The sequence below is a fragment of the Lepisosteus platostomus genome, chromosome 4 (genome assembly GCF_059453375.1).
Source record: "Lepisosteus platostomus isolate fLepPlt1 chromosome 4, fLepPlt1.hap1, whole genome shotgun sequence".
Classification (NCBI taxonomy): Eukaryota; Metazoa; Chordata; class Actinopteri; order Semionotiformes; family Lepisosteidae; genus Lepisosteus; species Lepisosteus platostomus.
In genome coordinates, this window is record NC_142614.1 from 51985834 (window position 1) to 52112942 (window position 127109).

General features: G+C 36.1%; 3 protein-coding genes and 1 pseudogene across 3 annotated transcripts; 1 reads left to right on the plus strand and 3 right to left on the minus strand.

The window, feature by feature from the left end:
• Positions 1-12942: 12942 nt before the first annotated feature.
• Positions 12943-23116, minus strand: isoc1 (isochorismatase domain containing 1). Its single transcript, XM_088629824.1, has 5 exons — positions 22577-23116; positions 20698-20817; positions 20095-20298; positions 14308-14424; positions 12943-13502 (listed from the first exon to the last, which is right to left on the minus strand). The coding sequence occupies exons 1-5, from the start codon at positions 22841-22843 to the stop codon at positions 13356-13358; spliced, it is 855 nt and encodes a 284-aa protein (XP_088485950.1). The 5' UTR covers positions 22844-23116; the 3' UTR covers positions 12943-13355.
• Positions 23117-27484: 4368 nt separating this feature from the next.
• On the minus strand, positions 27485-51448 carry slc27a6 (solute carrier family 27 member 6). The gene is made up of 10 exons (XM_088629825.1): positions 50731-51448; positions 48348-48557; positions 46865-47023; positions 44570-44694; positions 39953-40147; positions 34488-34578; positions 33348-33546; positions 32765-32862; positions 30915-31045; positions 27485-30561 (listed from the first exon to the last, which is right to left on the minus strand). The coding sequence occupies exons 1-10, from the start codon at positions 51209-51211 to the stop codon at positions 30385-30387; spliced, it is 1866 nt and encodes a 621-aa protein (XP_088485951.1). The 5' UTR covers positions 51212-51448; the 3' UTR covers positions 27485-30384.
• Positions 51449-66001: 14553 nt separating this feature from the next.
• Positions 66002-98354, plus strand: LOC148673407 (long-chain fatty acid transport protein 6). The gene is made up of 10 exons (XM_088629827.1): positions 66002-66575; positions 67505-67711; positions 74106-74264; positions 75540-75664; positions 78100-78294; positions 79601-79691; positions 80684-80882; positions 86675-86772; positions 94232-94362; positions 94928-98354. Exons 1-10 carry the CDS (start codon positions 66095-66097, stop codon positions 95102-95104), a joined length of 1863 nt encoding a protein of 620 aa, XP_088485953.1. The 5' UTR covers positions 66002-66094; the 3' UTR covers positions 95105-98354.
• A 2924-nt stretch (positions 98355-101278) lies between these two features.
• Positions 101279-118322, minus strand: LOC148673408 (long-chain fatty acid transport protein 6-like; annotated as a pseudogene).
• Between the last annotated feature and the right edge of the window lie 8787 nt (positions 118323-127109).

Here is a 127109-nt window from a genome sequence, read left to right on the forward strand (position 1 = left end):
CTGACTGGCCTGCTCAGTGGACAACCATGAGCCCAAAGACCCAATCAGCTGTGTGACATCCACCCTACAACGCAGATGAGCTAGAGACCTGTATATATAACATACAGAATAATTAATAATTGCTTTCACATATATAGCGCTTTTCTGGACACTCCACTCAAAGCGCTTTACAGGTAATGGGGACTCCCCTCCACCACCACCAATGTGCAGCATCCACATGGATGAAGAAGGCTTCTGCAACTCTCCTGATCTGCAATGCAAAATACAGCTATAGTATGGCCATACTAAGTCAAGTCCCATCTAAAATTAAAAAATAGCTTAAGTATCACTGCTGTTTCAGAGCAAATGAAAAGAAATGGGGTATGATATATATAGTATATACAGTGTATCTCCTTCAAATATCTCCATTTTTATTGCATACTGTACGTATTTTATGAGAACCTAACACAGTAGAAATGCTGACTTTGGGGATAATTACCACTGCAGTATTCATTTAAGTAGCTGCAGTGAGTGAGGTCACAAGTTGCACAGTTGTGCAGTGACAAATCCCAGAACACATGGCTCATGGCGACTTTCAGTCCTGTTTTAATGAAAGACCTGAACAGATGGACCTGCAATGGACGTCTGTGCAATGGACCCCAGTAACCCGTGGAAAAGTCCTGAGAACAAATGGGAAGATTGGAAACCCATTTGAAAAGAGCTTATTTAACAGATCAGGCAACTGAGACAGGCCAAGCTCACATGACCAAATAATACTGGATTTAAATCCATCAAGGATTTGTATTCTGATATTATTACTGTGTATACTGTAAATTCTTTCAATAGGTGAAATGTTTGTATCATTGACAGTGTTTTGTTATCTTTATTTCCCCAACGCCAGAATCATTGTTGCACATTAAAACCTAAAATGCTAACAGAACTACTGAGATATCTTTTGAGGATATCCTTAGGATGATTTTTAACTTGGTGAATAGAACATTGATTACTTCCTATATTACATCAGTGCACTGATTATTCTGACTGTGAAAAAATATAGTATGAGACTCTTATAATCGAAGTTTAAGAAACCAAATGACTGAACAATGTGAATGTTGTTTAATAATAATAATAATAATAATAATAATAATAATAATAATAATAATAATTGCTTAAACTTATATACTGTAGCACTTTTCTGGACACTCTACTCAAAGCACTTTACAGGTAATGGGGACTCCCCTCCACCACCACCAACGTGCAGCACCCACCTGGATGATGCGATGGCAGCCATAGTGCACCAGAACACTCACCACACATCAGCTATCAGTGGGGAGGAGAGCAGAGTAATGTAGCCAATTCATGGATGGAGATTATTAGGAGGCCATGATTGGTAAAGACCAATGGGAAAATGGATACCAAATGGGTTACACCCCTTCTCTTTTTGAGAAACACCACAGAGAGTCAGGACTTAAGTTTTACATCTCATCCAAAGGATGGTGCCTTTTTACTGTATCATGTCCCTATCACTATACTTAGGCTTTAGGACCCACACAGACTGCAGGGTGAGCACCCCCTGCTGGCCCCACTAACACCTGTTTCATCAGGAACCTTAGTTTTTCCCAGGAGGTCTCCCATCCAGGTACAAACCAGGCTCACACCTGCTGAGCTTTAGTGGGTTGGCAGTTGTGAGTTGCAGGGTGATATTATTTTGTCCTTACAAAAGAGATTGCAACCAAACTAAACTCATAAACTAGTTTATCTACACCAATATTACATTTGATGTTAAATGGAGAAAACAAATCAAGCCATAAAACACAGCAAGTGTTCAGAAATTTAAGACGTATACTTTGAATTGAACCCAGGGGTGCTGTGCTGGGGGCTCTGCAAGGCAGGAATGATAACTATTATTTCACTGTGATGTCCTGTCTTTTTAGTGAATCAATTAATTTGTTTTAGTTCATTTACAGTAGGTGGCTTGATCTGAAAGATTTTTTTGTTTCATTCAATTTACTGAACAATACACTGCTAATAAATCAGAATCGAATCTGAGCCAGAGAAGGACTAGCAGTACTGAACCACTTAAATGTGTCTGAGTAAGTAAATGTCTCAAATGTCGAAATAAGTTTGATTTATTAAACAATACTGCACCATTCAATACCATATGCTAACCACAATGTCACCACAGTTGTATGATGATATTTTTAAATATGTTTCTCCTGAATGTTTTCTATGCTCTGGCCATACTAAGTAAAGTCCCAGTTAAATCTGCTGTTTCAGAGCAAAGAAGAGAAATAGAGTATGACATATACTGTATATCCTTCAAAAAATCTCCATTGGTATTATATACAAATTTCATGAGCGTCTATTTTAAAGTTAATTTCTGTAGTGTCTTTTCTGTAGACAAATGTATATGTTTAAATTTAAAGTTTTAATAAAATAATCCATACATGAATGCACATTATATTATAATATTTATCCTAAATATCTTCATCCTGCTGAGGTTTTAGAGAATGGCAGTCTGGATTTTTAGGATAGTTTGTAATTACTACACTGCCATAAACCATACAGCACAGGGAGAAAGTAGTTTCTATAAAATTAAATCATGAACAGTGTGTTGAAACAACAATTCTTTATATTATAGTTGAATAAATACATTTCTTAAACCCAAAAAATAAATAATCTATTTAACAGGGAATATTCAGCAAATTCATTTTGGAAAACGGTGATGTCAACAACACTTACACCATTAAACTACAGTGTCTAGATTCAATTTTGATACAACTTCCATTGCAATGTACTAAAGCCACACTAATTTCATTCATATGGCTTTCATATGTTACTTTTCATGACCATACAATATTGGCCTTGTGCTGAAATGGGCTTCACACCATATGTTTTGAATGTTGAGCAGGAATCCCAAGCACAGACCAAACTGAACTTAGCACAACCATTTTCTCCCTCTGGAAATAATAAAGTTGGCTTCTGTAGAGAAGTCTCTTTTATAATACCAGCTTAATGAAGGAAATTTTGATTCATTGCAATTTCCTTCATTTGTTTTTCCACCTGCTATATCTAGTTTCCATAAATGATATGCTTGATGAGTTAAAAAACGCAAAAGAAAATGTCACTGCATCTCAATACAAGAGAAATGCAACACCCATCCTCTTTATCAGTGCCTGAATTTCAAGGTCGCAGGCTCAACTGTGCTTGAACTGCTTACTTTCAAATAATAAACAGCATAACTACACAAAAAGCCTCTTCAGATTTCCAATTAATTTGGGTACAAAAAGTTCAAATTACCTTTTTAGAAAAAAGTATTTTTGTGTTGGAGAGAAATGCGTCTACTTTAAAAAATCACATGCATTATTATGTTTGCTAAGATATGAAATATTCTTTATTGGGTTTTCACAAAAGTCATGCGGGATAATGATAAATGAAACACATCTGAAATTCCTTACGATTTCCTGCAGGCATAATTCGAGTGAGGTTTGGTACAATTTCAAGACCAAGTGCTTTTCTTGAAAAGAGAAAAGGTGTTGCATGGCACTGTTGAACCAAATTGGAGTACTGGAACAGTCAGACACATATTCTACCTTATGACATCCTGAATAACATGAGTCTGTCTTTTTGTAACAATCCATGAGGATCATGTTTGGATTGTACATTATCTGTATCTGTATTAAAAAAAAAACTGTCTTTGAATAAGAGTAATGGGAGCGTCTAAGGAGAATGTTCTAATTATTCACAATTTTGGATATAGGCACCTAACTACCATTTAAAACACAAGTCTGCTGTACAACTATGGAAAATAAGAGTTCTGTGAGAAACTAGATTTTGCTAACATACTTTCTCATACCTTTCAAAGAATCAGTTATTAACCCAGTTGTAAAAACTAAATGAAACCATCTCACTGCTAACATGTGATAACTGGAAATCTGAAAATTGAAATAGTCTAATACATAATTACATTAAATGAGATATTAATTAAATAATTAATATGAAAACGTGATTTTTATACAACATGTAAGATACTATGTACTGTTAAACTACTATTAGTGATTTATTGATATACTGTACATGCCCTCTTGGGATAACACTACACACATAATATTGGTTCTGCATATGAAAATTAAGTTTATGAAAAAAGTGTAATATCATTTTATATTATCTAAAACATACAGTATATTGGCCTAACTGCCAATGTGCCCTGTATTGGCATAAAAAAATCCTGTAACTTAAAAAGTGAAGAACAGTCCCATATATTTCCATTTCAGCATTCATATCACCCTGCAACGCACAACTGGCAACCCACTGAAGCTAAGCAGGTGTGAGCCTGGTCAGTACCTGGATGTGAGACCTGGGAAAAACTAAGGTTGCTGCTGGAAGAGGAGTTAGTGGGGCCAGCAGGGGGCGCTCGCCCTGCGGTCCATGTGGGTCCTAATGCCCCAGTGTAGTGATGAGGACACTATACTGTAAATAGGCGCCGTCCTTCAGATGAGACGTAAAACTGAGGTTCTGACTCTCTGTGGTCATTAAAAATCCCAGGGCGTTTCTCGAAAAGAGCAGGGGTGTAACCCCGGCATCCTGGCCAAATTTCCCATTGGCCCTTACCAATCATGCCCTCCTAATAATCCCCATTCTATGAATTGGCTTCATTACTCTGCTCTCCTCCCCACTGATAGCTGATGTGTGGTGAGCGTTCTGGCGCACTATGGCTGCCGTCGCATCATCCAGGTGGATGCTGCACATTGGTGGTGGTGGAGGGGAGTCCCCATTACCTGTAAAGCGCTTTGAGTGGAGTGTCCAGAAAAAGCGCTATATAAGTGTAAGCAATTATTATTATTTTGTTCTATGAGACAACACACTGTTTAACAGTAGAATTGCTACATTTCCTGATTTGATTGGATTGGTTTACGTTATGAGCTACAGAAAACTGCATGAAGGAGCAGTATGGAGCTATATAAATTTGTTTCCTTTTTTATTACTAATCGTCAAGACTAAAAAGCAAGTGGGAACAGAAACATGAGATGAGAAACATAGTATGGTAAATTAAATACAAAACAGACCTGGGCATCTGTTACACTAGTAAGTTATCCAACTAGTAAGTTAAAAATAATCATCTAGTATTTTTAAATATTTTAAAAGGTCTGACCCCAATGATTTTACTACTCATTACCAATAAGCTTTAGGACAAAATACACTACAGAGCAATGCAGATCAAATTATTGTGTGTGTATAGGTACAGTAGTTAGAGGAACATTTAATAATTAAACAAGTCAATGAAATTACAGATGCTCACTGTCATGTTATGGATTTTAAATAAAGGTTTTAGAAGCACCTTTCAATGAGCACTTAATTACAACCTAGAAAACACAGCTGATTTGTCTGTTTATCCTTTTCAAAACCAGAAACAAATATGGCATTTAAGGACCAGGGCTGCCTGCCCTTAACAGTCCATCCATCCATTTTCTAACCACTTAATCCAATTCTATGATACAGAGGAGCCAGAGTCTATCCAAGCAAGGAACAAGTGCAAGGCAGGATACACCCTGGACTGGACACTAGTCTGTCACAGGTCACTCACACACACACACTCACATTAGGATCAATTTCCCCATAAGCCAATTAACCTACCAGTACGTGTTGGACTATGGGAGGAAAACAGAGCACCAGGAGAAAATCCACACAAACACAAGGATAACATACAAGCTGCACACAGATAGCACCCCAGATAGAGAATTGAACCAAAGGCCCCTGTGCTGTGAGGCAGTAATGTTAAGCACTGTGCCACCATGCTGCCTTTAATGGTCCTTGTATTTAAAAGCATTATAAAAACAGTATAATAAAAATGTCATTTATAGTTATATGTTCATTATAATTAGGAAAGTGGTAGATAAATGCTGATACAGTAAATATTACTGTATATTACACTCTTTTTACATCAGGCATGTCAGTTCCTAGAGGAACTAGTGTCTTCTTGTTTTTGTTCCACCTGAACTTCAGTTACATTTAATTGCCTTGCTGTAATATTTTAGAAGGCTTCAAAGGGTTTTATATGAAACACTTACTGAAGTGAAAGATTTGAGTTCTCAACTGTCCCATACTGTATGTGTCTAAGTAAGAAAAATGATGAGGGTAATCATTTAATTGACAACTCTGCTTGTAATTTGAACAACAGATGATTCTAGACCCTGCAATAACAGATTTTGAGACAGTTCATTCGGGGCTCATATTTATTTATTTAGATGGTTATATCATTCTAAAATGCTATAGTATATATAAAATACATATATTATATATTTATTTAGATGTAAATATATTTATATTTAGGATAGAGTAAGATTTCACTTGTCTGGAATGTTAATGTGTAAAAGATTTGCTGACAACAATGCTTGTGTCCATTTAAACAGATGGTTTGGGATAAACCATCACTTCCTGTGCAGAACTGTGACATCAAGCCATCACTGCTGGGTCCACCGCCCTTCTCCAAATCCACAATATTGCAGAGGTCATCAACAATCATTATCTAAATTACCAGTAATCTATGTAGACCTGGGAGGTCCAATTCTGGATAGGATTGATTTGTATGTAGACCAGGGAGTTCAATCCTGGTCCTGGAGGATCAGTGTGTCTGAGTTTCATTCTTAATGAGCTAAACCAGCTAGTTACTGACTTAACTGGACCCGTTTAAATGCTTCTCTCATCTCTTCTAGTATTCATACTGGACCCCCAGACCAGGACTAGACACCCCTGATTTTTTTCTAAAAAAACTGTTTGCATTATGATGATAAGCCTGTGACGGTACTGAGTGTTACTTGTTTGTACATTGCAAACACACTAAAATTGTCCAGTTGAATAAACAGAACAGACAACTGGTGGACCTCTGCTGCCCTCTTTAGGATTATTCCTCTTGTTCAGGGTGAGCAATTCTGGTCCTGGAGGTTTTCATTCTCTTAACAACCTAAATCTGCCCATTTTTGTCTTGATTCGACCAATTTAACAACTTTTGTCAGGTGCTGGTGCCTTGAAGACACCTTGGAAACTTGCAAATACCTCAACCCTTCAGGACCATTATTACCCACGCCTTTTGTTGTTGATATTTTACAGTATTTTATATTTTCTTTGATTGATCGGTTGAAATAAAAAAGACACAAAATAAGAAACTGAAACCTGTGTACTGAGATGAAGGAATGAATAACAACAAAAACACTCACTTCATCTTAAGAGAGAATGTCCTAAATCCATGTTCTATAAAATGTTAATGGAAAATAATGGAAACTTTTTAATTTAAGTCAATTGTGAAATAAGAAGAAAATATTTAGGCATCTTAAGACATTTAGTTTGTGATGTTACTTAGTCCAGAAGATAAATACATCTTTAGCTTGCAGTCCTACTGTGCATTGTTTTCTAGACACTGGAACCCTGGTAGGTTTAGTCCATGTTACCTGAGTAATGAGTTTTAGGTACATTTCAAAGAGAAAACTGATCCTTCCATTCTTTTTTAACTCAATACAAATTCTTAGTAATACATTCAAAGGTGTGTACAGGTAACCTATGCAAGGCATTCTTCAATACATTAGCTTTCCTCTAAGTCAGTCTTGTATAGAAAATATTATATAGTAAACAGACAAAAGATGAATGCATAAACATCAAGAAAAGGGCAAACTGAACTAGTTACATACATTGACACGAGGAAAATCAGCCAAGCTGCAAATATGTACATGTTTAATGAGATATATACCAAGTGCTTCATCAAAGGCAAGAAATATAATTGTATAGCTCAAGAGCAAAACTGCTCCAGGAGCAGCATTGAGTGATAGCTTTCCACAAAGCCACATGTGATGAAGGAATGTGTCTAATTAAATGTGGAATTAACCTGGCTTGTAGTGCAATAATTAAAGATTTCAGTCAAACCATTTAACATAATGCATGCAAAAATACTAAAGTATTCATCCCCAAATAATTAGGAAAATGTTTTCTGCAGTTTATATGCTTATAGTAAAGTACAGTATGACAACTGAGTATATACTGTATCACCAATGCCATCATTTACATAGGGATGGAAGACTGGATACAAATGAGATGTGAAGCCCTAAAAGTCTGTAGAAAAGGGGAAGAAAATAGATCAATTTTAAGGAACTTGAGCTGTATCTGAAACAAGATGATCATTCACTTCGATTATTATTTTTTATTTACTGTAAATGCTCTGTGTGCAAATGGCACATTTTGTCCTGGTAGGTACAGTAACTCTGAAGGCATTTGGCTCGGAAACAGCAAAATCATAAAGTGAAGGCAGGAGATGGTGACATTTGTAATAGTACATTTAAGGCTCCTTGCAAAAGTTGCTCCTACAGAGGAGCGCCGTGTGTAAGCTTTAATCTTAATGGAGAATAAAAATCGACGGAGTTTAGAGACAAAAGTTCAGAAGTTGAAGACACCCCCAACTCATGGCTCTGCTCTAACTTCCTGCTCCTGTAGGGTCACTAATCCTTCCTTTCCAATCTTCATTACTTTGCAACCCTTCACAAACCCCTTTGTGTGCCTTAAGCAGCACCTTGACTTTAAGAACACGGGGCTTCTGAGTACATCAACCTTATAGTAGAGGTGGGTTAAGAGGTGGGAGATAATTGGGTTCTCAACAAAGAATGCTGTAATCCTTTTGGATTAAGTTGTAGGATGATGTCTGTATCTATGGAACTGAAATGTAAGAAAAGGGAGAACGCAAGAGGATATTGGCAAAGCCACTTGCATGAGGGAAGATATTTTTGCAGAATAAATTCCACATTATCAGTAAGAATGTTTTCACAGTGATGCAGACTTTTTTTTAAGTTATCCAGAAAGTTTCCTGTGTATCAGTACAATGGGTCAATCCAGCAGATTTACGAGCACTCATCTGAACAATCAGGATATAGTCCCAAATTTTCAGGAAAATACGAGACAGTTACCTAGAAATTCTAGAAATAAACTGTTCTAGTGTTGCCATTCTTGTAATTTCATGCATTCTAGAGCATTTGACATTAAAGGCACTGAATAAATGTGTTGCATTGTGTTGTGTTTATTTCTAAGCAACAAAATTCCAATGCAATGTGGAATTAATTTATCCAAATTTCGCAGAGAAAACTGATCCTCCCATTCTCTTTTAACTCAATACAAATTCTTAGTAATACATTAAAAGTGATCTTATTGTACACTGAAACAATTTAGAAAGCAAATCTTGATTCAAGTTAACCATGGTGAATTGTGTTGATACAGTAATCTTGTGTGTAATATGTGCTGCTGTACAAAATGTTTATGTATATTTATCACAGGTGGGTGATGGAATACATGCTGTAGTACTCCTGATAGAGTGAAACTGAGAAGTCAGCCATAGGTAGAAGCTAAGGTGAATTAAAGAGATCTCTTTATTTTGAAAAATGTTCTTTCTTTGATGTCACAAACAGCCAAAGCTTTCTGGAAAGGTTTGTCCAGACAAGTAAGTCTCTACTCTCTGTAAGTTAGTTGTCTAAAAGGTATCTCAATAATTATTGCTGTTTACAGGATGAGTTCCCACAATCTCTGGGTCCTTCACTTTCAAGGTCTCAATAAATTCCATAAACAGTAGACTCTTCCAGCTTCCTGTATTCACAGGGGCCAGGTCGAGTCTTGTGATGGTCACAGTTCAGCTGACTGCTCATAAAAGAGTTGCTGGGAATTGTAATCTTCCCAGAGTCAGCCATGTGCATGAGAAAATAAGAATTGTTACAAATGTGAGGAGGCCATTAAATCCAGTGAACCTGTGTGAATTTCTGTGTACAAAAAGCACCTATTACAACTTGCATTTCCTACCATCCATGTGTGAGCCTTTTAGTGAAGGCATTTGGAGATTAAAAGTTCAATAAGGGAATGTATGCTGTATCATTTATAGAATCACTTTACATCATCACATTTAGTTTCTAAAGTAATGCAATATTCTGCAGGTCTTTCTTTACGAGACCTGCAAATATAGTCCATCACAGATAACATCAATGCTTTAAACATTTACACAGCACAACAATTATCCTTGACCTTGGCTTTTTTACTTCTACAAAATTATGATTCTGTTTCTCAATTGTCTTCCATTTTGGATTTTACTATCTTGTGACACTAAAGTCTGAAATTCCTTTGGCAACAGAGTTTGAACTGTGGTATTGCTACATCAATGGTTAAGAGTTCCTGATAAATTTAGGCTTCCATTCATGTTATAGTAACATTTAAGAAGGGATAACATATAATTTTAGGGGTAGTTACAGCAGGTTTTCCTTTCAAATGTTTTGTACACTTGAGTTTAAGATAAATGTAGTATTAGTCTTCTTTCCTTTAATAATGTTAGTTAGATGTTAGTAATGTGCTTCAAATGATAGTACAGAGTCAAATGTAACACCAATTTCTATAACCTCAGTTTTATCATAGTTTAACTAAGTATTTGATTTGATCACACATGTACACCCTGAGTATGTGGGATGGCATCAGATTCATGAATCAGTTCATGGTAACCCAAAATGAGCCATATCAACAAAAGGTAGGACCAGTGATACCTAGACATTTTCCATGTGAGCCAGTTGGATCATTAGATGACTTGACAGCCTCAAACTCTGTACTTACTGTATAACCAGCCGAAGAAGGCTATTAATGTACCTACACAGTTGGAAACATTGTGCAAATCATTAACTACTGTACCTTAACAAGGGCTTATTTGGTACAATGTCTGTGTCTAAAACCTGACTGAAAAGGTTTAAAAATGTCATGGTGTGCTAAAATTTTAATTGTTACTGGTCACAGGCTTTAGTATCAAAGTTATATACAGTATAGTAAAGGCAACATTTTCATGTAACGCAGTGACTCCAATGAGTGTCCAATATTTACATGATTGTATTTCATAATATTACATGACAATATCTACACTTCCTTTTAATTTAAATTTTATATGCTTAACGATATATAAACATTTAATTGGCCTTTTTATTGCTTCCTCAAATCTGTCTAGTCGAAGAAAGTGATATCAGCAAGCTCTTGGATCTTTTCTATTACTTCTGCCAGTTCAATTCCAGCCATTTTCAAACCCAAGTTTGAAATTCACATTCTTGTTTCTTGCATGCAATACCTTCATGGCCTGAATTTAATCCTTTTTTATTACTTGTAGTGCCATTATACCTATTTTGGTATAATTTGTGAATGTGTTAAGTTTATTCACTATGTTGTGGTCTCCAGATAATTGATGGAGATTAGGCAAAGCAGTGATCCATATAGTACCCCACATACTGTATAGTCTCACTTTAGTCCAAGGTAACGCTCATTATCAGTCCCATGTGTTTTCTGTTCTTTTAAGAGTTCTTTATCCATGTGCACACATTCACTTGGATTCCTTCATATGGTATTTTATCAACAGCATTCTGAACATCTAATATATTATATTGATACAAAAATAGTCTGTGACTAAATAAAGGAGGGTGCAATTATAAATTTTGGCATTTCAGACTACATAGCTGGATACTGCTGCAGACAAAGAGTGTTCCAGTTCATGAATACAAAGTATAATAAAGTTGTATTACAGCTACAATTATCAGTGGCCTGGTGTTTGCTTAAGAGCTGTGTTCATCATAGTTGGCAAACGCTGCCTGGTAATTCTGGCTAATTCAGTGGATACAGAGAATGTACAGTATCTGTATGACCAGGTCTTTACACTAAAACGAAGGCTGTCAGCTGTGGGTCAGTTCAAATAGGTGCATGTTGTCCTTTAACAAATAAGATGCTTGATGAGTACAGTCATTCTAATCTACTTACATGCACACAATGCAATATTACATCAACAATGAAAATTGTGTGATTTATTATTGTTACATTCCTTTGCTATTTATGTTTGTCCCTATCTGAAAGGCATCAAGAGGTACAGAATTACTCAGGTGTTTTTGGAAGAACTGTCTATTGATGTTGCAAAGCCTGCAAAAAGTCTTCAGTGGCTGAGAATGTTGCCATCAAGCACTAGTTCAAAGCCAATTGTACACTTATACATTGTGTTCACAAAGGAATGGTAACTTTGCTTGCGAGTACTTACAAGTTGGAAAATGAACTACATTTGTCAAGCTGCGCTAACAGTGAAAAGGGGGCTGGTTACAAGATATTATCCACATGCCGATGAGAACTCAGATTGCCCTGTACAACAAAACCCTCTGACAGGAAATCTGTATGAATTGCACCCAACACTATCATTGCTCAACCAAACCGATCTTGTTCAATGACTCAGTGCTTTGTAATTCACTCTCCCTTGTGCCAATAGATTCACCAGTGAAAAATTACACCTTCTCATAACCTTGTAATCAAGGTTAATTCCATGTACATGCTGCCATCCAGGTTGATAATGATGACATAAAACCATAGTGCCTGTATTCTGCTTGATTTCTCACTAACTGGCCTATTTTGGGGCCCATTGACAGCACTTGCTTGTTCTCTATCCAATTGAAGCCAGTTGCAATGGAGTTTAAGACAAATGTTATGTTTCCATCCTGCTATGTTGATACGGGAATTCTAGCATAGGATTTTAGCACAGCCAAACAAATGAGAAATGCTTGCTGGGTTGACACTAAAATAATGCATCATCCCAAGTGCCTGGAAGTGGCAGTCATGGCTTCTTGCAGATGAATGGTAGAACACATCAGTTTTAAAGGCCTAGAATGAGCAGTAATTCCAGTCATCATGAAAAAATCATATAACATTCTAGTGTTAAGTCTATTGCACACTTGTAACCAATACAGAAATGACCCTGACCATTTTGTACCACACCATACCGTTCCCAAAACATGTTCAGTTCAGTTTGGTGACCAAAGTGAGCTCAGGATTTATTACACAATTATCTTTAATAGGATGACATATGGATTGAAGGCCTCCCAGTATATACAAATATTTTTTATATTTGTTTGTATAAAAAAGTACAAGCCCCATTCTGAACCATATGGTACTTACAAACATTTATTTTAGTCAGCTGATACAAAACTGTAAAGATATACATAACAGTGTTTACAAAGTGCACTACTCTGAGACATCACAAAAAAGTACCTTCAAAAGCTGTTATACAATCATTTTGGACTGTGTGGAATAGTTAGGCACCTCTTTTAAAACATTACATTTTACCACATTAAAACGCAACAGTACTTGAGGCTTGTTTTAACAACACTGATGTGATTTCACAAAACACACTGGCACAACCAGAAAGATTTCCCTAACAACATGACAGGCTCTAGTCTATAGTATGTTTTGTACCTGCTGTTGAAGCCTCTAGTTGCCTATAGTTTTGGTACTTTTTTCATTCTTTTTAAACAACTAAACAATGAAATCTGTGTACTTTCTCCATGTGATATGCCATATTAGACCTTTGAAAGAAGTCCAGACTCTGGAGCGCTTGCCTTGATGATGTTCTGAATCTCTTTGAATTTCGGGTGGTCTTTATCAGAAACCAGCTGTAATAGTACTGATTCACTTGTGGTCACTATTATACCAGTGCGAGAAAGACGCTGTAGGGATAAAACGGAAGATTAATGAAATGATGTTTGAACAATTAAGATGGTTGTTGCATTGATTCTTCATGTAAACAATTTCATAGCTGCAAAATCAAAATACGGCCAACAAACCAAGGTCTGGCAAGACATTATGAATAAAAGGTGTGAAATAATTGCCTATAATGTAGTGTGAAACCTCTTTTTATAACTTCTCCACCGTCATTAAAATCAGTCTCACTCTTTTTAAAATGTCTGATAAATGAGCCTTTCTGATAAGTAACTGTTCATCCCTGTTTGTCCTGAGTAATTACTAAACATATTTTGGTATATTTGTCTGCAGAAAAATAAGAGTTTAATTTAATGAAAAGGAGACAGATGATAATGTGTACTCTGAAGAATTTCAGAACAATCATTCCTTAATGCCAAAACATAAGATTCTTAGGTCCTTTGCAGATTTATCCCAATATCCACCATTTTCGCTTGCAAGTGCTTTCTTAAAAATGTGGAACCTGAAGCTCTTTCTTTTTCATAATCTCAGTTGGCAGTTACAAAATGTTAATGAAACTTGGTTTACTTCTATGACTCCCAAATCCACTGTATGTGTATGGATTAAGAACATATACAGTACAAACACGTGCACTGTCACAGTCCCTTCTAACACATCCACTTCCTTTTCTAAACCAATATGTTATTTGCACACAGCCCTCAAATCACTGTGAGAGCTTTGGGAAAAAGCAACAAACTTAATGGTGTCTGGTGGAACATTTCTTTCTAAAACCAATTTGATTTTAATTGTTTGTGTGGTGAAACTCTGGTTTACCTCGAGTGCAAACATTCTGTCCATCATGCTTCTTGAAGAAGTGGAATCAGCTATGATATGAACTTCTAATCCCCTGCCAAGCAAATCCAGTGCTGTTTGCTGAATGCACACATGGGTCTAGAATCAAAGGAAAAAATAATCAGTCTGACACTTTTTTTAAACTGGACATTTCCAAATTTCGAACTCTTCATGGTTATTATTAACTCTGTGGTTTTGTGTAACTATCATGCTGTGATTACACAATCCTTCTGAACTCTCCTGGACACTAAAGCATATGGAGTGATGCCTACAACTGCTGAAAAATACAATGAAGATGAAAACCCAGAAACCCATAGTACACATCATGGACAGCTGCAGTTTTGATAAGCATGCAATAAAAATGATCACCCTCTGTTTCAAGTAAATGAAAGGGTGAGTTTAACCATTAATACAAAAACTAGATTAACTGCAGTCTCCAAATGTATCAGATGTAGGTAGAAATTTGTAGGAGATAAACGGGTAGAGGTCAGGAGCTTCAGATATCAGTAAATACCTGAGGTATTACAACAGAACTTTTAAAAAGAAGCATGTAGCCCACTAAGCAGGGGTTTGGCATGGGTTCTTCTAACAACAGACCCACAGTCCACTTCGAGGTATGCAGTACTGACTGTTCAGACTGACAGACTCGGTCGCTGTCTTGTGTCAGACACACATGCCGAAAGACACACCCAAGCAGCAGGCTTCAGTATGAGAGCCATTAAAATATTCAGCATTTGCTTTACTTTGTTAAAAATGTAATCGACAAAATATAGAATGAACCTTTGGGACACAAATGGACATTTTAAAAAATTGTTAACAACTCTGAATTTTTACAAAACTCCATAAGAGGTTAGAGACTGAATCAGCATTCATTTATTTTTTGCATGGATCTTTAACACATTCTGGGTCTGAATGTTAGAAAATATCATCATCCCTCACAAAATCTGAGTCTAAGATACTATACACAGTCCTCCATATGCCTCTACCGTAGCAGTCCCCTTTCAAAAGACGTTCACTATGTTTTCATTTCGGACTGTCCTCTTTAAATACTGTATATCCTACAGGGATTAGCTCATATATGGAGTTTACTGCCATTAGCTTTTCACTGGGTATGCTTTTTGTCTCTCTGGGCATTATATAAACATATACCAAAAAGTAGATTAACCTTTTTAAAACTGATCTAGCTTTGGTAAAAAAAACTCAGTAACATTACAGAATTTATTTTATATTTCCATTTGTCACCTGTCAGAAACAATTTTTCAGTTAAAGGTCAACTGAACTTGAATTATTCATTTTTATTAGCATAAACCATGTTTGAAAAGTTTAGAAAGGTTAACACTCAGCTTATTTAAGGTGCACAACAGGGAATGCCTGAAAAGTGAATAAAAATAATTAGAAATTCCTAAAGCTGGAGAACACCAATTAAAACTTGCGCCCAGATTTTGTTTTTCAGCATTCATTGTGTCTTGGCTGGTCAAGTACACACAACATTTGCAAACTGTGCATCATGAACAATTTCTCTTCACTATCTACCTACTGTATGTCAATTCCAGACAACTTTCAGAGCAAAGTCAGAGTACTGTATATTGTACTGGCATTTTCACTACCATGACATCTCTATTCCTTTTGACAGTGCATATGTGATCTAAGTGTGGCAAGAGAATCATGTGAAAATCTAGAACAGCAACCGACAGCTCACTGTTTAAAAGATGGGCTCTTTTAAAGAGGCTGTCCAAAAGAGGGTAGGGGAGAAGTTGAATATTAAGCGAGTTACCAAGAAAAAAGATTGAGCAATGTTCATATTGTATATTCACCATGACCCTTCAAAAAGAAGTGATTATACCTGCAATTATAATCTAAGGTAATGTTCTGCAGAAGACAATGCAAACCAAAATCAGCAGATACAATGATGTTATGACTTAAGACTTAATATTTTCAAACCAGTCCTCAACCTGGTACCATAGGAACCAGTAAAGAAATATTTTCATTACTGGCAGGTGGTAAGATGGGAAAATCTGCACATACACAGTATGTAAACCCTTTTAAGCGCTGAGGCAGAGTACTAAGTTATAAAGGTTTGGTTAAAAAAGAAATGGCGAATAATTCGTTTCACAGAAGTGTTACAGTGTCATAGAAGCAATGTTTCAACATTTCAGTTGTTAGATGAATCAGTGCGAGAAAATAAAACAGATGAGAAACTGTCAAAATGATCTGTAGCAGCTGCAGTAAAATAAGAACATGGTAGAAATCTAGGGCAGGAGCAGAAATAATCTTGCAGGTTTCAGAACTGGAAGACCTAGTTGTTTCTGGTTTTTGTCTCAACCAAGTTCTCAGTTCTACTGTTGGTCTAATTATTTAATTAGTTGCATAACTGTAATACTAAATAAGCTCTGAGGTTGTTTATAGGCAACTATTCCTTTAATGAAGTGAGTAGCTTGTGCAATCATTTGTAAGACTTTAAGAAATATACCCAATTTAGGTCATTTAAATGACTACTTAGGTTAGAACAAAACCCAGGAAACACGAGTCCCTCATGAATCTGAACCCGCTGATTTACATGTACTGTTCAGTTTGAGCATGATTAAGATAAAATGGCTGATCTGAGTTATGAAACCATTAAGACTTGAGATAAAATGCAACCAAGAAAAAAATGCCGCACTTGAGAACTGGGATTGTCTACCTCTGATATTTTGCTAGTTCACAATTAGGTGATTGCATATAATGGAAATATATTTCATTCTTCTGTGTCACATTACAGTAGAAAAAAATTGAAATAAAATAACTGTCAGACTACTGCCAGTTACTATGTTCTTCTTTAAAATGAATGTGTTTAAAGCATTAATGCTTTAAGTCATTTTTTCTTTGAAAGCATTTATTTTAAGGAGAAATCACTAAGCTTTATCTATAACACTATATACATCAATTAAAAAAAGCAAGATTATACCATTCTGTATATGACTTATACAGCATCGTTTTGTACTTTCTTTAAATGAAAATGAAATGAAAACCACATTTTTGTAAATTCTACAATTTCTGTTAAAATCATTATGGTGATTAAGACTTAACCCAATATGAGAAAGTAAAGGAAAGGTCTGCCAGCTATTTTAATTTATCTTCTTTAATTCATGCAAATATTAACAGTGTAATAGATAAGGCATAAGTGTCTCTCCTTAATGTTAATGCTTTGCTCTTTTCAAAAAGATCCACTCTTAAAGAGAAGACATGGAAATCAGAAAGTGTAACACTACTATGCCCAGTAAGCTTCACATGTAAATATTTTACATTTATTGTTTTTAAACATTTTAATTAAATAAGAATACTTTCATGATGAAGGCTTCGTCTTGTGCAAGGTAAACAAATATCAAGTTCAGAGCTTTTTTTGTTACAGCCTACCGAATTAACTATGACCAAACAAAGAGCAGGTTGAACGCATATCCTTCACTGAAATCAAATAGAAGGTTCACTATTTCACTGTCACCATTCCAGACATGTCAGATGCAAGAACAAATGAAAAGTTAACAAATGAAAGGAAGGCACTCAACCCATATACCTGATTTGGTTACTAGTAGCTAACTGATCTCATGAAGCCATTTGGTTACTAGTAGCTAACTGATCTCATGAAGCCATTTCTTTAAAGAAACCAGGGTATCAGCTTCAACAATTGATGCAGACCTTTACAAACCTGCGTCCTGTTATTAGATTCAAAACCACTTTTCAGTAAAGAAGCAACATTGCTCTTATAACACAAAATCATGCACAATCTGCAAAATGAGGTCTTATTAATGCATTGTACAATTTTAACATGACACATCTTCATCGATTCATAAATTTTACACTTTTAACTACACACCATGACAGTCGTCAAGAAGATGAAAGTGATGAGTCAACATAAACACCTCAGTCTAAATGGCTTTATCAAACTCCCAAGCATTTCCCATTTTGTATCTATAGTTTCAATTTTTGTTACCTGCTACATTAAATGTCATCAGCCAGGTAATTCTCTTGTCTTGAATTCTTATTTTATTTTGTTGCTTCTATAGCTTCTCCTAATTTGGTTTTATATTGAAACATAATGGGTTACTGTATAAAGAATTGTACAGAAACCTTATCAAGGCCTTCTAAAAATATAAATATCAGTCCTGCACTATTTGCTGCATTCTAGAGAACACTTAACAAGTTAAGGTAATAAAATCTGCATCAAATGACTTCTAGAATCCTACTGCCATGCAGGGTTCTCCTGGTTTAGCTTCAATTATCATTACCATAACCTACCATGTATTCAGCTTTTCTATGGTTAGTATGTTCTGCTCTATTGCTGTGTCATTTTACGGATGGGTGTTACATTAGAAATGTTCCCAATGGAAACTATTACCTCTCTCCTGAGTTAATGCTGGATAATGTTTGTTAACAGTCTATGAATAACTTGTCCTTAAATAAAATTGGTAGAATATTATCAGGTCCTGGAGATGTATCTGTTTTATATTTTTTTACTTCAAATACCTGCAACACTTCTACCTCTTCTCTGCTAATAATACTTAACAAAACTGTCTTTTCTCTGCCAGAGGCAAGGTGTCATTTTCTTCCAATAACTCACAACTCATAGCCTACCTGACTTTTTTTTTTGCTCCCTACATTTGTCTATCTGCCATATCAGTTTCACTCAAACAACAATGAAATGTTTTGGAATAAGTTTAAGAAAGAACAAGAAAAAGTCAGATGAACTCTCTCTCTGAGACAAACAGGGCTGAAGGGACAGGATGGGAAGTGAATGACCCCTTAAGACATGACAATGCCTATTCCTATTATTTGTTGCAATTGCTAACACAGAACTAGACTGGGATAAGAAAACTGTGTGATAAAATGCCATTAAATATTGTTTAAAATCACACTATAGTAGATGCATTTAAAAAGGAATTCAAGGAATTCCCATGATGTGATATCATCTAGTTCTAGAGAAAAGAATGGTATTAGCACTCTTAATGCATCCTAACTGGAATTGATTAATTAGATATGGACATTTTAACCACATTTCTAAAAACCTGACAAGAGTTTGCCTGATAAAATGTTTGAAATTGTTTGTCTTAAGCATGTACTATTAAAAATCCTGCATACCTCATAGACAAGTCAAGTTATTGCTGTCTGTTTTGTTATCAATTCTCGAATGCTCTTTGACATTTTACACTATATTGTATTAGTTTGATTAAATATGGTAGCTGGGTACAGGGAAATTATATACAAATTATTGGTATATTTTGATTTCATGTTAAAACAAAATAAAAAAAAATCAGAAAAGAGTCCCAAAACATTTGTCTTCCTGTGTCTGATGGAGTCACCCACAACATTTCAGCACAGAAATGATGCAGAGCACATAAGATAATACCTAGAAATAAATATCTTGAATATGCAATAAAGAATACAGTGGAGGCGAAACAGATACATTCGTCAAAAAAATTTACTGATCTCATTAAACTAAGTTGTTTCCTTAATGAAGAATGAAATGTTCAGAATGAAAAAACAAAAAAGGCAGTTATTCAACCATATCATATATTGTTAATCTTTGTTTTCAAACTGCTTGGATAATTCTACGTTTTCTGTTATGTCAGGTTCACGTCTTTTAAATTAGCCTTAATTCTGCCCATTTTGTATTCAGACTACCTTGTTTTATTATGTACTGTATACATAATCTGGAAGTTTGTTTTTAAAAGTAACACAAATACAAAGATAAAAAGAAGAGATATCTGCAATTTAACATAAAACAGTCTTACATACTTCAACTCCAAACAAGACGACACTTCGGAGTCCTGGAATTTCAGCAAGTGCAGCTTCCACTTCAGGTAAAACCATTGAAAATTTGGTTTTAGGAAACACTAACTTCGCCCCAGTCAGGTCCATCTCTGGTACTGTGCTTCCCAAGCCTTTAGGATATTGTTCAGAAACAATTACTGGAATCCCCAAAATACGGGCCCCCTGAAGCTAGGAACCAGAAACAGAAAGGCAGATCAACATGTTCAATCCTACCCCACCAAGAAATAAGCACCTTAAAATAGATTACTACTTATGCAGTACAATTCTTCTGCTTAGTGTTATTTACTCATCACATACGGTACTATACTTCTACATAAACTAACTGCACTGTAGAATAAACAAAATGGGTTTGAAACATCACTGTGCAACTTGTCAAACTTTCTACTTGTCTTTCCACAGGAAGAAAAAAAATTGAAGAGGTTACAACTACAGTTTAAAAAAATCATATACATCCACTGAAGGAGACAAACCAGACATCAGTCAATCTACTGAGAGAAGGAACTTCTTCTACGTTCTCATAGAGCACATTATTTTCTGTTTCTAGAGCCGAAAGAAAGCAAAGCTTACCAGTCTTTGCCCAACGCTTATAATATCCCCAAAGTACTTGATGGCAGGTCTGAACCTTTCTTGCATGTCACAGCAAAAGAAAACTGTGCTTGAAGGAGTGAGGTTCCCCAATGTTGTCATCTGCACATATGAAACAAAAGAGCCCATCACATGTCTGCATCATAACAGTCCATTTATATCAGATTGCAACAGTGCAATTCTGTTCATTTTTATACATTGAACCTACACTATACTAAACATCTGTTGACTGTTATCACATGACATAAGATTGAAGATGAGTGTCAAACAATTCTTTTTTGATTACTAAGAAAGTAAGGTTAACTTTTTCTTATTATGTGAAGAATGACTGTAAACCAGAAACAAAATTTACCACTAGCATACCACAACTATATGTAAATTATTCATTTTGGATTTTAAATCAAATTACAGGAAGATGTAAAACTGTTCTTATTGTAAATATCATGTCAAAACTGATAAAGAAATGGAGTTAACATTCAATAATATATTGACAGAAAATACAGTTTTTACTATATGACAAGTATCATGACAGATTAATGGTAACAAATGAATACTTTTATGTCATTTAAAGAGAAATAGATAAAATCACTCAAATATACAAAGGAAAAAAACTTTCCTTTTGAATGCACCAAATCCTTAAAATGTACTAAAATACAATAAGAGATTATAACACTGACAATGATTTTGAAGGTCATCCAATAATAAATTGCATGTCTCTTAATGTTAAACACAACAATATAAAAGTCTGACACGATTTAATGTCAATTTACATGTTCAAAATTGTCCACATAATAAAATTCCTTCCAAAATCATTATCATCAGTATTAAGCACAACCCAACATAAAATTAACTTTAGTGAAGGTGTATTATGACTATGACTCAAGTTCAGAAAGGTTTAGTTGCAATCATAGAAAAATGTACATACTAATAATCTAAAGCATCCATCAACGCAATATCTGTAATTTTAATTATTTTGTGAAGACAGTGTAAGCCTTACAAAAAACAGGGCAGACAGTATTCCTATAAAAACAATCTGCAAAAAGCTTGGGATTCCAGCGTATAGCTCTCTGACCACAGTAAAAAGCTTAAAAAACATAACTGGGTAACGTTATGTTGTTGTAACAGAAATCTGTTTTAGGCGCCATCAAATTTTTCAAGCTATTATATATAATATATATATATAGTATATATACTGTAGTTACTTTCCATTGCGATTACAGGTAAACATTCACTTGGCTGATCAACAGACGTCACTTTTTAACACTTCGAAATTTGTGCCGTCATGGACATGAATGCTTTATCTGTGTTAAGGAACTAAACTCAAAGATGGTAAAAGTGCTAGATATTTGGTGCACAAATCTTCCTGGAATATTAAGATGGGAAAAAATATGGTACTGGACTATCAAGACCCACAGCGTAGGTGTTTAAAATCTGCTCTGCATGACAAATTGGGTAAAACTGTCTGATGTTATCAAAGGTGAATACAAAGACCATTAGCAATGCATAAATAAAGCAAGCAGTACTGTTTTTTTTTTATATTAGTTATGATAACAGCTGCAAATGGTAAATTAAAAATTGGGAGAGGGTTATGGTACAGTATTGGGTTGAACTAATCCTTATGAATAAATCCCCTTATTTTTCCTGTCAAGTTTCATATCGTGTTCATGACGATCTTGCATCTTCACTCACAGGATATTAATACACCTTTTCCACTGAAATGTGTAATAATTAAGAAACAGCACGTACATTTAGCTCCTAAGTCTAACCAAAACGTAAAAATGAATACAGCAAAAACACTGATTACAGAAACTTCTTCGGCTACCCACAATTACAAGCATTTAATAAAATAAGAAAAACTTACTTCCATTTGTAGTGGTACCAATCGTAGCTTGCATTTCTCTGCAACTACAAACCCTTTTGGGAGATCAATGTACTGCCCCCATTCTTCTGAAAACAGCTGGATCACAAACTTCCGGTGAACGTCAATCTGATCTCCGTACATCGACAAGAACTTCTGTATCAGAACCTCATAACCGGAACCGAGCGGAACCGATGAGGGCCGTGAGAAGACTGAGAAGGAAAATAGGATCGGGACGTGATTGTTGTTACCGTGGTGTACGTCCGCCATGATGTTTTATCTGTTGTGAGGAAGGCGGAGAGAAATCTCCTTTCTTCACCAACCTTTCAACCTTGACCTGTTGGAAAACCACTAAATTCAAGAAGGAAGGAAAACGGCTCGCGTCATCTTCATATACCAGGACTTAATGCCTAGCGTGCTACAGTATATTAGTAATAGATAGAAGACCGCAAACTTGAGTAAATAAGAAACAGAAAAGTAGTTTCCTGCTGACTTGTGCGTTTCAGTGCTAGTCTCTCAGTTTGAAACTCTTGTTAGTACTGAACATCAATTGACAAAAGTGAAAACCAACCCCAGGCACTGAAAGTTACATAAGTGGCTGTACAGGACTAACTGGCATTTCCGTCTTAATGTTGATGGAGTTGTTTGTCGTCTTAGCCTAAGAAGTTCCTCTTTCACTATTCCATATAATGTTTTGTTTTTTTTTTCTCCATTTGCAGGAGAGTGTGAGTCACACCAATTTACAAGTGGCAGTTGAAAATCTCTTACTTGTTATTATCTGGTTTACCAGTTAGTAGCTACCTGTTTTTACTGTGGATTTAGAATACTTAGAAAAAATTTGGTGTGGTAAATTTGGGTACTAAGTCAGGCGCTCACGCACGTTTTAAGGTTTCAATTACATCAGCTACATTTTTGGGCAGAACACGTTCACTCTGAGAAAAATAACGAAGTAGTTGTGACATAATATTGATTCATGTAAAGTAGCGACGAGTTGTTGAATAAAAACAAAAGTTAATATAACCCCTTGTGTTTATATAGATTCTCATTTATATATATTTTAATAAATATGTATATATTTTTTCATTCCGCAAAGAAATGTATGTGCAGGATAGGATCCACTTCACATCTGAAATACAGAACTCACCTAGGTGCCCTCAAGCATCCATTATGAGGCCTCAGTCCAGTACACAGCAGTTTACAGGTGCAAACGTTAGAATTTATTTCTTCATTTTAATTAGAAGGGAAATGTAAGGAAGACCCGATTGAACAAGCCTAAAGGGGAATATACCCAGAATACAGGTTTAACACCTCTACTCTTACAAAAAGTTCCACTGGGCTTTTAATAACAATTAATTCAGGGTCTCAGTTCAACAACTCAACCAAAAGGATGGGACCTTCTACAGCAATAAGTGTCCATTCACTATAGTGGACCCTTATAGTGGTTTGGAAAGTCTGGGCTAGAAGGAAGAGTAACACCTACAGTACTGGTCCTCCAACACCACTTACAGGAACAATTGGCTTTTCTTGAATCTCTTCCCCTAAGCGATACTGACCTGTCAGCCAAGGTAGAAATGCTGCTGTCCAGTTAATGCAATTAAAATGTAAAGTTATTATATGTTATAACGTTGTGAAGGAAAGTGCATAACCTATACTAATAATACAGAAAGTGAAATGTTGACATCTGCATGTCCAAATACTTTAAAATTATACATTTCCATATTGCAGTTTATAAAGGATTTTCACAGAATATTAAGTCAGGCAAAAAGTATGAATCAACATTCGTTGAAATGAACTGTGAAAGTACAGAGTTTGATGATCATGACAATTTAGAATTTATTTATAAGAAAAATGTAGTTATGAAATGCTATACCACACCAACATGCTAAACTGTCTCTCTCATTTTTATCGATGATGTCAGCAGCTGAATGAATTCCTAGGTTTCTGTAGAAGAAAGCGCTTCCATATTTGGGCAGAGCTTCACCATGTAGCACGACGATGACTCAAAATATACAGTCAATGCAACTAAGGAGTTCAACAGGAGGAAAAAATGGAAAATCTTAGACTGTACAAATCAAACTCCAGATGTAAATCAAATTGAGCATACATTGTATGTTGAAGAAAACAGAGAAGAACACCCCATAAATAAGATCTCAAAGAAGCTACAGTAAAGCATCTCAAATGATTGCACAAATGTTTGGTTGAGCTCACTGGGTTGCAGTCCTTAACACAATTATTGCCCCCGATGAGATATGCAACCAAATACTGACTTTTCATGTCTAAAATTTGCTTAAGGTGAAAGAGTTGTGAGAAAAATTAACGATTCCCGGTGGTCATTATTAATATGACAACTCTCTTCTCAAGGTACAGTATGTGATGGACGTAAATATTTCCCAAGATCTGTGCTCACTGAGTGTATTTAAAGGTAGTGTAGCATCATGTCTGGCTCTTAGAAGGACAAGAAGGGCTCAAATTTGATTTATTTGCTGTTGCTTGAATAAAAACAAAGACAGAAGCCACTACTCCCTTAAAAATACTAAAATATTTCTACTTGTGATATTTGCAGTATAAAAAGTAGCCCATACTGAGTAGTATAAATTAATCTATGACATGTTATATTTTCAAATATATAACATCCCTCCATGGTTTTTTTATATTGTTTTATTGCCCCCCATAGTAAATGAAACACCTTTCACATTTGTGTTGATGTAAAAAAATCAACTTTGATTACATGATGGTCTATGTGTAGAGCTTGTGTTTGGGCAGCACAGTGAATCTGGAATCCTTTAAGGATTTCAAAGTTATAATTATGCCAAAGCCATTTAAAATTAAAAGAGGAAAGTGTGCAAAGCACAAAATACAGTATGTGAGGCGTACCACTGCTATGCAAGCAGTACAGAGGATCACTTCATTCCACCCAGACTCAAGAGTTCATGCTTCCCTTCCCCCACCACATCCTCCATTTCCTGCCTGCATCGAGCACAGTCTTTAAACCCAGCCAGTCCATACTGTGCTTGTTTGGGTCTAGAGACTCATGCACAGTCCCTAATCACCCCTGTTATGAAAGTTATGATTTACTGTATTCTTGTCAAAAAATGAACCAGAACAAAAGAGAACGTCATGATGTAAACACAGCTTCTTTTCTTTTGGCAGATTGTTATAGAGAATATAACCTCTTTAAAATACTGGCAGCTTCAAAGGGAAACTGCAATGCTATTTTTATATTTTGGGGTTAGAAAGAATCAGTATTGATCAGTGCATTCCCAATCACATTGAAAGTAAGATGTACACAATAACTTGTAAAATCTCTTAATTTTCATTACAAAAATGGACAACATGTCCAGGTATGTGCAGCACCATATTTTTTTATTCAGAACCAGGCAACAAAACTTCCAGTGACGTGAAGCAGTCTGATTACAATTTAAACAAGCATCACGTCACAGTTTGTAGGAACTCTCTCTCTTGCCCAAGGAGAGACAAGGGGTTTGCAACAGCATGGCGCCCTACAGCACTTTCACAAAGGTCACAATTTTGTGTTTCATTTAAAATTTGTAAAACTTTTCTATACCATCAATTAATTTGTCTTGTTACCGAGATTTAATGACTGGTTTGAGAAATTGGGACGCAGTTGCCCTTTAAATGCCCTTTATGAGCTTTATAATTCCCAGAACATCTTCTGTTGGGACTCTTAAAGATCTCTGAGAAAACATGTTGGTAAAAAGAGCCACAGATCTATAGAGAGATTTGTTATTGTGCCATTAGTATTTAAGAAGCCACCCTACTTTATTTTGTATTGTTACTTTGGTTAGAAATTCGTAAATACTTTTACAGTTAATGTAGGTACAGTATTTCATCCTAATGTCCAAAGCTTAAGGTAATTTGTTACATAACTTACTGTAAAATCCTCTTGGTTTTTTATATAACAAGGAATACCATAAAATCTAAATTGAATGGTTTTTCAAGTTGAAAGATCTTTTAATCTCTACCTGTATCTCTAGACGTTGGTATTTCAAATGTTATTTTTTCTTTGGTTGCTAGGCACTATAATAGCCGTGCCCATGATTCCAGATGTGAGTAAGTGTAAGAGGATTATACACAGAAGGTTGGCCAAAAATCCCAGGTGTATTATGAAACTCACTGTACAAAGTCACCTTTTAATTAATACCAATACTGTACCATCTTTAAACATTTTTTAAAAAATTATTTTACTTTTCACTGTGGAATAACTAAAAAAGATCAACAGAATTAGGCTGCAAAGTATACTGTCCATACAGTACATAATTACACTAAAAGAGTGAGGGTTTTCTCAGAATAATGCTAAATACACACTTTTCTGCAAAGTAAAGCCCAGACATCACACTACAGGGTGAAACTGCTGGGGATTGTATTGCAGGAGGATGTACGTGGGATTAAATACTGATTTGAGACATAAATCAGGCTTCTGCTTTAAAATGAAATTGTAAACCATCATTACCCACCAGCCACTGCTGTATTTTTCTTTAGGCTAGTTCAGTGATGTTCGTACAGTGCCCTCCAAAAGTACCAAGGAAGCAAAGACAAGTGCAGTACTATATAGTTTGTTTTTCTTAGGTAATTATTTGTGAATGGATACATTCCAGCATATTAGAACAAAAACATACCTTTTGTTCAACACAATGATTTCAAGTGACCAGAAATATTAAGGCACATTCAATTTAAGTAGATTTCAGAGTGTGAAACTCAGTATTTGGTTGCATATCCCTTCGATAATCAAATATAAAATGATAATAAGCTTATAAGTACTCAAGTACTCGAGAAGTACTCAAGCTGGTGCCATGTCTAACTTATTTTCTAAGATCTTCCACCTGTATCAATTAGCTATAACACCACTCCTTTTATAAAAAAATTGATAATAAATACCATTGTAAAATAAGGTAAAAGAAAACAGTATTTTATTATTTTTAATATTATTCTTCATAGCCTAACAACATTATCAAAGGATCAATTATCGGCCCTTTTGACATATCAAATGGAATGTAAGGAAAATTATTTGTTAAGAAGAAAAATTATCAAATGAAGTTTGTAGATAGATTTCCAGTGTACAACTAGAGTTCAAATGATTCTCCTTTAGCTAAAACAGATTTTAAGACTATAGTTTTTAGAGCTTCTGGTAAGATACACTGGAAGGTTTAAGAATATAATAAAGACAATAAGGAGGGAATATGGAAATGCTATCTTTGTAGCTTGAAGAGGCCCTGGAGTTCTACAAGTCAAACGACAGACATGCCCAAATTAATTACAGTAGAAGTTGACTGACTTAACTTCTGTTAATTACAAAATAACTGCATTACAATACTGAATCTCTTAGTTTAGCATGTATTGTGAGTCAAAATATTTTTTTAAACATCCATTACATTTCTTTCATTGTTTGACATGGGAATGCAAACTGTTGTCAGACAAGATCAAATTTAAAATATTAAATTGGCACATTCGTACACCTGATTTACTCATGAATCATGTGGATTGTAGTTGGAAAGCTCATTTTTTCCTCATACGAACACTGATTACACACATCCCAGTCATGTACAGTTAGATATGATGTACTCACACATATACAAACTAATTACAAAACAGATAAGATTATAAGCACAACACAATATATTAAGAAAATAATTCACAATGGTACATTGGCTCTGTTGTGTAAGGATATCATTTGTTTTCTTTTCTCAAAAAAAAGTGAAGTATTTGACATCTACTGTAGCTTTAGCAACCCAATATTTAGTACACTGCAGACTATTACCCTGAGTAAATCCTAAGAAGGTAGGACTATGAGATAAAATGAAGATTTTAACACTGATGTATGCTGCTATACCATTTCACCTTTTTTACTGGTCAAACATAATGAAGGGTATAGAGAATTGAGCTGCAATAGCAGTGCAATGGCTGAGATGCAAAATTTGAATTGGGGACCATAGTAATTGAAAACAGCCGTATTTCACTACTAAAAACACAGAAACATTTTCTTTACATAACAACATACCTGTAAATGTGTTTTATCTAGTCCTTTAACCATAATTACGAACCAAATATGAAAGTAAAGAGATGAGAAACTTAATGGTTTTTGGGTATGCTGATTCTGAGAGAAAAACACCCATCACAAACCCATAGAGGACTGTTTATCCTGCTGTTCTGGCCTCCACAGGTCTTCTGGCTCATATCAATTAAACACCTACTGTAATTAATCTTAAGTACAGGCCTGTCAGTAAATGTGTGGAAACATAATCTGGAAGAGCAGAAGATGGAATTAAGGGGCATTATGTATATTTATAATTAACATACAAAATGTACGTATACCACAACACACTTCCTGATCATTTATATGACTGATCACTGGGTATTTTTTTAGGGTATGGATTTTATGAGCTCTAATGCTATATTCCTTCTCATGATCATAGTACAAAAAACTCTATTTGGATGAACACGCATTGCCTAGAGCATTTCAATTTAAATACATAAAAATTCTAGTTATTTATGATGTGAGTGTGGAAACTTTAGCATGCCTAAAATCTATCTATAAAATGTTTGGCATTTATCATACTACCCGTAACTGTTTATTGCAAGAGAATGCAACCATGTGCAAATTTGGATTCTACAATCATGAGTCAGGGTAACTGTCATAACCAGTTAGAAGGCAAAGTAAAATAAAACATGAAACTTTTTAAACTTAAAAAATTCTAAAATATGTGCAAAGTAGCACATATAAACATCTGTCCGTGGCTTAACACACTCCAGAAATTCATGGAAATAATCTACATCCAATATTTATCTTTCTTCCTAAAAATACTATAAACATAACTTCCCAGATTACTGAATTTACCCTTGGAAAGGTTCAATGTAATACAGTTACTCGTGTAGTGATGTTAAAATGATCCCTTTATATAATAAATGTGATATAAGTAGAGGTGGAGATGCCTCCTGACTTCAGGGTTTTTTCCATACTAATTTCTTGAATTTCATGAATACATTCTGAGCTTAGAATTTCAACCAATATAGTTCCTATCAAAAGTGCAGGATACTTTCCAATTCAATTTCTAATACCTATAATGTTATTTCCCATAATGAACACAATGATAATGTTTGGCAACCACCAAAAGATGAAAAGGCAGCTCCTGTTACTACAACATTCCAATTATTTATTTGCCTACAGTATACTTAATATTTTGTCTTTAAATCACTCTCATTAAGGTCATAACTTCCAGATATTTGGTGTTGTCTGTGGTTCATAGTAAAGGAAACTGAGATTAGTAATATCAAAATCCAAAATAATCAAAAACAAAAGAAACAAAACTTCCACCATGAAGCCACTAGGAGTATTAGTAACAAAGATGACAACAGACAACTTTTACGTCTTGCTCGAATGAATCAGGGTTTGTAAAGCACGCAGAACCCTCCAACAGCAGAGCTGGAAATGCTGAAAGCAGACACCAAAATGAAGCCTATAACCTAACATTAAAATCTGATTACAATCTCCCTGTCTGTCCAATGTGGAAATTTGAACTCCCTCAGTGTTCATCAACTTAAGGTCGCTAAAGACATTATTACTTTTACTATGTCAGAGTCATGTATAATTAACCTGAATTGTCTATGGAAAATGCTCACACAGAAGGCAACCATAAGTTATTTAAAGGGAATCTAATTGTGAGCAGTTTTCTTTGTTCCCAAAATATACAATTACATACCATATTAGCAATGCCGGTGTAATGTTGCATTTTACATTAAAATGCTTAAAGTCTTGTGCCAGTATTACTGTTACTGTGATGTCACATCTATAGCAGTTATAGCTTCATCTGCCCAGAAACGATGCAGTCAAAGATGGTTTGAGTGAGAGCAACATAACATTTCTTAGACTCATCTAAGAAATATAGTGGGTCTGTTACACTTGAAGGACTGTATCCACTCTGCACTAATCGAAACTTCTGTTGTTTCAAAGTCCCAGTCACCTCCATTAACTCCTGCAAAGAATAAAAATCTGTATCAGAGAGATGTAAAAAGAAAATCATGAATTTAACACCGATAGCACATGGTAAATGGTAAATAAACAAATGGTAAATTCTAGAACCAACTACAGTACATGTTTACTGGAAAAATCTAATTTAAGGAAGTTTCACTAACAAGGATAAAAGAAAATGTGTTATTCATTGACTTAATACCGAAAAACAACTTCAGTGCAAACTATTTCTTATTATTTTAAACACATTACCAATAAACGGAAACATCAAATGTTATTTGATGCAGTTATTTTCATGAATGCATGAAGAATGTTGGTGTTTACAAACCAAATTTTTTGTTTTGTCAAATACTTTACCTGAATTCTAATGAACCGTGGTCGAGCATAGTTTGGTAAGTGTTTCACTACGTGTTCGTACAGCCTTCCCCCATCAAAACTGAAGCCAGGCCTTAAAATGATAGCTGCCATTCCTGTTTTGCCTTCATGACCTGTAGAAAAAAACAGCCATTTTCTGCAATTCAGTTTTCCTAAATGTTCCTTACAACAGGTTTTACCTCCATTGAAGAGCAGTAATCCAGATTTATCCTAATCCTAAATGTGAGTCAGATAAGTTTCAGAAAAGTAGGTTTTACCTTATGTTTTAGAAATTATTGTTATGTGTTTGGGATATCTGGCACACAGTGGTATCTGAATTGCTTGCTAGAAAGGGGTATCTTTTGTTACTCACACCTATATATTACCAATCTATCGCCTTCACAACTCAAGATAATCTAGACAGACAGCAGACCCAACTGAACAGCAACCAAATAATTAAAAAATATTTGGAACTGTATATTCCCTGAGCTGATGAGCAAACTCCTATAACCAACAGTGTACTTAAATGGGGAGAATCTCCTCAAGAACAGGAGAGGGTAGAAGACAGAAAGAGTATCAGAGAGACTGGAGCGAAAAGGTTTCCAATCTTCACCACTGGAGTTTTCACTGATGGCCCAGAATCGTTTCAGTATTGGGAATTAAAGGGAATACGTACTGTATAAATGTAAGGAAAGAAACTGTATTTTTCATATTTGTAGAAATATATCATTTCATTTTCAGGTCTAACAGGCAAATATATTTACCTGGATGCATTTTTGTATAGACCCATAGACCAATGACTCTAGCCTTTTAGCAACAGGTTAGATCGCAGGTTCATTAATGGGGGATCGCTTATTTAATCAAAGTAGGTGTCCTTCTTCTTACAAGGATTTAAGACTATTATCGGGTACAGTAGGGTTTTCAGGGTTAGTAATTCAGTATGCAAAGGCTGGATTTGTTGGGCTCGGGAATTCACTCAAATTGTACATAGTAGCCTGCGAATACTATCCGTCCATCATTTACCTACAGACACTTCATGTTAAGGAGAGTCACAACTTGCCTTCACAGAACACACACACAAGAACAATTTAGAGATACCAGTTACCCTAATCAGCATGCCTTTAGATGGCTGGAGGAAACTGAAGCACCTGGTGAAAAGCCCATATAGACATGGGAGGACATACAAATATAAGGCATTCCTGTCTAATTATTTATCCTGTATGGCACTCATTGTAATAAGCATGGAATGGCAGAAGTAACAGAGTTTTAGGGACATCTCTGAGGAATATCTTTGTATCTGAATATCAGCAGAAGTATTTGCATATTTAGAAATCATTTTAATCACCCCTCTGAACAAAGTTTTCCAAAATCAACAACAGGCAAAATGATATAGTGTTCTTGCTTACAACACCTGACAATGGAGGAAAAATGATTTAGGACTTCTGGTTTTGGTCACAATGTCTCAAAATTGATATTGCTGCTTCAAACTTTTTCAAACCTTTTCAGTCCTGAACAGAGTAAAAACTCTTCAAAATAGTTTAATGAAGTTAAAACCTTAACAGTACCTTAAAAAAGCCACCCCAATATACTTCTTCAGAATCAGCAGTTATAAATAATCAAGAGGCACTTCTTTATGTGAACAGGTTTGGGAGAAGAGCACAATTTAACAATTCTACTGAAACTGAAACCCTGATGCCTTTCAGAAACCAGTGGGACGAGACCCTTGGGTTAATAATAAGCTACCAGTTACCAAATGGGCTAGATAGGCCTCCTTTTGTTTGGAACCATTCTGGGTTACTTACAGTATGATCTTATGAAAAGGATTTTGGCTTTTATAAAAAATGCGACGTTACCTGGAACTTCAACACCATACACATTTGCCTCTTGTATAAAGTTCATCCATCCAAGAAAGTCAGCTACTTCAATAGTCGCAACATTTTCTCCTTTCCAGCTAAAAATGATATTAGAAAAATATTATGGAATTCTTCAACAAACTGCATTTTTTCCTACAGTACAATAAGACCATTCCATCATGCAAAATGTGAATAAGTCTAACCTTTAAAATCAGATGTCTATGTTTACAAAGATGTACAGTACATGCCATAATGTTTTTTTATAACATTGTGTACATTATAGAAATATGTATATGTTTAACAATACAATAAAACTGTACAGTGCAGAACATAAGTATTTGGAGAGTGACACAATTTGTGCTGTTTTGGCTCTGTACACCAGCACATTGGATTTGAAATGAAACAATGACTATGAGGTTAAGGTGCAGAATGTCAGCTTTAATTCGAGGGCATTTACGTCTATATTGGGTGAACCATATAAAAATCACAGCTCTTTTTATACATAGTTACATAGTCCCCCCCCATTTCAAGGGACCAAAAGTAAATCTTTTCTTGCCAATTAATAATCTTTTTAATTTTGTACCGGAATGTGTCTCCAATTCTGTCTTTGAAGTAAATGAAGTTTTCATGGTCCTCTGCCAACAGGTCTCCAGTGTTAAAATAGACGTCTCCTTTCCTGAAGACATCCCTTAGCAGCTTTTTTTCTGTGAGATTCTTGTTGCCAACATAACCAAAAAATGGGCTTTTTGAGTTTATCTGGGACAGGAGGAGTCCAGTCTCACCTACACAAAAACAAAAACATGGAAATGTTCACTGGCTAACATAGCATGTCAATTAATGTACCAAGTATGTCTTTGAACTGTGGGATGAAACTGGAGCACCTGGAGGAAACCCATGCAAACACAGAGAGAAGCTAAAAAATTCCACACAGACCTCACCCCAGGTCTGGAATTTAAACCCATGCCACGTAACAGTATGTTATGCACAAACCAATTGTTTGAGTAATACAGTAAGTCTTACTTCTACACCACTTTGTCCAACTCAAATGTAATTACACATAAAAGCATAAACTGAAACAAATTCCAGTCGCACAAGGAAGGTTTGTCTACACGCAATCATACACAGTCCACACATATCCAAGCTAACACATGCTCTAGAATCTTCCAGTAATCTCCAGCATTCCTAAACCACTGCACACTCACTCAGTCTTGTGTACACTGTTATCGCGAGAAGTTCAGTGAAGTCGCAATTGCCTTTTTTGTACTTTTAGTTGATACAGTTTTCAGGTATCCATATTTATTATATAACATTAGCTTTCTCCAACATATATTTGTTTAATAGAGGAACGTAACCCCGCCGTGTTGAAAAAGGGTGTTCTGTACAATGATTGTACTATAGCTAGGGAAATATGGATCACTGGTTAGATTTCTAAACACAGTGCCATGGGATCAAGACCCTAGTACACACATTGCTGCTGTACATCCTTGAGAAAGGTTCCATTCAGCAAACTTATTTCAGTAACAGGCATATGCAGAACTCGTTTTATTGCTTAATTTTAAAATTACACAATGTATTTGCTTAATGTATTCATGTCAGGATTTGGTTTGTAGCACAGTCATGAACAGTAGATAAAAGGTCACAACAGTTTATAAAAGATTATTTTTTTCCCTGATACTTTTTCTCAAATTCTTTAATACCCTTGTACAGAAATGTATTTTCTTACCGTTCTTGACATGTTCACAAAAGCCCTGCTCATTTCGTACAGGTTCATCATTCTCTAGATCATACTTCACCAATTCGTACTGAAAAAACAACTAGAATACAGAAGAAACTATTAGACAGAGTTTGAAGTTTATTTACTGATATACTGTAGACAAAAACTGGCCTCTATCAAAAGGAAACTTGGAAACTTGAACCATTCTTTCTTGATTTTGTAAACTGAATTACAGAATTCTTAACAGGTCTAAAAAAGTCACAAAATCTGAATTATTGTATTTACTGTAAGTACTTTCTTTATACTGGAACCAGTTCATCTATTTAAAAAGGTTATAAATATAAATTTGTATTAACATTGTACCCATTTCAAGCCTAAATAGAAAAGTGCTTTCAGTAGAAATGTCTTGACTGGTACCACAATTTGTTCTTTAGAAGTAATTCAGTATGCAACATCACAAATATCGCATCCCTGTCTAAAATATAAAACTGACAAGCTGACGCCTGCTATATCCACCAGGGGGCTCACTGAAACCACAAAATCCACCTCATCCCTAATTCTTCATCGCCAATGTCAAGGCTGTAGAAACATAAAACACCCACTCAAAGAGTGCTTTCTGTCTATCTTGTGTGAAATGTGTCTAATACTTTAAAGTTCAGAACTTCCTAACAACACTGCTTCGTGTCAAATAGGTTTATTATTATTATTTTATATATTTTATCAATTTGACACAGATTTTCCATTCACTAATTACAACAGAACTAAATAGAGCGTGAGTATTTTTATGCTCGATTCAGGACAATCAGCAAAATTATGAACCCTGAACAATTCTAAACCAAATAAAGTGTTTTTTTCCATGTTACAATTAACATGTGATGACCATTCACTCTTCCTATCTTTTGGTACAAATTTAATGTGTTTCTGATTTCAGTCATTTTCCTTTAGAAAGCTAAGTATAAATAAGCTAAAAATAACCCAATGCCCTAGTCCTGCAAGTGCCACCATGCCTCCCAAATTAAGAACTTCAGCAGCAATAATCCAGAAGTAGTCAACCCTGGCACTTCATTCCATTGCAATTCTGAATTACAGTTAATCCTTAATTACCAAAGTGTTCATCAGCATCAGGGTTAATTAAGCGAGTAAGGTTCAATTCATTAATTTATTGAAAGGCTCAAAGGCCTACAATAACAGGGAAAGAAGTTCCAAAGGTGGCTACATGTGCAGTAGTTCATGGGAATGCATAGATAATTTCTCCCACTAAAAGCACATAATTTTCAACTCAGATCAAGACAGATGTGAGAAGCAGCCCTTGAATCATTAAGATACAACAGGTAATAGTAAGCGAGTGAGACCAACATCTTCCAATGTCACTGCTAAGAGAACAGTGCTCTTCCAAAAATGTTTTAACCTACAAATTTCCACTTCCTACACACCTGTGACTAATTAGCTTGTCGTTGTGGTCACTTTTAACTAAAAACTTATGGTATGACACGGGATGTGCTCGGCAGGTAGGTGGATATAGAGTGATGCGTTGCCTCGGCAACCACAACTGAGAGGAGTGGGTGCCGATGAGCGTCAGCTGTGGAAGCACAAGGGTAGGCTGAATACTTCCAAGAGCGGAGACCAAGTCAAGACGTCAGTCCTGCGGTGCAGTGCCTAGCACATGAAATCAGGTCTCCCGTTTTCTGAGGCTCAGTGGTGAGAGGGCTGGGTGTGAGGAACCGTGAGCAAAGAGCTCAGCGAGATGAGAGACCTCAATCCGGATCTCAGGGGAGACTGAACAGGGTAGTGGCATGGGCAAGTTGGAGACTGGGCCTGAGAGTCTGCGAGCCAAGAGCCCAGAGGTTTCTGACTATGTGTGCCACATGTCTTGATTTCAACGAGAGGGCCAGGTACCTCACCACTCTCAGAGGAGAGGGCGTAGAAAGTTAGAAACAAGAGTGTTCCCCAGCAGGCTGAAAGGGGTGTGTCCGGAGCGATGGATACATCTGTTCAAGTCAGTGCCAGCCACAACCCCCGTGGCATCGCACACTTTAAAGCAAAAAGGTAGATAGGTCTGAACTTGTTTCTTTGTTCATTCTGTTTGTTATTTAGCAACAACAGCATACATCACTAATGGAATATGAAAGTACATGTTTTCAACAAAAGGAGATTGTCTTTTATGTAATCTTTATTTAGCTATAAAATAAATCCACACTGAACAAACATCAGTATGTCCAGAATTCAGCCAGAATCCTGACATGGTCTTGGTCTTGTGCAAGTGATCACATTACACCTGTCCAGGAGTCACTGCACTGCCTTCCTATGAGGCTACTTTGTCGACTTTAAAATACTCATGCTCACCTATCCTCAGTATGCGTCTCTAATCTCCTGTCTGTCCCCCAAGCCAGTCTACGCTCTATGGGTGACAGGGTCTTCTCCTGTCAATCCACCCATTTAGCCACTTCATCCAATCCAAGTTGGCAGGGGAGACGAAGCCACAAGAAATGGGTGGAAGGCAGGATACACCCTTGACGGGACACCAGTTCATCGCAGGGCATAAACAGACACAGACACGCAAACACTCACAACAATTAACCTAACCAATATCTCTTTGGGCTGTATGAAGAAACTGGGGTCAGAAATACAGGTAGGCTTTAAATGTAATTATGTTCATAGATGTTGTAAGTGTCATATTAAGAAGAGAAAGAAGAATGTACAGCCAAAGGTTAGGCAGACTCAAAAAGTTGAGCAAGCTTAACAGAACACTGTACTGTGTACTTCAAAATATTTTATTAGCACTTATCAAAATGCTGGCATACACAAGCCTTCATCAGGACTTGAGTGTCATACTAAAATTCAGGCACATTTTTTAATCCAAGTGTTAAAAAAGCATGTATCAAAACCAAAAAGGTGTCAGTCCATACATTCAAAAATACAGAAGCTATTTTTTTACTGTGCTCCTTTTTTTTCAAACCATAGCTATACAAAAATGATAAATGGAGACTACCCAATATGTTCTTTAACCTGGGCTTAAAAAGAATAATTAAGTAATGATTTAGTAGTTCAGTAGACTATTATGTAGTAGTGCCCAACAGTATTTGGCCTCCCCATAGCCATGGACTCCTCTGCTTTCTTTTTAATGCAATAGGCTTTTCATCTCTTGGGTAGCCCTAGAAAAAATACAGCGATCCTTAAGGACTAAGAACAATATTGAGAATGAGAAACTGTAGCAAGCATAGCTTACTTCTGTGCTCTCTTCATTGTCTGTTGCGCACAAAAGGCAATGACACTGCAAAGCTCATCTAGATCCCTTAATTCCAGCACTCTGGACCGAATGCAACTCTTTCAATTCATTAAGTAAAGCCTGAAATATTATCACATTGACTTTTCACCTAGTTCTTTTTCTTTTCAGATTTGGGCACAGAAGCACAGTCTGTGCCTCTTAATTACATTCACCTGTTCACAAGACTTCAAGTGAATGAAATACAGTACAAACTAAACCTACTGACCATTTTTCCTAAACTTAAGCTTCATGAAGATATCGCATTTAAAATCCATTCTGTGATTTTAAATAGAAATAGAATGTGATTTCTTAAAGTAAATATGAGTGAAAACTGGGATAAAAGTATGGTACTGTATGAAAAATAGTGGCTCTATGTGGTAAGTGGCAAAAGTGCTGTTGACCATTGAAATATGGTTACCTGTTTTGTCACATAAGCAACACATTAAAATTAAATTAATGTGTATAGGAGAATGGCTACAGCACTTGCACCGCATCGCTTCTGCTGCTGGGATCAAACAAATCCTTTAGTGAAAACTAAAGTTGGGCATCATCGTAATGTAACAGAACCTAGCATTCTGTATTTACACACCAGAATGTTTCACAGTCCATCATCAGCCACTTAAAATCCCTCAAATTTGATTCTACAGTTATACAGGGTTGTATTAATGGAACAATCCTCATGGCTGCATAACCCAAGACAACATCAAACACGTATAACTTCGTGTTGGGATCACCACCATGGTGATCCTCACTTTCTTTTGGCCCCAGATGCTTCTGGAACCATTACCCCTCCCCCCATTGGCAGAATATACAGGACTTGGGTGTGGCTCTCCAACGGGAATGGCAGCAGCTTCTGTAGAAGCAACTTAGTTGATCCATTAAAGGCTGACAAACTTGATTCTAACATTTTGTCAAATTACTATCAACATCATGTACACTAAGACTTACACCATATGAACAAACTGATCATGGGAGTACCACTGTTGTTAACCCAGTGTGTTTTCATCTTTCATGCTTCAGAATCATAACGAGCAAGTTGTGTCTAATAACCTATTTTTGTAATCCATAAATGTGGGATGATGACAATTTAAGAATGTTAAAAATAAGCTAAAATTATGTTGTGAATCTTACTGAAGAGACAGGCTTATAGTCATGCATTATAATCTCTCAACATTATTGCTAAGCTGCCAATTACCAGTAAAACAGATTTAAAAAATGACATTGATGATTAATTCTAATTCATTAAAGTGCTCTTCATTATCACACAAAGAGAAATAATAACGATACTGTTTACTGTTTACTAATGATGGCTTTAACCAAACCAACTCGCATTCAAAAAGTAACAAAAAAGCATTGTAAACAGTGTGTATAGAGAAATTTAAATTTCATCCAGTAAATGTGAAAGAAAATCACAACAATCCTGTGGAACAGATTCTCAACCAGGTGTCACAGGTGTGGTGCATACAATACCTCACCACATTGGTAGGAGTGGGAAAAAATAAAAATAAATTTCAATACTCAGTAATAACTGCTGTCACCTGACTTATAAGGGAAGCTGTACCTCTAAACCTGTATAAAGCACTGTTTTGTCAGACACCAAATAGTTTGCAACTGTTGGAGAGCAGCAATGGAAAAATTACACTGAAAGCCTCGGTAAATCAAGTAAACTTGGATCTCTAAACATGCAAAACATTATTTTGTTGTGTTTACAACAAGTCACCTTAACATTGTATTAAAAACACAGTATCCAGAGTGATCTTTTACTAACACAAAGATCTACAGTACTTAAGCATGAAGTACTTTTAACCATTACTGGGTAATGATGCAAAAACAGCAGAATGTTTCAGAATGTATGTTGGGTAAACATATGTTAGGTAATCTTTAAAAACCTTCAAGATTAAGGGTATAAAACCTTCTGTTATTTTCAAAACAGAAAAAAAGTATATTTTGAATGTGTTAGATGAATATGAGGTATCCTGTTTCATTGATTTTCATTACATTACAATCCCTGAATCACCTTCTCATCTCTCTGTCATAATATTTGCTGTTCTTTGACAGATTTCCACCCAAATAATAAATATGGATCATTACACCAAATCAAAGTGTTAATCAAAATACGACAGTGATTACAAGAAATCATTATTGTTTAAAAAAATGGCCCTACAAATATTCTCATTTATTGTATTAGCTGCAGCAGAACAGGACTCACCTTGTAAAAGAAATTGGAACGACCAATAGCTCCTATTTTCCCAGTGTGGTTCATAAAGCAAACATTTCCTTCAGTTGAACCATATAGCTCACACATCTTAATGTTCCCAAAGCGATCAAGAAACTCCTCCCAAATATCCTGCCGCATTCCATTCCCAACAGCCATGCGAACTTTGTGGTCTTTCTCACCTTCTTTCTGTTAAAGCAAAAAATACAGGGGAATTTTAAAATCAACACATTTCTGCTTTTCAAACTTCAAGCAAGAGATACACCATACCTTTTACCACCGGTAAGGCTAAAAGGTCCTTTTAACTGTATGCTGTTCCAAATTTACCCCACATAAACTCAAAAAGATTCCACTACAATTAGACTTCTAAATTAGACGTGACTCCAACATACTGTATGTCGGATTTGGCTTTAAAATGAAGACGAAGACTTGTGACTTGTGATGGAAGCCACTCAGAGGTGAACAATCATTTTGAAAGATCTACAAAGCTCAGTGGCTGAGAGTGGAGTAAAGGTGCATCAGTAAACTATATCAAGAGCTCTGTATAACACTGGCCTGTATAGGTGGGATGAAACCATTACGCAAAAAGAACCACCTCAAAGCCCTTCTGGAGTTTGCCAGACAGCATGAGAATGACCCAGCTAAGGTTCTGGAAAAAGGTTCTGTGGTCAGACCAAGATAGAGCTTCTTGGCCAAAATTCAAAGTTCCATGTGTGGCACAAACATAACACTGCCTATACCCAAGGAAATACCATCTCTTCATATGAAGTATCATGCTGCAGAGATCCTTGTCATCAGCAGGGACTGGGAATCATGTTAGAAATGAAGGAAAAATGGATGTAGAAAGGGAAATACTGCGAGGGAACATGTTTAAGTCTGCTAAAAATTGATTTGGAAATTAAGGTCCACAAGTGCTGTCCAATAACCCTGAATAAGATTAAATTTGCCGAGAGCAAAGGGTGAACATCAATCCATGTGAGCATGTGAGTTGGCAATATACTTATTAGAAATATACTTAAATACTTATTGGAAATGGATGTGTAAGTACCATCTGTAATCCAGAAACATTTGAAAACTTTTAAGGGTTTGAATACTTTTGCAAGACACTGGAAATACAGGAGGAGACATACAGGAAACGAAGGAGAAAGAAGAAGGGAGTGAACAACATGGATAAGAAACATCAATTGGCTATAAGAATAACAAGCAGATACTGCCCAAGCAATATGCAGTGTGAAAGAGTACTGAAGTCTTAACATTATTACAAGAGAGCTTTCTGTCTTATTTTAGGACATTCTTATTTTTGAAATGTTGAGATCTTTTGGCTAAAAGCATTTCTTCAACATCAGTGATGCATGGCTATAACAGGGAAAATGGTTGATTTGTTTTGTATTGTCTAAGTTTGGGCCTGATTACTCTCCAACACCAGAAATGTGCCAATGAATAAAAGGACATGCATGCCATATAACACTGTTATTTCCCATACATGCATTTCATGTTTTTATGTTATACGTTTAATCAGGTTATCTTTATCTTTTTCATAATGATTTGACTTAAGCTCCTCCTCCAAATGATACCAAGGTCAATGACCGCATGGAATAGATGTACCCTTTAATATCTGGACTTATCTTGGAAAGTTTACACAGTACACATTTCACTCAGTACACACATTAGAAAGAAATATCTAGAACAAAAACAGGAATATTGATTTTTTTTGTCTTTCTTCAAAAGTCAGTTTATTAAGTTGTAACACACCTAGGATGTAAAGTTCTCTTTAGGATCCATTAAGTAAGATGCAGGTTTTACTTTTTTTTGTCCTGTTAAGGCATTGAAGTAGCATAGTTTTTATATTATAGGGACAGAATACTGAATTTTCTAGATCTGTAGTAAGTAGTGCAGTTTCTAGATCTGTAGTAAGTAGGCCTCTGGAACACAAGGATTGTAAATGACTGTATTTTGGTGTTACGGTTGTACAGTTGTCTGTACTCTATGTTAAGTTTTGACCTAATTTATTACAGAGTGGTGCTGTATTTTGTTAATGATTAGTTATACAATGATCCCACTATTTTATATACTAACTGTTTTAAGGGTATAAAAATGAAAATAATCTAAATGAGGTACTGTATTTAAAACTATATTGTAAAGCCTGAGAATAAGGTCCTTAATTTCTATTCCACATTTTTGCAAGAAAACTATGATTGTTTACGAATATGATTCTTTACAGTTTATGTTTACATGAGATTTAAATGAAGCGTCATGCAAGCAATTTACTATTAAGTACTTATCTGCATTTATAGCCTTCTAAATGCATGTAAGCAAGCTGATAGGTTTGACCTGTCTCCACTCACTGTAGCAAAGAATGTGTTGTTTGTGAATTACCCCTTTGTCATTCACTTGATTGGTTTTTAATGACCCAAGGAACACTGTACCACTGTGGAGAAACTGGAGAGTATTATTCAGTCATTGAACACATCTACTGTAACTTCTAAAATAATAAGGCCATTATTTTTTATATCCATATACTTTATGATCTATAAAAACAACAGAATAAGAAGACATGGCTTTCTAATAGGCTTTGCTGTTTGAGGTTCTTAAATCTAAACCAGGGATCTGTAGTTTCAGGTCCCACTCATGTAAGTTACTTCATGCTGATTGTTCCAATGCATCTATCTACAGTATATAGATTTAAATCATAATAATGTTAATAGTGCTGATAATTTTTATTATTAATTTTGCTACTGTATATTATGGATTTATTGTCTCTATTTCATTGAAAATTCAACGGGTAATAATTAGCCAATTCCTTATCTCCACTGTATTCCACAACCACAGTACATGCTGTAGGTCTCTCATGTAATTCTAACAGTGAAGGAGGAAGAGTGAAAGAAACAAAGAGATCTTTGAGCTGGGGGGCTTGATATTCTGTTCTGTACCCGTAAAGGAAGATGGGCAGCTTTGCATTGCAACAAAAGCCTGTTTGATTACACAGTCTTGAAATAAGAACAATTTAGCTTACTGTTGGCCAAGAATTCAATTAATGTTGTCTAGTACATTTGTATCTTGATGTTGTTCAGAAATATTTCTATAGGCAGACATGTTGAGTTACATATACTCAACAGGCTTTGAGTTACTTTCATTTAACATGGAAAATATATATACTGTGACAATTATATCTGAATACATAACAGGACTGTTAATAATGTTTCCTTTAAGTCTGAAAAATGTCCACAGTAGGAGATGAATCAAAGTTTACTTAACCTTAATGTTCTATTTAGACTATGTGAAACGTTCCAGCACATTTTTAATCTAAAATCAGTATATTTGCAGTTATTTTATTCTTCTCTATCAGCAAATCAGGTCTGAAGTTTATTTTTCTTTAATGTACTGCATGACTGCAGTTAACTTGCATTTGGTTTTATACGTATTGCCAAAGTTACCCAATACATTATGAATGACTGTTTTTGAAAACAAAGCTCAAGACAGTCTGTTCTAAAAGAAATCTGTGTACATAACCAAGAAAATGAAGGGCATGGCAAACGTGATAGCCTGCTGCCACTTAGTGACATTGCTTCATTGATTCAAAATCTCTTTCCAATCTTTTCAATCAATTTATCAGCTGCACTGCTGAATGATTTTAGTCTCTTTCCACAATGCATTACATGATCATCATACAAAACTGAGCTCCTGTGATAGCACAATATAGAGCATAATCGATTCAAATGAACAAATCTGAGAACGTCAGACTAAAGGGAAGGCAGTGCATTCTATAAAGACACCGAAGAAATATGTTCTTACAGGCGTATAAAAAATAAGATAGACTAAGATTACCTGTTAAGTACAAAATCATACATGTCAAGCTTGCAGTGACTGCAAGATGTAAAGCACCATCTAACTTTAAGGATATCATGTGGCAAAACGCCTTAGCAGGTGGGAATGTTACAGGAATTTGTGTGCAGGTCCTCATTCGGCCCATGTGATATCGGGGCTGTAGAAGTTACCCAGGCTGTTGCACAACTGAGGATTCCTAATTAGGTGGGTACAAAATAAAAAAAATATAAGGAGATTACATATTGATAAGAAAATGGGGTGGGATGAAAGTTCTGGGACTTAGTGTTCCCAAGATAACAGTATCAGTCGATAATCCTTAAGAAGAGAAAGACAAATCCATCCAATTTCTAACCGCTTTTCTCCAATACAGAGTCATGGGGGAGCCAGAGCCTATCCCGGCAAGCAATGGGCACAAGGCCACAATTAAAGAAAAATATTAAATAAAATTATAAGTATAATAAAAATTGAACAAGCACATCACGAAGATGTATACTGAGAATCTTCTATTAAAAACCTCTTAGCAGACCTTTGTTCCTAATAACCATAGTTTCTTTTTGGTTATAGAGCTGCCCTCTTGTACACTTTTTTAAATATACTGTATATGCATTTTTATTTTTGTTCTCTTTTTCCAATGGTGAGTTTGAAGTCATTAGTTAGGGGTATCAGTGAAATGATATGAAAACCTTACCTGGAATACAGATAATTAAAATTAAACCCAATAAATATATTCAATGTCTACAATTTTCTGGCAGACAAACGTGAGGAGCAGCAAAACAGTCATGGTACCTTAGGCTGATTGCACAGATAGCGACAGAGCTCTCCAATATACTGGAACAAGGTTACATTGTACTTCTTACAGTCACTCCAGAACTGAGAAGCTGAGAATTTCTTCTTCAGGATGCATGTAGCTCCTGTTGAATACAAGTAGAAAAGATCAATATCAAACATACATACCATATATTACATTGTAGGTTAAAAAGCACTTTGTTATATATATATACTGATGGAAAAAAGAAATGCAATATTTTCTGGAATGAGAATACTATAGTTATAGCTTATGTACTTTCACAAAAAGTTGCCAATTTGTTTTAAGCCCTCTGACCAGCAATACAGCTTGTGCAGTGAGGCATTACAACTTGACAATCACACAAAAGCTTGTTAGGTGCACTTTTACCCAACGAGGTCCAGGTGGAACAATGCCTGATCTGGTCACCTTTAAAAAGGCCTTAATTCAAAGCTTAGGTCCCTGCAAGAAGAAGGCCACACTTAGTCAATTTTCTGTGCATTCCATAATGCCAGACACTATGGAGTAAGCCACTCCACTGTGTCCCGACTGCAGAGAAGGTTTCAGCAGACCAGCAGGACAGGTGACCGTCCAAGATCTGGTCACCCTTGAGTGGCAACACCAGAGCAGGACCAACACATCAGACTGGTCCATCTGAGAGATTGTTTCAACTGCTGCTGAAACTGCCAGCAGACACAATGTCCGCATCAGTGACAGGACAGTGAGGCTCCATGTTGCTGGCATTAGAGCAAGGCGACCTGTCAGAGGCCCTCTGCTCACACCTCCTAGACGTCACACCCGACTGGCTTGGGCCAGACAGAGGTTGCGATGGACTCGTCAGCAGTGGCATCAGGTTCTCTTCATGGATGAGTCACTCTTCAGCCTGTTCAACACAGACCAGAGGGCCAGAGTGTGGAGGAGGAGGTGTTGCGTTTCTTTTTTCCTTAAGTATATGTACACCCACTGTTAACATCAATAATCTTGAACTTTATCCTACTTAATACTTTCTTCATTTTATTTAAAAAAAAAACAACAATGTAGGCAATAAGTCAGATGCTTTCAATTTCACATTAACAATTTGTCTCAAATTAACCTATTCATGGTTGTCTAGAGATAAACATCACTATAGCTGTGAATTAGTAATATGAAGTGTATGCTGAATAGTCATCATTAGCAGATAAATTAATTTGTGAGGCACATCTGGAACAAAGTCATTTCAAAGCCTAGTTTTTGACCAAGTATTATAAATGCTTTACCTCTTACATAAGCCTGACTCAAATGTATTTTCCATTTTTCTGTTCACTCACTGAGGTTAAAAGCCAAAGATCTGTTGTGTAATCAAACTTTAATATTCACATTTACTTTTAGTTAGGGAAATGAAATTAATGGATGTCTGCCACTTAACCAAGTGATAATAAATTTCAAAATTCAATGGACAATTTCCTCTTGTGAAGTTTCAAGAGAAAAGTGGAGCAGAGTGAAAAACTTTGATAAAGTAAAAAACATATTGGCAAACTATATTGAACTAAGAACCTGCATTGTGACATAAATTAATAAAAACCTATCTGCAGTGTGGACACTGTATAATTAAGTGCCTTTGTTGAATACACATTTCCAGGATGATCAAATATGTGAATCTAAGTTTCTTGCTCTTTTAAAAAACTAAATTCTGAATACAGTTTCAAAGTCAGGTTTGCGATAGAATGGTAAATATCAGTAATGCAAAGAAACTAAACTGGTGAAATCATCAATATTCCTGTGAAATAACTACATCACAATTACACAGTAAACTCTGCAAATGATAAACAATAGATCTGTGTAAAATAAACATTTTATACTGTGTACGTTGTGTCAGAGAAAATGAGTTACATTTTCACATCTGCAGATAAAATAGTGTAGCTTTCTGTTTCTTTCAAAAGTTGTCTTTTCAAAGTGCTTCAGTTTCAAACACTACATTAACAACTTTTGTTTCTTCCATACGAATTGCCAAAATGACCTCATAAAATGAATTGTTTTCTTCTATATACTGGTGTGTTAACATTGCTGATTGGCAATTGGTCTGGGAATGTAAATTTCAGCATTGTTCACTATTTGAATAACTTCAATTTCAACTTCTTAAAACTGCAAATGATCATAAAAAAGTCCTCTCTTCATTTTTAATATTTTAAACTAAAAAGTGGTACAGGGCAAAATCACAAATAAAAAAAACAAAGACTATATAACAAATAGTAAATTCCAATGTGTGTAACAAAACAAATACCACTAACAGTTCTGTTAACAAAACCATTGAACCATACCCAATTCTATGGTCCCACCAATGCCAATAAGAGATGCTGCACTGTGATACAGTGGAAGGGGAATGTATATGATGTCATCCTTAGTAGCGCCATAAGCCCAAAATCCTGCACATGCCTTTAGTGATTGAAGGTGGGTAATAACAGCTGCCTTCGGGAGTCCTGAAATGTCACAGAAAAATGGAACATTTTAAGATTGTTTTTCCCCCAATAAGAAACGGAGCATTTAGGGGAATGTTCACTCATTTCAAATGCTTCAGTATTCTTCCCTTCAACTACTTGGTGATCAGCTCATCCAAAAGGCTGGCCTGTGCCTCAGACATCTGCTAACACAGAAGACACATTGGCTGGTAACCGAAGGTAATAGAAAAAAAACACACGCCATTTACTAAATGACCATTTTAGCTTTATTACTACAAACGAAAGGCTACAAACTAGAGTAGGCCATTTGGCCCATCTAGCTTGTTTGGTTGCCAGTAACTAATGAATCCAGGGGTCACATCCAACTGTTTCTGGAAAAAGGCCAGAGTATCCACTTCAACAACATGGCTGGGTAGCTTGTTCCAGACTCCCACAACCTATTGTATCATGCATGTCCTGAAGATGGTCAATGGACTGCATTTGTCGCTGCCCTTGAGGATTTCCTAAAAAGCTGAATCACATCCACGCTGTCTCTGTCTAAAACATTCTACTGTTTGGCTTTTCAGTGCAGGACAATACTTCAAGCCTGTGAATGTATCCAGTTGCTCACCTCAAGACTGATTCCAGAGCAGAAATCTGTACATATATATTTATAACATGGTGACCACAATGTTTCAGAGTATTTTTAACTGTGATCTTACTAGTGCATTGTATAATTTTAACATCACATATTTTGATTTAAATTCTTCTACCCTTTATTTTTAGCTTAATTGTCAGGTGCTATATTTTCCTTTACTTTAGTTTTATTGGTTCTATTATGATCATTATCAACTACTTTAGCATTCCGGTTATATACTGTACTCTTCTCAATTAATTTTCTCCTTAATATAAATTAACTGTAAGCTGCCAGTAAATTATTTTCAAATTAAATCAATTTTTATTTTTCATGCAGTACATACTGTACAACAATGCTTCATAACAGTGAATGTTTATATATGGAAATGCAACACAATGTGACATTATCCACATTATTATGGCTACTCCAGCAAGGACACTATTTGTGTTTACAGTGAAGTGAACTGAAGGAAAATGAGCAGACTTCTACTTTATTTCCAAATACAGCTGGCAAGGCACTGGTTAGGGTAATGATTTGGCAGATCATCTTTTGAGGGGTGTTTCACATCTTAAACCACAGACAGCCTAATGTCAAAGTTCTACACGATTCACCCATTCCTTCTTTTATCAGATATTTTGCACTGTGTTTCAGTGTTCTTCTCATTAATGCAATCAGAAATATTTTTTTTAATCTTATTGCAAGCCAGGTGGCGATACTCGAGCCACTCACCTGTGGTACCTGAAGTAAAAATATACAATGTAGGTGACTTCACAGAAGAAGCAGCACGGAGATGTGCTGGAACTGGTCCATCTGGGGCAATGTCAACCTTGTCCAGCAAGGTTCCCACTCCAGGCCTCGGGCTCTCTCTCGCCAACACCCAAATGCTAATGTGATCTTCCTGTAGATTTGGAATTATGTCATCCAACTTGTCTATCAAGTCTGTAAAATAAGTTGGTTTCAGACCAGTGCAATGAAAGAGACAAAAAACCTCTGCTATAATACTGCAATTAATTAGTTAATACACCAATGATACATCCTTAAAAGTTTAAATTTAAGAAACTGTGAAGCTTTTGCATCAATAAATCAATAAAGGCAGCAGTAATATCTCCTTACAAAGGTTCCAAAGGTAAAGCTATGGTTGCTACTGGTAGAGTCTTAGTGGGACCAGCAGGGTGAGCACGCCCTACTGTGTATGTGGGTCCTTATTCATCTGTATAGAGGTGGGGACTATACTGTAATAAAGGTGTCATTTTGTCAGATGAGACATAAAACAAAGGACTTTTCTAGAAAAGAGTTGGGGTGTTACCCTGTTGTCCTGGCCAAAATATCCCCCCTGGCCTTTACCAATCATGGCCTCCAAACAACCCCCATCAATGAACTGGCTTTATCACTCTGTTCTCCTCCCCACTGAAAGCTGATATGTGGAGAGTGTACTGGTTCACTTTGGCTATCCTTGCATCATCCAGTTGGCGAACAGATCACGATATTTTTAAACATTGTCAGCATTGCGACACTGTATCAAGCAAGTTAATTCCTTCTGAAGAATAAAGGAACTGTATTCCTGTGTAATGAATAAAACTTAAGCAGAACATTGTATAGTTTCCAAAACTAGAAACTTAGTAATAACCTGTCCAATGTAAGAAAAAAGCTTGTTTGGCAAATTTAATCTTCAGAGGTCGCTTACAGTTGTTTTTAGATTTTAGAACCCACCTTTGTATACTGTATTTAGCTTTGTAGATGCATTGCTTTTAAGTCAAAATATAACATCTTGCAGTTTGCATACTGGAATACACCATGTGGCTAAAATATTAAGTATTTATTGGAGACAATAAATAGGAGTGATGCAAATGATTTGCAGGGTTAGTATTATTCAGTTTATTGGATTATATTCTTTTAAAACTCATAAATTGTCTTAGTAAGACAACTGTACATTACTTTGAGTAACTGCACTCCTTACGTTGTACTACATTCTATGATTTAAACAGTTACTGTATTACTGTCAAATCATAAAATGCTGATTTAATTTTCAACAGATGGAATATAATAGATGCCCCTAAAATAACGGCTGGATTACATGTCTGTTGACAATTGTAAGGGGGGCCATCATTTTACCAGAATACAGAAATCTGTGTCAGTTCTCCGTGCCATTAACCAGAACCACTGATTGAGGTGAAGCAACAGCGGTGAGGAGGACATGACAGCCCCCATTGGCTATGGCTTCTCTACTTTCAGACACATAACAACTGTTTTAAAGGGAGGTTATATCGGGTAAAATCGAGATGGCACCTCCATACTATTATAGGACTTTGAGCCTTCCAATAAGTACTGAATTGAAACTTAATTGCTTAAACCCAGGTGTAAATGGCCACTTTGATTTAAGGGTTAGCTGGAAGAAAGACCTGAAACAGAATTCTGGTACCTACCGCTTGTTTATATCGTAATATCACGGATTTGTTAAATGTGTACGGTATTATGAGCAGAAATACTAAAAACAGCTTTAATACAGAAACATAAATGTGTGAAACTACTAAACACGAAGACACGCTTAAGGGATCTGCAATGTTTAAGAAATAATTTAACCATTCTGGAAGAATAGAATACGATCTTAAATCCCATGGAACTTTTGCTCGGTTTTTATAGTATAATAGAATACTTTTCATAACCTCTTGGAAAGGCGTCAGGTAAATTACACTTGCTCGAACTACTGCTTTGACAGAGTTTAGTCATATTTACGCTGAAACTATTCAATGTCAGCTATATGTAAAACAATATAGAACAAATAAAACTAAAACAATCCCAGGTCGATATGTCACTCTTAGCCTCGTACTGTACCTTTAAGATAACAGGGCACTGAGAAAGCATGTGTAAGACGCATGTGGGTGGAACAAAAATTTTACTACATTTAAGACATTTACTGTGAAATTGTCCAGTATCTTTTACTTTTAATCATCGAGCACGTTATGCTGCGTTTATAAAAAGATATTGCACAATACATTTAAGAATAAATCCAAATAGGCTTTCATTAATGCAAATAAAAACAAAGTAGAGCATCATGTACTGATGAAGAACTGTGATACTTCCTACGGTACTGTAAAAACAATGTATTTTTTACCTGCCCCAACAACGAGAACCTTAGCTCCACAGCTGATGAAACAATGCAGAAGCGATTTAGATTTTAAGTTGGTGTTCAGAAAAGCCACGGCACATCCCAGTTTGCAGAATCCGAACCACACAGAGATAAAATCGGGCTCATTGTTCATTAAAAGGGCTACGGTATCTCCCTTCTTCACGATTCCCAGAGTCTTGAATACTTGAGCTACTTTGTTGCTTCTTGAATTCACATCTTTGTACGTGTAAACGTCTCCTTCGTAGATGATAAACGGCTTGTTGGGGATCTTCTCGGCTTGTTGCATGAACTTGTCCATCACAGTGAAGACTTTCGATGTCTTCTTGTATAACTCTAGCATTACACCGCACCTCGCGACCTTCGTTAAATAAAAAAAGTCTTTCCAAAAATACGGAAATGTATGCTTTTGGATGAAGTGAAATGCAACTAAGCCTGCTATCAATGCTGTCATCCATTCTAGAAGCATTTCTGTTGTTGGCAACAACTTACACTACAGAACGATCCTATAACGGTATGAGACGAGAGGCAAATGCAATCCACAAACAAGCACAAGCGGTAGCCACTTTTAGACGACAGTTAAAGTTTTCCCTATGCTCATATTACCGTAAGAGATCGATAACCATGAACTAAAAAAACTAGTTATGTGAAGCTACGAACTCCCGAATCATGTGACTTTGTCATGTTGTACAACAACTATCAGTGGGAGTGTCTACACATACTTAACCTCTTTCCGCGCACAGCTTTAACGAGAGTCTCAGTGTCACATTGTTTCCTTTGCATAATCGAATTATGTATGGAGATAATTGCATTAAACACACCAATCATGCGGTAAAAATACCATTCTTCAATTTTTGCCGGGCTTTACCGTGTAAACGAGCTGCTTCTGAAAATGATTGATTTTCACTGGAATCTGAATTACGTAAGATCAAAACTTTGAAAGCAACTGGGCGTAGCTATCAGTAACTGCTCTATCGGGAATATGCTGTTAAGTGAGTTGTAAACTGCCTCTCAAAGAAACGTTGGGGATGCATTAAGTGATTTCTTGTAGTTGGTTCACTCCAGACATGTATCCTTTGTCAGAGAATATAAATGAATATAGTTAAATGAATTCAAAATTAAATTCGTGGGGAGAAAATTTATTTAAATTAGTAAATCAATTTAGGAAATGCGGTGTACTGTTTTGGAAGTACAAAAACAATAAGGTGACTTCCACTATTCCTAAATGTAATATGAAGCTTGGAAGAACATGTATTCACTTACTGGAGTGAATATATACACAGACAAGTACTAATTTTCTGCATAAACAAGTTATTGATTTATGCAAACACGTGTTGCCTTAACTGCAATTCAAAGCATATATCTCACGACCCTATGACTCATAGTATGAGATTCAGTCAACTTGGGCACTTAAAATAATATGTCCGATTCTTCTGAGGGTTGTGCCTAAGGTTTTTTGCATTGACATATTTGACATATGACATATTGAATACAATATGCTGCCTAGTCAGCTTGTTTTTCTAGTATCCAGAAATACCCAGAAACGGTACCATGAAACTGATTTTATTTCATTTTTCTGCAAATAGAAACCGTTTTGGCGACGGCCAATTGTATGCTGGGCAAACGATTTTTTAAATTAAAAAAAAGAAAAAGAAAATAAGATACAATGGCATATCCCTGCCTAACTCAGACATTAGCAATTACAGACTGGGGTAGAGGAAGAGGTCATGGCTACAGTCTATCAGTCTACCAGTTTCATGGTACCCTGGTCAAAGTCACCAACGATCTCCTAATAGCTTCTGATTCTGGTTCTCTTTCCATACTCATCCTTCTTGATCTCAGTGCTGCCTTTGACACTGTTGACCATAACATCTTACTTTCTCGTCTCGAGACTGTGTTTGGAGTCTCTGACACTGCCCTCAAATGGTTTAAATCTTACCTCACTGATCGCTGTCACTTTGTCTCTCTCAATGGGTACAGGTCTGAAATTGGTCTTGTCAAGTCTGGTGTCCCCCAGGGCTCAATACTGGGCCCCTTGCTCTTCAGCATTTACATGTTCCCACTTGGTCAGCTTTTAAGATCACATGGCCTCAGCTTTAATTTTTACGCTGACGATACTCAAATATATGTAACGCTTACGGCCGACAGGCACTGTGTAAGAGCCGGCGTACCAGAGCAGGTGACGTCACCGCCCTTCCCTGTGATAGCAGGACTACAGCTACTGGGCTGTGGAGAGATCTCTCTTTGGCTCACCGGGCTGGGTTGCTGCAGAGAGATGCAGGAGTCCTGGGTTTGAGCCCCCGATGGTGGGGGGCTGACCTAATGTGGCAAGGGTGCCTGCCTGAGCCCCCGTTGCGTTACATTGGTGTCAGAGTGGGATGGGATAGCCCTTCGCCGGGGACGGCGATTTAAGTGGGTGAGAGTGTAACGCTTACGGCCAACAGGCACTGTGTAAGAGCCGCCGTACCAGAGCAGGTGATGTCACCGCCCTTCCCTGTGATAGCAGGACTACAGCTACTGGGCTGTAGAGAGATCTCTCTTTGGCTCACCGGGCTGGGTCGCTGCAGAGAGACGCGGGAGTCCCGGGTTCGAGCCCCCGACGGTGGGGGGCCGACCTAATGTGGCAAGGGCGCCAGCCTGAGCCCCCGTTGCGTTACATATACATCCATACCAAACCTGACACTGATGTGGCTGTCTCTATTCTATCTAATTGCATCTCTGACATAAAAAGTTGGATGACTCAAAACTTCCTTCATCTTAACTGTGACAAGACTGAAGTCATGCTTATTGGTACCCCCCATCAACTTCGTAAAGCCAGTCCTGTAACCCTATCTGTAGATGGCTCTGTACTTGAACTTCAATCAAAATTGAAAAACCTTGGGGTATATTCGATTCTGGCTTAACATTCGACCCACATGTACAGCATACTGTCAAAACATCTTTTTTTCACCTTAGAAATATCACAAGACTACGCCCTATGCTATCATTAACTGTGGCTGAAAAGCTGATCAACATATTTGTATTCTCTCAAATTGACTACTGCAATGCTCTACTCCCTGGGGTATCTAAATCTACTCTGAACAAACTGCAGTATGTCCAAAATTCAGCAGCCAGAATCCTGACCAGGTCTAGTACAAGTGTTCACATTACTCCTATCCTGGAGTTCTTGCACTGGCTTCCGGTCAAATTCCGCGTAGACTTTAAATCCTCATGCTCACCTATAAGGCTTTACATGGCTTGGCACCTCAATACCTGTCTGAACTTTTATCGCCCTACCCCCCACCTCGCAACCTTCGCTTTTCAAATTCTGCCCTCCTTACTGTCCCCCAAGCCCATCTACATTGTATGGGCGACAGGGCCTTCTCCTGCCATGCCACCAAGCTCTGGAACTCTTTGCCCAAGGATATCCGAGAGTCACCTTCTCTAAACTCCTTCAAATCCAGACTCAAAACCTTCTTCTTCAGAAAAGCCTTTACTTAACTGGTTCCATTCTTCACCCCTCTGCTCTTCTTAGTACCACTTCCACGGTCTCCTCTATTGTTATTGTTGTAATTGTAATTGTGTCTTATCTTGTGAAATCTTCTTATTTATTGTTGTAGTCTTCTTATTTATTGTTATTGTCATCCTGTAAAGTACTTTGAGAAGCCACCTTTAAAGGCGCTACAGTGTATATAAAATAAAGTTTATGATTATTATTATTATAACCGGGGGCTTCGGATCGCTACAATACAGCGATTTTTTCTATTTTTGTCTAAACTTTCCTTGCATTAATGTGATGACTTCAGTAGATCTGTCTCGTTTCTACTTCACGCTCAACTAAAATTTTATAAGAAATATAATTTTGTGCTATACATAAATCACCGAATAGTTATTTATTTAATGAAAAGGAGGGAAATGTAAGTTTAACTTAATAGATATACCTATTTATTTGAGTAGTACAATATTACAGCGAGGTGGTGTCGGCGAAGACGCAGATGGAAATTCAGGTTCTTTTCAGAATGGAAACCGCCCTTTATTGGCGGCACAATAGCTATTACAGTGTAATTCGTCTGTAACACACTAGTGTCACTTGAGGTACAGGTACATTGGTATAGGGTGCTTAAGTGGGTACAGGTATAAAAGTGTGTAAACCGGGGATAACTATTTATATGACAACCCAACAGCCCACAACAATGTGTAATCGCACCAGATGGTCAACCCGTGCTGCCTTCAGTAGCCCTCAGTTCGCCCTTTGGCTCCTCCTCCCATCCTGCCCCTCGCTGTGCCTTTCAGCCGGGTCCTCATCGGCCGCAACGCCAGGCGAGGTCGCCACAATATGTTAAGAAAAAATACTTCAACATAAACTTCTAGAAAGACGGTTGTCATGTACTCGTTGCCATGCCTTTGATATTTGCCTTAATGTGTCTCATTTACAAATATTGAAATATATTTCAAACTTAAAAAAAAATTAAATGTATTTAAATACAAACATAACTTGAGACGTGTTTCGTATAAACTGTAGAATATGTAGCATGAAGTGGCTATTAATTGCAATGCAATAGGAGCACTTGATGAGGATTGTGTCTAATGTCATATATTCTACCTATCCTATGTTCTTACATGTTAATTGTGGAAAGTTCTAGTTTAGTCTGAAAGTAGTTTATACACCCAAAATTTCTTTGGATGTAAAACATATAACCATAGAAAAGCAAAACCTTGAGAAAGAGCCTAATGTAATACTTTTATGTGTGTTACACTCTTATGGTAGGAAAAATGTTTAAAACTAGACATTACTGGCATACAGAAATATTCCAGGAACAAATGCATTAAGCATGGTGTGAGTCCTGCATAACCAAATGTATCTGTCTGTGAAGGCCAAGCTCTTTACTCTCAGTTATCAATATCTGTTTAATTGTGTCGAAAGCCAAAAGCTTATGAGTGTTTAAATACATTTCTTAGAAATGAGTTTCATTTTAAAGAAATGTATTTGATGTAGCTACTCTGTGCTGTGGCAATGGCAGAACTTGGTGCTGAGTGGAGTTTGAAGGGAACTGTTAAGAAAAACTGGTGTGGTCAGCTTGTGTTGCAGCTCTAGTTTCACCTTTTCAGATTATGGATTGGATGGCTTCACCACCCTCTTGGAATTTCAGTATCATATGTTCAAGTTAGACACCAATGGAGCCAGCAAATCATTTTTACTCATTCATAACTTCAATTCAATTGCACTCATTCAAATAGGCAGTCTAGAGAAGTTATCTAAAAAAAATGTTGCCTAGTACAGTATGTGTTGGTTTTATAATATAAATTAATACAGTAGCAAATTATTTGCAACAGAAATAGAATGTTTTCAAATCTAGATAATTTGAGGTAGGACATGTACAGTATATTGAAATTTGCCATGCTATGAAGTTTACTTGATTATGAAGCCTGACAGTTCGCAATATGAAATATTTTACTTTCAGAAACATAACCAAACCTTGAGCTCCATCCTGACACCATTCCTACCGTTTATGCATGTAAAATCAACCGATGAAAAGAGAAGGCTGTGATAGGGTGATGTTTGATAGAAAAAAAATATCTACATGATTTAACTGATCCTTTTAATCGTAATTTTGTTTGAGAGATAAGTTAAGACGTGCATTAAATATTGTGGAAAACCATTAAATAGGGATTTAAGATTAAGAGCAATATTTCTATTGGATTAAAAGAGATGTATTCACAAGACTGTTTGTTTTCAATGTAATAGGCTCATTTTACATAACTGGATGTTTTGTTGCCTCGTTCTTAATCACAATTACATTCTTCTGCATTGAAAGGTTTCTCTCTTGGTGTGAGACATTAGCTACAGTATGTCAAAATGCCCAGTCTACTGTTCATTTATAAAACTTTTTATTTTTGTGCTGTTCCTGTTTAATTCTTTATTTTTTAATCCTTTCAAGGATTTATAGGTATTCTTGATAGTCCACAGAATAACTGAAACATCAAAGAATCTTCCTAGAGAGCTGAGGCGAAAGTTTTCTTTATGTCTTGGACCTGTCCCAGTACCAATGTCAAAAGACAACAGGTGTAAAGAGACCATGTCATGTCATGTTTACTATGAAAGTTCAAAATGTCTCTTTAGAATTCTAAATATGTATCCTTAAAATTCAAAATAAAAATTAAGCTTATCTTTCTTGAAGAGGGTCCCAGTCACACAGCTGATTAATTTGTCTTTTTGCCAGGTTTGAATAAGAGCTGAGAACATGAGAGAACCAGTAATCGTTGCTGGTGATGGGTTTTCGCTGAGCTTCCTCATTAGTTGGTCATCCTTGGATTATTGACAGGTGATCTCCAGTTAGGGCTATCCCATCCCCCCCCCTGCCCCCCTTGGGGGAGCAAACAACTTTTTCCATTACTGGAAGTGTCAAATAGGCCTATTTTACAATATCCTGACTTATGTTAAAAGTTGTTATTAGAGAGTCCCATGTCAGATACATTCCTTAAGGCTGCAGTCATCATAGCTAGGCTGTGCCAGAGTTATCTATTCAAGGCAACAGATAGATTATTGGAAGTCTTTCTTAACACTTAATTCTTAGTAAAATACCAAGTCTTGCTGCTGCACCAGGCTTAACAATATTTAGCATTAACAGGCATAGTAAGTGATTTTATTAGTTTAATTTAATGTGTTCCCTGTAGATATGTTGAAGCCAAAATGGTTTTATATTGTGAATGTCCAATATGATTTCTGCTTCCCTCTGAAAACTTTTATTGATGTTAGAACTTTCTGATAATTTTTTGGGGAGATCTTAAATACAACATTTGCTCAAATATCCATTTAATCTATCCATCTTGAATTTATGAATATCCTTGTATTACATTGTAACACTTGTATTATGTTGACGTAAGATTACGTAACATTACAGCTAGCTGTAGACAATTTCATCGTCAGTCTGCAATGAAATTTGGGGAATATGTTCTATAGTTAAACACGAGGCTCAGCTGAAGGAGTAGTTGAGTGTACGTGAGCAGGGAAGCATTGCACAACAGGATCACATGTGATCCAGATGCCACAACCAGATGACTCTGAGAGCCAGTAGCTGCATTTCTGACCCTGCAGAAAAAGCTTGAGGATGGACAAAATGTAAAACTGAATTTTCTGCAGCAAGAGAATCCCATTTCTTGAGATCTGACATTTTCTAAAAATCTTGGGACCCAGTGAAGCACTGTTTTGTGCTAAAAATGTGCATAGAGAAATTGAATTTTGCATGGACCACAGCATATGTTACAGTGTAGCAGTTTATACAGTGGAAGACCAAGATGAGTGATATTTTTCATAGCTTTACCCTTAAATTCTTGGTGACACAGGGCTGAAAAAATGGCTGCAGGATTTCAAGCAAGAACTACAAGATGTTCTTAGCCAAAGCACTGCAGAAACAAAACACCCAGATAGGGATGCTAAACAGGGCAGAGGAGTCTGCGAGCATACTATAGGTGTAAGAGTGTGAGCAATATAATATTGCTCTGGCTAGAAAAGAAAATCTTGAGTCAGAGAAGGTCCCCACGGGGAATGATTGAAGGGGATCACCTGGCCTGAAGTAGAGATGAACTTGAATTGCTGTCTTGGGAAAACTCTCAAGTTGGGGGTCCAACAAAGGAAGAAACAGTGAACCTGCCAGGTCTAACCAGATTACAGAAACAGGAAAAGACAGACGTTCACACAACTGTGGAAGAGAAGGGGAATTGGTTGCCTGACCAGCCTCTTACTGAGCAGAAGAAAAAGAAGAAGGGTGGCGACTTCACTTGGAAAAGGGTGCAACCTCCCGAGTGTCCAGAAAGGGGAGCACTAGCAGAACCAAGGAGCAGGAGAAAGTTACTGCCTCCTAAATCACTGGAGCACCAGAAGAAAGGATTTCTGCCTCCAGGGCTCCAAGACCTGGTGATACAGTAAGTACTTGACCTAGGTAGAAGGTCAGACATTTGGCAGGGATCTTTCACAAGCTTTGTTTTTTTCAAATTGTTTAGAAAGACTGCATGTCCCTGAGTCCACGATATCTACAGTCTAAAGCTCCCCTCACTTGTAACCTCAGATATGGACTAACCTTAGTCTGATGCTTAATTTGTAATCACAAGGTGCCAGAGCTGAATGTGAATGGGAGAAAGCAGATGTATGAGGAACGAAGGAGGTACTGGAGCACTTAACAGAGGTACACATGTAACAAACTATCAATATATTTTCAAGCCACATCTTTTTGGACCAGCCATTCACCTCTTACTGTTTCTTTGGCTTGTTTTCTCATCTTCCACAGATATCTCCAATGGCTAGGAATGATCGGCACCTGTTTTCATAACTGGTTTACCATAACTGATCTCTATGGCATTCTCAGTGCCCAAGTTTGCCTTAGCAACAGACTTCCTATTGGTGGATAGTTGTAGAAGACACTCTAAACAATCTCCCAAACTGACCTGGTGCTCTTCAAATTTCAGACTTCACAATACTCAACAGAGCCATGAACCTGGAGGCCTACATGAGACTTCATTGTTTACAGGCCTGTGTTGGCTAAATTGGACAGAATGCTAAATGGTTATTTCATAATCCATATTGGTATAACTAGTAGACTGTGCCTCCAGCATCCAATATTTACCCAAAAGATCTGCAAGGATAAGACTGAATTTTGCTAATGTAAATTCACTGTTTATGTCCAATTTTTTTTATCACCTGCTGAGAATCTTAAACAGTATATGTAACACCAGCTGTTTCCTAGGCATTTATTTTAATCATTGTCTGATTAGTATCACATCACATCATCACATTAATGTGAATTTGTAACAGAGTATGTAGTATACTACCTGTCATGAAATAAACTTCTGCAAAAAGAAGCTTCTTTTTTTTTCTCAGGCTTCTATAAAACACAACATGAAGCAGAATTTTGCACAACTAGGGATAATTATGATAAGGACTCCAGAATAGAAGCTTGTATTGTACGTTTAAATTCCAAATGAGACAGTAAATGCCCTGCTATATAAATGGGTCTCCAGGTCATCACTGTAATAGATTTAAGTTATCTTAAATTTAACTTACCTGGTGGAATAAAAAATAAAATAACTTGGCATATTCCTGTTTTTAATAACAATAATAATGAATTATTTTTGCCAAATTAAAATGAGTAGACATCTAAAACATTGAAAAACACAAATGTCCATATCTAGTAGTTTGGGCTTGTGAATCATGTGGCTCCTACATTCTCAGCATTTGTTTAAATCCCCAATGGTATTGTCATATCAAAATCAAGGCCTTTCTTCAGATCGATAAGAGTTTTGGTAACAGAAAATCTGCATCAGTGCTATAGTAAGAGCGCACGTGAATTTATTTTCTTTCTGAACCAAAACCTGTCTCAAGTTTTATCATCTGTTCAAGATGATGTTTCAGGAATAACACACAGCTCAGTCAACAATATAGTATGAAAATAGTATGAAGTGTGATTGGGATGAACAATGTGGAGTGTTTTGTCTCTGGCACGGGCACATAAAATTCTCATCTAATATTCTGCTCAATATTGAAGATATTGAGGATATGGCCAAAACCTTTTGGGTTTAAAATATAAGACTTGTTTTCAAGTGTTTTCCGATAAGAAGAAGCCACGAATGCATCACCTGTGGCTGAATTAAAACCTTTTCATTTTTTGCATAACATTTTGCGGAAATATTCAACTGCTTCAAGAACCTTCTTAACTGCTCAGAAAATATTGTCCAGTCAGGTTTCAATAACTCATGTTTTACGTACTAAATTTAACGACAAAGAAGTGTTGAAAACAAGTCTTCTGCAAAATCTATATCTATTATGGTATTATATGACTACACATAAATGAAGTTACTGTTTACATTGTTCTATGACAACTTGACAAGCCTATACTAAAGTGGTAGTAGTTCAGGTGGGTAGCTGCGTCAGCATGCGTAGGCTGCAAAGGAACAAGTAATAGGCTTATTCCATGCTGAAAAAAAGAAGAAAGAGAACACAACGTTTCGGCCGTGGAGCCTTCTTCAGGTGTGAGAGAGACAGGGCAGTAGGCAAAGGTAAAGTAGCGGGAGAACAAAGGTTGGGAGGGAGGAGGAGTGAGAGGCGGGAGCAGGGGACAGAAAGAGAGGCCAATCAAGAGGTGTGAAGTCAGAATGGGTGCAGAGAGGTGTGAAATGAAACTTCCAATGAATGGAGAAAATTGAAAAGAACAGTAGTCTGTCGTTAAGGGAAGGGAGAATGTGTGATCCTAGTATATACAGTACATGTAAGAACTAGATGGTTAAGGGAATAAGAGGGTATATTATAGCTTATGCTTCAGGTAGCTCTCTGCAGCCCCCTTGACCTTGGCACATGACACTTGCTCTACTGAGTCTGGTACACTTCGGGAAGGTTGTTTAGATCCACACAAAGGAGGCTGAGCTTAAAAAAAGTTCAGACAGTTAAGAAGACACTCACACAGCAGTCATGGCCAATCCTTCCTCACCAGAAGCAGCCAAGACAGGAGGCTCTCTCTTACTACTCTGAGCAAGAGCTTTAGAAACTCGAAATCTAGTGAACATCACAGGCTCGTAACATATTACTATATCAAATACATAACAGCAGTCTAATATGGTGAGTTCCTATACTCACCCAGGGAAGTAAAATGCCATGACAAGGCAGTCTCTAGACAGCACCAGTGACACTGTTCAGCTGTTGTTAAGAAACTCCTCCTTCCTCCAGGTTCCATGTGGGCACACGCCACTAGAGCCCTGTTCAACTCCTTGACTCTTTTCCAAGGGACTCTTCTAGCAGACTTTTTCAGTGCAACTATGTGGTCCTTTTCACCCACGTTAGCAAATTCTCCAAACCATAATGTGTTGACTGTCATATTCCAACTTCTCGTTCTTTTCTCAATAGTGGATAAACAAGAAGATGATGGTCTATCTTCGTACCCTTGGTTCACTGAAAATAAATGCAATCATAAGCCTTTTTCCTGTCCAGTCAGCTCATGGGTAAACAAACAGGCACAGAACAGCAGCTATATCACCCTGCATCTCACAACTGGTGACCGACTGAAGCTAAGCAGATGTGAGCCAGGCTAGTACCTGGATGGGAGACCTCCTGGGCAAGCTAAGGTTGATACTGGAATATGTGTTAATGAGACCAGTAGGGCGTGCTCACTCTGCAGTCTTTGTGGCCCTAATGGCCCTGTATAGTGATGGGGACACTGTCCTGTAAAAAGGCACTGTATTTCAGATGAGACAAACAGCCAAGGTTGTGAGTCTCTGTGGTCATTAAAAATCCAAAGGTGTTTCTTGAAAAGAGTAAGGGTGTAACCTTGGCATCCGTGGCAAATCTCCCCCTTTCCATTATGAATCATGCCCTTATAACCCCAATCTATCAATTGGCTTCATCGCTCTGTTCTCCTCCCCACTGATAGCTGATGTGTGGTGAGTGTCCTAGCTATGACTGCTGCTGCATCATCCAGGTGGAACTTCACATTGGTGGTGGTGGAGGGGAGTCCCCATTACCCATTACCATTACCCACAAAACACAATGTTTCGGCTATAGAACCTTCTTCAGGTCTGAGAAAGACAGGGCAGTAAGAAAATATAATGTTGCATAGGAGAACAAAAGCTGGGAGAGAGGAGGAGTAGGAAGCAGGAGCAGGGGACAGACAGAGTGGCCAATCAGGTACTGTAGTATGAAGTCAGGATAGGTGAAGAGAGGTTTGAAATGAAACCTACAATGAATAGAGAAAATTTAGAAGACAATTAGTCTGTCATTGAGAGAAGGGGAAAGGTGTGATCCTAGGATAATCTTAGTTTCTATATTCTTTCTGATGTTGGAGTTAGGAAAACCAGCTTTGAGAACACAGACGGAGAGATTAGTTTGGATTAGTCCGAGTCTCCTTCCTGTTTCCCCAATGTAAATGGCTGGGCATTTACTGTAAGAGATACAGTAAAATAAGGGTGGTACAAGATGTCATCTGAGTGTGGTGTTAGATATGTACTTGCAGGTGATACAGCGAGCTCTGTTGCAAGGGAAAGTGCCTGGTGTGGTTGGTTGCTGGGGTGGTCAAGGGAGCTGTGAACAAGGAGGTTACGCAGATTAGGTGGTCGGAGATATGAGATGATGGGGTGATCAGAAAAAAGGGCCCCAGTGGAGGGATCATCCTGTATGATGGAAAAGTTGTTGTTAATAGTCCTTGGGATATAATGTGTGTTGGAGAATTGGGTTATTATAATATTAGGACCTTCACAGACCTGAAGGTGAGCTCTCCCTACTGGTCCCACTAACACCTCTTCCAGCAGAATTGTATTATTATTATTATTATTATTATTTTTATTATTATCATTATTATTATTATTATTATTATTATTATTATTATTATTATTATTATTATTATTATTATTATTATTACAGCAGTATAGGACCTTTTCCCATCGGTGATAACTGTTTTCCTTTTCGAAAGACAGCCCATCATTTTGGAAACAGGTCTCCTCTTATTCCCTGTTCGCATTGTAATACTGTAGCACAATGGTGACTAGTCTAGGTCTATTACAGCAGCAGAGATAGATCTCTCACTGTTTTGTGAACCCCTGCATGTCACGATCGCTACTCTTCCTCTTAAGGGCGCTCCAGCCCTTCCTTGTTCTGCCCCATTACCCGCACCTGTTCCTTATTCCAGCCACTCTTCAGTTCCCCCTTAAAAGCCAGACGCAGACGTCATTCGAGGCTTTTCATTGAATTCTGTTTCGTGAGGTCCTGCTGTGTCTGGCTCCGTTATGGTTTTAACTTTCTGTTCCTGATCCCCCCTGCCGGTCCCGACCAGGTTCCTGGTTTTTAATCCCCTGGATGGATCGCCTGGCCATGGACTTATGCTTCTGTTTTGGTTTCCCATTTGGACTTCGTCTTGGATTGTTCGCCCCGGACTCACTTCCCCTGGACACCTGCACACCTTGGACACGCCCCCCCTGTCTCCATACTCGTCTCCTGCATGACTTTTTCCCCAGTGTTTCCTCACAAATCCGGATTGTGTTGTCTGCATTGGGCCCGGAAAGAACTGTTCATGACACTGCATTCAATCTTCTGCTGTCAATAGCTCCAGGCCTGTCTTGCTAGTGGCATGGCTATGGATCTGCGCCTATGGCTGGAAGGTTGCTGGTTCAAATCCCATGGCTGGCAGAGAAATCCTGCTCTGTTGGGCCCCTGAGCAAGGCCTTTAACTCCAACTGTTTCAAGGGTGCCGTATAAATGGATGACCCTATGCTCTGACCCCCAGCTTGTCTCCCTGTCTGTGTGTCTCATGGAGAGAAAGTTGGGGTATGTGCCAAGACAAATTCCTAATACAAGAAATTGTATATGGCCAATAAGGTGATCTTATCTTATTTTACTGTATATGAAGGTTTCTATTGATAAGATCCCCAAGCTTTGTTGCAATGAGGTTCCAATGCAGTAGTGTAATTGTAGTTAAGTGTCCTTTGATAGAATGTTGGAGGGAAGTACCGCTGAAGTGAATAGAGTAGAGTTTATTGTCATATGCACAAGTGCAATGAAATGCTTATTTGCATATACTGTACGCCCCTATACAAAGACATAAAGGAAACACCAAGAACAAAAACACAGAACAGCAGCAGCAACAACAATAGCTTCATGTTGGTTTGATGGATAGTTATTTTATTTTAGCATTGTATTTTATAGTGTTGGACAAAATAATAACAAACGTTATTCACAAAATGTCCCCTCCTATTGATGGGGGACAACAAAAGAGGTCTTCAGCAAACTTTCTTTCCCCAGAATGTAAAAAATGCAGCCTCTGTTAATAAAAGCACAAAACGTACAGTAGTGTGATTTTAAATTTAAAAACTATAAAACAATATTCATAAACATTTCTCAGTATTTACTTTCTTTATCCATGTTAGGGATAGAGGATACTATCATACAAAAATATATTTAGATTGAGGTAAAGTAAATTCGAAATTCCGTTTAAAAGCAGCCTGTACCTTCTTTCAATTTAGGCTTGATTTTCTCACCCTAAACTTTCAGGCAAGTGATTTTAAATGGTAAACTAACAGGATGTCTTATAGGTTCCTTAATAAACCCAGTCAATAACTTTTAGATGTTTGAACGACACTTCAGTGAACAAGGGTTGAGCTCTGAAAAGCATTTTAAAAGTTATTTAAAATACGGTATATACAGTACATCGCTATGGAAAGTTATGTAAAAGTCCCACGCCTTGCCTTTAAAAGCCAACTTCACATATAAGCGCATATTTTATCTGTTCTTTGTGGTTCTGTGTGTGTTTTGGGAAACGTGCACTTCACTTGCCAATACTGAAAAAAAAATGCATTTCTTATAAAACATTGGTGGTACAGCCATCCTGTAAAAAATTGCTCTTTTCTTTAAGATGTAGTGTTTGTTTATCTCAAGCAGAAGGATGTATCTCTGTTGTGAATTCAAAAAGTGCATTTATTTCTATTTTTATTATAGCTTTGATTATTTATTCACTTAAGTGTTATATACAAGTTTGTAGATCTATGCTCATTGAATCAGGCTCCATAAGCAATTTGTAGGACCATGCCTCACCTTTTTTACAAAAAGTAATTCATATCATTTGTAGTGGATCCTTAGAGAAAACTTGATTTGAAGGTTAGTGTCATTCAAAGCTGTTAATATACGGTAACATTCAAACTCAGTTTCTTTAATTTTGCCGTAGCTAAATAATATTTACCTATGGACTTAATTGTTTCTAAATAATATTTTTCCATCAGCTTGAGAGGCATATTGTTTAAAATTATAAAATCAATTTGAACAAACCTGAAAGTGCATCTTATTACTGTTAATCATCAAAAAACACAAAAGGAGCAGCTTTTCTTTTAATGTATCAGCTGTAAGTAAAACTACAAGGAGCATTCCGTAGGTAATGGCTTAGTCTGGGACTTAAAATACAAAATACGTTGTCTGCATTTGTTGACTTTTGCCAAAAAAGAATTCGGTCTTGAAACTGCTTATAAAAAAAGTTTTAACTTTTTAACATTGGTTCTAAACGTTCTGTGAACTTCCATGCTAACGTTACACGTTTTAAGATAAACCAGCATATAAACTAATAAAAAAACTACATATTTAGGCTTACAGTCACAAAAACCATAGAGCAGGAAGGTTCTGAAATGGCTTAAACTTGCATTGCTGGTTAATTTTAGATGTTTATCCACGGTCACTGTAGCAATGCGGTCACATTCTTTTTTGAATGAATGCATATGTGCGGCTCTTCTTGAGCAAGTTTAGATCAGTCCGAGCATGCGCGGATTCTAGTAAAGACTTTTTAAAAGTGTAAAGGTTCTTTCAATTTTGATAAGACGTCGTGCTCTGTGTTGACCGGTCAGTGCCGTCCGTATTATGATGCTACTCTCGCTGTTTGTAGCTGCAGCCGCTGGATTTCTCGCCTTACTCATCTTCCAGAAGATGTTTTATCCTTACTTTTGGGATGATTTGATTTATTACTTGAAGTTTCAAAGAGTCAAACGATTGATGAAGCTAAGGATGGGGGAGGGGGTTGTCACTTTCCTGGACTGCTTTGTCCACCAAGCGAGGAAAACCCCAGACAAACCCTTCATCGTATTCGAAGGAGAGGTTTACACGTATGAAGACGTGGACAAAAGAAGCAACAAAGTAGCGCAGGTATTCAAGCAGCAGGGAGGCGTGAAAAAAGGAGACACAGTAGCCCTGCTGATGAGCAATGAACCCGATTTCATTTGTGTTTGGTTCGGACTCTGTAAACTGGGCTGTCAGGTCGCGTTCCTGAACTTTAACATCAAATCCAAATCACTTCTACACTGTTTCGAGAGCTGTGAAGCAAAAACCCTCGTGTTAGGCGCAGGTATTTGCACCGCACAACAATTTACACCATGTTATTTCTTATTTTGTTTGAATCCTTTTGCTGAACGCAACCAGCTTCAGGTATTGCATATTGTGCAATTTTAAACAGTAGCCAGTTGCATGAACTTTGATAATGTTTAATGTAATTCAACTGTTTTTTTATAGGTTGTGTCATATACAGGATATACAGGATTGCAACATTTAAGAAAACGTTTCTTTTTTTCTAAGATTTATTTTGGAATAACTATAACCTTTGTTACCATTTCCCGTGGACTTTTTTTGCCACCTACATTTTTACTTGTCTCGCTTATTTCTTTCTCAAACATCATTCTCATCAGCCAGATTAGTTTTTTTAGGTGTTGTCGTAGAATAAAAAAATTACGTTTTCTCTTCTAAGTATACCAGTAAGGAGTATGTGTATACTCCAAGTATTGTTTTTTTTTTAAAGTGTATATGTTAGTTAAAGTGTGCAGTGCGATTTATATTTTTATGTTTTATACAATGTATAGAAAAAAATTATAATTTATTGTTGATTTTAAGAAGGCAGCACTACTGTTTAAATATTTAGCCACTTTCTGTATGACATAGTGTTCATATATTCACTCTAGGTTTATACCACTGGACATATTTAGTGAGGCAATTGATTGTTGAATAGGATTAGAGATACTGTTCAGGTAATCAGACAGAGTTTCCTATGTATCGAATAAGTCATAATAATTTAGAATGGACATAAAGAAATCCTTTGTTAATTCACCCTAAGAACCGTTTTAGCAACCACATGGTAACAATACGGTCCTTAAAATGCTGGACAAAGTGCTGACAACATTTATCTTGTAGTGCCATGAAGGGGTTATCTTGGGTGGAATGGATATGTTTCCTCTGAGATAGTCAGATGACTGTGATAAAAGTTGTATTTTTTTTCTTTTTTAGATTTCATCCACTTGTTAGATGATGTACTGTTTACTCTGCAACAAAACAAGATTGATTTGTGGTTATTGGACAGAGACTCACCTTACCAGGGAGTTAATACATTGCTGGACAAGATTGAAGGTGCTTCAGGGGAATCAGTACCTGATGTTTGCTCTCCAACCAATATCATGTCAAATTTCATCTATATCTTTACATCTGGAACCACAGGTACAGATTTAAATTGAATGTGTTTTGGTTTTGACTCTTCACCCAGTTTCCAGGCTTAGAGTACAGTATCCATTATCCATTACTTTTAAGATTAGCTACTGCTACCAGCCAGGACAGAACAAGCCAACAGGTTTGAAAAATCACTTTTCCTTCACACAGTGAAATGTTTCAAGCACACAGGAACATTTCCAGCTGAAATCCATAAAACCTGTGTTCTAATATTCTGTCTTCCTACACCGTTGTTAGGCTTTTACCACCACTCCCAAAACTAATGGAACAGTATTGCCTTAAGGGGTCTGTAAAACCTTTGTGCCCATTCCAAGTATTTGGCAAGAGAAAAACAAAAACAGGGAAGCTACTGTATATGTGACAGTAATTGCATAAGGTTTAGACATATGTCTTATGGAGCAAACAGACATCTGTACCTTTATGAAATCAGTATGCGGGGCAGAGCAAATTAGTTGTGATACTGAATGCCCATCAGCAAAGACACAAATTTCAGGTACCTAACAAGTACTGCATATACTGTAGCTTTCACCAGTGTCGATACTGGTTCCTAAAGCAGCTGTACTAAACGTTAAACACAGTTTAACATTCAATACACTAATTAAAACAGCAAGGAATCTGTTTGTTGCAAGAGCGCACAGTTTCCTGTGCTTCCATGATTTTTATTTATAATTGGCGACATAAACATCTGTTGAGAACCTGAATCAAAGACTCAACAGCACATTTTTATGGATTAATAAATAGCATTTGCTCACATTACATGTGGTAAATAACTGTTATACAGCACATCATTTCTTTATCCCTCAGCAGGACTTGTTAACGGAGTATTGATCAAGCAGCAAACAGGACAAATAAATATTTATAAGAATTAATAATACAGACTAATCACATCCAACATGTTACTACTATGATACAGATATTTACAAATCTGCTTTCTACAGATATAGAAACACCATTTCGTCTACACCTGTAATATAAAGACGAATCACCTAAAAAAGCAAAGAGAGAATTACCAGTACATTATATCCTATGAAAAGGATTCTGACCGGAATTAAATCCGATAGCAGAAGCTCATGAATTAAAGGGAAACATTTTTTCTATTTAAAATAGTACACCACTAAGGAAGACAAAACAATTTAGCCGGAGGATTACACATTACAGGAAATCAGAATGTCCTCTAATAAATCAAACACTTTTATGAAGAGTACATATCTCTTCCAGTGTTCTGATTACCTGGACTGAACCTGGTTTCAAATCTGATGAAAAAGCAAAGCACACCAGTCTTTTATGCGGTCTATGATGATGACAGTTCCTTTTTCCTTCCTTCCCATGTTTATGTCTCACCCCCACTGTGTTTACTGCACACCCCACAGCTATATTTATCCTGCCTTGAGGTCAGCTTTGTCATGCAATCCATCCCCACGAAAGGTGGTCACACTTCCGGTCCAGTCTTTGTGAAATATTTATTTTCTTATATGGCTGACATAATGATTTAACAGTGAATTAATTTCACCTGAGCTAACTATTAGCGCTACTTCTTTAACCATCTGTAACTTTCACCATGTTTACTTGCTGCAGGGTTCAAGCACAGCTGTATAAATACTTAAGACAATTCACATTGTGTTAAATGTATAGAATAGGTAAATTAATTGGGGAATTACAGTCTTTTAGCTATCACCCCACACACACACTCAAGCCACAACAGTACATTATCATGAAACTGTATACAGGAAGATTCTGATCTTGGGCTATTACCAGCCTCACTGATGGGAACAACTATTAATCAATTTTACCTGAAACAGATGGGAACAGCCATTCCTGTTATATGTGCGTGATTCTAACTTTGAGAACCCATTGCATTTTTAAAGGAAAACTGCAATGCTATTTTTATATGTTGAGGTTGAGAAAGATCCAACATTGATGAATACTTTTTAGATCACAGTGAAAGTAAAATGTACACATTAATACGTAAAATCACCACTTTACATCACAAAATAGACAAAATAATAGTATATGCAGCACCATATTCTGTGATTCAGAACAAGGCAACCAAGTGTCCAATGAGCTGAAGTGGCCCTATTACATTGTAAAGAAGCAGGCTTGTGAATACATCTCTTTTAATCTAATAGAAATATTGCTCTCGACTTCAAGACGGTTTTGTCCAGAAATACACAGTAACTAGCAAGCAGGAAGGGCCGCATCACGTCACAATTCTCACAAACTCTAACAACATGGTGACTATACAGTACTTTCACAAAGTTCACAATTTTATACTTAATTCGGAATTTGGAAAATTTTACAACTAATTTATTTTGTTGCTAAGATTTAATAACCAGTGTGAGAAGTTGGGACTTAAATTCCCCTTTAAATTACCCCATGACTCAGTTGTCACTGTGCAATATCACTGTGAAAATGTTGGAGGCAAAAGCAGAAATACAAATGTTGTTTCTTAATATCCTCTATGCAATTTTTAAAGTAAATAAAATGTAAGGTCTTTTAAAAAAAACTTAAACTTCACAGTTCTAATTCTAGGATATAGTGAATCAAATACAATCCATTGTAGTTACTGAGTGTCCAAAAGTATTTCTCTCATTTTATATAAATATTATGTTATGTAATAACATACTACTTGTAGTTGTTAAAAGAGCTGGTGAGATTTATTACATGAAATTTCAAAGTCTTTTGAAGATTCTACCGCTTTTTCACATTTGCATTTAATTTTTAAAAATAAATAGATGGAAAATATGAACAGGCAGACAGCGTGATGGCTGTTTATAACAACAAGAGTGAGATCAGAGCAAAGTCTTCAGGCGCTATAAAACTTAACTAAGCAATGCAGTTGCCGTTTAGATTAAAGCCTACTAACCATTTAAAGGGAAAGTTGTATTTCTGATGTCCTCTATCTCCCTGGAGCTCTGGAACGACCAAGATCACTTCCACCCCTATCCCCCCTCTCCCTCTTCTGCTTTCTCTGCTTTCCACAATCTTTCAGCCTTGACTGGGTCTTCAAGTGTGGGAATTCTCCTATACATGGAGAAATCAATTTTTCTTTTTGGGTCTCTAGAGATCATCCTCCATTATACCTTTTGTACTTCTTTGCCACAAGCCATGTCTTGCCAATTCCTTCTGCTCATATTCAGTCTTATACAAGCTATAATACCTCCTTGTACAGTACATTTAATCCATGCTGTGGTAGTTTGTGGTAATAGACAAATTATTTGTGGCTCCATGGTCCCAGGAATTTTTTTCTTGTTTCTCTGTAGTGGTTTGCAAACTGTTCCCCATTGTCATCTCCATTGTTCTTTCTTTGGTGTTCCACTTGGAGCCAAAAAATGTCTTGATCCACTCAGATATGCACCTGAATGCAATAAATTATACACATCTCTGTGTATCATAAATCTTTCCAGATGTCTCACTTGGGTTTCTGCCTGTAACCATTTCTTAATGTACTGTACTCTATTTGTATACCCAGTTACTCAACCTAGCTGATGGAGTACCACTTTTAGAAATGCAGGACTCCCAACACCAGATCTAACATTTTTCAGTAGCCACGGCCCAGTATTTTGTCCGCTGTCTGCTGTGCCACCTTCTTGAAAAACAATCAGAGCATTGCTCCTTGAACGTTTCACTCATTGATCACTTCCATTCTGTCTTTTTAAACAGTCTTTTTAACAGTCTCCGCCATTCTGTGAAGTATTCTCCCTCTTTCAAGTTTCTGAATTTTTGCATATTGTCACAATTAAATGTTACCAGAGCTTCATATGGTTCCTACTGATATATTAAGGTAATCTGAATGAACAAATAACAGCAAAGTTTGGTGCTTTTAAAATTTATTTCAGAAAAGTCATCCAGCACATCATTGTTAGTTGTAATCTGAAAGGAGGTGAATAGTTTTTCACAAAACAGTACTTTGGCTAACAGCTGAATCCTTAATTAAATGCCACACAATGTTTCTTACTCAATTGTTTTCATATTTAAAAACACTCCATGAAATTAATGAATACTTTTATCTTCACGACACCCTGCGGGAGGCTAGATCATTTAATGTAGTAGAATACTGGCACTCACTCTTGACACAAATTTCTTTAAAAGTTAATGTGGAGGGTAGTCAAATATAAAATCGAATATTGTATGGTTCTGTAAATTTCCAACTAATTCTATTGATTTATCAAATAATTTATCATTAAATAAACTTTTAATGACCTTATATGGTCCTTTGGAGGTCTTGATAGTCCTTCCAGAATAAAATTTCCAGTGTACACATCACTTACAGCTCAGTTTCCTTGTTTGAACAGCTCGGGTAGAAAGCAAGTTATTCTAAAATTAACAAATTACAAACAACTCCTTCCTATAAAATTTTGTGAAGATTGAGAGTGTTGCTTTATATAGCTCACTGTAACCCGAAATGCTAAAATCATCCTTTGAAATGATGTTGGATGTGTTTTTCTAAACGGAGTTGCTGGAACGTATCCTTATGTAGATAATTTGTGTTGTTAGGGTAGGCATCAGGTCAGAGAAAGCTTCCTTCTATGTTCATACACAGGACAGAAGAATGTAAAAGAAGCAAAAGAACACAAAACCAGTCTATAAATAACTAGTCTAACAGCACCTTCAAAAATGAAGAGCAATCACCCACACTTAATCAGTCCTTGCAGTTTTTAAAAAAATGCAAAACATTTTTGCTTTTTTAGTTGTAAGGATGTTCTTTTCAAATATATACAGTGCCTTGCGAAAGTATTCGGCCCCCTTGAACTTTTCAACCTTTTGCCACATTTCAGGCTTCAAACATAAAGATATACATTTTTTATTTTATGTGAAGAATCACCAACAAGTGGGACACAATTGTGAAGTGGAACGAAATCTATTGGATTTTTGAAACTTTTTTAACTAATAAAAAAATGAAAAGTGGGGCGTGCAAAATTATTCGGCCCCTTTACTTTCAGTGCAGCAAACTCACTCCAGAAGTTCAGCGAGGATCTCTGAATGATCCAATGTTGTCCTAAATGACTGATGGTGATAAATAGAATCCACCTGTGTGTAATCAAGTCTCTGTATAAATGCACCTGCTCTGTGATAGTCTCAAGGTTCTGTTGAAAGCGCAGAGAGCATCATGAAGACCAAGGAACACACCAGGCAGGTCCGTAATACTGTTGTGGAGAAGTTTAAAGCCGGATTTGGATACAAAAAGATTTCCCAAGCTTCAAACATCCCAAGGAGCACTGTGCAAGCGATCATCTTGAAATGGAAGGAGTATCAGACCACTGCAAATCTACCAAGACCTGGCCGTCCCTCTAAACTTTCAGCTCAGACAAGGAGAAGACTGATCAGAGATGCAGCCAAGAGGCCCATGATCACTCTGGATGAACTGCAGAGAACTACAGCTGAGGTGGGAGAGTCTGTCCATAGGACAACAATCAGTCTTACACTGCACAAATCTGGCCTTTATGGAAGAGTGGCAAGAAGAAAGCCATTTCTCAAAGATATCCATAAAAAGTCTCGTCTAAAGTTTGCCACAAGCCACCTGGGAGACACCCCAAACATGTGGAAGAAGGTGCTCTGGTCAGATGAAACCAAAATCGAACTTTTTGGCCACAATGCAAAACGATATGTTTGGCGTAAAAGCAACACAGCTCATCACCCTCAACACACCATCCCCACTGTCAAACATGGTGGTGGCAGCATCATGGTTTGGGCCTGCTTTTCTTCAGCAGGGACAGGGAAGATGGTTAAAATTGAGGGGAAGATGGATGCAGCCAAATACAGGACCATTCTGGATGAAAACCTGTTGGAGTCTGCAAAAGACCTGAAACTGGGACGGAGATTTATCTTCCAACAAGACAATGATCCCAAACATACAGCAAAATCTACAAAGGAATGGTTCACAAATAAACGTATCCAGGTGTTTGAATGGCCAAGTCAAAGTCCAGACCTGAATCCAATCAAGAATCTGTGGAAAGAGCTGAAAACTGCTGTTCACAAACGCTCTCCATCCAACCTCACTGAGCTCGAGCTGTTTTGCAAGGAAGAATGGGCAAGAATTTCAGTCTCTCGATGTGCAAAACTGATAGAGACATACCCCAAGCGACTTGCAGCTGTAATCGCAGCAAAAGGTGGCTCTACAAAGTATTAACGCAAGGGGGCCGAATAATTTTGCACGCCCCACTTTTCATTTTTTTATTAGTTAAAAAAGTTTCAAAAATCCAATAGATTTCATTCCACTTCACAATTGTGTCCCACTTGTTGGTGATTCTTCACATAAAATAAAAAATGTATATCTTTATGTTTGAAGCCTGAAATGTGGCAAAAGGTTGAAAAGTTCAAGGGGGCCGAATACTTTCGCAAGGCACTGTATATGAATAATTTGTATTCTTCTTTTTTTGTTTTAAAGGTCTTCCTAAAGCTGCTCGTATAAGTCACCTGAAAGCAGTAATGTGCTTATGCTTTCTACGGTTATGTGGAGCCACGACTAATGACAACATCTATATTACTCTTCCTCTGTACCATATGTCAGCTTCCCTTTTAGGGATTGGAGGATGCATTGAACTTGGTATGAAATAACTTTTTATTTGCTATGTACTTTATTCACAGTTGTAAATGGTTATATTTCAGGTACAGATACTTAATTTCATACTTTATCAACAACTGTGAGAGTCATTATTGCTTATGTATTATTGCTATATATATTGCTTCCATATCTTGCTTACTGTATGTCTTCTATCATTGGAGTATTAATTCTTCTTGGGGACATACCATTTTCTCCATCTGATCCCCATAAGGATGAAAAAACTCAGAAACTCAGTTGATATTTTAACCAGCATAGTAAATGGTTTGTTTAGCACACTAAATGAGAAGAAATGTCTACAGTTGTGTTCCGGTACACTTAAATTGTTTTACTTTCTCAGTCATTCTGTCACTGTGTGTTATCAATATATTGTGGCTTTTATTTGCATGAAGCTTAATCACAGGTTATTAATGCCATTTTTTTGTGGCTGTGTTCTCCTAATCATGACAGTAGTAACTCTAAATATTTATTAACCATACAATTAATAGTTTAAATAACTAAAGTAATTTCACATTGATAAGAAAGAAAGACGCAATTTAAACAAGAAGGCCACAGTCCTGTTGTATTGTCAGTAACATATTTCCTGTAAAATTCTTTAAAACATTCCTTACAATTCCTTAGAGTGTTTCAGAAAGGGTGGAAATTGGTTTAACAAACAAATTAACATCTTTTGCAAATTTGCTGTGTACCTTTTTGAAACTCTTCATTCAGATACTTAAAGCCATAGGTTATACTTATCTGAGTGATATCTGAGTTACAAATAATGAAAACAAGTATTATAGTGTTTATGCAAAGAATGTGCTATCTGCAAAATCTCTCCATTAATTTAGGCCCAGATAAAATCAAACCTCAACCCGTACACCCATTGCACATTACAAACTGTGTGTTTGATGGCAAATGTCCCATGGGTACAAATTAAAAAGCCTCCTTCAATTACTTGATTGATGCTTATGGGTGGGTCAAACCTTAATTTAATCTTGGTCTTATATCAAATTTACTTAATCACTTGTCTGTTAAAACATATCATTATAAGTTTGTTCTAAGCCTGCTGAGTTGCTAGGATTGGGCAGAAATTTAATAGTTAAAAATAAATTAAAGATGGTCAATATATTGTAACGAGCATAACAATTTAAAAATTACTGCTTTTTATAACTAATTACCTTGTTTTACAGTATATGTAGACATAATAAAAGGCCAGTGTAATATGGCAGTCATATTGTATATCTGAATACCTACTGTGTATTATTATTCTTACCCAAGGAGCTACCTGTGTTTTAAAGAGGAAATTTTCTGCAAGTCAATTTTGGTCTGACTGCCAAAAATATAATGTCACAATATTCCAGTATATTGGAGAACTGTGTCGATATCTGGTTAATCAGCCTAAGGTAGGAACAGTCTTCATTTCAAAACCTGACGTTTGTAGGATGTTTTTCTTTAGAATGCTTTATGACTGAAGGGATTTCTTTAAATGTGTCCATACTCTTATTCAAACCCTTGCAATACTATATACTTACAGGACAGGACGATTGTTACAAAATGTGCATCAAGCATTATACATTTAAAATGTAAAAAATTGAATGCATAGTTTAAACATCAGTGGCATATCGTTCAGAAATTGTTATATACAGTGTTCTGCATGTATATGTACTGCCTACACACAATGTTTAAATTTATTTGTACCCTCAAAAGACGTAAAAGCTTAATGCTGTAATCTGTTTATAAAAATCACTAATTTTAGTTACTCATTTGAAAGTTTCTTAAAATATCTTGATGTTTGGTCTGATCTTGTTACATACCACAATGTAAATAATAATAACAATTACAATAATTACAATATAATTACTTATAAAACAATAAGTAATTTATTTTATACTGTGTATATATACAGTATACTGTATATCAATCAGACAGAAACTTTTAATTCACTTTGATTGATATTGAGTAAAAAAAAGAAACTTTATACCATTGCAATCCACTTTATATAATTTATCATCACAGGCACAGTCACAAAAGTGTCTGAAGTGTTCAGAATTTCTACCTCCATCTTTGGTGAGAGACATAACAAGATGAACATCCTTGTGGAAACTGTAACATCTACTGTATCATCAGGATGTTCACAAATAGTAGTATGGTTCTATGCTAAAAGGTAGGGAACACAAACGTTTAGTTTACATGTGTGATGCAACAAGGTAGTATATTGTAAAAAAACCTGGGGCCCTACCTTTATCCACATGAGGTTACTGTGGGACTGGACTCCGATCTCATTTTACTGTACATGGATTTCCACATGAGGATTTATTGAGGAAAATGTCTCGCATAGAAATGCTAGTTGTGCTCAGGTGCACCACATTTCATTAGCTGTGTTTAGCAGGTTCCCAGAGACGACACAGAAGGAGCAGCAAAGAAATCTTATCGACTGTGCCCACGTCAGGGATGCCAGAAAAGCAGAGACTGTGCATACAAAGCTGGTTCTTTTATCGTGGCCAAAAGTCCCTGGCCAAATGGGACCAGCCAGGTTAAAACAAGGCGCTGTCAGGTTACGGCCTCTCTGTTCAAAATTAAAAAAAGAGACCCTTCAAAATCCATATGTAGGAAGTGTAAAGTAGTGGGAGAGAGAGAACTGTTTCCTGACAAAAATTGTGACAAACTCTAACATCTTCATGCTGAATAAATCTAGTGCCCTTGAAAGAAATCTGTGGCAACATACAGTAACAACGAAAAAGAGACATGATTTAGCCAAATACTATCTAAATTGCTCCTAAACTAAATTGGACTATATCGTGGTTGGACACAAACACAAGCTGAAACTTTTGGCAACATAATCAATATTAATACTAAGTATTTGGTTTCCACATTAGTAAAAATATTAGTGAGTTTGTGTGTTTTGTCACTTTCTGAAACAAAGATTTTAATAATTAACACATCCCTACTAAGAGAGATATTACCCGAGTCCTTATTTAGATCATTAGGACCAAAAGCAAGCCACAATAGACAATGGACACTTATAAATCTTAATCATTAAAGGTTGTTCGTCTGTATATAATCTGATATATAAGACTGATAATAAAATAATGCTAGTGTTGATTTTTAGCACTGACCAATTTGGTTATTGGTTCTTTTAAATTGCAATATCTTACAATTAGGCTTCCAAACTATAACACAACAGTTTCAAGGATGTTTTACATTTCTTTAAATCAACCGTGGTACATTTTTGTAACCAGTACCCTTAACCCACCATGCTTTTCACAAGACTGAAAATGGCATATAAAAGCATGGAGTTAATAAATCCAGCATTGCAGAAATTGAAATATTTGTTGGAAAACAGTCTGTCTTGCTCTTTAGGTTTGTACTCCTAAGGAATCAGATGCCCCTATACACAAACTGTATAAAGGTCTATGGACACTCTACTTAAAACTCAGCCAATGATAACCAATGTTCTAGTACATCAGAATACTGTATATGTCTGTTTATACATGTAAATATTTATCAAATGTTTTAAAAAAGAGAACATCTCCAATTTATTTTGAATACATTTTTTATACACCTACAGACCTGAATAAACTTTATTTAGGCCTGTAGTTTTATTTTAAGGCCATTTATAGTGTAGTATATTGTGTGCAGCACACTTTTGCCGAGTCCTAAATAAACTACTTTTTAGGAATGAAATATTTTTTCCAGTATTTGTTTTATCTACCCTGCAGTCAACAGTCAAGAGAAAATATTTATTTTGTTCAGTAGTTCCTAACCTACTGACCATATGTATTGAGAAAGTGTAATTTAGAGTCTTTTTAAAATGTTTTACTTAACTTTTTATCCACAGGTAGCTGGTGAAATGAATCATAAAGTACGCATTGCGGCAGGGAGTGGCCTGAGATCTGATGTTTGGAAAGAGTTCATTAAACGCTTTGGAAAGATTAAAATTGTCGAATCTTATGGATTGACGGAAGCTAGTATTGGCTTCCTTAACTACACTAATAAAATTGGACCAATTGGACGTGCAGGATTTTTAAATAAGGTCAGCTATATTAAATGTATAGCTTTTGTACAACTATTTTGTTTTTATAATTTCACATTTTTCTACAATAAAGGGCTTTTCTTCAAGAGTTAAGGTATGCATTGTAAGGCACTTACATGTCGTTATTAAAACTTTGTGTACAAGCAGAATGCTTGTGGCTCAGTTTGTGGTACACAATGTATATTTTATCTGTTAATTACATCTGTATAGATACCTGTAATTATGTTTCCTTATGTAAGTAGCCCTGATATGATTGTTCTGAAAAAATGTTACCTGTATTTATTAAAAGCCCTCTGATAGAAAAAAACATCAAAATACATAAACATACTGTGTTTAATTGCATCTTGATTAAAAAGATTAATTGTACAGTGTTTTAGAAGTGATTCATTTAAGGTTTACATTTGTAAAAACATTTTAATGAAACACTCAAATGTAAAACAGACTACAAGATGTAAACCAAGCCTGTTTTAATTTGAAATTAGTTTTCTAAACTTAAAAAAAACTCAATGTCAAGAGAATAGTTTAATGCAATGAGGTATTAGGAAAAACCAAATGCCCGAGGAAGGCTTCACAACATTTTTTGCTTTTTCTTTATTGTTGTGGCCTTAACCACTGCTTGTTCCTTTGCGGCTCACAGTTTGACATAGGTCCCCATTCAGACCTTTCTAGATCTAATGATCTTAATCTAAACCTGGGAAGCTCGCTCGTGTTGGAACACTGTAGACCAAGCTAGTGGTGCCACAGCAGCCATACATAACTCCACAAGCGGTGACACGGGAACTATAAACTTGATAGGCTCTGAGCCACCCTAACACACTGCAAACTCTAAAGCAGAGTCCCGTTCACTGTCCAGGGACATTTAAAATATTGTGTATCACTCGAGGTGGGCATGGTTGTACATTGCCTGCAGGTGATACAGGTTTCCTGTCGGAACCCACTTTCAAGCGAGTTGAGGTGTGGTCAGCTACTATGTCAGCGCTAGCTCGCTCTGCAGTATTCCAGTGGGATCAAGTCCAACAAAACAAATGTAAAATAAACATGAATATTTCAAGCTATTTCCTGCTGCTAATGACGGCTGTCAAAGCCTTTTATTTTTAATTCAGTATTAAATATTTAATGAGCTGCAGTATAAGGGTGTTTACCTGTTTAGACTGTTTTAAAACAGACATACAGTACAGTATTACAATAAGGAAACATTTGACTGCATATGTGTGTATAAATTGAATCTGTAAGAATCTAAGCAAAGCCTAGATTCACTCTTCTTTATTTATGTACACTTAAAAATGTTTCTCATTTTATATTTCAGCGCATTTTACCCTTTGATTTCTTGAAATATGATCTCCAAAGCAATGAACCAGTACGGACTGAAAAGGGGTATTGTGTGAAAGTCAAGAAGGGTAAGAAACTGATATATTCCATATTTTATTAAACTGTTGTCTTTTTATTTAGATTTTCATCCTAACATTCATTTATAAAATGTAATTGTTTTATATATGCATTGTATAAACGTATTTTCCCAGAACTGCTATTCTTTAGATTTTCTGAACATTTTTCTTTATTTTTTAGTGGAAGAATGTGGTAATATTAGTGCATCTCTGTTTCTGATAGGTCGGGAAGTAAGATTTCTACATATGGGAAATATAATTTAGTGGCAATTGGCAAGTTAATGACCAAGCTCAGGGTATATTAAGAAGGAAAATTATGACTGTGGCCAAGTTCTCACTGGCTAGAACCTGATAACTAAACACAGACAGAACTCTTTGTTCCTGTTTTCGGAACTTTCAAATTTAATTTAAAAATACAAATTTCTGGCACATTACAATATTTTCTGCATTTTTGTTTATTCTTAAACCCTTTAATTATAGTACAAAAAGCTAGAAAACAATTATGGAAGCTAACACCATATTATATACATTGTAAACAGCTGTCTTTTGTTATTTTGTCTGATATCCAAATACTTTTGGTCAAGTAGTACTGTATATATATATAGTCCATTTTGTAATGCCAGTTTTGAGGTTGCATAAAACATTATCCATTGAGATCAGCTACTGCATGAATTACAAGCTACTTTTGTTCTGAAAATGTGGTTGTTCTGTAATTTACTGAAGCATGCTTCCTTTTCAAAAGAAAAGGCTCATTTAAAAGGCATATTTCTTACAGGCATGACATTTTCCTCCATAAATCCTGTCTTCCAGGGGTAAAAAAATTATTCATAAGTCCTAAAAATATAAAAATGTACATATATATAAATATAGAATATTTGTAATACATTTGCAACAAGTTCTAAAATTGGACAAACTAGAGGACAAGAATAGGGTCAGTCCAGATCCCATTTTCTGTCACTGTGATAATCAGGCTGTTGGTGTTTAATCAGCTTTTTATTTTGTAGGTGAGACTGGTCTTCTTGTTGCTCCAGTGTCAGTCATGAACCCCTTCCTTGGATATGCTGGAAATAGGGAACTCTCAGAGAAGAAGTTGCTGAGGAATGTCTTTAAAAGGGGAGATTTGTACTTCAACACCGGTGATCTCATGCTGCATGATGATGAAGATTTTGTATACTTTCGGGACAGAGTAGGAGATACATTCAGGTAATTACTGTTAATATTATTTGATATGTGACTAGCTAACTGAGGTAATGGACACATATATAAAGAGAAGTGATGACTGCCCCCTCTGGATGAAGAATACAGATGGGCTACAGGTTTAAGTAAGAAACTCAGTTGAAAGGTAAATATGTACTGTACACGTTTATGACTATGGAGCCAGTGCTTCATCAAATATCTATTTTATTTGTCAATGAACTATTCTAGGCTTAAGGATGACTTTTAAGGATGATCTCTTTTATAATATTTTTAAAGAACATTTAAGAGATAATGAAGAGAATGTGTTCTTTAGATAAGCATTATATATTTATGAATTAAATGAAGAGTATGATAAAAACTATAAGCACTGGATTCTATCCTTCATTAAATCCTAATCACCACTGTGTCTCAGTGTCTTAACTTGTATCAAAGATCATAGCTGTTGATTGAGTTCACAAATTGAGCTTAACCTCTCCATTTTGAATGGAAAAGATTTTCACGTTACTCTCCTAACAAACTGTGGTGTGATTTTTATATGATACAGGGTCAAATCATATTTATAAAATTGAAGAATAAATATACTATAATATATTTATTTTTAGACTTTACAATTTTTTTCCTAAGTTTTTCTTTTTTTTTTTTACCCAAGAATTATTATATAATCTGTAATGGTCAGTTAATCAGGACTATCTTTTAGCTTTAACGACAAATAAGATGTGGATGAGGAAGAGTTCTGTGAATAAATCAAGCTGTGATTGATATACTGTATATAATGTGGATGTTATATATATATACTATATTCAAAACACTTAGGCACTTAAATTCCTGTGCTTCAAATGGAATTTTAATGTGTTTTGGAGTGTAATGTCCTGTAGAACCCCATATTTATAGATATTCTTTTCTGTAGAAAATAATAAAATAAGAAATATTATATTACTTTAGTTTAAAAAATAGAAATTAGTCTTTTGATTTTGTTTGATGCAATTTTTATTTCCCTCATGCGTCTTGGAAATGTACCAAAGGTTAATAAGATGTGACAGTAACTTCGTAATAAAACAATCCATGGTACATTTATTTTCAAGACCAGGACAAAGATTTATTTCTGCTTTTGCACTATATGTTCTAGCTCAAAGTAGTAAAAATTCTCATGGACATGGCATGACTTCATAAATAAAATCAGTGTACGTCCTGTGAGGAACAGAAAAGGGCTGCGAATTGTGACACGGGGCCCTGCAGAATTATGATGACAACCAGTTTGTCCTTCAACCAAAACCCATGTGTCCCGAGCTCTGCTGATGTATAGTGAGAAGGTGAGCTCATTACCACTGAAATTCCTAGCAATCAATGAGGATTTCACAGGAAACATTGTTGTTGTGTATTCTCATTGTTGCTTCTGATTTCAGCGGAAGATGGAATTGAGGTGGTTCCAAGTTGGCACTGTGTGACAGAATCAAGCCAAGTAAAAGCTGCTTCCATTCACAAAAGCACCACATGATGCGACTCACCCTTTAGGATGGGTTAGGAGATGCCTGTCAACTGTGATCAGCTAAGCTAAATAGGAATAGATGCATTCAATGAAGGAACTTGGATGAACACAGAAAATTAGTTCATGACAGACAATGCATAGAATACTAGCCCAGGCATGGTGGGAAGCTGGTGGCGTATCTAGAAGATTAAATGACAAGAGCTGTACTTCGGGGTCTGGTAACCGGTCAAAAGCTGGTTGTCAGAGGCTTACCCAGTGGCGTCTGGGGTTCCAGCATGAGTCTTTCTCTATTTTGCTTTGCTGTTAAGTGAAGTGCAGGGTCATTTTAAGCTTCCTGAGAGCTGCCATTGTTAGTTTTATGCAATTTTTATCCTGAAATTTCAACAAAAATAGATGAAAGCAATCATTATGCAATAAAGCTTGCACAGGAGAAATCATGGGTGTAAAGAAAATGGCGCAGTATACAGTACATACAGAAACAGACTAAAGTTTTCCATCTGCTTTTGTCTGTTGTCTATCATTTTTTCTGTAGTCCCAGTGCCCCGTATTGGCTGTACTGGGAACAAACTCTAAAAAATCAGTATTATTAAATATTAAGTGATGGTGCCAATAGCAACAGTGAGTAAACAAACATATTATCTTCAAATAAATGCTTCATTTTCAGTAGGTATGTAATATTACTCCTGGTTTTTCTTGAACCAGACACAGACTTGACAAAATCTGAGTGGAGTTTAGGTTGCTGACCTTTATCTTGTGCATTACAGTTTGTTTATAAGACTCTAAGAACAGTTATGAATAAAGGGTTGGAACAGTGGCACAGGTTAATAGGAATTGCTGCCTCAGAGTAATGGGACCCTTCTTCTGGACACAGGAATGGAGTTTGTATCTGTTCCCTCTGTTGATGAGGTTTTTCTCCCACAGTCCAAAAACATACTCTTAGGTTATTTGGCTTCTGGGAAAAATTGGCCCTGATGTATGCATGTCTGTCTGTGTGTCTTCCCTGGGATGGACTGGTGTCCCACCTGAGGTGTACCTTGCCTTGCACCCGTTGCTTGCTGGGATAGCATCACTCCCCACCCTGAATTGGAAGAAGCAGTTTGAATGGCTGGTTATGAATGAGAGAATGTAATTCAGCCATTCTAGCTTGTTTTATAGTTGGCAGCCAAATGATCGAAGGATCTGAACAAGCTGTTTATCGAACAAAGCAGGGTGTCTGCTTTAACTGTATAGCTGGGCTATTCCATACTTTCACAATACTAACTGCAAGTGCCTCCTCTTCTCCGTTTTTAAATCAAATCTACGTCCCTGCAGACTTCACTAATGTTCTCTTGTTTTTGTTGTATTCTGAAAAAGTCCACTATATCGACTTTGGCAGCAGTTTTAGATTTTTCATATTTGTGCTAGGTCCCCTTGTAGTATTCTCTGTTCAAGACTAAAAAACATATTTTTTAATTAGCCTGTCAGTGCAGGATGTTTCTTGAAGATTCTTGATTTAAGATTTGTTTCTTTAATATTGTGACAAAAACTGTGCACTATATTCTAAATAGGGCCTTAACATCACTTTACATCCCTTGATATTAATTATTTGACTATAAATCCTAACTTGGTTTTTTAATTGCTTTGCTATATTGTTTAGATATTGTAAATGATGTGTCCATATCAACGTCTAAATCATTTTAAACAAGTCTGTTCTAACACCATGTTTCCCGTTACATATTTATAGCTTTTTATACCTTTACTACCTGTACGTTAAATATGCCAAGTGTTTACCCAATATTTAATATTACAGTATATACATATCTTTTAATTTCAGCTTCTACAGTATTTGCTGCAACATTGAAATCCACCTATTTTAGTATTATCTACAAACATGGCTACAAACCAAATCAGATTTTAGATCATCAATACAAATTAGGAAATGCAGTGTTCCAAGTAAAGATCCCTGTAGTACACCACTAATTACATTACCCAGTCTTGAGCATTCATCAACTATTTGTACTCTATTTGATATTAACAATTTTTTAGTCAAACACATGGATTTTTCCTGAATTCCTACCACATGTAATTAGAGAACTAATCTTATATCAGGAATCTGTATCTGTAGTCTTCTTAAAATCTAAATAAGCCATATCATGTGCTCTGTGTATATCCATTAGTGTAGCTGCTTGTTCAAAACTTTCAGTGAGTTGGTCAAGCAAGACCTATGTTGACTATTTCCCTGGATATTAGTTATATAAATAATCTTCTACTTTAGGTCTATAGAAACAGTCGTGTGAAAAATAAATTTCAATTCTATAGTTTACTATAGTTCTATAGTTTATATATCAGGTCATAACAAAACATCATCTGGTCCTTACCAGGTCCTAAAATTAGGTAAATCTAACCTCAGGTGACAAACAACACATAACAGATTCCACTATGTCATTATTTAACAAAAAATAAGCCAAAATGCAGAAGCCATGTGTGAAAAACTAAGTACACCCCATGATTCAGTAGCTTGTAGAACCACCTTTAGCAGCAATAACTTAAAGTAATCGTTTTCTGTATGAGTTTATCAGTCTCTCACATCGTTTTGGAGGAATTTTGGGCCACTCTTCTTTACAACATTGCTTCAGTTCATTGATGTTTGAGGGCATTCGTTTATGCACAGCTCTCTTAAGGTCCTGCCATAGCATCTCAATGGGGTTGAGGTCTGGACTTTGACCTGGCCATTCCAACACCTTGATTCTTTTCTTTTTCAGCCATTCAGTTGTACTGTAGATTTGCTGGGGTGCTTGGGATCATTGTCCTGTTGCATGACCCAATTTCGGCCAAGCTTTACCTGTTGGACAGATGGCCTCACATTTGTCTCTAGAATATTTTGGTATAAAGAGGCGTTTATGAAACGGTGGCACTGTGGCTAAGGATCTACACCTGTGGCTGGAAGGCTGCCAGTTCAAATCCTGTGGCCGGCAGAGGAATCCAACTCTGTTGGGCCCCTGAGCAAGGCCCTTAACCCCAACTGCTCCAGGGGTGCCATATAAATGGCCGATCCTGCACTCTGAGCCCAAGCTTCTCTCTCCCCGTTTGTGTGCCTGTGTGTCATGGAGCAAGCTGGGGTATGCAAAAAGACAAATTCCTAATCCAAGAAATTGTATATGGCTAATAAAGTGATCTTATCTTACCCCTCCACCACCATGCTTGATGGTTGGTATGAGGTGTTTGTGGTGATATGCTGTGTTTGGTTTTCGCCTAACATGGCATTGTGCATCATGACCAAACATCTCCGCTTTGGTCTCATCTGTCCAAAGGACATTGTTCCAGAAATCTCCTGGCTACCCTTCCATGAAAGTCATACTTGTTCAGTCTTTAAGAAGGCTGCTAATTACCTTCTTAATTCCCATGGAAGCAGTAAGAGTGTACTTATTTTTTCCCACATGGTTTCTGCATTTTGGCTTACTTTTTGTTGAATAAATAATGACAAAGTGAAATCTGCTATGTTTTGTCTGTTATCTGAGACTAGATTTGTCTAATTACAGAAGTTGGTGAGGACCACATGATTGTTATTTATGCCCTGATATGTAAAACCATTGAATTGAAAGAGGGTGTACTTTCTTTTTCACATGACTAGTTTCCATACGCATACATGCAATAAAAGTAAGACTTATTGGTCAGTTTTGTTACTCTTGTAGATGGGCACTGCACTGAAAATGTTCTAGGCTGTAGGTACAAAGGTTTTGCCTGTACTGTGTATGGTACCAAAAGATGGACGATATAGTTTAGTGAAGGGTAATATCAAATGCTTGTGTAAATTAAAAGAATAATTAAATATCGATAGAACTCTCTTTGAAATCTGTCTTTTTCTACTGTACATCTACTGTATGTATTTATTTTTAAGTTATTTCCAAGTAATCACATAAGACTTATGTGATCCATGTTTGCTGTACCAATATCTCTTGCACATTATTCTTCATTATTCATTATTCAGTAGATTTTTAAACTTTCAATGCCATCTAGTGCCCAGAATTGTTATGAGCAAGGAAAGGGCTTTATATGACATATTTATCATGAAAGGCCTTTGCAAGACACCCTTTTCCTCAGACTGTTACTATTTTTATATTTCCTGGATGTGGCTTTTTGAGGCGCTCAGTTCATTTTCGTGTCAGAGAACTAGTGTAGGAAGTTCTATATAGTAAACTTTACAGTGTTAAAACAAATGATGAAAAGTTAGATGTGTTTGACATCTCTGTGCTTGTTCAGTCTACAATCATTTTAAAAACATAAATGATTTGCTTTTCTTTTTGTTTTAATGACCTACACATCTTGTTTTCAGATGGAAAGCAGAAAATGTTGCAACTACAGAAGTTGCTGACGTTTTAAGCAGTGTGGACTTCCTGCAGGAGGTGAATGTATATGGAGTGAGTGTACCAGGTAAAAAAATATTCTCCTGGTTTCAATTCCAACCACATAATTCACATTAGAGATAGATGCCATGAATGAAATGATAAATAGACATTAGTGTAATATAAATTGAAATAGGTTTACTACAGATGCAGCCATTCAAAGTGCGCGGTACAGACACCGCGGTACAGATACCGCAGGTATGATGACACGGGGTACCGCGGTGCGTGATTGGTTGACCGACAGGGGCACTCGTGGTCCGTTGGTCTGTCGTAGAAAGACTTACTGTAAACGTCTTTACTGTGCCCGTTGTAGATATTGAATTTTTCCACTGAAGGGAAATCTTAGTAGCTGAGCATAAAAAGAATAGGAGCATACTGTAACACGTGTGAAGGCCATAAACGATATTAATTTTGGAACGTAAACATACAGTATATAGCTGGTCTTGGTACTTTAAAGAAAAAAATACACACCGGTATTCCATTTCTCCCTAAACATTGTAAGCTTTGAAGTCTTTAACTAACGTGATACCGGAGTCAACAAGCATACTTTTAGAATTTGATTAAAAGGGAATATAATATGGAATCGCGTATCTAAAGAATTTAATAACGGTATGATTATATCCGTGTACTGCGGCAGGGCTGTGTAGGGCTGTTTCGCCTGCCTGATCATGCGAGCTGTCTTGTAGCCTACTGGTCTAGGTGCGTGACTACCGACTGGCAGGTTGTGTGTTCGAATCCAGCTGGTGCTGGACTTTTCATTTTTATTTATTTATTTTTTAATCGCGTAACATAAACATATTACCGTATGCAAACTGTACTGTATACAGTATGTATATGTATATTTAATGTCTTAACTGTGCCCGTTTAATTGAATTAAAAAAAATTATTTAACACGAACATTAAGCTGTTTACATCTTCCGCCTGAGAACAGTCACCCGTTGCTACCCAACGCAGAATGGTGATTGGCTGACACTATCTGACACCCCTCTGATTGGAGAAAAAAGACATGCTGGTCTGCTATACACACTGTGCCAGGAAGAGGATTTCTTTCTATTCAAAACGTGTATTTTAAAAGTTTAAGAAGTAAAAACCTTACAGCGTACACAGATTTCTAAACTGATCAGGATCGTTATCTTTGTCTTATGCATAATAATGTTCACCGCTCTGTCCAGCAAATTAATAATAAACTTTATTTTATATAGCGTTTTAAACGAATAAGTAATTAGATTGCTCATAAACCTAATCACTTGCTTTTTCTTTTTATTTAGGCTCAGATTTCAACTATAGATCGTATTATTAATAACCATAATAACAACCAACCAACAAAAACAACCATATAAACATAATGGTGGTGCTGGACCTTCCAGTTTTATTTATTTTTTAATCGCTTAACATAAACATATTACCGTATGCAAACTGTACTGTATACAATATGTATATGTATATTTAATGTCTTAACTGTGCCCGTTTAAGTATTGAATATTCATATCTAATTTTACCACTGAAGGGAAATCTTAACATAAACATACGGTATATGGCTGGTCTCGGTACTTTAAAGAAAAAAATACACACCGGTATTCCATTTCTCCCTAAACATTGTAAGCTTCGAAGTCTTTAACTAACGTGATACCGGAGTCAACAAGCATACTTTTAGAATTTGATTAAAAGGGAATATAATTTGGAATCGCGTATCTCAAGAATTTAAAGACCAGACAATCGCAAACTCGTTTTCAATAAAATTATTTTATTCATTCAGCAGTTTGTGAGAGGGACATCCAGCAGGGAGAGACACACACACCGGTTTTCATTGACAAAATTGTTTTTTTTTCAATTCCTCTTGTCTAACAGGAATGTTTTGTTTGTGGACAGACTGTTAGACAAGAGGAAAAGACCGCCTCCTCCTACGAAGCATTTCGTTGATCCGATCACGAATTCTTTTCTAGTCGTATGCAGCAAGGGTTGAGAATCTCCGATTCACCATCGTACTAATGGTTTCCCAGAGATTGCAATGCAAGGCAATTTTGCCTCTGGACCCATCGAAATTTACAGACGTGGTCCACCCCCAGTAAATTTCAAAAGTCACAAGATTTCGAAACACGAGGGCGGCGTAGCGGTCGGCTCTTGCTTTCCCGTCTATGCCGATGCACTGCAAGTACAACCCCCCCTCCATCTCCTGGGTGATGGGTAGCAGTTGGACATCTGGGAGAATTATTCGTCCCACTGGCATCTGTGAATTTCGCTGTGCTTCCTGAGGGGAGATAGCCGGCGGGGACAGCATCAACAGATTCCTGCGCGGTGGTGAACTGAGAGGCCGGGATGGAGTGTCCTGAGGCGGTGTGTGCTCTGCGGGGGGCAGAGCTTCCGCCAGGCATTGCAGCCTGCGCGGCGGGGAGAGGCACTTTTCGGGAGACAGCTGCTCAACTGTTTGACTGCTGGAACTCTAGCCTCCCAATCCTCCCCAGTAATGCATCGTAATGCTCCCGCTGCTGCCGAAATGTCTCCATACAGGTGCTGCTTCTACAGGTTGGCACCCTGGCCAGTGGCCGAGAGCAGAGACCCACGGCCTGTGGCAAAATAACATAATTCATGTAAGAAATAAAGTCACACAGTAGTATTCATCAGTCGCGGAACAGAAGTCAAAATAAACTTTTCTTTTTTTCCGTCTTACCGCTTTCTTTTTTACTGTCCTGGTGGTAGATCGTTTCGCCCGTGCGGTGTTTTCTTGAAGAACAGGCTACGAAGAAATAATTATAATTGAATTTAAAATTCAAAACGGCAATAATACCTTGTAATATGCGCTGTAATCGCGTATTTCAGATGAAGTCTGCTGTATTTGCTTACCCTTCGCTCTTTGGAAGCTGGGGCGGCAGAAGCACCCCGTCTCTTCCCGTAAAACGCCTTGGTCTCCATACTGTACTATGGTCGCTGTAGTGCAGGTTCGCAGTTTTTTTTTGTGATGGGAGCTCACCCAATCCCTTGGTGTCTTTTATGCGTCACACATACTGTATTTCAGCGCCATATATTTAATGGATATTATGGAATATAATGGATGGATATCTTAGTTATCTTTCTAGTTCACAGGTTTGCATGCATAATTTAATTTTGAAAGCCACTGAGACATCAGGTACTACTGTTGTATTTATGAAAAAGAAACAAAACAAAAAACATACTAACAACTGTGCCATCCTACTCCTTAGTTAATACATTTTATTATTCATAAACAGTTAACATTGTTAGCAAAATATTTTGAATTATATTTAACCCTATTTTTTCTTTAGTTTTGTATTTAACTTATTATATGATAGTCAGACTTAATGTATATTTGAACAATGAAAATATATTTTTACAAGATTTTACATTAAGCACTTAAAATTAATATGGTTAATAATAGTAAACTGTAACATGCTGTAACAAGATCGGTTAAACTGCGAAGAAAATGCTTTCAGAGAAAATGTTTCAGGTGTGAAGAACATAGATCAATGCAATTTCAACCAAACCTGTTCCCACACACCCCGCCCCCACTACCATTAGAATATACACAAACATTTTAGCGTTTCATTCTGAGCAGAAGACCCTCACACCTGAAGAGTGCTGGCTGTGACGAATTAAACCGGTTTTACAGGTTTCAATCACAGACCATGTGACATGGGACTCAGTAAACTTCAGTAACACCGTATTTGATAACGCTTTAAAAACGCTATAAAATAATGTGACTTGGCACAGAACAAGTCACATCAAGTCAATTTAAACACAAGCTGTCTTTAGCCCTCTAAGCTGGTTCATACAGAAATGTAGAGATCCAGGCTCAGAACACACAGCTTCATTAGCGAATACATATGCAGGACAACTAGAGAAGACGTTTTACAGAGGATGGATTTTTAGAAACATCCCATCAGACATCCCATCATATTCACAACGTGAAATCTAGAAAATAATATTAAGTAACCAAAATCCGCAATATGGAAACAGAACCTGTGTAATTGTTGATAGATGATGTACTCGTAACATTTTTTCAAGACGAACTACAACATTTAAAAAATGACATGTATGTACTTGATATCTCTAATCAATCCACGGGTCCCAGCACAAAACGAAAGTAAAACGCATACCGTTTCGCGCTTCTTATTAGTTGCTCAAAAGTAATTTGACCGTATGAAATGCATAATATAAACCTAGAAACATATACGTGAGCAGTACTTAAGCACTGTAGTATCGGTGTTAAGACATACCTCTCAAATACTGTAAATCAAGTTAAAAATATCTCAAGACCGATTCTGGTCGTAATGAAACCATGCAAGGGAGTTTTTATGTCCGTTGCAATTCTTTTGCAACATGAATATAATTATATCGTTATTAATTTCTTGAGATACGCGATTCCATATTATATTCCCTTTTAATCAAATTCTAAAAGTATGCTTGTTGACTCCGGTATCACGTTAGTTAAAGACTTCGAAGCTTACAATGTTTAGGGAGAAATGGAATACCGGTGTGTATTTTTTTCTTTAAAGTACCGAGACCAGCCATATACCGTATGTTTATGTTAAGATTTCCCTTCAGTGGTAAAATTAGATATGAATATTCAATACTTAAACGGGCACAGTTAAGACATTAAATATACATATACATATTGTATACAGTACAGTTTGCATACGGTAATATGTTTATGTTACGCGATTAAAAAATAAATAAAACTGTAAGGTCCAGCACCACCATTATGTTTATATGGTTGTTTTTGTTGGTTGGTTGTTATTATGGTTATTAATAATACGATCTATAGTTGAAATCTGAGCCTAAATAAAAAGAAAAAGCAAGTGATTAGGTTTATGAGCAATCTAATTACTTATTTGTTTAAAACGCTATATAAAATAAAGTTTATTATTAATTTGCTGGACAGAGCGGTGAACATTATTATGCATAAGACAAAGATAACGAAATCTGTGTACGCTGTAAGGTTTTTACTTCTTAAACTTTTAAAATACACGTTTCGAACAGAAAGAAATCCTCTTCCTGGTACAGTACTGTATGTATAGCAAACCAGCACGTCTTTTTTCTCCAATCAGAGGGGTGTCAGATGGTGTCAGCCAATCACCATTCTGAAGCCCTACCATAATCTCTGGTATGGGGAAACCCCAGAATTCTGTCCCATAGTTTAGACAGATGATAGATACTTTTATTGATCCCGTGAGGGAAATAAAGTAAATCATTTTCATTTTAGGAAATTATTAAACGCTCGGTTAAAAGCAAAGGAGATTGTCTGTTATAGTGGACATAAAAACAAGAGTTCGCTGGCATTATATAATTATACGAATTACACGAATATAATTATATCTTATTAATTTCTTGAGATACGCGATTCTTTTAATACAGTCTTTGCTGTGCTCTAGAGGATCCTTGTGATATTTCGAGCTCTTGGTGAATGATAAGTGTCGCAGTTTAAATAATTTTCGTAGTTAGAAATTATGGAACGCTCTGTTAAAAGCAAGGGAGTTTTTATGTCCGTTGCAGTTCTTTTGAAACTGAACTTGTTTGAATTGACTGAGCTCCGTGCTGTACCACACAATGTCTGTTTTTTTTTTGTGTGCTGTACTACTGTACTTCCTACATTGAAAATACCTGTGAAACCGGTTTAATTCGTCACAGCCAGCCCTCCCGCAGAGAGGGGGGTTGTACTCGTTAATGTCTTAGCACAAAGCAGAAACTTCTTGGGAAGATTACAGATTTTAATCGTCTTTTTTCTGAACCAGGGAAAATCTGATCATGTTTCTCTATAACAATAATAAAAATCTTTATTTTACATATCACCTTTAAAAGTGGCATCTCAAAACAATACAGTAGATGTAAACCACAGATTACAAAGTAAATACCCAGACAAAAGCAAACGCGTTTTTATTAAGATGCTTTTATTCGTTCATAATCCGACGATCTCAGGAAGACTAATGGGGGTCTGGCTTTTTTTCTGGAAAACCATAACTCTGGTCTTGTCCTTATTATTGTTATAGAGAAACATGATCAGATTTTCCCCGGTTCAGAAAAGAGATCTAAAGTGCTACACATAACTTTCTTAATTCGAAGTATTTAAAGCAGTGAACTACTGTAGGTGTCACATAACATTCAGAAATACAATCACGTATTTGACAAATAAAAATGATTACAATCTAATCCTTCCACGTTTGATCCCAAAATCCCAAGAAATATAAATCTTGTCGGGTAGAAAGCTATGCTGAAAGTTTATTAAGATACTTAGAAGACAAAGATACTGTATCAATTAATGTTGCATTAGCCTGATTATGATTAAAAAACACATATAATTAAACACGCGTTTGCGATTTAAATCAGAACACGATTTAAATCAATATAAATGATTATATTGTAACGCATACTGTCCAGCCTCCATTTCTCTATAAAAATTTACTCTGTTGCACACACACACAATAGAAGCAGGAAGCAGAAGCAGGGACCGTTGTCAGAAGGGAAGAAGGTGACTATTCATTGTTATCAAAAATGACTTAGAATCGATCATGTTGCGATATTTTGAAATATAAAAGTCAATTGATTGTCCATAATATCGCTATTCTATTTTTTCGAAGAAATGTTTGTTAAAAGAAAAGTCCAGCACCAGCTGGATTCGAAGGCACGTAGACCAGTAGGCTACAAGACAACTCGCATGAACAGGGAGGCGAAACAGCCCTACACAGCCCTGTCGCAGTACACGAATATAATCATACCATTATTAAATTCTTTAGATACGCGATTCCATATTATATTCTCTATTAATCAAATTCTAAAAGTATGCTTGTTGACTCCGGTATCACGTTAGTTAAAGACTTCAAAGCTTAAAATGTTTAGGGAGAAATGGAATACTGGTGTGTATTTTTTTCTTTAAAGTACCAAGACCAGCTATATACTGTATGTTTATTTTCCAAAATTAATATAGTTTATGGCCTTCACACGCGTTACAGTATGCTCCTATTCTTTTTATGCTCAGCTAATAAGATTTCCCTTCAGTGGTAAAATTCAATATCTACAACGGGCACAGTAAAGACGTTTACAGTAAGTCTTTCTACGACAGACCAACGGACCACGAGTGCCCCTGCCGGTCAACCAATCACGTACCGCGGTACCCAGCGTCATCTTGGGTCATGATACGCGACACCGCAGCCAATTACCTGCGGTACGTGTCTGTACCGCGCACTTTGAATGGCTGCATCTGTATAGTTTGATATTTAAGACAGTGGGAAGTTCGTAAAACATCCAGAGTTAAGAAGAGTGTATTACCAAAATTCACACAGATAGGGAACACATGAGGGGGAAGAAAAGATCCAACTATAAAGAGTTAACATATACTGTATCTTAAGATGATTACAGCAGTGATAAAAATGGAACTCAAAAACTTAACTAAAATGAGCAAGGTGGGTTGAAAGGCTTCAACTTTAAAAGCCTGTATGATGTTTTTAAAATAAGAGAACTGGTGGTTCCTTCTCTTTTAGGCCATGAAGGAAAGGTGGGGATGGCAGCGCTTGTTCTGAAATGTGATCAAAAACTTGATGGAAAAGAGCTTTATGCACATTTGATAAAGCACTTGCCTTTGTATTCCTGGCCATGGTTTTTAAGAGTACAGGTAAGGCTGTAAAATGCAAAATAGTCAAAATAGTTTATTTTTTAAATGTTCCAAGATTATATGAAATATTTAATAAAAGAATTACTGTGGAATTTAGCAACTCCTGGAATTGAACTGTGCCTTGACCTATTCTTCTCTCCCTTTTGCTAGACTTTCTCTCTCCTCTTCCTTTTTTACAAAAGCAGGAGGACACTCTTACTCTTTTTCTGCTTGTGTGCATCTCTCTTTCTGACTTCCTCTATTCTCCTGCTCTTTGATGTGTACACCATTCTGTAATGAAAACGGCAATAAACAAGGTTTTTAGCCTGGACTGCCTTCTCCAGTTTTTTCTCCAATCCACCTGCACCCGAGCCCCCGAGACCGGACTGCCACATTTTCTTTTAAAATAAATTTTACTTTTATTTGCGTGTTGGAAAGGGCAGCTTTACAATTTCAAGAAAGAAGTACACAGTATATTCAAAATAATCTTTGATTTTGAGAGATTTTCTTTTTTATATATATATACTTTGATTGTTGTTCTTCAATTTTCAGTCGAGTGTTGATTTTAATTTATTTTCCCATTCAGATGTCTCTAGATGTGACTGAGACCTTTAAGCAGCAAAAAGGAAAGCTGGTTGCAGAGGGCTTCAATCCTGCAGTCATCAAGGAGCCTCTGTATGTTCTGGACACATCTGAGAAAACGTACATACCCCTCACTGAACCAGTATATGATGACATTGTGTCAGGTCAGATAAGACTGTAAAAAGAGAGAAATCTAATGGATTTTGGTATGATACAGAGACTTTTTAATTGACATACAAATATTCAGGAGTGTGCATATGTATTAGAGAACTTTTTTATTTTAAGGGGCTTTCATACATGCGCAGAAATGGTTTAATGCAAAATCTCAGTATTATAAGTTTTGCAAAATTATGCTACATTAAACTCATTCAGAATTCAAACCAGCATGAAAATGGGTGGAAATGTGTCAGTGCGAACTTCTACTCAGAATAATTTAGCCAATCAATTTGTTCAGGAAATCTTGCTGGAGTTTCAGGAAGAAAGAAAATGCAGTTTTAGCGATTAAAAACCATAACATTATATTAAGTTTCCAGGTTTAGTAGTATAAATGGAGTGTAATACCAATGTATCAGATGTGCAGTACAATGGAGAAAACAACAGACCAGAGCACTACTACAGAATAGATTGGAGAGAAAGCAGATCTTTTGAGCTATAAGAACAAATGTCTTTGTGAAGGTGTGCGAAGGTGTCGGAAGGTGATGGAATGGGGCCGTCTTGATGTTCACTGGTAGCTACTGTCTCCACTGGGGTGTGTGGAAATTGTTGGGAAATACATTAAAAGTTTGTCAGTTAAAGGGGGGTGAAGAGGGCAAGATTGGCTTTTAGGGAGGAATGAGAGACAGAAGGCAGTAGAGAAGCGAACTCTGAAGAGAAAAGTAATGACAAATCTGGCTTAAATAACCAGCTTATAATGAGATAGATATACACAGGGTTGAAGAGCTAGTGGACAGTGTGAGACAGAAGCTGCATAGGTGAGTAAATCAAATAGAGGGTATAAGAGAAGAGAAACAGATCAAATTTGAACGAGCTGCTGTAAATGGGAAGTATTACAGAAACAGGCAGACCTTCGTGATTGTTCACATTATTGTAATATTCAGCATGATACATGACAATTGGTAGCATATCTAAAGTTATATTTTACAATTTTTGTGACAGTGTATCCCTTTGCTGATTAATCTGTTATTCATTAAACTGAGACATTGACTAAAAATATCCCATGATAATGTAGAGAAAAGTAGAGACATTAATTCAAGTTTTGGCTTTAAGTTCCACTTAAGGGTTGCTCAAGACCTCGGTTTAATGTCTCATCCAAAATATGGAGCCCACTACAGTATAGTGTCCCAGCCACTATACCGGGGCATTGGGATCCATACAGACTGCAGGGTGGGCACCCCCTGATGGTGCCACTAACACCACTTCCAGCAGCAACCATAGCTTCCCAGGAGGTCTCCCATCCAGGTACTGACCAGGCTCAACCCTGCTTAGCTGCAGTGGGTAACCAGTTGAGAGCTGCAGGGATGATATGGCTGCTGCCTAAGAACCATAGTATTATCTGGAAATGTACTCCACAGTGTAGAGGTAGACACAAAAGGCCCTATCACCCATCATCTACTGTCTGGTCTTGGGTACAGACAAGGAACTTGCATCAGTAAATAGAAGACTGTGGTGGTGGATATACTGTATAGTAACTGAACATGAGATTAGAAATGTAAGGGGAAGATAAGCCATTCAGTGCCTCGAAAGATAGAATTTCACAGTCAGAGCAGAGGTTCAAGAACAGGAATAATATGAATGTTAAGTCAGATCTTAATCAAAATTCTAGCTTGCTGAATTTTTAACATACTGCAGTTTGTGAATTCTAGTCTAGGCTTTTAAAAACAAAATTAAAATGTAGGGGGAGACAAAGTACAGAGGAACTACAGCAAACTAAGAAAGTAGAAATAGGATGTAACAGGAAAAATAGTTTCATTTTAAGGTAGTTAGACTTAATGGTAGCCTAGCCAGTTCAGTTAGGCTTAATGGCAGAAATGGAAAATGTGAGTCATTTCAATGTAAATTCTTGAAAAGTCTAGAAAAATAATTACATATAACAGAAGTGAGAAGTATTTAATGAGAAGGTGAAGACTGGTTATAGCGACAACCCTGAACCTTGCACTATCATTTGCTTTCATATGACAACAATCTATAGCAGAGATTGGTTATTAGCACATACTGTATATGTCACTCTACGAATACTTTATCTGTGTATTCTATAGCATTTCTAGTATTTTAGAAATGACATTTTTCAATTCCTGATCTCTTATTAGTGTTTTATTTAGGGGCACTGACTTGTTCAGAATATTTTAAAATTCTTGAAATTACATCTGCCAAAAGACTGTCATGGAAATAAACATAAATGTAAAAAATAGGATTTTGACATTGGCATGCAATTTCATTGGTTATTTATGCCGTAGAAGCTAATATTTGAATAATTTCTGAAATCTATCTAGTTTCCTAGTCTTAGTTCATCAGAAGTTTTTATTCAGTTGCCCTACATTACCACCTGAATGGTTAACAGGTTGGTTTATCTCTGCTGTGATATCTGCAGTCCTGGAAAGACTCCATGTCCTGGAAAGACTGGGTTTCACTGTTGAATGGAGGTTTTGTGCAAGACCAGTGATTTCATCATTTATTCATGGTATGTCCAATTATAAAAAAAATACATATTTTTACATATTTTAAAGATCAACATCAACAATAACCTATATATTCTTAAAAAATTAAAGGGAAGCAATAAAGACGTTTGAAAGAAATAATGATTAAGGTTTGTTAATTAATGTGCTTTTGAAAAACTGAGCTGTTAAAGCATATAACCAATTTCTTTAAATACCTGCATCTCTGTTAGTTAGATATAAGTGAATGTTTGCTATTGCTTTGTAATCTTTATTTTGTCTTAAACAGCGTTTAGATTACCATTAGTATAACAGCTGTGGCAACAGTCTTTCTATTTTCAAACCTTATGGACTTTGATTAGGTAGATTATAACTTAAATTATAAATACAAAAAAACATTCCACAAAAAGAAGATTGATTTCAGTTGAGTGCCTTTCTGAACCACCCTGAAATCAATCTTTTTTGAAGTAAAATAAAGTAGGGCCCTGTTTAAGGTGGTATACAAGGTGACAATGGAAGGTAAGGATAAAATGCTCATACAGAACTAACTTCAGTCTGGTATAACTTTTATGTTTCTGATAATTGTGATTTTTGTATTTGTAATATTGATTTTTTCACACATTTTTATGTTTGCAAAAAACATTCATATGAACATAATCTTTTGTCCCTTAGAGATAGTTATAGCATTTTATTTTCAGGGTGTAGTTTTCTGTGATTTAGTTTTTGATTAATCTCATTTTATGGCATGTAAATTTAGGAATTAAACATTTAGCCAATGTATTCCTTGTGTTTTCAATGATTCTATGTTTTTTTATTTATCCACACAATCACATTTGGAGAAATGTCTTCAAATTTGGACTTCATTTTGCTGTTTAACTCTATTTGGGATTTTTTGTCAGGTTCTGAATGCAGGTAGAAAAATGGAAACTAAATGCAAAATGGGAAATTCTGAGCTACAGTATATGAAACCACTTACAAAAAAATGTACAATAGGAGTTTTTTTAGCACATTTCCAAATAAGCCACAGAACTAGGATTCACTTTATCATTCATTTATTGTTTTCATGGACATTTTTAAAATATTAATTGATTGATTAATTGATGACTGTGTCATCACCACTATCCCCACACTCATTTAGCTTGGCCCCTGCCACCCATATAAACAAAAAGCAATCATGCACTTTAGTTTTTGTAGATCATCACAAACTAAACTATCCTCCTGCATTAGAGTCAATGTGTGAAATTCCACAATTGTAACACACGTTGGTGGCATAATGTCTCTTATGACCGCAGCTTGCCAGAAATTATATCTTCATACATTTCTTTTGTCAGGGGTTTGTAGGTTTTGCTGGATCATTCTAAAACATAAAGTGGGTCAGCAATGGCACTTGGATTGAAACCTTCTTTTACAAGGTGTACTTTCTTGTACTTGAAAGTTTCAGTGATGTTCATAGTATCCTAAAAGCACAATATACAGTAATACATCAGTAACAATTCTGAAAACCTTTTCTCTGCAAAAAAGAAGGTTTGTGGCTGTCCTAATGACTAGTATCCTATCCTAAAAGCATAGAAAAATTGTAAATTGTGCTGTTAAAAGTTATTTCAAATAAGTCACTGGTAATATATTACTGTCAACATTTTTATGTTGTCATAAAGTGTCATATACAGTACCTGTATTCTCAAGAAGAATGGTCTTGCATTAGCTGGTAAACGATCTCCAAAAGCTTCATACAGTTTCTGTCCGTTAAATGCTTTCTGAGGCCTGAGAACCAGTGAAGCCATTCCTATCTTGCCTTCATATCCTGAGGATAACAAAGAAACTCTGATACTGTACCACAACATTGTTCTAAAGATCCCTGATCCATATTCGAGAACTACCTGTACATGCAGACTTCAATTGACTACAATAGACAGCATTGGTACGTTAATCAATAAAAGTAGCCTGACCTTCAATTTTAATTAATTTAAGTAATAGATTATTAGCATATATTGCAGATTAGCAGAAAAAAAACGACTTCATTCCTAAGAGATTACTAGTTTACTAAAAATGCTGAAATCGTTTTCAGAATAAAAAAAGACAAATTTTCCAAGGTGAACAAATTGTGGGTGATTTGCTTAATTTGGTTATCAGTGGTTAAACATTTTATCTGCAGGGTCTGGATTTTCCACATTTTTATTGAAATGTCAAAAACAAATTATTTTAAAAAAAAGCAAATGTTTTCCTCATCTCCTGCAAGATGAACTAGTAGTGTATTTGGAGAAGAAAAATATCTAAACTGAACAGTGGACTTTGACCATACTGCTGTTAATATTTTTCTGACTATGCAAATATTGTCAATTACATACTAGGCAATATGAATTTATTACAGAGTGTAAAAGGAGCCATTATTTCTGCACAGGTTTGCTAAACAGGCTTGCTCCTGTACTGGTCCACTTCCATAAAACACCTGTATTACAACATTTTCAGCCATTGAGCACTCTGAGAAGGATCATAGTGTTAATGTGTTACTGGAACAAGTAATAGGTTTATTCCATGCTGAAAAAAGAAGAAAGAAAACACAAAGTTTTGTCTGTGTGGCCTTCTTTGCTGAAACGTTGTTTTCTTTCTTCTCTTTTCAGCATGGAATAAACCTATTAAATTAAATTAAATTTTATTGTATGGACACCTTAATTCTTGCCAAATAATTAAATTGAATATAGTCAAAACTGAAGAATAATGTAAGGACACTAAGTATTCAGTCTTGTAAGTATTGTTCCAATGAACTGCTGGACTGGTGCTTACCTGATACAGGTACTGATACAGGTACTCCATACACATTGACCTCTTGTATGAAATTCATTTCCTCGAGAATTTCAGCCACTTCTGTTAAACATAAAAGCTCTCCTATAGTGATTTCAAGTCACTCACCACGGAGAGTGCCACATGTTGAGCCTCCAACTAATCGCAAAATAAAGTGATTTTGAAACAAATCTCTTGCAGAAAATGCCCAGTCATTTACATTGGCTAAACAGGAAGTAGACTGGGACGAAGGCTGTGAGGATCAAGGATCTCTCCAAACCCATAGTTTCTCATTTCACCTCTAACAGCCATGATCATACTGATCTCTCTGTCTACAGTACGTCCACACAGAGGGGTTTCAGAACTCTTACTGCAGAACAATATCCAAAATCAAAGCTATCCTTAAATTAGGATCACACTTTCCCCCTTCTCTCAAGGACAGACTCGTTTCCTTCTAATCCTCTCTATTCATTTACAGGTTTGGACTTCACACCTCTCTTTGCCTCTCTTGACTTCACACCACCTGAGTGTTGAGACTGCCTCCTCTCAACTCCCGGTTTTTGTTCTCCCATGCTTTATCTTCTGCCGGTTTTCCCCTCTCCTTCACACCTGAAGAAGCTCCACAGCTGAAACATTGTGTCTCTTTTCCTTTCAGCACGGAATAAACCTTAACCTGTTCCTTTGCAGCCTTTGCATGCTGATGCAGCTACCCTACTTGAACAAAATAAAGTACAGTATACTACAATCTATACATTTTTTATAGCAAGAAAATAGCTTTTTCCACAGATTAATTTTAATTTAACTAGTCTCAGGACTGAGGTTTTTAAGAATTCTTAAATGCATAATAATTCCAATAAATAAATTTTATTTTATGGTAGAGCTTTTTTAAAGTATCTTGGAAAACCTTTTACATTGCGTATAGGTAGTCATAGTTTACAACACTGAGAAGAACCAGGGGATACCACAGTCATTACTATTGTCATTCCTGCTGCAACATACCTGAATGTGTCCCCAACCCTGTCACAAAAGTAAACAAAACCATCTTTATCCACCTTCATCAGGTCTCCTGAATTGTAGTAGACATCTCCTTCCTTTAGAACATTCCTCAGCAGTTTTTTCTGTGTTTGCTCCACACTCCCAGCATAGCCACAAAATGGGTTTTGGTTTGTGACCTGAGACACCAGAAGGCCAACTTCTCCTAGATGTAGTACAATAACAGAAGTACAGTACTATTACTCTGCATAGCTTTACTTCTAGTGTTCTATATGGCTTTATAGGTCAAAAATCAGCATTTCTAAAGTAGAAATCACTCTGTCAGGATGTGTGTGCTTTGTCTTGATATCGTCTCATTTTTCTATTATTGTACGGTATATATAACATGCTGTATCAATAGAATCAAGCTATCAGAGTACAGTGGGTATAGAAAGTCCCTAGCCCATTTCCTAATTTGTATCTTTTGTTGTATGACACTCTGAAAATAAAAACAAATTAAATTAGGCCTGTTCCAATATAAACTAACCCAAATTAGCCAAGTGAAAAATAAAATTCTAAAACATTCTGAAAATTAATTATTATTACAACAATAAAATACCTTATTTGGATAAGTGATCATCCCCCTTACAATTGCATTTGTAAACTTGGTTAGGATTATTAGAAAACATAGAAGATGTTTGATGGCATGGTTTTGTTGTAGGACATAAAAGAAATTTAGGAAAAGTGATATTTTAATGTAATCTTCACATTTATTTTCTTGCATATACTGTATGGCTCTATACACTGCATTGCCCTAAATCGGAATATTGACAAAATTGCCCTAAAAGCAAAAGTTGGAGAGAAAGGGCTTAAGCTTTTCAAACTGTTGCATTTTGCACTGAATACACTAGCGTTTTAACAGATACAGTTAAAATGTATTGGGTATTCCTGACTCTTAACCTATTTAACCCTAAAACCAAGCTCACTGAGAACACCATTCAACACAAAATTTCTAATAACAGAATACTTGTTAAAAAATAAAATTGTACAATAGTTGATACATTTTCTTTGGTTTGGCTAGGTTGTTTAGTCTTTGGAAGCTAATATTTTGATGCCCTGATTTATGTTATCCTCTCAAATGAGTGGAAGGTTGCATTGATTTTTTGGAGACAATCTGAACCCTAACCTTAACCTACCCAAACCTTTAGCTAGGGTAGGGTTAGGATTATTAGAAAACACACAGGATGTTTGATGGCATGGTTGTGTTGTAGGACAGAAATGAAATTTAGGAAAAGTGATATTTTAATGTTATCTTCACATTTTGTTTCTTGCAAATACTGTATGGCTCTATACACTGCATTGCCCTAAATCGGAATGTTGACTAAATTGCCCTAAAAGCAAAAGTTTAATAGAAAGGACTTAAGGTTTTCAAACTTCTTTTATCCAAGCCAATTATTCTACTTTTTTTTCAGGATTTTTTTTGGATGTTGAAAGGTACAATTAGAAAGAAAGTCTGATTTTGTCTTCTTTTTTTGGGCTTTAGGGCAACAAAAGATTAAGATTTTGAAAGGGGTTGGTGACCACTGTATCTACAGAAAGTCCTGTAAATGCTGCTGCTCACTGGTTTACTTAACATTTAAAGATAGGTAACTTGTTTCACTTATTTTTAGTAAGACACTTTTCAGTAAACAAGAGTTCTGTAACAGGTTCAGTATAAAAAATCTACAGCATATATTCAACTAACTGTACAGGTACTCTGATTCTGGTACTGCATTCTACTTTTGGCCAGAGTACAGTAAATGTTATTGTGTATATTTTATTTGTGGGTAACTATCACATATCAAATTTTTATTTATAAATAAAATAAAGTGCCTACCCTTTTTGGCTTTAACACATCTACCTGTCTTATCTCTTACCACTTGTTCTTTCAGCACATCATATTTTAAAAACTCAAACGGAAACATCAGCTGAAAAATGTAAAAATAACTCTCAATTACATCTAACAAAAATGCCCTGTTAAGATGTGTCTATTGGCATGATTCACTACCCTCCACTAACATTTTTCAAGAGAAATAAATATCTACTTGTGAAAAATAATCCATCACTCATACTGTATTGGTGAAAGCTGTATTGTTTAGTAAGTTTTCAGCTGAGACATTGTTAATGCATCAGTTGTATTTATAGTCAACACAGATTAAATCGAAATATATAAGGATTTTTACATAAATTAAGTTTAAAATAAAATTAAGAATTTAAGACAAAAATGGAACAAAAAAAACCAACAGAACCATTTACCTTATTCAAGAATCCTGCTCGTCCAATAGCTCCAATTTTACCAGTGTAGTTGATAAAACGAACATTAGATTCAGTTGATCCATATGACTCTGTTATCCCATAAACTCCAAAACGTTCAGCAAACTCCTTCCACACATCATGTCTCAAACCTACACCAGTAGCAAGACGCACTTTGTGATTTTTTTCTCCTGCTTTCTATTACAGATAACAAAACAATTATGCATAAGAATGATGTATAATAGAATGAGTAATAAGACCATAATGAAGCTTCATCTCATTCTTATGCTGTTATGGATTTGCTGTTTTTTTTCGGTGTTTGATTTAATTTTTCAACAATCCTACAGTGGCAAAACTTCAAAATATGTTACATTAAGAGGGAAATAATAATAAAAACATACTGTAACAGTATGGAATGTTACAGAATTGTCCTTATCTTAAAAAAATCATAGGAGCAGTTTTAAAATAGAAGAGAAAAAACACCTGAAATATAAAAACATCTGAAAGATTGCCAAGCAGAGGAAGTCATTAGGGCCTTGTGGCCTGTTTGGGTTCTGGTAGTTAAGACTGTATATCTGAAGATCCCTACTTTCACTACATGCTCCTAAAACACTTAGTGTAATAACATGCCTATTGCATTTTTTTAATCCAGAAGTTCCCACTTGTGTCCGTTGGTGTGAGTTTTGGTGGTGATTATGAAGGAATCCAGTAAACTGTGTGGCAATGCCTTTGAGGTTTTTGGATCAAACCATATAAGTTTTCTTTGTTCACGGCTAAAATATTCAGGTTTTTTATCCTCTAGGTGCAAATATATTTGGGTGTTCTTCTGTGGACTGATTCAAAAGCAGCAATATCTTTTTTATAATGCAGTGTACAGAATTTCTCCTTAACATCTCCATCCCTTGTTAAGCTCTAACTATATTCCCTAATAATTCTGTTTACTTTTTATTGTTTCCCTATATTGTCAAGAAGATTTAACTAATGTGTCCAAATAAACTCTAAACTATTTTACCAGCTCCTTTGGTGTATACTGTACCACCTTATATTTATAAACTTACTTGTATGTTTCCGCTAACTGTAATGTAATGTAATACTCTGTACTCTTCTACATTATACTAAATGTCTTCTACCAAATGTTTGCCCAATCGTAAATGTTGTCTAAATCTTTTTCATTTTTGTTACAGAGTGACAGAATTAAGAGTAGCACAATGACTTTAGTTGTGCACATACAGTACAGCAATAGCCATGCTCTTTTGGGGTATGGTATGATTTGTGTTCTTTTCTTTTGTGCTTGCTTCTCTCTGTTAGGTCTTACTGTTGTTAAAACATAATTGGTGCAGCAGACTACTGTACAGGTAGTACAGTAGTCATTACAGATTGAGTAACACACTGTTTCCCTAGACACCTATCAATTGCCATGGAGTCAGTGGGAGTCATAGGCTGTATTGATATGTTGCACTGAATGAGGACCAGACCTAAGAGTCTGGAAACACAAAAGAGACAGGAAGGAGGGACAGTGCACTATAAGTTATAACACTGGGCAGTTTGCATCCAATTTATAGGCTATTTGTTGCTTGTTGGTTTCTATGTTCATTTAGACATTGTTTTAATGTTAATTTGCTTTTTTGTGTGTCTCTTATGGATATTTTCTTTTGGTAGTTAACAGAATGCTTAGGCTACACTAAGAAGTATAGAATTCTAAACCAGGAAAAATATGCATTAACATTTCAATGTACTAGTAAGACCTCACTTTAGGTTTCAGTTTTGGTCACTAACAAAAATGATATTATAGCCTTAGAAACAGTTGGAAGAAATATTTTTATCACATATAGACAGGTTAAGTGTCACGCCCCACACTCTCCCTCGCAAACGACGTTACATTCCCGGAACCTCTGCTTCCCAATCTCATCCCTGATTGAACCCAGCACATTCTCACATGCATCAGATTCCTCAAATTCCCACTCCCTAACCAATCATCCAATCACACCCCTTTCCTTTCAGTATTTAAACCCCCTTCGCACACCTTCCCACGCTCACTATTGAGAAGCCTTTCATAGTATTCTCCAGTGCGCGTTTCCAAACCTTTCGACTGATCTCCCGTTACGAATCTTCTGCTTCCGCCTCTCGACCTCGCCTTCTGGATTTTGTCTTTTGAATTGTTTTTGAATATCTCTCGTTACCGGACCCTCTGCCTCCCTTATCGACCCAGCCTTTGGATTTTGTCTTTTGGATTGTCCCTTTGCTACTCTGCGTCCTGTGGGATTCCAGTCACGCATAAGGATCCTCCTATTCCACGTATAGGTTCCCTGACATTAAGGATGCTAATTTACTTCAATCTAAAAGAAAGGAGACTAAAAATAGATTTGATTCAAGTAAATAAAATCTTAAGGGATATGAAGGTTTAACCTAGGGGATCACACACAGCAGCTAAACAAAAACATGGGGTCATAACTGGAAACCAAAAGGGAATTAATTTTGGATGGTAAATAGAAATTCTTCTCTACATGACGAATCGTGGGTATCTGCAACAGACACACATTCTCAATGACTGAATGAACTTTTAGTTTTACTTTCCTAATAAACTACTAAAAAATTACTTACTTTAGGAGCACTGCACAGGTAACGACAGATTTCGCCAACGTAGATTAACATTAACACATCATATTTTCTGCAGTCACTCCAGAATTGGCTTACAGAGAATTTCTTCTTCAGAACACGTTGCTCCTAAAGTTTCAATTTCAGTAACATTAAAGGTGAGATATTCAATAATCAGCTGCTTAAATTTCACAATAATAATCAAATAATCATTATCAAAGACTTAGCAACCCACAATTAATTGCATAAACTGTTTACAGTAAATACTGTACTGTATGTTTTGTATTACGTTTTTCATATACTGTATACTGTAGATTGTGTATATATATAGTGTCTTGGGAAACAGCATTGTCGGTGTTTACTTTCAATTAAGCCTGTACATATTAAATATGCTTAAAAACGACAGATTTACTGCAGCTGCAATACTGTTGATCTGATGCTAATTTTATATGAGATAAACATACACTATGCTTGGTTTTTCATTAGATTTATAATGATTTTTCTTTAAAGGATGTTGTTTGTCATATACAGTACTGAATGCTTTACACTGGAACATCTCAAGCAGGCCAGCTAATGTTTTATCAATAATTTGTACTTTGCAGTGTCAGAGCTTTTGGGAAGGTCAGGCTTCAAATATACACCTCTAAAATATGGTATAGCATTTCATAGAAACCAATTTAAAGAAACTACCCCTCTGGGTTTGAGACAACACCCAGTATCAACAAACGGTGTGTCTGAGTAATATTAAATATGTTTAATTTTATGGAATTGTTGTCAACAGCACACATTGCATTAAAAAGATAGTTACGTTGTTTTTTGTTCTTCATCCATTTCACTCATATAATGTATCTAGTCTAGAGTATTAAGATATGGAGTATGAGATGAAAACTTAGTGTACATATCCATCCAAACACACCCTGCAACACCTATCACACATGCTGCCATATGGAACAATGAAAGGGGAACGTAGACAACTTCATTTTTAGTTGCACCAGCTAAATAGAAAATATTTTACTGTGAGTTATAATTGCTGCCTTTGGTAAACCTGCAAATAAGCACATTGTCCGGAATATTATTGCTGTTACTGTATGTGCGCCTTGTACATTTTATATTTAATTGACTAGATGACTGGTACAAGACTGTATAGATAATGGAAGAGATTAACTAATCCAAAGTTTAAGATTTAGTATTTATTTTGTTTTCTACATTTCATTTGAACTAAGAGAATAACACATAGAAAAGATTCATGATTACATAGGTTCAAATATGAGTAAGATTTAAAGCTTGGTGTTTCAGAAACCAAATTGCAGAAATCAGTGGCGCATTTTCCTTCATTAATTACTTACTGTGTGAATAATACGATAAATGATCCATATTTTAAGAATATGTGTCCAAAGATGACAAAAGTCATTTAGATCAAACTAGCAAAATTGACTAATATATTCGATGAAAGTCTTTGTACTTGATTTTATTTTCAAATACAATACATCTGCCATATGTGTTTTTTTTTTACTGAAATCGAGTACATTCCCAAACCTACCTGTAGTTCCTGATGTGAATAGGCGCAAGGCTGGTTTCAACAGACTTGAGGCTTTTAAGAGGTGAGTTGGAAGAGAGCCAGATGTTGCAGATATGAATGAACACTTCTTGGTAGGAAAGCACTTCCTAAATAAACTGAAACTAAATTACAAATAAATCTGATCAAGCTATTGTTTCGGGTTCATAACCTACTAAAAGGGGGGAAATGAAAACCAGTCACATGTAGTTGAAACAAAGGCAATCTTTGGAAATCAATGGAAAAAAACCCTTCATAGAACTAAGACTAGAAGGATGTTTTTATCTTAAATTCATTCATTACTCAGATATTATTACCCTTATCTTTTGTCTCATGAGAGCTAAAGAAATGATATGAAGGTTTTTTTTCAAACAGCAAGAAAGGAATTTTAACTTTCCTGCTGTTTTTTTTATTTTGGGGGGATTTTCTCATTTCACCTGTAATTCACCTGGGCTGTGTAAAAAAATATTACTCATGCATTGTCATAAAAGATTAATTTTACTAAAAGTCCTTTCTAATCTTCTATTTTATGTATCATGAAATAAGAGATACTGTAAATCACCACTTTGGACTACTGTAGATCATACATTACAGTTCACAAAGGAAAAGTCCACTAATTCACAAAGAATTATTATAAGATTAGTGAACTAGTTACTAGAGAAAGGTAAGAATACCCTGTTTTATGAAGCAGGTCAGCTACACTATTCACATAATTCCAATTTTATTAATGACAGAAGGATACCTAGACATTCTGTTGCAAAGGCTTGCTCTCTTAGCTTGTCTGAGATCTATGATAGATTATTGACAATTATATTTGTACAGCACAGCAAAGTATTGTAAGACTTGTGTTTGTATTTGTCTCCTAAGTATCTTAGAAATAGGTTTTTATATCAAACATATTGAGAAAAATGCAATTTCCTGTCCAATGGGTTTTGTAACTATAGAGACTGTAGCTGTGTGAAAAATGAGAAGAAAATGCTGGGTCTGTATTTCAGTTGTATTTCTTTTTAGTCCTGTCATTCCCCAGACTGTGTTTCATACAGTTCTCCAGTCCTTCTCTTCCATTTACCAAGCGGTCTCACTGACTAAATCTGACCATCAGATCATAAGCAGCTGAATTCAAGTTGGTGGATCAAGAAACAACTGCACAGTTAATACAAATATTTTTTATTTCTTGTTAGTGTACTTAATCAGGTCTGTATAGTACAGCTTAAAGAACATAATCTATATCTTTTATCCTAACAAGCTTGTCAGCATAGTAATTACACTGAGTGTTAAAGAACAGAGGATTGTAATGTCAAATAATGTCTGGTAATGGAAACTAACCCAGATCTAATCATGACACAGTGTACTTTCTGAGTCAAGTTCTTTTATTATTGTTTTAACCGAGGAGTGATATTTTCAGCTTGCATAGTTTTTTTGTAATTCAAAATATGCTTTATAGATATAATTATTGTCATCTACAAAGCTTAATATACTTCTTGTACATTGGGGGGTTTCAGCACAAATCAGTTTTTATTTCAAAGCTTTAAAGAGTGCTCTTTTTTTACTAATGCATACTTGGCTGTAGCCTGCAGTATGTAACTGTAATGCTTCATTCATTTTTTAATTCAATTTAATAATAATATACACTTTAATGTGGTAAAATAAAGATTATTTCTACTGAAATTGTCATTATGCATATCCTTCCATTTCTTAGTTGTCTACTTCCTCGGGTATAGTCTTTCAAATGAACAGCCAACGGTATACTGGATAATACAGCTACAGTATTTGCCAACACACAAATATCAAGAGAGGTCATGTAAACTGAAATATTTCTCTGATCTTTTTTATGCAGATAAAATCTAGCAGCAGGTACACCTGATGTGTATTTAAAGAAACAGCCACACTACAGTACAGTATGTATTATGAATGCATCTACATTATCTGTGTACAACAGTAGCTGTGATGTCACACTTCAGCCACATACTGTACTGTAGATGAGGCTATGTGGTAATTAAGAGAACAGTCACAGTGTGGTGGTAAGCTTTATCTTTCTGAAACTACTGGAGTTTGTCTATTTTGTAGAAGGTCAGTTTTCTTTTAACCACCTAAGTAATTAAGTATGCATAGGCTGAATTTAAAGTCAGGGCAGCACAGTGGTGTTGCAGTTAGCATTGCAGCAACGCAGCACTGGGGCACAAAGCAGTGTTTCTTTCAAAGTGCTGAGGTGCTTATACAGTATTTACAGTAGGCATTCCTTGTTCACACCTATTTGTGAAGTTCACAGAGATCATGCATTTCACTATTTGAGTCAACAAAAACAAAAGTTACTCCTTTTTTATGGATCCTGCTTAAACACTTCCTCTTTTCTAAGAACAGGCTCAATGATTACACCATTTCCCAGTCATACCCTACTTGGAAAATAACCTGGAAGAAACCCAGACAGCTTATGAACCCACGGTCATTTTCCTTTTGCACAGTCATTTGTTATTTTCCCCAGATTCTCTTTCTCATAGAGTTCAGATTCTCCACAATGACCTAGTCTTACCATAACTTGGTCTTTCAACAGATTTGGTTTCCTCCCATATGGCAGCTTTGCTTTCAATACTCTTACAGTTTATACATATTTGCCTACCAACAATGATCCATGTTTGTGGTGATCTGTCTTTTGCCTACCATCTTACAACACTGCATGGGTATCATATTTCTTGCAGCATCTGCTTCATCAACTGCTGTTCTCCTTAACAAAGCTATCAAGGGCAAAGTTCTTCTCAATACTTTAGCTACAGTATATGTGTTGCTAAATCTAGATCAGTGGTTCTCAAACGTTTTGGACCAAGTACCACCCCTGATCAAACCAAAGCATCCAAGTGCCACCTACAAGTCATCTTCTCATAGGAACCCCAGAAATTCTCAATGACCAACATGACATTCACATACACACACTCACATACGCATATAATAAATATTATAATAATAAACTTTATTTGATATAGCGCCTTTAAAGGTGGCTTTTCAAAGCGCTTTACAGAAAAAAAAGGGAACAACAACAATTAAAAATAAACAATAAAAAAGCACCATTTCAGTAAGAGGTGTGAGCCTGTTTAGTTGAGCAAAGCAGATGTGAATTCATTTTTCGAGCCTTGATACAATTCACAACACAGTCTAACAGATTTTAAATCGTCAGACATTTTCTTGATGGTAAAGGTCTCGCGGTGGATGTTGCAATGCGTCCATTAATTAATTCGTGCAACTACACTGTGTCGGCTTGTCATTGCTCTAGCACCATCTGTACAAACACCAACGCATATTATCCAGTCGATGCCATTCTCTTCGATGAATTCATCCAGAAGCTGAAATACTGTATGTGCTCTCCTGTAGTTCCTGTTGGTAGCGGCTTACAGAACAGAAAGTCCTCATGGGACATGCCCTCAAACTCATTTCTAACGTAAACGAGCAAATTGGCCAAATCGACGACATCTACAGACTCATCTAATTGCAGTGAAAAGCATCTGCTCATCTTAACGCGCTCTATCAGCGTACTTTTGACATCATCTGCCATATCAATAATTCTGAGTGGCTGTGTCTTTCAGAGGGGGCAGCAGGTCGAGCTGTTTAGCAGCTTTTTCTCCACACATATTACAGTACTTGTCAGTTCTTTTGCCAACGGTAAATAAGGTTCTTCAAAATTAGTGTGGGGTTTACCTACTTTAGCCATCCGTAAGCTTGCATTTTTTCCCGTTTCCATTTCAGAAGTTAAAAGAAGTTTTTATTTCATGCGCATGGGAGCGAAACACAGAGACACTCGTGTATTTTACTCAAATTAACCTAGAACAGTTCTTAAATATTTTTTTGTCATCTATCACGCATTCCTGTGCTTACAAGATTGCCAGCGTTCGTAGTACGCATTTCTATGCTTTCCTGTGCTTACAACATTGGCATTGTTCCAAAATCACGCACATTCTCCTACCTCCCTATTTGCTGGAGAGAACTTTTTTAAAATACAATTGGTCGCTTGCGTTCGTAGCATGCATTCCTATAGAATGGTATAGAATTACATAGTAGCTCCTGTGTCCACTCAAGTATTAGCGCACGCTGTATCGTAGTACGTGGGCTGCATATTCGACATGTATTAAAATAGAAAATATGAAAACCCGTCCCGATTTTCAGTGCACACAACAAAGTTCCAGGGTCATATGGCGTACCACCTAGCGGCACTACATTAGTTTGAGAAACACTGCTCTAGATTATACTAAATCCATCCATCCATTTTCTAACCACTTTTTCCAATTCATGTTAGTGGGAGAGACAGAGTGTTCCAGGAAGCAACGGGCACAATCAGGGTACACCATGGATGGGATACCAGTCCATCACAGGGTAGACACAAGACATAAACATGCACACACTCACACTTAGGACCAATTTTCCCAGAAGTCAATTAATCTACCAGTATGTTTTTAGACCATGGGAGGAAACTGGAGCACCCAGAGGAAACCCACGTGAACACAGGCAGAACATACAAACTCCACGACAAGTGCGTCACCATGTCACCCATATTATATATTCTTTTTAGTTTGTGTAAGAAATATTATATGTGTCAGAAAAAAATTCCAAGATTCTTTTTTAAAACAGTCGTGTAAAATTAATTAGCAAACTTTAAGTGACATAATCTCATTATATTGCTATAGGAATGATAATGGGTGCATATGTTTTCTCTTTCACACAGTTACTGCTTTTAAAAAATTTATCAAAAATTCAAACTGCACCAAGAAGTAGACGAAGGTGCTCACAACTGAGAACCAACCAGTGTAGGAAAAAAAAAGAACCCCATAGGGAGATTTCATTTCTTCCAAATCAATATATCAGATATTTTCCCTCGTGTGTCATTTACTTGTTCTCCTTATTTCTCCTCTCCGATATTCAATATTGTCTGCCCTGTGCTGAGTAGGTCACATCCAGCTAGTTGCTCAGAAGGTCTATGGTGTCCTTGAAGAATTAATTTAGACTTCATGTTTGAGTGACGTAACACCTGTAGATCCTGAGACATTATTGATCAGGTGGACAACAAAATTCTGTCTTAGTGTTTAAATATATATTTGTGCAATGTTTCTCTGTGTATTGCGACATTATTAATAAAGACAACAATAACTTTATGAAGTTCGACAATACTTTTGTTTTGCTGCGACAGAACTTTGAGATATGCTGTTCACATTTACTGCGAGCCATATTGTATTAATTACATTTGTAATATTTTCAGTGTGGTACACAATTCTCAAATGCACTTTAATTTAAAACTGCTGAGCAGATAAAATCATTGCAAGACTTTTTTAAAATACTGTATTTTAAATAGAGCTGTGTGCTATTGTAGATTTTTATTTCCCTGATCATTAAACATACTTATAATGTAATAATTTAAGTGCCATACAGCAAATTAAAGTGCAAATGGAAGTGAAATAATTAAAATATCTAGCCTATTTAAAAAACACATTTATCTATGTTCATTCACATAATATCATTCTGGATTACACTCTGAAGCATTGCAGATTAAACTGAATAAACTTCATGTTTTTTCCTACCTGGTTTAGGGTTGAGTACTTTGTTTCAGTTATTCCCACAGGTAAAGTCTGCACAGATGCAGATCAGGTACAATCAGGTACAGTACCTGTATTTCCACCAGACATATTAGAGAATGAGCTTAAAAACTCTTGAATCAAAGGTTTTGTGTGAAAAGCTGACAGTATACTACAAGTTTCAAAGTAGATGAGCAGTTCCTTGCATCAGCACATTAAAGTTCTCACAAGGATATGTTTTTCATGAAGTGTGATATCATCTTGACTAACAGCTGTTGGGTTCTGGGCTTCCAGTTCTTTATACACATCTTCCACTTTGCTTTTGCATTTCATTCAAATTGGAATTTAGAACTTCATACAAAACATTTTGAATGCTTATAATGGTTTGATTAGTAAAACCATCATCCTGTACAAGATATTCATTCCAGATTTGTAATAGAGTGACTTTGTTTTGTTGCAGGCTGTACCTTTTACAGTTAAAGAATGTGAAACTTTTGTTCACTTTTAAATTATAATGAATTGCAGCATTTAAAAAATAACATGGATTACGTAGTTAACAACACCTGAATTGCTTTCCTTCTTTTTAGACTCTCTGTTTTACATTTTTGTGGTTGTAAATTCTTACAGTACATTCTGTTTCAACTGTAAATGTAAATACAGGCAAATACTAAGTACAGTATTTTATATAACAAGTCCCAAATGTCTTTTTCCTGGCCAGTAGAGAATACAGTATGTGACATTATTCTTTGCTATAACCAAGCAACAGTATGTTTCTAAAACTAAATTAAAACCAAACTTTCCTCTTAATGCTGGATGCCATGCCTGGGTTGTGTATAATCCAGCAGATACAATCCAGCAGAACAAACCGGTAGCACTGGGCAGTTTCTGGCAACACAGACAAATTCACAAATTGTGGAAAGGAGAGAGCCTATTATAGAGAAAAAAGGCTGAATTCCTGATCAAAATGTATCCCAGATACAGATATTCACAGATGTACTGTAGGGAGTTTACTGTAACAAATTAGAAGGTTTCAAAATAATTAATCTCTCAAGTAATTAATGAGGTTTAAAAACAACTGGATGGATGGCTTACAGTATATCTACTACTGTAGATGTGATCTTTGTGTATTAAATGAAGACAATATACAGTAACAACTTGCAGATTTTTTCATTATTGTAGTGATATGATAATACTAACATTTTAATAATATATTACAGGTATTCAATTATTGGTAATGGTTTTTAACAATATACTGTACTGTGTAGTTTCAGTCAAAAGCTAAGAGAAGAAGACCAGGTAGAGAGCTAGAGAGCTAAGTGAAAAAAACATTTATTGAGCACTGACAAGGTCCTTTCTGCAGGTGCAGCTGAGTAACAGTGGTCCTAGTATGTTAGTTTGAAGTTTAATTTTTCTGTATGAGCTTTATGCGTATTATTTCATCATACTACGTCATGCGGTGTACAATGTTTCCACATTTGGAATTGTCTGGATGAAAAAGCACATGATTGTTCTTTCTAATGCTGTGTGAACACGCAAAACCAAAACAAATATCAGATTGTTCATTATAGTTTTTTTCACTGCATTTAATTTAGCAAAGTAGGTACTTACCTACACAAAGCACTCTTTCGGACAGCTTGAGTCTTTTATCTGAGACTTGACCTGTGCTCCACTGAAAACAAGTTCAAGAGGAGTGATGTCAACTTTGCCCCTGGACTGAATCACAGAATCACAAGCTACAGTTTTTTACACATGGGATTTTGACCAGCTATGGTTATTCTTTTAAAATCATTAATGCGCTTGGATTTACTGATGTGTGGATTTTGATCTTTGAATAAAATGAAACCACTTGAGGTGCGGTTTGGTAATGGGTTAAATACTAAAGACCGACACCCGGGTAAGAAAAAAAAGTGCTCTCCATTTTTTTCGTTGCAAATAAGTTTTAAATATCTCATTCTAATTGAAAATGTAATTGATTTGCTTGCTTTTTTAGACTTTTATTTAGCCTTCAGTCAATTCTGAATGTCAAAAATACCCTACTTCAAAGAGACATCACAACAGCTTCAGCATAAAGACTTTACGCAGCCTCTCTTTCGGCGGCTTACTGCTGTTTCTGACTAAACAGTTCGTAACAGTTGACCGGTTTATTATGAACATATGCAAGAAAGAGTTACACTTGACCAGACACTCCCACGATTAACGTTTTCTTTTCTTTCTGCAGAGGACCAAGTGTTTACACAACAGGCAACAAAACTAAGGGAAAACTCTGAAACTCACAAAATGATACTAATTGACTTTTTAAGAGCTGAAAACAAATGATAGAGTTGGGAACCACTTCTTTATATTCACAGTGCATTGAAACTACAAATTTCTTCATTCTTTCATAAATGTCTTCCAGACATAACAAAGAGCATTTCAGGTGCTTACCAGTATCAGAGTTCAGAGAATAAAAACCCTAAGCCATGATTCTCGTATCTTCTTTCAAGAAACGGTTGAAGGAAAAATGCATTTAAACCATGAAATGTTTTTAAGGAACTAAAAGTCATTTTTTCAAGATAAAGAAGTACTGTTTAACTGTTATTGAAACTTGTAAGAGCTAATTTCCATCTTACATTTTGCATATACTGTAGAGTGACATGCAGGAGACATACAGTAGGTGAATAAGGTGTTGCAGAAGGAAGAACAGGTCCTAGTTGTAACTGGAGACTCAGGGGGTGTGATAGTATCAGGGTCAAGGCAAGGATTCATTATGGTTGCAAATCATTTACGTCTGAGTCTAATGAGATGCAGGGAAATATTTATGGAATTAAGTCTTGGTTCTTTTGTGGTTTCTTCAGTCAAAGAACAGATACAAAATTTGACTTGGAGATTTGGAGGAGTTCTGCGGAAAGGCTGTTGTGATAGATTAGGTGATGAAATAATCATCTCCTGGTTTCAGCAGGAGATCCCTGTTAGGTGCTGCACGCCCAAAAATAACAGAAAGGTTGCAGGGGCAGGCCATTATAAAGAGTGGATAGTAAAAGCAGCAAGTATAGAATACTAAAAATAAGCAATTCATCCAATCTGTATGTATCCTTCCAGAGATCACTGATGGGTTTGGACACAGCATGGTAGAATGTAATACTGTATATTGTAACTAGTGCTGGAGAGGTGTCACAGACACTTGATATGTTTGCCTAGTTAAACAGAAGTGGATGAGATACGTTTTGCTCTTTTCCTAAATATTTTACTAAAGCCATGACTAAACATATTCCAATTAACCCTTGTGGGTAGAGCTCAGTCTTTCTGAAAACCATCTAAAAATGTGCACACAGTCAATAGAGTATTCATACATTACTCAGAAACTCAGAAACCAGGTGGATGCTGTACATTGGTGGTGGTGGAAGGGAGTTCCCATTACCTTTAAAGTGCTCTGAGTGGAGTGTCCAGAAAAAGCACTATATACTGTAAATGTAAGGAATTATTCATTATTACTAGTATAAACTCCTATGATTAAAATAACAACAGCCAATAGTTTCAAGGCTGAAAATGTCTTCTTCAGAATCATATGTAGATCTACACAAGGTAAGAGTAATGACTCTTCAAACCCAGTCTTGCATTTATACTGTAGGAGCAGGTGAAATTATTTTTCCATTAAGGCATTCAGACTTGTTATTGCATGTAAAAATCAATATGATTAATATAAACATATTTATTAGAATATATTGTATTGTATATAATAATATACATGCTGTAATACTCTATGTTGTGGTAGGCCAGCTTATGATGCTGCTGTATTTAAAGCTGACCTGCCACTATATGCTGCTTCTGCACATGGTCTCTAATTACTTGTAATAGCTACACTAGAGGTTATTGACTTAGTTATTGGATAATCTCAGAGGGGTGGAATTAGGCTTTTATTTGGAATTTATAAGGTTTAAATGGATGTAGTGGTAGCTGATTTTTGAGTGCTTTTATTTCTGTTGTGAAACCTTGAAAAGCTTTAAAAATAGAACCTCCTGGACTTCACTTCTTGACCATCATGTGTTTTCGTGCATGCAAAACCTTGGGTAAACCAGTGTTAATTTTGTGTAATGACAATGTGAAAAAAGTTGCGTCCGACTCGGAACTGACAAGCAGGGCTCGGCAACAGCGAGGTTGGGAAAATAACACAACAAAAGTGCAAAATGGAGCTAAAATGAAAGAGAAAGACAATATTAACCCATCACTCAGGGCTGCAAAATGGTAGTTGCAAAGAACAAAGAAAGCGCTGAATATAATTAAGTAAACACAAAAGCGTAGAAGGGACGGGACGAAAACTGGCGAAATAGCAATCGCGTAGTAGCTCAACTAATGACAAAGCCCTGAGTGAAGGGCGAGGGAAGTATTTAAAGAAAATTGGCACTAATAATTAAATAATATATGAATTAGCTGCCCGCTGGGACGCTGGGAAATGACACAGATGTTTCTAACTTCGTTCAAGTTTTAAAATTCACTACTATCAACAAGAGCACTGAACTCATCAAGCTTGCATACTGTATGTGTTGAGCCAAGAAGCAAAACTTCATCTCTCTTGAAATCCATCCTTTAATTGCCATTTTCATGTCACACATGTAATGTCATTAGTTTCTTCCCAGATCTGGTGGTTTCAAAGGTGGCAGTGAGGCGCCATCACTACACATTGAGGCATCACCCAGATGGATTTTTAGAAACAAATGGTAAATGGTAAATGGTTTATCTCTGAAAAAAAAAGTGCTGCGACTGCTTTCTCTTGTGCCTGTACCCAGCTTACTTCAACCCTGCTTTGGACTGATTCCTGTGTAATGATCCTGGTTTGCTTCCTTGACTATGCCTGCGGATCACCCTTGTGCTTTTACCCTGTGACTTGCTAGCTTGGAGCCTGCTTGGAGCCCTACTTCATCTTTTGGCTACAGCTTTGGACTGCACTTCTCTGATTGCCTGTTTCACTGACTCACCTGTCTGCTCTGTTCTGCCAACTCACCTGCCTTCACCTGCACTAGGATTCATCATTCTGCAGTATTACACTGGTTACATAAGGATGGGAATTGTAAATAAATTCTTGCGCAACATGTAAACATTCAGTATTTGAATGAAAATTACAATATAATTATATTTTTAATATAATTATAATTATAGAGAGAAATAGAATTAATATAATATAATTTATAATATAATTATCAATATAATTCTATTCTATAATTATAATTGATGGAACAGAAGTGGAAACAGTCCCCAGCTTTAGGTTTTTGGGAATTCACATCTCTAAAGATCTAACCTGGACTGTGAACACTGACTCTATCATGAAGAAGGCTCAGCAGCGCCTTTATTTCTTGAGATGCCTCAAGTGATGGGGGATGCCAATACATGTGTTGGTGAACTTCTACCGCTGCACCATCAAGAGCATCCTCACCAACGGGATCACCGTGTGGTATGGCAACACCTCTTCGCGAGAAAGAAAGGCACTGCAGAGAATGGTCAATATGGCCCAGAAGATCATCGGCTGCGGTCTCACCGAGATTAAACAGCTCTATGAGGACCGCTGCCCTGGTAGAACTCTGGCCGTCACAGAGGACAGTCACCACCCCGGGCATGAGCTCTTCACCCCACTGCCCTCAGGCAAGAGATATAAGAGCATACGGACACTTACCACTAGATTCTTCACTAGCTTCTATCCACAAGCAGTGAGATTGGCGAACACATTTAGCCATCCCCCTCGGACCACACCTACACCATCACCATCTACCTCTTTATGATTTCTTATCTATTGCACATCTCCAGTCATTGTTTACACGTCTGTATTGTTTTCATTCAAACTGTCTACATGTTTACTTGCACATTGTCTACTGTTTGTTTGTATATTGTCTTGATGCACTGTTTGCACTTTGTTTTGTTTTTTACACTTGTTTTACAATCGAGAGACTTTCTGTAAGTAAGAATTCCATTGTACCAGTACCGGTTACATATGGCAATAAAGTTCAAGTTCAAGTTCAAGTTAATTTCTCTAGCTCTTCCATTAAAAGATTTGTCTCAAGTAAAATGTCAAGAGCACAGTCATGCACACATATATTGTGTCTGTTTTAGTAATTTTACCAAACTGTGTAACTGTTTGTAAAGGTTCCTCAATCCAATGTAAAAAATATTGATGTAAATTTAAGAACAACATTTAGATAATATTGCTACACCACAACATAGATTTAGACAGGAAATCAAAATTATTCTGCAGCTAGGATCACACATTCTCCCTTCTCTTAACGACAGACTACTGTTCTTTTAAATTTTCTCCATTCATTGGAAGTTTCATTTCACACCTCTCTGCACCCATTCTGACTTCACACCTCTTGATTGGCCTCTCTTTCTGTCCCCTGCTCCCGCCTCTCACTCCTCCTCCCTCCCAACCTTTGTTCTCCCGCTACTTTACCTTTGCCTACTGCCCTGTCTCTCTCACACCTGAAGAAGGCTCCACGGCCGAAACGTTGTGTTCTCTTTCTTCTTTTTTTCAGCATGGAATAAGCCTATTACTTGTTCCTTTGCAGCCTACGCATGCTGACGCAGTTACCCACATAGATTTAGACAAGCATGTTATTTATGTAAAAGGAAATTATAGAGATATTTTAGCATTTATTTATCCTAAGGTTAAAAAATTATTCCAGCAGAGGGCTCTTTACCATTTTTTATGTCCTATATACAGTACATTATAATACATATTATTTGTAAAAATATTCCTTATGTATAATATACTGAATGAAGTCCTAAGAGGTTGGAAGATTGAGAAATATTCTTAATTTTTCTCTTTAATCACTATATTATTCATATTTTTCTTCCCTTGAGAAGTAAATGTATCTTAATTACAATATTGATCAAGCAACTATGTCTTATAGTTTGTGTATCTCTGTTTTTAATTAATGTGTGTTGTCAATGACAAGGATTTGATCACAAAGATGCCTTAACTCTCTTCATCTTTATAAGATCAGTTTAATTGCATCATGAACATTAAAATACTGTGCAATTTTAATAGGGATGTATTTATTTAATTAGGGTTCAATGATTTGTTTCTGTCATTTTTTCCTGCTGGCAGTTCTTTTTATTAACTGCCTGGTTTTATTGAAACACACTGTTCCTTAAGGCCATATCTAATTTATGGTTTCTTCTTGTTTATTAAGCCTTTTAGTAACCTGTCCTTCTAATTGAAGCCTGCTGTGCATTGCACTGAAACGTTTTCAACTGAAAACATGAGCTGAAAAATGAAAAAGAGGACTGTATTTAATACAGCATGGGCCTGAGCAGCTGTCTGTCAGGATGTCTTCATGTATTCCTCCATCAGAACAGAAACTTAAAATGTATGTTAGACTTGTACAGTAAGTGAATATAATCATTATGGGTAGTAAAATCAGTAATTTAAGAAGCAATGTACATTAATAGTTCACAGTTGTAACTATAAGTTCCAAGATATGTCTTGATGCACAAAAGAAACTACATTAGGGGTAATGGATATCATCTCATATTCTAAACATTGCGAGCACAAATACACATCAAAGAGCCATGCTAAGTTTTGAAAAAATGACATTTCAGGATTGACTTACAGGAAACCTGTCGACTTGAGAATTTCTTCCATCTATCCCTGAAAAGCAATTTGGTCTCAGTCTGTAGCAAATGTATTATTGTGTGTTAAGGGCAATAATGTAGGGAAGAACCTCATGTCTACCGACCCAGCAGCTAGCTTGGAGAATGCACATTGTCTATGAACAGGATAGTCATTGGCAAAGGGAAACAATCTTCTCCTTGTTGCCACATTAGATGGTCTCTGGTCACAGAAGATGGCAATTTAATCTTTAAGCTATTATCATATAAACAATGAATGTTCTCTAACTTTCAAAACAATATGTGTAATGTATGCAGATTCATTTTTTGTAGATAGAGAGCTTCAGCCATCATTCCGATGTACAGGTTACTGAAATCTCTCATGCTGGCACAGCAGAAATATCTCATGCTGCTTATGCAGGTAGATCAGGGACAGTGTAGTGACCCTCTGCCTTCCAGGATACGGTCTGTCCCACACAGCACCATTTACTTGGTTTCCCTAGACTGTATTGCTGATTGCTGTATTGTTGAAGTAGAATATTGAATTCTCTGGTTAAATTATCTCACAAACACCTTCAATCGCTAGTACAGTTTTTTTTACAAGATATGTAAGTCATGGTTGTATCTTTAATTGTTAATCTGTTAAATGTAAATCATACCATTTCTATCAGCTATTTATTCAGATTCTTAATCAACTTATGCATGCAATTATAACTTAAAATTAAATATAAAAAACTGAGCACTCTGACATTTTCAAGAAATCACATGACTTTCGTGTACAGTAATTTCAATCAACAAATTACCAAATTATTTGTTCAATCAACAAATCTATCTGCTCACTATACAGAACATAAGAATATAATGCCACAATAATGTTTGCAAATGAGAGGCCATTCAGCTAATTGTTTCACATATTAATATAACATTTAAAATTGACATTACATTATTCACTCAATGGGTTGCATAATACAAAACATGAGACTTTTACCATCTGCCTGTGCTTCATTTTACTTCATGACATCTGCATACCAGAAAGTAAAAATCAATTTAACAATTCTATCTCTTCTTCCAGCTCACTTTAAATCAGTGTTTGAGCAACAATAAACCTTTCGACAGGGTACATAATAAGTCATACCAAGAACTCCTAACTGCAGGAAGTTTCAAAGATTCCTTCAGGATTTATCAACCATTACAAGTCAGAAATTAGCTGTAAGTATGGTACATTACTCACATATCGCATATGAAGGGAGTGCTATAAGTCATATCATTGTCACACAGATGGTTCTCACTTGTATCTTCCAAGTGGTAGAACTGGTGACTAATCCACCATTACCACTTTCAAACAACCTGTTTTTTAATCCTCAGTGTATGTGTGCAATAAGCTACAGGACAATAAACAAAAGCAGACACGTAGGAGGGTTATTTAAGTATACTCAGCTCAGTGATATACACACTTTAAGTGAACACAGATGTTGAGACCATGCTGTGAAGCAGATGTAAGAACTGTCTTGCAGAGCAGGAGTTTTCTAAGGAATACCAGACATTTCAGATGCCAGGTTTCATTGAAGAACGACTCTCATTGCTGTTTGTGAAATGTAAGGTTTACTTAAAAGCTTTAGTGAAAATGACAGCATCCAAAACTATGTACAGTAACTATGTATTACAAACACAGATTAAATTACAACACTAATATTTACAGTATGTTAACATATTTTATTTAGGTGCCTATATTGTTTTTTTCAGCAGACTGATTTAAAACATGCAAGTATGTTGTATTTGAATATACAGATTTTCTGCTTAAAGACTAAAGCTGTACTTCAAATAGTTGGAATATCACACAAAGCCAGAAACCGGGACTTTAGGAATGACCTATAACCCATTTATAGTATGTGTTAGTTGTTAATGAATTATGAATTGTTTATGAATTGCACATTTGTCTTAAAGAAATTATACATTTGTTTGACTTTTTTACTCACTAATCAAATATCAAAATAAATAATATAACTAAAGGCCTTTGTAGTTTAATGCAGTATAAGGTGGACACATTTGATACTTAGACATTCACAAAGCATACACACTTCATGTCATGGATGTTACTGTATGTTATCAGATTAACAAAACCAGCAGTCCAATTACTGCACTACAGGAGAGAATTAGAAAGAGTGTGATTTACAAGAGACCAGCAAGTGTGTCGTAATGGTCTGGTTTCTGGTAGCTTATTGATCCAAGGACCTTATCAAGGTGTTTCTTGCTTGATCTTATGGAATGGATCAAGAGATCAACAGACATTTCTAGAGAGTAGTGGAAAAACAGATGTTACTGGCTATTAACTATTCATTCCTTGAGTTTGTGTCCTCAAGCTTAAGTTAATTTAAAAGCACACTGAGGTAATGAGACCTTTTCTGCACAACATCATTAGAACAATTCCAGGTTCCAGATGCGCCCATCACCATAAAGATATCAGATGTTCCTGAAAGAGGTCGTTTACCTAGGCCAAGAAAACAAGTCTTATCTTGAAAAAAGTGTGAGTGTGCTAGATAATCAGCATTTGTTAAATCTTTTCCACATGTGTTATCTATTGATTAAATGATTTAGATAGAGTCTATCTAAAACTTAATTTTTATTAAAAGTGACTGCTGGGAAATGTTGTTTCAACAGATGCAAGTGTAAAATTAAAGAACACATGTACCCAAAATGCTCCATAAAGTTGCAATTTGAGTTAAACACCCACAACTGATCGGAAACTTCCAATTTGAATATTCTAGTTATCTACTGTATCAATCTAGGCAGGTAATGTAATAGTATGCAAATGTAGTATGAAACAAAATTGATGCATTGATCTAAATATTAAATTTAAATGTTTCTCTTTGTACCATGCTTTTGTGTATCATGGTCACAAAAGCTGTGGTTGTTTGTATACATATTTCTGGGGTGCATCACTGAAAGCAACAGCAGACCTGGCTAATGTGTCAATTGAGACCCTTTCAAGTGTTTACAGATAGCTATTTGGCTGGCAAAAATACCAACATGAAGCGTAGTTTGCACCTCAAGAAATTACTAAGCCTTTTCCCTCTTCCCACAGCTGCGTGAATTGTTCATGGCTGAATTGTCTCATATCTCCATGGACATTTGTAAACATCTAGTGAAACCAATGTTACAGTGTTTTGCAACTGTAATTGTTACTGGAGGCATGGCTGACCTGTGCTTTGCGGTATTCACAAATATTTTGGTGGGACAGCATATAGCTGTATGCACTCTCGCAATCAATCTGGATTGGTTGCAATCGTGATGACAATCTTAATGAAATGCAGCTAAGAAAATGCATATGGATCAGAATATACAGTAATACACAATATTAAATCATTCCCAAAGCAGAAAATGATACAGAAGACATTTTGCAATAGTTTTACTTCAATCTTGGATTTGGATTCGAAGTTGGATTTCATTACTTCAATAAACATAACAGTGAACATTATTTGCTTTGACATTTATATTTACTGTAATATACACTGGCAGTGAAATCTGTACTTCCTCCATCTTTGATTGATGATATTGTGGAAAATAATATCATAATAGAATGACCTGAAGTAAATTTTAAGGTGTGTTCTCAGAAGTTAAAAATTAAAATGCCAAAAAAAACAATATTTTAAAGAACGGCATTTATCTGAATCTGGCGCTGCTTGTTCAGGCATTGACCACTCCTAATGAACACTACTGTTTAAGGTATTTGTCAACATATTCAAACTGCCTTTGTGTATTGTGTAGATTCCATATACAACATTTCATATGCAGTTCAGTCTTGTCCAGATGAGGTTATGAAAAGATAATTCAAGTAATCAGAATTCTTAAAGGGATACATAAAGTCAACCCAATAGATTACTTTATGCTTAACAGAAAATCAAGAACACAAAAGAGGCCATTAAAACGTAAAGAGGAAGTAATAATAATAATAATAATAATAATAATAATAATAATAATAATAATAATAATAATAATAACATCACTTTATTACCCCTTTACAATTTCTTGAATTAGGAATTGTCTTTTCGCATACTCCAGCTTGCTCTCCATGAGACACACAGATAGGGAGAGAGCCTGGGGTTAGAGCGCAGGGTCTGCCATTGGACAGCGCACTACAAGTATATGTAGGGCTGAGAACAGGAGGCAAATTTATACAGCAAACTCTGTGTGTGTCTGGAAAAACCTAAAAAGCCAATTCATATTATTCATTGAGATGCTCATCTGAACAGTGTTAGAGTGTGTTGGATTTTGGTAGGGGTATTACTAACAGATCAATGTTGACAATGTCAGTGCTTTGAAAAGAGCTCATTTGCAGTCAATAAAGACAGCTCCACATTCTGATGGTCCAATAGAGAGGCTGTTTAGTAAATAAACAAATTCCTTTTCAGTATTTAAAATGATGTAATTAGACAGTTTTCTGAGCATGTTTTCTTTGATCCGTGATATACAGGTCACACAAAAATTATTGCATTGAGAGTATTACGCACTGTATCTCATGTTTATATAATGCTGTTTAACACATTCAAGATCATCATCATTTTTGGATTTTTCTTAATTTTAGTACGGATTCTTAATTCCAAAGCCTTTAGATGAGATGTGGTCTTCCAAAGTTATACTTTGAATGTTTTGAATCACAAAAACAATGGCAATGCTGAATGGAAAATTGCAATATGAAGGAAGTATTTGCAGTCATACAAGCCAAATGTCAACGTTGTGTATATTCTGTATGAAAACACATGTCATAATGATAAAAAGTGGTTTTATGCATGTCTTATTAAATTTTGTTATGCTCTAGGATCCTCCAACTGTGACATTATAGAAAACACAAGTGGATACTTTACTGACAAACTCCGGGGGCAGTCAAATTTACAAATCTTCATACTCATTAACTTGGAAACTAAATTTTAAACAAATCTAAGCATTCCAATTTTGTATATTTAGTGTATTGAAATTTAATTTCTGATTAATTAAAAAATCCAAAACCTTCCACTAACAATTCTATGAACCCTACGGTATACTGTATGAATACTACAATACAAAATATATTAAAAGCTATGAATCCACATCAAACAAGCTTTTAATGAATTATGTTAACTGCTAACATTTTATTCATCAAAATAATTTGATAATTAAATGCAACATACCTCATAAACTTTTATACAGATGTCCATTGATTGTTTGATTTACTGAAGTATAGTAATGCAGAGTTTTTTAATGTTAATTTATTAGTATCAGAGAAAAGATTGTTTGGTAATGTTTATAATAAGGCCTGTTAATAAGTACTTTAGTTGTAAATACTGGTCATACTTTTATACAGTTTTTTACAGCTTTTATTTAGCTATTTAGCTATAAAAAACTGCTTTTGGAGTTCTCCAGATTCTCATTTAATATTAATGAAGAAAAATCTCCATCATTTTATACTATTTTTGCTTTTTGACTTCCTATTAATCCAACTAGGAAGAGGTCAAAATGTGAAAAAGAAAACCCTAACAATAAGTAAATAGCAATAACATAACAATAAGTCAAAGATTTTCCAAGCTAAAAAAATATATTATTCCCCAAATCATTCTGAAAAACTCGAAAAAAATGTTTTTAAATAAATACTAAAATATTTTATTGAATTCTATATATAAATTTATTGCAAGCATAATTTAATTTCTTTCTGCAAAAAGGCTCATGTTTGATACCTCTTGAGAAGTAACAGAATTGTTTTCACATATTTACTGTATGTTTTGTTTGGTATACAGGTAGGGGAAAACCAGTGAACGGTTTTAAGGGAGTTTATTTACCTAAGGGAACACTGACAAGCAGCACAATGACCCTGAAATTGCCAGAGTCATTCTTTAATTTTTAAGTACCCATTGATAGATGAAATATGTTTACAGTGTTTGGCTGACTCACCATGCTGAAAAGCCAGTCACGCTTATAAACTCCTTTTGTTGCATGAGAGTTTGTTACATATAAACGCTTGATGTCTAGGAGGTGTTGCTATTTTTTGTTGCATGTTTATTTTCATTGATTTTCTAACACACATTCTTATCAGGATTCTTCTCACAATTTTATCTGTCACAGATGGGTATCTCCATCTGTGTCTGAGAATAGCTGCTGGGATGCATTTATGTCGTTATGTCATGAATAGGGAGTGATTGGTCTGCCAGTTTCATGTACATAGATGCTAATTATTGCCTAAATGGC

Excerpts from the sequence above, each read along its gene's own strand:
- isoc1 (XM_088629824.1), bottom strand. The coding sequence starts at position 22,843 with ATGGCGGACGTACACCACGGTAACAACAATCACGTCCCGATCCTATTT. Across the intron at positions 20,818-22,576 it reads TGGTACCACTACAAATGGAA|ATGACAACATTGGGGAACCT; the intron begins GTAAGTTTTTCT and ends TCATATGTGCAG. Across the intron at positions 20,299-20,697 it reads TAAGCGTTGGGCAAAGACTG|CTTCAGGGGGCCCGTATTTT; the intron begins GTAAGCTTTGCT and ends TCTGGTTCCTAG.
- slc27a6 (XM_088629825.1), bottom strand. The coding sequence starts at position 51,211 with ATGCTTCTAGAATGGATGACAGCATTGATAGCAGGCTTAGTTGCATTT. Across the intron at positions 47,024-48,347 it reads TTTTACTTCAGGTACCACAG|GACTCCCGAAGGCAGCTGTT; the intron begins GTGAGTGGCTCG and ends GTGACATTTCAG. Across the intron at positions 30,562-30,914 it reads CACGGTTCATTAGAATTCAG|GAGTTAATGGAGGTGACTGG; the intron begins GTAAAGTATTTG and ends TATTCTTTGCAG.
- LOC148673407 (XM_088629827.1), top strand. The coding sequence starts at position 66,095 with ATGATGCTACTCTCGCTGTTTGTAGCTGCAGCCGCTGGATTTCTCGCC. Across the intron at positions 78,295-79,600 it reads GTGCAGGATTTTTAAATAAG|CGCATTTTACCCTTTGATTT; the intron begins GTCAGCTATATT and ends TTTATATTTCAG. Across the intron at positions 86,773-94,231 it reads ATATGGAGTGAGTGTACCAG|GCCATGAAGGAAAGGTGGGG; the intron begins GTAAAAAAATAT and ends CTTCTCTTTTAG.